Genomic DNA, 143,799 nt, shown 5'->3' with positions numbered 1-143,799 from the left:
AAAACTTTTCTTTTCCCTATAGCTTTTAAACTTTGAGTTTGTTCTGACTCTATACTGTTAGCTTCACCCTTCCCGGTGCCTGTTTACACTTCCCTGTGCCTGTTTGCATTCTCCTTCCCTTCTTATTGTTTACTACAACTTTATTAGATTGTAAGCCTATGCGGCAGGGTCTTGCTATTTACTGTGTTATCTGTACAGCACCATGTACATCGATGGTGCTATATAAATAAATAATAATAAATAATAATAATAATGGAGGGATGCAGGCAAACCGGGCTTGGTGCTCCATTCTGAAGCGACGCGGGGATGGTGGGTAGGAAACCAACGGATTTCCGCTGCCAGGGAGGACGCCCCGCCGCAAGCCCAGAATCCTGGCCAGGAACTCGGGCCCTTTCGACCCCGAAGGGAAAGGGGGGGCTCGTCCCCGCCTGCTCCTGGGATCCCCGTGTGGCATTTGGGTGCACAGGGATGGTGGGGGGGGCGGGGGGGGGTCAGGTGTAGTGACCGCCTTGGAGGCCAGCAAGAGCCGGCCCTTCCCTCCTCCTGGCCCTCCGGCTCGCCCTCCCCCTTTCCCTTCTGCTTGGGGTTTGGGGGGGTTGTTTTTTTGCGGGGGGGGCTTGGGTTGGAATGCGACGGCCGCCCGCCCGCCCCGCCCCCCCCCCCCCGCCTTCGGAGCGCCTGCGCTCTGCCTGGCGCGGCTGCCCCGGACCTCCCGACCCGGGTTCGCAGCCTGGGCGCCTTCCCCCCCTGCCGCCACCGCCGCCTCCCGGGCCAGGAATGCGCCTGCCTCACGGGACGGCGGGGGAAGCGGGCGAGAGCCCGGCGCGGCGGCCGCGGCGGCGGCAGCAGGAGCAGGCGCAACAGCAACAGCCGCAGCCGCAGCCGGCCATCAATCGCGCTTGTCAGCGGGTCGGCGCGGGCACGCTCCGGCCGGGCCACCGGGGCGCAGGCGGGAACAAGGCGCTTCTCTGTCGCCGGCCCAGCCAGGCCACCCGGGGCCCCCGCGGCGGGGGCCGGGGGAGCCCACGGGCCCCGCCGGAGGCCCCACCCGGCCTGGCTGCAGGCCCTCGCGCTCCCCCTCCGCAGCTGAACCCCGAAGCGCAGGTGGGCTGGCGGAGGGGGGGCGTCGGTCCAGCAGCCCCCCGAGGCGGCTTTTGCCCTCCCTCCCGGGGGGGAGGCAGGGGCCCCGGGGGGGAGCGGGGCTGAGCTAATAGTAAATACTTCTATTTACTCAGAAGTAAACCCCACCGAGCGCGGGGGGACTTCCGACCCGGTAAGGAGGGCGCCCGAGGCTGCAGCCTGCCCCGGACAGATCGCGGGAGGCTGCTTGGCGCATGGCCCGGGCGGGGCTCCGAACCCGTCCTTCCCCATTGGGATGGCGGGGGGGGAGTCCCCGCCGAAGGGCGTCGATCCCGCTCGCGGTCCGCTGAGGTCGGGGCTCCGTCTTCTTGAAGGCGCCTTTTCCCTTAAGCATACTTTGGGTTTTGTGTCTTCTGCCCGTTGCAGATATACACCATACCTTGAGAAAGATTTGAATCATCATAGAAAGAAAGAAAGAAAGAAAGAAAGAAAGAAAGAAAGAAAGAAAGAAAGAAAGAAAGAAAGAAAGAAAGAAAGACTTCGTACCACTGTTACATTTAGAATGGTTAAACTGACTGCAGCAGTTTATGGCAACTGAGAGAGAGAGAGAGAGAGAGAGAGAGAGAGAGAGAGAGAGAAATTGGAAGTACGGGAAGATGCCAAACTGATCTTCGAATTAAGTTTTTCTGTCACTTTTTGGATTTCTCTTAGAACAGGAAAGAAGGTCTACGAGTGTTAACAATAAGCGCGCGCCCGCCCGCACACAAATCATTTGCCTGCATCTCTTTCCAAGGACGTCAGAACCATGCAGCAGCCTGTTTACTTGGAGGCAAGTTCTGTTGTATACTATTAAAGCTGCTTTGGACTGAAAGTGCAATTCTATACAGGTCTACTCAGATGCAAGCCCTATTAGTTTCAATGGCATTTACTCTCAGGAAAGGGTATATAGGATTTGAGCTTAAGCCAAAAACACGATTTGTTGGGAAGTTCTCTTGTGCAAGAACCATAACAAGTGAACTATTTCTGGTGCCCATTTTATAGCATTAGGCTGATTCTTTATTTTAGGCAGGAAGACCCTGTCCTTGTTTCTTCCTCAATGAGATTTTTTTCCCCTCCCTTTAAAAATCCATTTCCGTGGATTTCTTTCGTATCCCAAGTACGTTTCTCTCTCTAAGGCAGGGTGGCATCAACTCTTTCAGTTCATCTACATCCGTTGTAAAACGCCTGTCTGTCTTTACACATTTGAGTAGAATTATATTGGGGTGGGGGTGTTGTCTACCATCGTAACCTGATCGCAGCCGGGATCTATGCACTTTTACTCCAGGATAAGTCACTTCCCCCATTTAAATCTGCACGTAAGTCGCATGCATCCTTAACTATTCAGCCCGATCCACAAGACGATTAAGCCTGCAGTGCTAAACACATTTACGTTCTAATGAAAACAGTGGGATTTACTTCCGATTAGACGTGCGTACATAGGCTAGAAGTGGGTGGAAAGCAGCGAGACACACGGTGTGTTTTGGACCTGAGCAGCATGGGACCTGGCAAACATCCGTGTAACGGGGAAGAGGGCGGCAGCGTGTCACCCTTTCTGAATCCTCACCCAACAGGCAGCTGAACGTAGACCATTTCCACGGGGAAGCATCTCGTTTGAGCTGATGGGAAAGTGCTGTGGCTGTGGGCGAGTGAGGGCTGCTTCACACGTGCAAGCTGTCGCTCGATGATGCACTCGGGAAGCGCTGGTCAGGGGTGCGTGAGCCAGCCCTTCTGTTTTACCAGGTGCGCGTCCCTTTCCCCTGCTTCTAAATCTGAAAAGTGTCGGTTCTAGATTTAAATGAAAATGATCTGGGAAGCAGGCGTTTTTGCAAGGGAGTACTACTGGTACCCCCTTGCAAAAGTCACGAAGAGTCGGAAACGACTGGACGAATAAACAACAACTACTGGGTGTCCAGCGACATTCTGAATACTTCATCTTCGGAAGCCATTGAAGCCTGTCAGAATAAATCGGACAGGCAGTCTGATTCTGAAATGCATTTTTCTTGGAAGAAAAGCCCCATCCTTTTAAGGGGATTCAGGGTCGGCCTGGGCTTGCGGGCTCCATCAGCCCAGTTCCGAGCGCCTTCTCTACATCAAAATACTGCAGAGGGTAGTCAATAATTCCCCACCCACCCCGGGCTGGGATGCTGCGTAGGAAGTAATTTGCATGGATGGCGAAGCCTCCCCCCATTCCCACCCCGTGGGCATTTCAAGGTTGAAAGAGAAAAAAACCTCTGGGAAGGATTCGAATCCTGGGTGAAAACGGATTAAACGGATCAGCATAATCTTTCTCCGATTAGACACCGTCTTTGGTGGAAATGTAATCGGATCCGGCAACAGACTGCGGGGTCCTTCGGCTGCCGCCTTGTGACTGCCCGCCGTCAGGGGGCAAAAGGCATCCTGGGCGCTCCTGCACAGTATGAACCACTTGCACGGGAGGGAGCCTGAGGAGCAACTCCGGAGCACGCGGTCCCTGGATCGCAGCCTCTCTGGGCTTTCGCAGCCGCCCTGCAAAATTCGCTCTCCACCTTTCTCCGTTTGATTCAGCGGGCCCTTTGCAGCCGCAGCTCGAGTTCAGCTCCTCTTCCCGGGAGGGGGGGGGGGGAGAATGGCTTCGCTCTCTTAAAGCGATCGGGGACCTTACAAGGAACCCGAAAAACAGGCGACCCTCTCGAAGCTTAAGCCCCCCTCGCGAGTTCCCCCGTCTTTCCTTTTTTTCTTTCTAGGGGGAGGGCAACAGAGTCGAGTTAAGGGTTGGGCGCTTACGGAACAGGCAGCCTTCAAGCGAGGGCTCCTCGGATTTGCCCGCTCCGCTGCGGAACGAACTAGTCACCGCAGACATACTCGTGCTATCCGTAGGGCTCGGGGCCTCGAAAGCCTGGTCGAGGAGGAGGAAAGACCAACACGATCCGGCCTTGGCACTGGAAGGACACAGAAACGGAAAAACAGTGTTGCTGGAATGGTACATTGCGTAATACTGCTACACGGGATAATACATTCTGTCCTGTTACAGTAGCAGGTAACACCGTTTCAAGGCAGAACGAATTACTTCATGAATATAAAGAATAATAGCACTAATAATTAATAATAATAATAATAATAATAATAATAATTTATTAGTATTATTGCATTATTATTATACTAGCAATAGTAGAAGAAGAGGACGTTGATCTGTGTCTAGGCCTTACTTACGGAACTTTGAGCGATTCATCAGGGCCGACCACAAGCCCGATGGAGGCAGGGGAGCGCTATAGGAGGGCGATGTTTCAGAGCGAGTAGAATAGCTGAAGCTCAAGGGAGGCGGCGCTCTTCGGGTATGAATTCGGGTATAGATTTTGCACTGCAAACTTAGAATGGCTGATAATATCGTGACAACATGGATCAGGGCCTTTTTAGATCTGCCCTGGAGAACTTAGGATTTCTCCAGCGGGATCGGAGGGGACGCCCAGTGATTCCCACTTCATCTTCGCAGTAAACAGAAGACGGCTGTTTCCTGTTGCCTCCTCGCTCCTTTTTTCTTAATCAAATCAGCGCTTAAAAGCGGAAGTGCGCGGTAACAACGCCTGATGAACATGCGAAGGTGAAGGCGAACCAAGGGCCCTCCAAGAGGGAAGGGAGGACAAAATGGAGGAGGAGGAGGCGGCAGAGGCATCACCACCACCACCACCACCACCACCACCACCACCACACTAGAGCCCGAGCCCAAACCCTGGCCAGCCTCCCTGAAGTCTTGATGAAAACCCCGGTGAACTAGCAAGACTGGTGAACAAGCTCAGCCCTTTCATGGGAAGTCAGCGGGCGGTGATGGAAAACGGCTCTCCCGGCCTCGGTCCGGCTCGCTCGAGCCCGAGAGTGCTGCCGATGCTCAGGCCAGATTAAAGCGTAGGCTTGTGCCGGTTTGCGACAGCTCCGCTAACACCCGTGTCCTTAACAGGGAAGCAAATCCTGCGAGATTCAAGTGAGGGCACGAAGGCCTCCTTGGGATGCCATAAATCCGCGGAATTAAACAAGAGCCGTTTGTCTCTTCCCTGCCGGCCCCACACTTCCCCTCCCTACATTCCGATTGTATGTTCTTCGGGGCAAACCCTTTCTTTTGCCTATTATTCTGTACTACGTCTTCATGCACAGTGAGAATCCTGGCTTAGAGGGGAGGCAGAATAGAACACCGCGCAGCCCCCGCCCCCCACGACTCACGAACAGTCACTGGCGGCTCCTTTTTGGCTCCTCCGCCCTTTGGTGGCGTCTCTTCTTTGTCGTTCAGATTTTATCTGCGCATCTCAAGCCAAAGAATCCAGCACCCGCCAGGATGAGCACCCGGATGGGAGCACTTTAAAGGCCATCACACCCGGGAGGAGGGAAACGGGCTTGTTTGAAGGCCCCGTTCGTCTGCTGATCAAGCAGGGGGCCCCCGCCAGCCCGCCCCCGCCATAGCCCCAATCTGGAGAGTTGGTAAGGAACTTGGGAGCTTTTCTTTTTCTCCCAACAGCGCCCGTGACCACGTTTGGATTCTGTAAGTTGAAGCAGTGATGCCATATTTTTTTCCTCCTCTCCCCCCATCCCTTTTCCCTTTTCTGTCCTGTCTTATAGCCCATAAGCACGAGGGCAGATGAAAGCGTGTTCTGAAGCCGCTTTGGGGGTCCTATCTGCTGGAAAGCGGACCCAAAATGCTTTAATAAAACAAAATAATAAATACATTTCCCACGAGTTCTTTACCACTGCAATATGAGGCACACCTACCTGCATAAGATCGGGCATCACACGTGACAAAGGAAGCTAAAATTCACACCCTAGAAAGAATTAAGAATTGCCTTGCTGGGCCAGCGCAACGTTCCGCCGAGGTCAGCTTTCTGGATTCAAGAACGTCACCTCATAACAGGCCCTGAAAATCGTGGCCTGAGGTCCATGGGGGGGGGGGGGGCACCCAGCGATAGCTGGACTCCCATAACCTCTATCTGATCCATACATAAAGGGCGCTGGATTGCTTTCTGTATGTAGTAAATACTCACGCACTCTGAGGGTGATGGTGGAATATCACCTTTATTGAGAATACATCCAGGGTTTATATACCATTCTTCTCTCCCCTCTTCCTATGCTCTTCTTATGTGAGGCAACCCAATTATCACCTTGCTCTTGTGTGAGGCGGAAGGTAACCAAGGTAAACAGGAAGTTTGGTAACTAGCTCTCTTAACATGTTTGTTCCCGGATTAAGGTGGAAGTCAAAGCATGACTCATTCTCTTAGACAATTAACAATGGCCAATTAACTGGGAGGAAGATTAAGGCAGAAGCCTGTTTACACACACCCCCACAGTGTGCTGTCAACGTGGCGTTTCCAGACCTATGTGTAATACTTCATCTCTAGTCCAGCATTCTGTTTTCCAACAGTCTCCAAGGAGCTGCCTTTGGGGACCAGGAAAGGGAGAACCTATTCTGGGGTAGACTGCGCCTTTTGGTGGAGGTTCAGTTTAATTATTATTATTATTATTATTATTATTATTATTATTATTATTATTAATTTATATAGCACCATCAATGTACATGGTGCTGTACAGAGTAAAACAGTAAATAGCAAGACCCTGCCACATAGGCTTACATTTTAATAAAAAATATAATCATGGCTAACAGCTGCTGATAGATCTATCCTTTGTCTAATCCTTTCTAAAACGCCACCCAAGCTACTGGCCCTCATCATCATAGAATCATAGAATAGCAGAGTTGGAAGGGGCCTACAAGGCCATCGAGTCCAACCCCCTGCTCAATGCATAGTCACTTAAGGTGCAGTACTATGCAGGTTTAGACAGAAAAAAGCCCTACAGCTCCCAGCATGGCCCGGCCAGCCATTGTAGGGCTTCTCTCTCCTCTCCATCCCCCTAAGTCTAAACCTACATAAGACTTATGCCTTCAGTAGTGATCTTGTTGTTTATTTGTTCAGTCGCTTCCGACTCTTCGTGACTTCATGGACCAGCCCACACCAGAGCTTTCTGTCGGCTGTCGCCACCCCTAGCTCCCCCAAGGTCAAGTCTGTCACCTCCAGAATATCATCCATCCATCTTGCCCTTGGTCGGCCCCTCTTCCTTTTGCCTTCCACTTGATACCTGAGATATATTTTTCTGAACCTTTAGAAGTGAACAGAGTGGACGTTGATTTCAAACAGCGGGGTGCAGGAAACATACTCTGCATACGTTCAGAGACACGCTGTCCCAGTCTGTGCAAGGGACACTGATGGCGCCCGGGCCCGCACGAAGGGCTGGCTGGCGCGAGCCTGCGGAATGCGCCCGGCCTGCTTCCCCCTCGGCAAAGAGCGCACATATGGCGCGCGGCTTTAGGTGTCAACGGGCCGGCGGCGAATTAGAGCTGGTAATTGTCCGTCATTAGGGGTCTGAAACGTGATCTGTCACAACAACTGGAACATGTCTGGGCGGGCGGCGAAAATAATCGGAATGATTAGCGCTCATTATGGATGTCAAGCCACGTCCGTGAAGCGGGAGGCGCAAATTAGCCTTGACGTGCGCAATCAAAGGCCAAAAAAGAGACGCGCCTTCGGAGGGGCGCGCGCGGGGGGGGGGGCGGCCCCTGCACCGAGAGCGCCTGCTTTCCACGAAGAGCCACGCGAGGGCCAAAGCCTCTCCGGAAGCCACGCCCTCTGGCCTGGAAGCTCCACCCCTCCTCGGGGATCGACCTCTCATTCCGTCCTTCGCTCTTTTCAAACTGAAGGGTTTCCTGCGAGTCAAACAAAGTCCCCGCGATCGCAGAGCAAGTCGGCTGTGGCCCAAGGGCACCTTGCTGAGCCCAACCATGGCCCATCCCGTCGGGCCAGCGGTGCCTCTGGGAGCTCAGGCGTGGAGGCAGGAGGGCTTGTTGCCATTCCGGGCCGTCCTCCCGGGAGCTTGCTGCTCCGCTGCTCCTGAAGACGCCCGGGCTCAGCCCCGACGGAGCGGGAGCCCCGGGAGTGGCTGGCCTGAAGTGTTGGGGCGCCGTCTTGGGACCCCCCCGTGCCTGGACACGGGGCCTGCGCACCCGACGTTTTCCTCCTAGCCACCGAAACGACGGGCCCCAGGCGCCGTCCGGCCCACGCGCCAGCTGCGCTGACTGAGGCTGAAATCTCTTTGCTTGCCTCGCTCGTATCTAAACGAACGCGGCTGAAGTCCGAAAGGATTTACAATTCATTTAGCGTCGCGATTTGCACAGGTCTCTGTTCGGATAGATGAAGAGCGCAATCCTGCCTTCGGAAGTAGGTCCCATTGAGTTCAATGAGACCTACTCCCAGGTAAATGTGCCTAGGATTGCACCCTATGGCTGTAACCTTTTGCAGGGCACCAAATCTTTACTTACTTCTGAATAAATGTATATATGCATAGGATTTGGATTGTACAACCCCCAGTGTTACCCATGGCGTTGCAACATATGCCCGTGTTTTTCCTAGGGAATTGCATCGGGATGTGGTCATGACCTTGGCCCCTCCCGGAGTGAGCCGTCCAGAGATGTCCAGTGGCCTTTGGAGAACTGAGAACTGTGCCTGGCCCCGCTGGCCCTGGAAAGGGTCCCATAGCACCCTGCGAACAGTTACTGGTGTGGGAGTAATCAAGCCTTATTGAAGTTAGCACGTTATAGGTGAGGCTGGTTGTTTGGTTTACTTTTTTTAATTCAGTAGAAATTATCTACCTGGGACCAAGATGAGGTAGATCCATTTGGCTTCCACTTAACTGGATTAGGATCTGGCAGCGTGCATTTCTGTTTAAATGAACTGTGGTTCAAAATTAGTGCTAAAAATCAGGGGCAGCTCATTTGTTAAAGCCTGTACTCCTATACACACTTACTTGTGAGTAAGCCCTCATCACAATAGGTGTTACTTCCGAGTAGGCCTGTATAGGATTGGGCTGAACGACCGCAAGCCTATGTACACTTACATGGGAGTAAACTACAGTGAACGTAGTGGGTTTTTGGAGTAAACGTGCATAGACTTGTAGTAAAAATATTCCCCCTTCCAAAACCTAGCCAACTTCGCATTGGCTTCAACGGGAAAGTGAACCACCTGCTTAGATTTCTGTCCTGTTGTTAACATCTGGGCTAAAAAATGCCTTCCTTTAGCTGGATCCCTGCCCCCAAATCCGAATTTCACCAGCTGAAATACTTTACAGGGTTTTGTGGCTTTTCCACAAATGCCCACTCCTCCCCCACCTCCCTTTCAGCGAAGGCAATCAGCCAGACTTTCTCCGTGTAAAGGCGGAGAGTATATTCTGCAAGACAAATATTTCGGTCTTTTTAATTGCCGCTCTTCCAAACCAAAATAGCTTTGAGTTTTCTCTCGTAAAAGCTCAAGATGGGCCTTTGCATTGATTTCAGTTGGGGATAAAAGCTAGGGTGGAAGGCCTGGGCCAGCTGCAGGTTTGAAAAGTATCTCTATAAACATCGGTGTCTGAGGCCTATCGCAGGATCCTAGTCCCCAATGACAACGAGGCCAAATGAATTTTCACCAGGTGTATTTCTAGAACTGGAAGGCAACGGAGCCAATATAGCGTCAGAACAACATTTAGCTTTTTAAGTAGCCTATTAAAATGGTCCAAGCACTTCACGTGAGTCACAGCCCTGCAAAGTCAGCCGCTATAATTCGGATGACACGCTAATCAAGGGTTGTTTCCCATTCTGTTCCTATTACCCCACCCCACCTCCGAACTCAGCCATAGTCTAGATATTGGGAACTGAGGCTGAGAGAGTGGCTTCAGCAAAAAGGTTAATAGCAAATGCATGATTTGAACCGGAGGACTGAATGCTTTGTAGTTCTGTATCTTGACGGTTACACCAGGAAATAACAATGATTATGGTGATGATAATGGCATTAAACGCCATCGTTTCTTTGCTTTATGTTTGTGGAAAATAAAATAAATGTTCGCCAGGACAGGTAAAATGCTATCCTTTTTGTTAGTGTCTTGTTTATTACACAGAGAAGAGTGACTTTGGGCACATCTACACCAAGCAGAATATTCCACTATAAAAGAGGTATGTAACTGGCAGGAGTCACACTACTGCTTTATAGTGGTACTGAAGTGCACTGACAACTGTTGGGGCCCATTGACACAGACCATGTACTGCTTTCATACCGCTATACCCTGCTTGGTGCGGCTCCTGCCTTTTATATACCGCTTTCATAGTGCAATATCCTGCTTGGTGTAGAAGAGCCCTTTGTTTCTTAATATGCAGATCCGATACCCCTGGGCTAATTTACCTGAGTAAGTTCCATGGCTTTGCATGGATCTTCACTTCCAAATCATACATGGAATGAAGTATTATTCTTGAAACCAATAATATTCCTTCCGAACAATGACCACAACCCACCAGGAAGATCTCCTGCTCAAGACAAGTATGATGGAGGTAGACGGAAGCTGCATCCATTGGTGCCAAATGGAGCCTACTACTACTACTACTACTACTACTACTACTGGTAGTAGCTGCGCTCCACTCTCCTACAGACGGATTTCGAAAGAAGCCCCATCCAAAGCGATTGGGTTCCGAGGACGTGTATTTAGGATCAAGCGAGGTTTTAGACCTCCTTAGGTTTTCTGGGGTTCTGTCTTCACCCAGCACTCTCGTGTATGCTCGGGTGCCTTTTCCGTTTTCAAAAGCAGCATGTTAGCTAATGAGGACGAAATAATAACTGGGCTTACTCGAGAGGAAGTACGCTTTACAAAGTAGCTTCTAGTTTGACCGAGAACAGCTGCCTATTCTCTCAACCCAACCCAGCATAATCCGCAGGGAAGTAAATGGCTCTGGCGTAGCCCTCATTCAAGAGAGGTTCCCTACTTATGACTGTGTAAAGCATCTATTACAGCACTGTATCTGGTGGGCGCATCTTGTTTTGTAATGCAAAACAAACAGAAGACGCAAATGAGTGACAATGGGCTGCGATGAAAATAAAACCTATCCAATAAAAATGAAGCCTAGGCTAGGCTTGCAACCAGGGAAGTGCTATCGCCCCTCGCCCCCCGCGAAGCTGACTGCTTTCGGATTTGCAATCCTAAACATTAATAAAGCCCGCGGGGATCCACATGCTTAGGATCAGGATGTAAAGAAACACCTAGATCCACGCGGATTTCCACACACTCCGGAATAAGCCCTAAGGAATGAAGGTTTCTCTGACTTCGAAGTAGGTGCGCATAGAATCGGGCGTCAGGGCTACAATGACGTACTACTTCGGAAGTAAGAGTTTGGATCCTTAGGGGGAAGCGAACATTTCCATTCACTGGGACGTGACTGAGCCTGGTTATAGTGGAAGAGGGCAACCGCTGGCGTTGCCCAGAGAATGTGTCCAGTAGCCCAGGGCTGCATAACGGAACAACCTGGGTGCCAGCCTGGCTCTCTTTCGGAGCCTTTGCTCCTCCAGGATCATTCGGGGCCATTCTTGTGGGCAGGCGTGAACTTCACGGAACTGCTGCGTGTACTTGGAGAGAAGACCCAGGGACGTCCCTGCTTACGTTAAGGACTAGTGCAGCCCTATACGACTCTACTCAGAAGCAAGCCGCATTGGGTTCTACGGGACTTACTCCCCTGTATTCGAGTATAACACTGCGCAATCCGGCTCTCATTGACATCCAATTCAAAGTGCTAGTTATGACCTATAAAGCCCTATATAGCTCGGGTCCAGGTTATCTGAAAGACCGTATTCTGCCCGTGCTTTGAGATTTTCTGGAGAAGCCCTTCTTTCAGTCCCACCATCTTCACAGGCACACTTGGTGGGAACGTGGGACAGGGCCTTCTCGGTGGCGGCTCCAGTGCTTTGGAACATTCTTCCCAGGGAAGCTAGGCTGGCTCCCTCCTTCATGGGCTTTTGGAAGCAGGCAAAAACTTGTTTGTTCCAACAGGCCTTTGGAGAGTAATTTGGCCCTTCATCTGTGTTAATGACTTATAATTTTGTGGTGTATTTTAAACATTTGTGGGGGGTTTCTCCCCCCAATGTATGTTTTAAACTTTGTAAGGCCGCCTTGAGGCCCAACGTTGGGCAAAAGGCGGGATACAAATAATAATAATAATAATAATAATAATAATAATAATAATAATAATAATAATAATTAATAACAATTCACAGCGAGCGTTCTATTCGTGAGTTTTAAGTGCAGCGGGAGAGGCGAACTCGGGCAGTCCGCCCACGTAGGGCTCCCCCCTCCTGGTTTCATCGGCAGGGCTGGTTCCACTTTGGCGGAGCCGCAGGTCTGCAGGGGGTCCGGAGGGGGGGCGTCCCCCTCGCCTCGAGCCGCATTAGCGCCGGAGAGCTGGGCTTGGGGGTCCGAGGACCCCACCGCGCATCTTCCAGGGCTGTTCTGCCTGCCTTTGAAAGGGCTCTTTTGTCCGCCTGCCCGCCCGCCCCGCCGTGCTGTGGGGTGGGGAGTAGGGCTGGCCCCAACGGCCCCTTGGAAGGCAGGCAACCATCCCGCGCCCGCGTGGCTTGCTCAAGGCGCTCCTGCCGCCTCGGGATCAGAGCGAGCGCGACGCCTGGCCCGGCATTTCGGCAGGCAGGCAAGCCCTGCCAGAACCGGGGCGATAGAGCCCCGTCGCTCCGCACCCCCAGTCCCCACCCAACCCTGGCAGGCCGAAGGCGCGCAGCAGCGAAAGGGGCCTTCGCCTTAATCCCAGGCCGCGCCACGCCCGCTTGCTGCCGCCGGCCCGCCTCGTCGTTTCTACCCCCACCCCACCCCCACCCCCTTTTCTCTTGCGTATCTTTCTCGGTCCGAAACTGCCCGCTGACAGGGCACGAGGAATTCAGAGCTGAGGCGGCAGCACTGGGAGTGTTTGGCCCTGGGGGCCGCCTGGCTGCGCTCCAAAGCAGCGCTCCACCTCGGGAGCATCGAGCCTCGGCCCGCCAGACTGGCTTCCGTCTGGGCAGGCAGGCAGGCAAGGCTGCAAACGCCTTGAGAGACGGGGCTTGGGCCTTCCGCCCAGTACCGCCAGCAGCCCAGTGTCACCGATGGAGCTGACAAAAGATTTAGATGGGTTCAGTGGCAGAAGAAAGAGGAGGAGGAGGAGGAAGAGGAGGAGGAAGAGCAGCAGGAGGAGGAAGAGGAGGAGGAGGAGGAGAAGGAGGAGGAGAAGGAGGAAGAGGAGGAACAGGAGGAAGAGCAGCAGGAGGAGGAGGAGGAAGAGGAGGAAGAGCAGCAGCAGGAGGAGGAGGAGGAGGAAGAGGAGGAAGAGCAGCAGCAGGAGGAGGAGGAGGAGGAGGAGGAGGAAGAGCAGCAGGAAGAGGAGGAAGAGGAGGAGGAGGAGAAGTAGGAGGAGGAAGAGGAAGAGGAGGAGGAGGAGAAGGAGAAAGAGGAGGAGGAGGAGGAGGAGGAGGAGAAGGAGGAAGAGGAGGAACAGGAGGAAGAGCAGCAGGAGGAGGAGGAGGAAGAGGAGGAAGAGCAGCAGCAGGAGGAGGAGGAGGAGGAGGAGGAAGAGCAGCAGGAGGAGGAGGAGGAGGAAGAGGAGGAGGAGAAGGAGGAGGAAAAGGAGAAGGAGGAGGAGGAAGAGGAGGAGGAGAAGGAAGAGCAGCAGGAGGAGGAAGAGCAGCAGGAGGAGGAGGAGGAAAAGGAGGAAGAGGAGGAGGAAGAGCAGCAGGAGGAGGAAGAGGAGGAGGTGGAGGAGGAGGAGGAGAAAGAGGAGGAAGAGCAGCAGGAGGAGGAGGAGGAGAAGGAGGAAGAGGAGGAGGAGGAGGAGGAACAGGAGGAACAGGAGGAAGAGCAGCAGGAGGAGGAGGAGGAAAAGGAGGAAGAGGAGGAGGAAGAGGAGGAAAAGGAGGAAGAGGAGGAGGAAGAGGAGGAAGAGCAGCAGCAGGAGGAGGAGGAGGAGGAGGAAGAGGAGGAGGAGAAGGAGGAAGAGGAGGAAGAGCAGCAGGAGGAGGAAGAAGAGGAGGAAGAGGAGGAGGAGAAGGAGGAAGAGGAGGAAGAGCAGCAGGAGGAGGAGGAGGAGGAAGAGGAGGAGGAAGAGGAAGAGGAGGAGAAGGAGGAGGAAGAGGAGGAGGAGAAGGAGGATGAAGAGGAGGAGGAGGAAGAGGAGGAAAAGGAGGAAGAGAAGGAGGAAGAGCAGCAGGAGGAGGAGGAGGAAGAGGAGGAAGAGCAGCAGGAGGAGGAGGAGGAGGAGGAGGAGGAAGAGCAGCAGGAGGAGGAGGAGGAGGAAGAGGAGGAGGAGAAGGAAGAGCAGCAGGAGGAGGAAGAGCAGCAGGAGGAGGAGGAGGAAAAGGAGGAAGAGGAGGAGGAGAAGGAGGAAGAGGAGGAAGAGCAGCAGGAGGAGGAGGAGGAAAAGGAGGAAGAGGAGGAGGAAGAGGAGGAGGTGGAGGAGGAGGAGGAGAAAGAGGAGGAAGAGCAGCAGGAGGAGGAGGAGGAGAAGGAGGAAGAGGAGGAGGAGGAGGAGGAACAGGAGGAACAGGAGGAAGAGCAGCAGGAGGAGGAGGAGGAAAAGGAGGAGGAGGAAGAGGAGGAAAAGGAGGAGGAAGAGGAGGAAGAGCAGCAGCAGGAGGAGGAGGAGGAGGAAGAGGAGGAGGAGGAGGAGGAAGAGGAGGAGGAGAAGGAGGAAGAGGAGGAAGAGCAGCAGGAGGAGGAAGAAAAGGAGGAAGAGGAGGAGGAGAAGGAGGAAGAGGAGGAAGAGCAGCAGGAGGAGGAAGAGGAGGAGGAGGAAGAGCAGCAGGAGGAGGAGGAAGAGGAAGAGGAGGAGGAAGAGGAGGAGGAGGAGGAAGAGGAGAAGGAGGAGAAGGAGGAAGAGGAGGAGGAAGAGCAGCAGCAGGAGGAGGAAGAGCAGGAGGAGGAGGAGGAGGAGGAGGAAGAGCAGCAGGAGGAGGAGAAGGAGGAAGAGGAGGAAGAGCAGGAGGAGGAGGAGGAAGAGGAGGAGAGCACCCGTTCTTTTTTTCTGGGTTCCTAACGTTTGTATATCAGGCTTTCCTAGGAAGGGGAAAGCCCCCACAGGGGAGCCCCACAGAGACAGGGTAGCCCCCACAGAACACAGTTAAGCTATGGAATTCGCTGCCTCAAGGCATAGTGATGGCCACGAATTTGGATGGCTTGAATAAGGGGATTGGACTAATGCTTGGAAGAGAAGGCTAGTATCAATGGCTACTTTTCTTGCCAGTTCTGTGCTACCGCCTGTATCAGAGGCCATAAGCCTGTGTGCACCAGTTGTTGGAGAATGTGCGCAGGACGGTGCTGTGGCACACGCGTGTCCTACTTGTGCGTTTCCCCCCAGGCAGCTGGTTGGCCTCTGTATGAACTGAATGCTGGAGTAGATGGCTCCTTACCGTGATCCAGCATCAGGGCGCTTCTTACGTTCTTAACCCTACTAGGTCAATTAGTTCCCATTAGGAACTAAACCAGGATTTTAGAGGGGTGGGGGGAAAGGGACTTGGTTTATATAATGTTCCTCAATACCAAGAAAAAGAAAGAAAAAGTCTCCTGCATTTAGAAAACCAGGCTGTTGAGCTTCGGCTATGGGGAGTATACAAATGTAATAAATAAAATAAATATACTGAAAGGCAGATAGGCTTGAGCCTAGCTCAAAGATGTCCAGTGTCCTGCGTGAACGTGTGGAGCAGTCCATGAGAGGAGTGTCCACCTGCAGCCTGAAGTGGTACAACCCAGAAAAAAACGAGAATCAGATCTGTGGCTAGCCCGAAAGTGTCCGGTGAAATTCATAGCTGGCTCAGGCTGCAATCCTAGACCCAATTGTAGGGAGCAAGCCCCATTGAACTCAGTGGGGCCCAGACATGTATAGCATTCCGATGCAAGAAGTCCCTTTAAGGGAGACAGCAGCCCCAAGAACAACTAGGACCATGCCCATTTCTCCAGTGTTCAGACCAGTGCCCCCACATCACTGCAGCCGGACGATGGGAATTGTTGTGCAGGTGAATAAGCCAGGCAGAGAGGCTGGCTTGTCCAGCGCAGGGGCCGACTTGGACCAGGGCCCTGCGCTCGTTCAGTGGATCAGCTGAAATGAGGTGCACGCAAATGGAAGGCTGAAGGCTGGTCCCCGTATGCTAAACACCTTCTCTCCCAAGAAAGCATGTTTCCGATCACTCCAAGGGATTTGTAGGGTTGTTTTCTCATCTAAATACGTGGGCGCCAACGAACTGCATCCCCCCCCCACAAAAAACAGGATAGATTTGCCTGTAAATAAGCCTCGTTGATTGACATCCAACTTACTTCCAAACGCTTCAAACCAGCCTTCCCTAACCTGGTGCCATCTGGATGTCTTGGCCTACAACTCCCATTATCCCCAATGGGCCTGGCTAATGGAGGCCACCAGGTTGACGAAGCCAGGGTCTTGCTATTTACTGTGTTATCTGTACAGCACCATGTACATTGATGGTGCTATATAAATAAATAATAATAATAATAATCTATACCCCTATATTGTCCTTGAATAGCTGTATGATTATGTAATATTTAGCCACTGGAAACAAGTAGATAAATGGCCTTCGGCAGTAAGCAATCAAAGTCCCACCGACTGACTAAAATGATATATAGATTGTTTAGAAAGAAAAGAAAAGGGAAAGGAGAAAGCCCTATATCACAGCTGCGTGGTATTTTGAAGAAGCAGAGCCTTGGGCAGCACTCGTGTTGACGCTGATTTCGGAGTCCCATTGAATGTACGAAGTGGTCGGGCTCCGAGGGAATGTGCCTTTGCACATTATACACTCGGACTAGCTTATACATCCATTGGAATCAAGAGGGAAAAGGTGTTCTTAGACTGGCCTGCTTCAGATTGCAGATGTGGGGAAATGTGAGTCACGAGAAGACTGGGTGGATACATTAACCATGGTGACTGACTACGAGGGGAGGAGAGACTTACCGTGGTTAAAAAGCCATGGTTTAAGGTGTCTTCTGAACACGGCCCAGATGTGATCCCCCCCCCCCTTGTTTCTTTTGATTCCCCCTTGAAACGGTCTTCCCACTGAAATCGTGTCTCTCCGAGAATCCGCAGGGTTTAGGCTGCAATCCACTTTCCTAGGGTTCAGTCTCATGGAGCTCACTGGGGCTTACTTCTGAGCAGACATGTATAAAACTGTACTGTTGATATCAGAGGCAGTAGAATTTGCTGGGGAACATGGGTGGGAGGGTGCTCTTGCACTGATATCCTGCTTGTGGGTTTCCCTTCCACAGCTGGCTGGCCACTAGGTGAACAGAGTGCTGGACTAGATGGGACCTTGGTCTGATCCAGCACAGCTCTTCTTATGTTCTTATGTTATGTTGCTATGTTATATTTTGCTCCATAACACAGAAAAGAAAGCCAGCCTGCTGACTTTTGACCACCTGCCATAATTTATTCTTGCCACCCCCAGGGATAAGGGATGCACCAGTTCAGCTTTTTTGGTGGGCAAGGCAGGGGCCGTTTTTCTGATTTTGTGATGTCCATACTTACTCTTCTTCACATTGCAGCCGAAATAACTCTTGGAAGTGAGAGAGTGTTGTCTACTCCACAGAGTAACATCATAACTTATTATTAACTTATTATTATTATATTTATAACCGATGGCACCGGAGTTGCACCATAAGGTACCATCTTTAAGGCTGCAATCCTATACCACTTACCTGTGAGTAAACCCCATTGAACTCAGCAGATATGAATATATTTTCATTGTAAATATCGTAGAATGTGCGGAGTCACGCTGTGTTTAATGGGGCTTAATCCTGGGTAAGTGCATTTAAGACTGCAACCTTAATTTCTAAAAGAAATATACAAAACGTACCTATGGCCCAGTACTGGGTAGTTGTCCTGCCATGAACTCTGAAGGTAGCCCTGATCTTGAAGTCTGTGAAACAGACGGCAGTTGCTCAGTGGCCGGAGAAGGTACTCTGCATGTGCTCATTGCTATCTGGGTTTTTTTTAAAAAAAGAAGAAGAAGAAGAAGAAGAAGAAGAAGAAGAAGAAGAAGAAGAAGAAGAAGAAGAAGAAGAAGAAGAAGAAGAAGAAGAAGAAGAAGAAGAAGAAGAGGGAAGGGTGCATTGTTAAAAAAAAGGGGGGGAGGGTTGGGGCAAGGACCAACAATACTTGCAGGAGGATTTGGTTCATGTCCGGTTGATGTGTAGTGAGTTGGATGCACATTAAACTGGTAAAGAAGGCATATTAAAATAAATGGGAGCTTTGCCATCAGTTTGAATAGGATGAGAATTGTGCTCTAATGGCTCACTCCTAACAATGTTTACTTAAAAGGAAGCCCTATAGCCAATTTTGAAGGGGAGGTGCTTATCCTGGCAAGGCCCATAGACCGCTACAAAAAAAAGATTTTTGGTGGGGGGAGTGGTACAGCACAAAAAATCTAATCAAAAAATCTAAATATATTTATTTATTTGTAGCATTTGAATTCTGTCTTTAGCACACACACACAGAGAGACACACAAGCTCCCAGCATGACTTATAAATAGGGGTAGTCAGATAAACATTTTATTATACTGGGGTGGGGGAAGACTTCCTTTCTCTCTCTCCCCCCCCCTTCCTACTTTCCAGTTGCTTTGCTGTTCTCTCTTTTCAATATGTTGAAATTATTCCAAAAACTTTGCTTCAAACGAGGCAATCAACCCAAACGGACATTTCGGCCGGCTCCCAAGGAAGCATGTCTAGGGTTGCAGCCGTACAGCCGGACCCTGTTACCATTACTTCAAAGTAAGTCCCATGAAGGCCAATGAGACTTTGTCTCAAGTAAGGGTGCATAGAGGATTGCAGCTGTTCACTCGGAACCCAGGTAAGACCAGTTTCACAGGTGCCCTTGAACTAGCTGTTGAGCCTCTCTCCCGCTGATGGCGCGCGCGTGTGAACGGCAAAGAAGTGGCCTCGGGATTTCGAAGGAGAGAGCCTGGCCTTCCTGCGCCATCTGTTCCATCAGCCACGTGCGCTGCCAGAAGCCAAAACATCGCTCTGGCTGCCCAGCAGCTCTTTGGACAGCAACACTGGTGGGGGTGGGGGGTGGGGGGGGTCTCTTCCGATCTCCGGGTATGCTGAGGAGAGAGGGAGGGGCAGCGTGTGGGGCATGGGCGCCAGCTCTATTCAGAGGTCCCGGGATCAGGCTTTAGCCTGCTCACTTGGAAGTACCTCCTTTCTCGGGGTCCATCGGGCAGGAGGAAGGGAATCCCACTGCAGGCAGAGGGATCCACTCCCAAGTGCGCTTAGGGCTGCCGGCTGTTCCTGGCAGTAAGGGCACGCGGCTGTGTTCAATGGGCCCCGAAGATCCTCTGACAAGAGACGGATCCTCTAACAGCACCAACGCACAACAGGAAGGTCCCAGCAGGCTTGGAAGCCGCGAGGTGTGTAGAAATACCAAAAACAAAGTGTGTGTGTGTGGGGGGGGAGAGATTTGGAGGGGAAATTGCCCCCCCCCGCAAATAATAAACAGCCCCAGTGAGGATGGAGAATCCCAATGGCTACGGAATGCAGGAGGAGAATCGACGGTCCTGCAAGAGGGCCCGGCTGGCCGGAACCCTGACCGGGAGCCTTCCCCGCGGCCGGCCCTGCTTCGCGGTGGCGGCTGCGCTTGCAATGACAGCGCCGCCTTCAATTCGGAAGCCAGCCCCCCAGCCTGCCTTCCGACTAAACACCGTTAAGAAGGGGCGAACGATTCCTCTTTTGAGGGTCATCTCAGTGGATAACTGTCCCTTGAGATCTACCACGCCTGTACCTCCTTTGCTGCCTCTGCAGCTGGTGGTGCCCCGGGTGGCTGTCCACGGACTGTGTGGACCTGGCCCCGGGAGAAAGGGCGCCACCTGAGGAGACAGGGAAGGCGCGCCGCTGCGGCCCTTTCCACGCGTGGCAGCCGCCTCCTGGGGCTGCAGTCCAGTAAAGACGGCTGTTGCCAGTGATGCCCCACCCCGACTTTTCAATCAACGCGCCCAGCTTCGTAGATCTTGTCAACAGGCGCCGTTACTCGGAAGTCCGTGGTGCTGACTGAACACCCGAGTTCCAAGTAGCAGCCACTGAAATTCATGGAAGGTATATTGTAGTAAATAAATTTAGGAAGTGCATCAATTTAAAGCTGGCTGTTTACATGATTCAGCTGTGCATTATATGCTCACAGCTGTGTACAGAAGAACTTCGCAAGAGTAATTGTACAGCCAGATAGTATATCTGTTTTCTATTCATACTCTTAGGTTTTGTTGTGCCTTTCGGGTGGAAATAGTCTTTTTATTTAATTATTTATTTATTACATTTCTATACCGCCCAATAGCTGAAGCTCTCTGGGCGGTTCACAAAAATTAAAACCATAATAAAACAACCAACAGTTTAAAAACACAATAGTTGTGCATTGATTCTGCTATTTTAAATACTTACTGGGTTGGATCCAAATTTAATCATATCAGTGGGACTTATGTAGTCATGACTAATCTAATTTCCATTTACTTCACAGGGTCTACTCTGACTAAATCTGGATCCATCCCACCGTCTTTAGCGTTCTTTCACTATTTACCCTGATAGAAATAAACGGAACCGCCAGGTGAAAATTCCAAACACACTGACACAAATCTACCAGAGCGTTTCCTATCAGCGCCTCAATAAAACGAACCCATCTTCTTACTCGGCTGGCACACTTTTTTCTATAAGGCTGGCAGAGGAGAACGCCTCGCTGGATCGAGCTCCACATCTGGGGGGAACGAGCCGGGTTACTTCCAAGGGAATTTGTTACGACTATTTTGTAAACCGCCCCGAGAGCTTCGGCTATTGGGCGGTATAGAAATGCAATGAATGAATAAATAAATATAAAAATCCTGAACAGCGCTCGGAAGGGAAGCCTGGACAGTCATTAAAAGCTAGCAAAGCTGAAAAGATCAGAAATATATTGAAACTATTAGTATTTTGAAATGGAACTGGCGAACAAGTTCCATTTGTTCGCAAGTTCTTTGTAAAGAGGCACAGTTGAAATATGTAGACTTCCTTTGAAGTAAATGTGTGCGTGTGGAGGGGAATCGCTTCCCCGACTTCACTGAAGAGTTAAGACCCTCCACTTCAGAACCTGCTTCAGCATGTCTGTCCCAGAAGTGGGTGTCGCTGGGTATCTCGACCGCCCTGGGCTGAGTGCGCCATCGGAATCGTCGCCGTCATAAGCGGCGGCGGCGGCAACTGCCTCCCGGTTTCCTGGGATCGGGACGCGGTTCCCCCACGGCCTCGGTCCTGCCGCCCGCGTAGCTGCTCGCCGCCTCCCCGCGCCGGGGGCAGCCGCACCCGCCGTCCGCCGGGAGGCAGCTGGGGAGGCTTTCGCTTCACTTGCTTGCAGCGTTTCCGAATGTGAAAGCACCGGGCCTGCTTCTCGTTCAGCCGGCCTTGCGAAGGGACAGAAAGGAACCTTGTTGTTTTAAATATTGGAGATGAAAGCTGCGGTTCCAGTTGCGCTTCACTGGCAGTAAAAGCACTCTCGTTCGATCGCCTAAGGACATCAGAAGAGCCCTCCCCCCCTGCTGGATCAGACCCAAGGTCCGACTGGTGCAGCCGCGGCCTTCCCGGGGGTGGGCGTGGGGGTGGGGGTCGGCCCGGCGATGCCTCTGGAGTTTGCAAGCAGGGCAGGGCTGTGACCACGGACAGCCCTTCGCCCGGGGCGCCCAATATCCAGACGGTGCGCGGCCGGCTGCGGAACATCTTCATTGAGCGACTTGTTTTGGTGGAAAGGCGAGATATAAATTAAAACCAACCGACCAACCTGGAGGTTCATTCATCTGTCTTGGGTGCTGCTAATCGCCCTTGATAGCCATCAACACAGCTCGTGGCAAATAACCCCAGATATTACTTGTGCCTGGTAGGAAGAGGCGCTGCCTTTTAGCATGAATTCACTGACAGGCCTTCCCTCCCTCCCTCCCCTCCTCGCCCTCTCCTCACTCCATTTAGGCTGGGAGAGGGTTGGGGACATAGATGGTGCAGAAAGAGAGGATGCAGTTTATCGTTGTAGGAATCTGTATCTACGGCCAGATCCACACCAAGCGGGATGTAGCACCATGAAAGCAGTATTTAAGAGGCAGGAGCCACACGACTGCTTTATAAAGCGGTATTGAACTGCACTCACAACTGTTGGGGCCCATGACACAGACCACATATGCTGTCATACAGCTATATCCTGCTTGGTGAAGACCTGGCCATCTTCCTAATTAAATGCTTTTTAAAAACCCTTACATTTCTGCTATATCGCTCCCATCCCCAAATGCCTAAATTACAAGCTAAGACGCGAGCCTTAGGACGCCATCCAGCTTTATTCACATCCGTGGGACATTGCCGCTGACCTCAGCAAAAAGTGGAACTTGGTGAGCAGGTTGGATGTGTACTTTTAATCCTGTTTAAAAAAAAAAAAAAAAAAACACTACACCTCAATTATAAACATACTTAATTGGGACAAAGTATCATAGACGTCAATTGGACTTGGTTCCAAGTGAAGTGTAATATTGGGCTGATCTGTTTCCCGAGCTTGGAGTATTAAAAAGCAGATATGAGAATAAAAAGATCAGGTTTTACTTCTTTTTTTTTAAGTCAAACTTGTCACTTCAAAAAAGAGAAAGAACGAAAAGAATCCGCATTAATGTTCTTCAAGTAGGACTTCTTTGAGTCAGTAAAATAAAACTGAAGCTTAAAATGATGTGTTCGGCTTAATCGAGTTGAGGATCCCATTATATACATCAAAAATTAAACGAGGGAGGGGGGTTCCCGGGTTTTGAATGCTTCGGAAACATTGGCCCGAGGGAGGGGGGAATCCTCCCCCCCTCCCCGCGCACCCACGCGCAGACTTTTGCCTACAAACCGCAGGATCCTCCTTCAGTTCTGAAACTTTTCCCGTTGGGGACGGGCAAAATTCACGGGGGGGTGGGGCGCATCTTGGAAACAAATCTGGAGACAAGACGAAAAGGATCCTCCTCCTCTCTCTCTCACACCCCCCCCCCGCGCCTCGAAGACAAACTCTCCCCGCGTTTCCCTTCTCGGCTCTCTCCTCCCACTGTGGAAACCACCGCAGGAAAATGTACAATGGAAACAAAACCGAAGAAGGCGCGTTTCGTGACCCCTTCGGCATCTTGTTGGGTCTGCAGGCTCCCCCCGCCCCGTGGTTTCGATCCAAGGACGTCCTGATTGTGGCTGGTCGAGGCCTTCCAGACGTCTGGATAGAGAAAGTCCAGTTTGTCCCTAAAAGCCCTTTGTCCAGCTCCCCCCAGTGCCCCGCGCTCCTTCCACATTTGGGGTGGGGGGCGACCCAATCCCAATCGGGGCATGGTTCCTGTAAGTACTACTGATTTAAAGGATGCTTACTCCCAAGAAAGAAAGGGACCATAAGGACGGCAGTCTCAACATCTCTGAGAGTTTGTCCCAGTTGTAAGTCATTAATACTTTCATAATTCTAATTATTTATATTTCAGGTCCGCACAGCGCCTCAGATGATCCCAATAAAAACGCTTGGACTTTCCCCGCCTAGAACTTCATCAACTACAACAGTAATAAATGGCATGTAAAGCTGGTGTGCGTGTGGTGGGGCATATGGGATGGGAAAAGCCCTAAGCAGATTTAAAAGCTCCCCCTTTTCACTGCTTTGTGGGGTCTCCTGCAACAATTCCAGTATGGAGCAACCTCGGGGCTGCTACACACCAGGGGAAACCGCTCCCCGCTGGACACACGGAAGTCGAGCGCGCGATCCTATGCGTGTTTCGACGGGAAAAAGTCCTACAGCTCCCAGCCTCCCCCGCAAGGCTGTGCTAGCCAAAGACGCATAGGATCACGCCCTTAGTTGGTGGCCTTAAAAACGACCTCGCCCTAATCGCGGTTCTTCTCCTCTGGCAGCAGATCGAAACGAAAGTCAGCCCCGGCGTTCATGGAAAGGCAGAGCTCCGCGCCTTTGGAAAGCGCCGCCAGAAAAGCGCTGTAAATCGAGGCCATCAAAGCATTTTAATTGACTAGTCACCTCCCTTCTGGACAATTAATATGGCAGCTCAGCTATGTCAGGAGGGCCAATATTAACAAAACCTCGAAGTAGGTGTCTTTCCTCATACTAAAGGAAGTGTAAAACAACATATAATCTAAGAAACAAAAGTTACCACTACCTGATATTATATATTATATCGTTTTTACTATTTTTTAAATACTTCCTTTTTCTTTTCCTATTAACACCTCAGAACCAAAACCGTTTGTAAAAACGATCCATTTTGCCTTTAAATGGCGGCAACCGGGGTTAAATATTCCGGGCATTAACTATTCACACTTTACCTACGAATCAACTGCCCTTGTACAGAACCTATTTACAGGATTTTGTTCTGACTTTTATACTGTTAGTTTTACCCTACCCTGTGCCTGTTTGGTGCATTCTCTTCCCCTCCTTTTGTTTTATTATGATTTTATTAGAATGTAAGCCTATGCGGCAGGGTCTTGCTATTTACTGTTTTACTCTGTACAGCACCATGTACATTCATGGTGCTATATAAATAAATTAATAATAATAATAATAATAATAATAATAATAATAATAATAATAATAATTAAAGTAAATCCCATTGACTTCAAGGGAGGTCATTTCTCAGTAAGGATGTATAAGGAATAATACATCCTATACACACACTTTCCGGGTAGGAAGTGCCAGTGGCCTCAATAGGACTTCCTTTGAGTAGGCTGCATAAGATTGAGCTGCGACTGAACCTAACCAGCGATCTGAGGCTCACGGCTTTTTCAAAAAAATCAAAATCTCCCTTCTAAATTAGTTTATGTCCAGAGTCCCTAGTTCCAATGACTTTAAGGGCATTCACTGGTTTATTTAAATGTAAGTCTGAAGGTTGGAGGTGGTGGTGGTGGGGAGGATAGTCCTTCTCCCAGGAAAGGTCAGACTCACTTCTCTGACTTCCTGGACGGTCGAAGAATATACATATATTCAGCTCTTTGTAAGGTGGCGGCTCCATGTTCGTGGAAACTCTCGGCACAAACAATCGCCCAGACCGCCCCCACCCCCACCCCAAGATACATTCTCCTCTGGGTAATTTTAGAGGAAAGAAACCCGGCATTTATGGGCTTGCTACAGGCACTTTGGGGAAACCCGCTTAAAAGCTGGAGCCTGGAAGCGTCCCCAAGTGGCTCCTTCGTCGTTCATATATCGGTGCACAGCTTGGGGAGTTTAATTAAGAATTTGGAACGGTACCCAGGTTTCGTCCCGCCAGATCCTTTGCTGCAGCCTTCTTTAAAAGGTAGGCAAAGAACCAGGGGGGGGGGAGAGGGGGGGGAGACTTACTGGCTCTCACAAAGAGGAGGGGGTCGGAGCCCCCCCTCCCAGCGCCTTTCCTACTACCACCATCTATCACCTGGTGCTAAGCGAAGAAACAGCCATTATACGTCCTGCAAAAAGGCTGATTCAGCTTTTGCTTGCACGCTTGAAAAGCCCCCTCCCGCATTACCCCCCCCCACAAATGCCTTGCTGTTTACAGGGTTCTTAATGGGGGGGGGTGCGCCACTGAATCGCTCCGCGAACCCCTTATACGACGCCTCCCTTCCAAATCTCTGCCTTTCTAATCCACTCCCGATCTGAAATGCAGCCCCCCGGGAGTTCACCCCGAGGTCAGCCCAGCAGAAGGTCGGGATGACGTCCGGCCGGCCGGCGGCTGCCCACTTTCTCGGCTTCCATTTGATTATTGTCCGCCGAGCTGTGAAGAGAAGAACGCTCCTACATGCACCTTTTACGTTGGGCATCTATTTACAGGGCAACTCTACACATGTCCGCGGGAATTCAACGGGACTGCGTCCCAGGCAAATGTCTACAGGACTGCAGCCTCCATTCATTCAATACACGCAGCGCATCACTGCAGCAATAGCAGTCAAGAAACCTTGGAGACCCCGACCCTGCGTGTACTAAACCTTCGTTCTCCTAGTGTGTGTGTGTGTGTGTGTGTGCGAGAGAGAGAGAGAGAGAGAGAGAGAGAGAGTGAGAGAGAACACGTACACCCCATAGCCGCGGCAGGTTGCCTTGAAATCGACCAGCTTCTTTCCAGTTCAACGGGTGAAGGAAACGAGTCTCTATGAAATCAAAGGAAGATGCATCCTGATCACATCCACGTTTACTTGGAAGTAAATCTTACTTTGCCCACTGGAGTTGACCACCACGTAACTATGCATAGGATCGCTGCTTGTCTTTGGATGGATCCTATATTTTGCCAAGTTCCTTTTCTATTGCATGAAGCATGTAAACACAACTACTCAGGAAAGGATCTTAATAAGCTTTACTCGGAAATAACCCACTCATTTCAAAGCCCACTACTTCAGAGTAAACTATGCATAGGATTTCAAGGCCAACCAATCTATAACCAGTTTAAAGCTGAGAAAGGAGACAATAGTCAAGAGTTAAACTGAATTTTATAAATTAAAAAAACAGGTACAGGGGAAAGGGGGATAACAAACAAATATTCACAAGTCAACGGAAGTAAATAATCATAGCTGAGTCAAGTACAGATGTCCACAAACGAGAACAGCGCAGAGGTTTACTGGGAAATTGAGACAGAGAAGGGATAAGAGAAGAAGGCACTGAATGGTATTAAAATTCCCGTGATAAATCCCCCCCCGAAGGTCCAACTAAAATATTCACATTGAATATAAAAATAATAAAAATAATAATTATCATCGTCATCATAACAATTTTAATACAACCGCAAAGTGCTAAAATCGTAACGCGCTCAAATCCCTCTTCGGAATTGCCATAAAAGCATGGTGGAGGATGCCGAGGGAAGTTCTCCTGCGCAAGCCGCATTGAAATGAAAGGGAGCCGAGCAAGAGGTAGGGCTTCCAGCACCGCTCCTATTCACTCCAGTGGGACCGGCGCAGGAGAACTTCCCTCACTTCGTGCCCATCACGGGTACAGTAGCTTTGGCGCGTGTGTTCTGGTGTGAATAAAAATCTCGCGCTTGTACCGTCTAGGTTGTCTTGACGCAGGAAAGGAGCGGAGGCGGGGAGGGAAGAGGAGAGGTGGAGCCGAGATGTCCTACATTCAGCACCGTCTGAAAGGCCGCGCTTCAGCCACCACCGGGGAGCAGCGGGGGGGGGGGGGGAAAGGCAAGCTTTCCTTGGGGTTCGGAGGCAGCAGGAGCCGACGGGGCTGCCCCAGCGGGCCGCGTCTCTGGTCCTTCTCGCCCCCTCCCGGCTGCCGTCCGCCCCAGTATCTCAGTCCGAAGCCACGGTCCTTAATCCAAAGGCGAGGCGGCCGGCAGCCCCGGGGCGGCGTGTCACTGCGTGCCTCCAGCGGCGGCGGCGGCGCAGGCCGAGAGCGCCCAGCCCGGCAGGCAGTAGTAGGGGTAGTAGTAGGAGGGCTGGAGCGAGAGCAGGGGCGGCGGCTGCGGCCGGAGCACCTCGCCCGGGTGGTACTGGCGCTGGTCGTCGCGGACCAGCACCTTGACGGCCACTTTCTTGGCGGCGGGCGCCGCGGAGAGCAGGTCTGCGGCCAGCTGGCGCCGCTTGGTCTTGTAGCGCCGGTTCTGGAACCAGATCTTCACCTGCGTCTCGGTGAGCTTCAGCGACGCGGCCAGGTCGGCGCGCTCCGGCCCGGACAGGTAGCGCTGATGGTTGAAGCGCCGCTCCAGCTCGAAGACCTGCGCGTGCGAGAAGGCCGCCCGCGAGCGCTTCTTGCGCGGCTTCGGAGCCGCCGCCGCCGCCGCCGAGGCCGCCATCGGGGCTGCGCCCGCCGCCGCCGCCTCTTCCTCGGACAGGACTTTGGCGTACTTACCGGGGCCTCGGCTGCCGTCCTCCCCGTCCTCGTCCTCGAGCTCTTCCGCGTGGCTGCGATCTGCTGGCAGGGAGGCAGAAACAACCGCAGCGTCAGGAGAGGCGGCGCGCCTGGGACCCGAGCATCCCCTCACCTACGCCCCCTGGAGCGGAACGACACCCCCCGCCCCGTCCTCCTCGCAAAGGGGCGCATCCGCACTGGCCTGGCATATCTGGCTTGGCCTGGCGCTCAGGAAGGTCTCTCTCTCTCTCTCTCTCTCTCTCTCTCTCTCTCTCTCTCTCTCTCACACATACACACACACACACACACACACACACACACACACACACACTCACGCACAGCAACCCCTTTTGCCTTTGAAACGCAGACCATTTGAGTGTATTTCACTTTAGTGTGGAACTGGAGATTTGGCCAGAGCTGAGCAATAATACCGGGGCTTCTGAGAAATAATAATGAAACGAAGTAATCAAATATACGGGGACAGGGGAGCACAGGCTTCTTCCCTCTTCAGGTAGCACCCCTGGTCCCAGGCCCATTGGATTCGAAAGGAGGCCCGTCCTTGGACCTTGCTTCCAATGAGAATGGTTTGCATTGCAATCCAAAAGTGATTTCCACGAACTTCTGCTTAAAACCGGAGGGGATGGGTTCTCCTCCTTTTGGAAATCAACTTCCCCCAAAGGCTAAACTCTTCATTTCCCAGTCGTTGTGTCCTTGCATTTGAGAGTCGCAAACCCACCCACCCCCATCGCCCCCACTCCGCCCCTCTAATCCTACTCTAGGTTTGAGTTCCAAAGAAATACGATTCGGATTGAAGGCTAATAAAGGAGCGATCTCGAACTGACGACATTTTAACATCCACGCACACAGGCATGGGAGCATTGAGTAAATCCCCTCGGCTTACTTCGGAGTAAGCATGCGTGGCAATCTACAGCGGCCTAGAACGCACATTCAGATTTTCAACTGGCTCAGTTTTTGCTTTGCGTTGCACTTCAGTCGTACTCCCATTGTGGTCTAAACGGCATTCTCAGGCCGTGGCTAGAGCAGGCCTATATCCCGGGATCATCCCTGTGCACCCAAATGACACACCGGGGATCCCGGGAGCAGGCAGGGACGAGCCCTCCATTTGCCTGGGATAACCGTTAGGTCTAGCGAAGGCCTTAGTTTCACTTGTGGAAACACCCGAATTCCATAGTCCCTTGCCTGGGAGTGAACGCAATGGGGCTTACTTCAGAGTAGACATATATTGGATTGGACTGCACGGCTGCAGGCCAGCCTACATTCGCCTTCTTCCCTGCCGCCTCTTGAAGGGCAGGGCGCTTGCCGGGGACAGGCGCGCGGGCCTACAGGCCAGAAAGGCTGGGCACCGCGGGGCCTCGCTGACAGAGCAGCCCGGCCCGGAGACGCTGGGTCGCCCTTTAAACCGCCCCGTGAGACGCCTTCGGGCCAGCCAGCCTCGGACCCGGCGCGCTTGGGCGCCAAGGGCGGCTCTCTCGCCTGGGGAGCACACCGCCAGCCACAAGCGTCCCGATCCTACGCTTTACAAACGCTTCTAAACTCCTGATAGGTTCGAGCGAAACAAAAAACGGTTTACCAATCCTGCATTTTTTAAAAAAAATTAATTTAAAAAATAATACTGCTCGGAGCATGCGCGGGTTGTGTGTGTTCAACTGGCGGGATAAGACGGAGCTCGCTTCTGCTGCTGAACGCCTCTAGGGCGCGACCCTGCGCCTGCTTCCGCCGAAGGGGGCCCCGCAACGTCTAGCGCAGCCCAGCGTGGCTGGAAAGGCGAAGCGGGAAGACCAGCCTCGGTCAGCATGCGGGGGCTGGGGGTGGGGCAGCGGCCTCCCCGGGCTAGCAAACCTATTTGCGCCTGGGAAGGAGGGCGGGAGGCGGCGGGGGAGCGGAGCCCGCCCAGGGGCCGCCGGGCCTGCTCCTCGCTGCGCGGCCATTCGCCCCCCGCCCCGCAGGCCTGGGACGGAGACCCGGCGCTCGCTGCGCCTCCAGCCTCGCAGGACGGGTCTCCTTCGCGCTTCGCTGCTGCCCGGCTCTCGACAGCGGCGTTTTACTGCGGCTGCTTGACGGTTGTATCGCTCAGGTCGCCTTTTCATGGGATTCGTTTGCCGACTGGGCTTGACGTCGACGGTTCTTTCCGTTTGTACGGCTCGGTGCAAACGCTGGAAAACCCGCTGCCACCAGGGCTGGGCTGGGCGGCTGGCGGCGCCTCGGCCCGTCGAAGAAGGCAGCAGGCGGACCAGGAACCCCGCCGCCTGGCGAAGGCCGCTGCCCGCTTACTCCAAAGCAAGCCCGGCCGAGTTTAGGCGATCAGCCGGCGGGCCCAGTTTGGGGTGGAGGCCCCAGCAGCGAGCTCTGGCGAAGGGGAAAGGCAGCGGAAAGGCCGCCTCCTTCCGGAACTCGCCGGGGAGGGGGAAGTGCTCCTCTCGGCGCAGAAAGGGAGGACCCCCCCACCCCCAAAGTCGTCTGGACGGCTTCAGACTTGGGGGAGGAAACAAGCCTTTCTGGGCCGCTCTCTACGCACACCTTGAGTTGGACGCCCAACCCGATCGAGAGGATGCGAAAAGTCGACCTCGAGAAGCCAGAGAAAAGCTCCGGGGAGCAGGTCAGCAAGACCGGATTCAAACGCCGTTCTTGTACTACTAACCAGAGCCAAGCCTACTCGCTAGTAGGGCGCCTCCTCGGCTTCAGAATGGCACCCCTCCCCTCTGTAAGGCACCCCCCCCCCAAAAAAAAGGGAGAGCGAAGGCAATCGGAACCGGTTCAGTTCGAGCCTGCTCGGGCATTCATCGGCAGCACTGCGCCAACTCAAGGCGGCCCAACCCTGGGTCATCCTGGAGGAGGCCTTGAGCAGCATCTTCCTGTGGAACTTGGTTCCGGTTGAGCGAAAACATGTTTAGGGTTGGTTTGGATTGTGGATCGGATGGGTCGACTAAAGCAACCCTTACACGGAAGCCAACGCCATTCAAATAAATGGGATCTCTGAGACCAATTGCCAAGGGGAATACTCCTGTAAATTTGAAAAGGGAGCTTAAATCAAAGGGGCGGCATTGTCTCCACGGCCAGCGAACTATCAGATTCTCCCTCTCTCTGACTCTCCCACGAATCTGCTGCACAAAAGTGGCTCCTAGGATCGTGATTCAGACTACCAGTCTGTGTTAAAATGAAAATACAAACGTTAAGACACCGCAATGGTGGGGCACAATGCCCCCCAAGTTGAGTTCTATGTAAAAATCCCGAAACGGGGATTAACTCCCCCGTTTAAATCGACAGGCACAAACCTGCCTGGCTGCGGCTGCACCCTACCTAATAGGATTTGCTCCTGCTCTCAGGCTGCTTTCCGCCTCCCAGGGCCCGTCCTCCTCGCCGAAAGGAGCGCGTTCGGCATCCCTGGGCAAGCCACTCTTCTCCGGGTCCCTTTGAATTTTCTCCCCAGACCACCAAGGCTGCTCCCGGGTTGTAGTGTGTTGATTCTCCCGCAAAGCAAACGTTCAGGCCTGGCAGGTCTCCGGAGAAGAGCATGATTTTGCGCCTTTGGGGGTATCTAGGAGGGAAGGACGGGCTCTTTTGCCGCTCCACGTACGGCGGGATCTCTGCCCTAAGGTGTCTGTCGCTCTCCGCAGCCAAGGCAGGCGCCAGCGGCACGGGCCTCCCGCGGCGCACAAACGCGCCAGGAAAGCGGACACCCGCCACAGGCGGCGGCGGCGGCGGCGGCAGCCCCCCTCCCCACCCCACCCCACCCCTGGTTCCTCTTGATTTCAGCGGGCCCCATTCCTGCAGCAGTAGGAACCCCCACAGGGCTAAGATGGGAATCCCCGTTCGGGAGGCGCGCGCAAGGATATGCACCAAGCTGCCTCCCAAGTTTGGAGACAAGCCGGAAAGGCTTCCGGTCTATCTCCGGGTCGCCGGGCCCGCGGGACTTGGGCGAGTGGCGGGAAGCCATTCGCTGCTCTATCCTAAAGGTGCAGCCCTCCACACACACCCCTTACCTCCATTGACCTACTTCAGAGTAGACAAGCCTAGGCTTTGCCTGTAAATGCATTAAGAGGAAGTGAAATCACGTCGGTTTTAAGGAAACAGATATCTAGGCCATGTACTTAGGCATGGCGGACCGGAGGATGGTATTCAGGGACGGACTGCCCAATCCCATCCATTAATGGGGATGGCTGCAAGGGAGGCGTTTAGAGGATTGCAGCCCGAGCCACGAATAAAGCGAAAATGTTAGGGTTTAGCTTTGCACTCTGGTAGGTTAAAACTGTCGGCTTCACTTCTGCCCCGTTCATAGGCCACACTTTTGATGATGATCAAGGGGCAGACAGGTTTCATTTAAAACACAGCAAGTTTCTAGCCCCGAAGAGTGCAACGTATTTTTGTTGTTGAAGTATTCTGCCACTTTCGGGAGAGGTGGCCGGTGCCTTTGTACAGAAACATCAAACTCAGCTTGTAACACTGAGGCCGGATCTACTCCGTGTGTCAAATCATTACGAATGTGGAATAAACAGCAGGAAATGACACTGTGAATGCGGCATATGGAATGTGGATCGTGCCCCAACAGTTCTCAGTGCACTTCAATACTGTTATAAAGCAGTAGTGTAGATCTAGCCTTTGTTAAACATTTAGATCTAGCCTTTGATTTTTGGACTCCTGAACTCTCAAGAAGGAGACGATTTAATAGTTGCACATTTTTATACCACAGCTCTTTGTATCACACATTAGTTTATCAGAATTAACATCTGGTTCCGGATTATTTCCCACACATAGATTAGATGTAGAATCCCTTCTTTACCCATAAGAAAACCCAGGCTTTATGACTTGTTGAGCAAGCTGGATGTTTTATACATTAGCAGAAGGGGTAGGAGAATTCTGGGCTGCCTGGACTGAGTCTACACATCTCGTTTTGAATGCTCCCTCAAGACAACACACACACACACACACACACTCAAGCTCCCTGAATATAGCAAAGGAAGAGGGTTAGGGTCAACGCCTTGACCATAATTTACTACATACATGGAACTTTTTATTCCCGCCCCCCCCCCCCCGCTCCCACCTACAAACTGAAGTGGTCCAGTCAAGAGTTCTGTGACCTCAGTGCACCACTTCATTCTGCACAAGGATGGAGTCAAAGTGACTTACAATAAAGTGCGATGCAGAAAACACCAGTTTTAAATCCCACTGATTTCTATGCAGACTAACGGCGCAATCCTGTGCATGTTTACTCAGAAGCAAGCCTAAAATCCATGGGCAATGCTCCCAGGTGAGTGGGCATAGAACTGCAGCGTTAAAGTGCTTACTTCTAGTGGCCCCTAATTTTGACAGCACACCCTAGGAGGCTGGCGGGTCGTTTCAGGCAAGGGGAGCAGGGCCAAACCGGAGCTATAACCGCAGCCGCTTCCCAATGGGAGCCTCTAGATCGTTGATTGTAGAATCGCCCCTTTGGCACACGCAGGGTGTATGTGTGTGTGTGCGCGCGCGCGCGGTGTTTTGGGATGGGTATTCTCCAATCCCACCCCAACTTCCAAGTGCCGCGAGCACTTCCGGTAATCAGCCGAAACTCCTCCGGGATGGCCGCTTTAATCCAGATTAACAGAGGCGCAAAGTGCCCCACAGAGACCCCTGCGTACCTGAGACTCGGGCGGAGAGCTCCCCGTCGCTGAGACCCGCCGGGGACTGGCCTTGGCCCTCTTGCGCCGGCGGCGCCTGCGGGGATCGTGCGCCGCCGCAGAAGCGCGGCCCTTGGCGTGGCCTCAGGGCGGCGGCGGCGGGCGGCCTGCCCTCGCCCGCCTCGTCCTCGTCCTCCTGCTCCTCCTCGTCGTCGTCGTCGTCCTCCTTGTCGCCCTCTTGCTCCTCGCTCAGGACAGAGTCCGAGTCCCAGATGGCGGAGCCCGGCGGCGGCCTGGAAGCTGAGGGGGCCAAGGGGGGCGCGGGCTGGGGCGGCGGCGGCGGCTGCAAGGCGGCCGCGAGCGCCGCGGCTTCGTCGCCGAAGAGCCTCCAGCAGCAGGAGGGCGCCACGTCGGGGCTGGCGAGGGCGCCCCCTGCGGGCGACGGCACCTGCTGCAGCCGGCCCTGCAAGAAGCTCCGCGCGCGGCGCTCGTCCTTCTTGTTGAGGATGGCTTGGATGGAGAAGGGCGTCGGGGCCGCGGGGCTGCTGCCGCCGCCGCCGCCACCGCCGCCGCCGCGCACGGCCATGGGTCTCCCGCCGCCAAGCCGGCCCGGCCCGGCCCAGAGAAGTGCCCAGCGCGAGCTCCGAAGGCGGGGAGCCGCCCTTCAGCTGGGCGATGGCATGGTCTCCTTCCGGGCGTCGGCGGCGCCGTCGGGCCCCCCGGGCGTCCTGCTCGGCCCTCCCATAAAGAGCCCGGCTCGCGTCGGGGCCGGCCTGCCTGCCTGCCGCCTGCCTGCGGGCTGGCGCGCCCTGCCTCGGCCCGCGCGCCTCTGCTGCTGGGGCGCCCCAACCCGCCCTGGCCCCGGCGCCTCTGGCGGCCCTCCCCGTCGCTCCGCGCGCCTCTGGCCCTTTTCCCTTCCCTTCGCCGCCTTTTTCTTGCGAGCCCAGCTGTCATGCCTCTCCGAGGAGTGACAGCTCCAGGGCCGGGCCTCTCCCATTGGGCAGGGCTCTGCTCGGGGAGGCGTCTGATTGGCTCTACCGCCGCCAAGCGGACTTGTTAATCTTTTCCAGGCAGAGCGGGCGAGGGGGTGGGGTCCGGGCCCAGGGCGCAGTAACCCTTTCCCAGCCAAGCCTCTGCGAATTGGTTTCGCTCCAGGATACCACCACCACCACCAGATCGTTAGGAATTGCAACTGGGTATTGGTGAAAGGCCGCGATCCGTGAGTGGGGGCTTACTTCTGAGTAAACATGTAACGGTCTGCCAAACGAAACCACCTTCTGCAAAACATGCGCATCGCCAAGGGGGGAAATCTACCTTTGATCTGGAGACATGAAGTGAAACAATTTCAATCCCTCCCTTCATCAAGGGTTTTCTTAGCCATCGCAGGCAGGCATTTCACGTTTGTGATTGATTTCAGGTGATCGCTGCTTAAGCCTATGCCTGATGGTCCTCGATATTGTGGAGATGGGCTTGGCGGCAGAGACAGCCTGTCTGTCTTTTCCTCGTAGGCAATGTTATGAGACGGTGTCAGTTCCACCCTGGCGCTGACTTTATACCTTGGGCGAATTTTAGCGAATTATTTTGCAATTGTATGGCAGCTCCTTCTGCTCCCACCTTCATTCACGTTTTGAATCAAAAACAAACAAACGAACAGACAAGACCCCGAAGGGGCAACATCCACCCAAGACTTATAAACTGTTATGAAATTTTATCAAAAGAAAAAGGCATTTCCAGTGTGATTCTTATTCTTGCAGTTGAAAACCCGCCCCAACATAGCCAAGAAAAAGGAATATACAGATCAGGGATAACTATTGATAATTCATGATGAGTCCTACAAAATCGAGCTTGTTTTTCATTCCTAGGGTAGGCATGTAAAATATCTTTTGCAAGTCCATAAAAACAACAGGGACCCGCCTTACCTTAAAGGCTATTCGATTTAAGACAGGATTCAGATTGCAATTGGAAAATTAAGCACAATCTCCCGTTGAAAGCAACGGAACTTAAACGTGATAAACTTTGGCATGATAGCGCCCTACTTAAACATATTTGTAGCATGAGCGTTTGCAGGCAAGATCTTTGTCGACTTGTTTTTAAAGCAGTGTAAATTACCTTATGTAGCAGGTATAGTAGCCTTCTTCTTTACATTCAGTAAAGATGCACCCCTCCCCCTTCTGCGCTCCCCCCACAGAAAATTTGTCGGCTCTCAGAGAGTTGGCATAAGAACAATTTGTGAGCAAATCAAGCACTGAATTAAATTGATCTTGCCAAGGAGAAAATGCTTGATTTGTCCAATATTTCTCTCAATTTTCAACCTCACACCCTTGTTGGATGTCACAGATTTGCAACGGCATATAAGTGTGTGTGTGTGTGTGTGTGAATTATTATTATTATTATTATTATTATTATTATTATTATTATTATTATTATATTTATTTGTATCCCGCCTTTTGCCCAATGCTGGGCCTCAAGGCAGCCTTACAAAGTTTAAAATATACATGGGGGGGGGAGGGAAACAAAACCATGAACAATTTAAAAATACACAACAAAATTATAATACATTAACATAGATGGAGGGCTGGATTATTCTCCAAAGGCCTGCTTGAAGAAAAAAGTTTTAGCCTGCTTCCGAAAGCCCATCAAGGAGGGAGCCAGCCTAGCTTCCCCGGGAAGAGAGTTCCAGAGCACCAGAGCAGCACCGAGAAGGCCCTCTCGTGCCTGTGAATTAGATTGTGAGAGACACATCGGGTTCATGGAAAGAGAGAGATGTAAATGTCTAAAGTTTGCTATTCGCCTGCGCCAGGCGAAACCTGGAGGTGAAATTGATCTACACCAAGCAAGATAAGACACTTCCAAAACGTTTTGAAAACTGTATCTGGAGTGTGTCCTGAGCCCCAACAGTTGTCACTACTGTTATAAACCGTTTTAAAGCAGTAGCATAGATCCTGGAGGAGATGCGGAGCCTGGAACGGCTTAAGCAGCAGAACAGAGAAGGATTGGGCTTCACCGCTGCGTTTCCACCATAGGTCAGTATGGGTCACATCTATTAGGTCACATCTATACCTATTAGGATGAGAGAGAGAGAGAGAGAGAGGGAGAGGGAGAGGGAGAGGGAGAGGGAGAACTTCAACCTGGTGTCCACATCAGCTGGTTGACCCACCCCAATTTAATCATGACAATATTCACGAGCAGCCCTTCGAACCTCAGTGCCCATCATGAGCGCTCCTGCTAAATCTCCCTCTCGCCGCAGCCCGTGAGGAACCTGAAATGCCCCCTGAAGATACGCAGGCGCCTTTCCTTTTTCTTTCTTTTTTCTTTTTTAAAAAAGGCGGGGGGGGGGGGGAGAAAATACAAGCAAGGCGGCGGGTGCCGTTTCCCCGCTTCGCAAATCGAGCTAGCTCGTCCCCAGGGAGGTGCCGCCGCCGGCGCGGACGGGCGCTTCCTCGTGCCCGGAGGAGGCGGGCCTGTGGCTGGGGGGATGCCTCTTGCGGGGCTGCCGGGCTGGGGCGGGAGGGGGCAGAGGGGCGGGCCGGCGTGTCGGCCACCCGAGGGCCGGAGGGCCCATGGCCTGGGCGAGGGCGGGAGCCGGCCCGGGCCGGAGTGGAGGGGGCTTGATGGGCCACCCCGACGCCGACGCCCGCATTTACGAGCTCGCCCCCCGCCCGGCGTCGGCCATAGCTGCCGTTTCCCGTGCACTTTCGGCGAGGGCTGAAGCCCGGCTCAGCGAGGACGGGGCGCCCCTTGCCGAATGGGGAAGGACGCGCCTGCGCGGGCATGAGGCCGCGGAGAGGCTCGCCGGAGGAGCGGGCGGCGGCGGGCAGAGCGGGGGGGTGCGATCCCTGGCGGCCGGGTGTGGGGGGGAGAGCCGCTGCTGGGAGGCCCAGCCTGGCGGCAGCCAGGAGCCTCGCAACACCCGCACGCGGAACCCCCGCGGTCTGCAGTTGCGGGTGGGGATGCAGGGGAGCCCCAGTTCTTCAGCGTGGCCCAACCAAAACCGGGGGGGGGGGGGCGGAGGGCGATGCGAAGGGCGGCGCTGGAACGCCGGAGGCCCCTCGCCGGCAGCCCTTGAGCCGCTCCACGGTGCGGCGGCGCGCGGAGTTCTGCGGGTGTCGCCCCCCCCCCCGCGCCCAAGGAGCGTGTCGAGATCGAGAAGGTGCGGAGGTGGGGCCCGAGGGGGCCGGGAGCGGGGGGGGGCACGCTCGGGTTAGTTTGGGATTCTGGGGTGGGGCGAGAGAGTTGGTAGAGGAGGCCCGGGTCGTGGCGGCCGGCGTGGAGCAGGCCATGCGAGGCAGGCGCCTCTCGGCGCAGGCGGAGTGGAACGACAGCAAGACGCCGCGACGGCCCCCGGCTTACAGGCAGCTAGTGGGCCTCTCGAGCGAGCCTCAGGAAGGCGAGCCAAGGCCTCTGGCCTGATGCTCCCTATTGATAGCCCCCCCCCGCCCCGCGCTCTCCCCCCCCGCCCAGTTCGCTGCTACCTAGGAGGGAGCGAAGGGGGCCGGGGGGGGGTTCCTGGTTGAGAGCCGGGGAGAGGCTTTGCCCACCTCGAAGGCTCGGAACCTGAGGTCAGCTGGCAGAGGCCGGTCCAGCAGAGGCAGCGGCGATGGGCGCCCGCTCCTCGGGCCGCACGCCCCTTGCCCCCCACGCGACCCAGTGGCGCTGGCTTCCCAGCAAGCCTGCGCTGGCCGCCCCGTCAGCCAGGCTGAGGGGGGGAGGGCATCCGAAGGAAGGAGACGACAGCCGAGAATCAGCGCGATTTGCTCCCGGTCTGGAACGCAAGTGCCAGGAGTGCCGACGTTGCCCCAGCACCTGCACACGCACGACTCGAACCTGGGTCCCTTCCTGCAGTTGCAACGGCTAGGACGCTGGATCGCTGCATGCGGACCCTAAAATGACCAGGCGTGCTGAAGTAAAACAGCCCTTGTGTGTGTTTCTGGAGTCGCCTACGAAGAAAAGCGGCCCTCCGCTCGGCTCATTGCCGGGGGGGGGGGGGGTTGGGCGGCGGCGGCGCACGGTCCTGCCCAGACGGGAAGGGCGGCACTCGAGCGGAGGCCCTTCGGTCGGGCCGGCACGGGCGGCACCCGCGCGCGCCTGACTGCGGCTTGGTCGTGCCCAGGCGCCTGGACGGCAGTCAGCGCTGCCGCCCTCTCGCAGCCCGCGGCGCTGGACTTCCCGGGCACCTGCCGAAGCCTGCCTGCCGAGCCGCGGGGAAGCGCTGCGCTGCCCGGAGAGCGGGCGCCCTCCCGCCCCGCGCTGCGGACCGCGCGGATTTCAGCACTCTCCTCTGTGCACGCGGCGGGTCGCCTGGGGGGAACCGAAGAGGGAAGAGTCTGGATCCGGTCGGGAGTGCCCAATGGCCTTTCCCCGCCCCCGCCCCGCCTCTCTTGCAACCAACAGCAGCGGTGGACGAAGGGTTGGATCGGGGCTACGTGGCGGCGGCGGCGGCGGCTTGCTCGGCGACCCGCGCGCTCTCTCCGGACTAAATCGCTTCCCCCCAAGCTGTTAGCCGCGCGAGCGGGCCATTTACTCTTAAGCCCGTACATTTTTTTCCACTAGCACAGAAAAGCACTAGTCGGGGGAGGGGGCAATTTGGAGGGGGGGGGGCAAAGGGTGAAACTGGCCCTCCGGCCGCCCCTGCTCTTCGAGAACGAAGACGAGACCCGGAGCTCCCCGGGCCCCTCCTGTGGGAGGGCGAGGAAGAGACGCCCGGCAGTGCGGCGAGAAGGCGCTGGGAGAGAGCTCGGGCCCGTGGCCCCGGGGATCCGCCGGCCTCGCAGCCCAGGGAAACCGCCTGCGCCCGCCGAGTCGCAGAGGGCGGCCTCCGCCTCCGCCTCCGCCTCCCCATGGGAGGCGGCACGTGGAGTGAACTCTGAGCAGTCACAGGGCAGCATCCAGTGCGGTCCCAGGGGTCCATCATCATCAGACAGACATTTTTTCGGCCTTAAGCGCAAGGGAGCTGGAACGCCGTAGCGCTCTGGTGGTCTGACTGCGACGGGCCAGCCGCTGCATCCCAAATAGTTAGCCAGCTTCTCACAGATTTCTTTAAACAGAAAGGAGAGGTGGGGGTGGCGGGGGGAGGGGAAGGGGAAGGGGGGGAACCAACCCAACGTAACGCAGGCACACGAATAGATATTGTGCGCCACCTAGAGGCAGGGGTCGCGGCTACCGTCGGAAGGGGCTGCTGCCGGGTGGGATTGTGGTTACCGGTAACCTGATCGTGTCTACTTCAAGACGACGCAGGATTCATCTTACAGACAAACCTTTCAGAGTTCTCTGCAGGCATTTAAAACTCTATTGGTCATCCAAAAGCTGTGTCTTTATGTTTCTGATGGTTTTTAAACTTTGTATACTTTTTAGTGTTTACTGTTTTTAACTTTTGTGAACCGCCCAGAGAGCTTCGGCTATGGGGCGGTATAGAAATGTAATAAATAAATAAATAAATAAATAAAACTGAGAAGAAGGCGCAATTATATGTTACTGAGCTGAAACCTGTTGGCTATTGTGTTGGCTATGTGTTTAAATGTGCTCAACCCTATCCACCCTATCCACAGAGCAGGTCCAGAACATTTAGAGTTCTGCCTGGTTCTGCCTGAAACTGGAGATGGATTCACAGCCCCACCAAAGTTGGAGCCAACAGCCTCCACTGTCCGCCCCCCCCCCCAACACAGACATCATTCCACATAAAGAAGGCAGCTGAAGTTGAATCTTACTGATGCTGGTGGGACAGCACAGGAGGGAAGCAGGCTAGCTTAGAAGGTACAGGGCAGGCCGCACAGCACACACAGCTACGCTTTCAAGTGTGGGAGACTGCCGCTGCCCACTTCCTGACAATTGCTGCCTAAGATAGCCGCCATGGTCAGGTTGGCCCTGGGAGTCCAGCATGGAGGTCTGGGTGATCACGACATGGTTAAAAGCACAAAGAGCCAAGGGATGATCCTGACTCTAGCCCTGGTTCCTCCTCACGTTGCTGTCGCCTAGATTAGGGAGCCAACGTTGTCAGCCATGTGCTTCTAGCCATTGCAGCCACAATGCAGTGGGATTGGCAACAAGGATGATGTGGGGGGCACTTCATAGAAGATAGCCGCTTGGCACAATAGCTGCTCACCTCCTGTACTGAGAGTTACCAGTTTGTTTGGCTTAGCAGTGATTAGTATGTGGATTCCTGCCCTTGAAAGTTTAGTTAAAGGGTGCTTAAATCTACATACACTGGTGAGTTTGACACCCCCCTACTTTTGCTCCTCAAATGATGCACAAACCTGCCTCGGAATCCAAGGCTGATTTCCTCTTCAACAGTTTCCTCCATATTTCTGGTGGACTGCCCATTTTTAACTCATTGTTTTCAAGTTTGACTAAACATGTAGTTGTTTTTTTTAAAAAAATAAAAATCTCTTCTTGGAATTGTTTGATTGATTTGTACCTTACCTTTCTACCAAAAAAACAAGAAAAGTGACACCCAGGGAGTCTTACAGATACAATTAAAATAGCTATAAACAATAAACAATATTAAAATACCATAAAAGCATAAGAATAGGGTGGGGGCAATGTGGTTTTGTGATGTCACAAGTGCTAACCAATCAGCACAAAACAACTGGATTCAGCTATTTCAGCACTCCCCAATGTAGCACTCACCAGATGCTTTGAACTACAACTCCCATCAGCCTCCACCAGCATGGTCAATGGTCAGAGATGATGGGAGGTGCATTCCAAAATGTGTGGAGGGCACCGTGATGGGGAAGGCTGCACTAAGTACTAGCAGGCTGGATTTCTCCTGAGCTGAATCCTGTACATCTGACAGACGTTGGGTGAGCGTGGTTCCACTGGAGTTCTAATATATCTATTATATCTATCTATCTATCTATCTATCTATCTATCTATCTATCTATCTATGTCTGTGTGCACTCAAGTTTCAATGTATAGAACTGTTGATCATCCATAAAACTGTTAGGTTGGGGGTGCCTTGAGCGTGCCTTAAGACAGACCGAAATGACTTTGCCATGCCTGGATTGAAGCAGATCAGGGTCTCAGGTTGGACATAAACAAGCGAGTTCTCGTGGCCTGCATAAAATCGTGCCTTGGAGCTCTCATCATACACAAAAGGAGCAGAGGTGTGCAATGCCAGCCCTTTTATTCTCTCCCATTAACACCAATGAGACTTAAAAGTACTTAACTTTTTCTGGATTGTTTCTTAGCTTTGGAATGTTAGAATAGCAGGAGTCTAATGTTTCTCTTCTTATTTTCCTTATATGGGGAATAATCATATTCTTTTAAGACCAGGAGACCCAAATACAAACATTCTTTATAGAAGTTTACAACCTTACTGAAATAAATGTCTGAATCTTGCTGACTGTGCTGGAAAAAACTGTTTTGTCATCTTTAAAAACTCAACACCCAGCTGCTGGAAAGCAAAATAAAAGGCATTTTTGTAACCCCACCTCTGAAGCTAAACACTGAGTTCTGGCCTTCAGGACACTGAAAATATTCCAGCCAGCCTTGTAAATCTACTTTAACACTCCTCTTCCCCACCCGATCCCCTTCCATTTCCTTTACACTGGTAGTATTGAAATCTCCATTGAAAGACAATCACTCTTGATGGGCCTCTGGATCAGAGATGGAGACGACATCATGGTGGTCAGAAGGACACTGCCTCCCTGGGTGAGGTATCTGCATCCTTGACGTAACACAGAGGAGGACTCAGACAGCAAGTACTCAGGAAGGCCATAGAATCATAGAATCATGGAATCATAGAATAGCAGAGTTGGAAGGGGCCTACAAGGCCATCGAGTCCAACCCCCTGCTCAATGCAGGAATCCACCCTAAAGCATCCCTGACAGATGGTTGTCCAGCTGCCTCTGGAATGCCTCTAGTGTGGGAGAGCCCACAACCTCCCTAGGTAGCTGATTCCACCGTCGCACTGCTCTAACAGTCAGGACGTTTTTCCTGATGTCCAGCCGGAATCTGGCTTCCTTTAACTTGAGCCCGTTATTCCGTGTCCTGCACTCTGGGAGGATCGAGAAGAGATCCTGGCCCTCCTCTGTGTGAAATCATCTCTTCAACGTCAGAAGCGGCCCTCTACTGAATCAGACGGGCCCCTCAAGCCTAATATGGCCTGCTCCAGCCTTCTCCAACCTGGTGCCCTCCAGATGTGTGAGAATTATGGGAGCTGTAGTCCAACACGTTCAAAAGGCACCAGGTTGGTGGAGGCTGTCCAAGGTTTCAGGGAAAGCTCTTTGGTTTCACAGCCCAGCTGCCTCACACACTTCACCTGGAGATACTAGGGATTTAACCATATACTCGACTACCAAAATATCTATGGCTGAGGCTCAGACTGTACGTCCCTCCTCCACATTCCTGGTGGTCACTGGGCAGGGCATAGGGACTCTCAATGTAGTGGTCAGCATATTTACAGCTTATGGCCAGCGTATCTGTAGTGTAACTAAGGTGAGGTGAACCCAGAAGCCAAACACAAGCTGCAGGCAGTTGGAGCCATCATTGATGGACTTGTGTGTCTGTTGTTACCTCTGTGTTCCGTCTGCTAGTAGGTCAGTGAGCTCCCATTTCTACACACCTCAAGTCCAATGGTAAAATGGCTGAATTGCAGTCAAGGCAATCCCATGATTTTATTCTCCCAAGGGGAAGGGACCTCATTGCACACAGAAACCTAGCATATCAGGGTATATTGAAGGATCTTCCTGACATGGTATGGTCTTGCAACATTCCAAAAGCATATTCAGAGCAATTGATGCATATAGCTGTATGTAAATAGGCTCCTTCACATTACGAGGAACCCTGAAAATAATTTATGCAAATGAGCCAAGCTATGTGCTGCAGGAGACCCTTTTCCCAATCCAGAAATATGATTATCAATGAAACCTAAGCATGAGAAAAGTCTTTTCGTCCAAATAATAATAATAATAATAATAATAATAATAATAATAATTCAGTATTTATATACTGCTCAACTATCTAACACAGATTCAAGAGCAGTGAACATAGGTATAAACAGTAAAAGAAAGAAGATTTAAAAGCAAATTAAAATTGTTCAATTTAAAAGCAAAGGAACCAGAAAAACAGTTGCTGGTCAGTTGAGGAAGGCTTCTTGAAACAGAGTTGTTTTCAGGAGGCACTAGAAGCAGCCTAGTGTTGGTGCCTGCCTGCCCTCTAGGGGCAGGGAGTTCCGCAGAGAAGGGGCCACCACACTAAAGGTGGATTCTCCTGGTGGATTCCAATTGGTCTACAGGTCCACATGCAAACACCAGGAGCCTGCCCTTCGACAACCTCAGTGATCAGGTAGAATTGTAAGGGCGAAGGCGTTCTTTCAGGTATCCTGGTCCCAAGTTGTTTAGGGCTTCACAGCCAATCAAATTGCAGCTAATAGGGTGTATTGCTATATCTGTACCATTTTGTGGCAGTTCCTAGTGCTCAAGAATAAATGTGCGTGTTTTGGAGGGGGGGGGGATCACACTTCCCTTCAGATAGGAAATTGCATAATGTTCATATTTATTTATATATTTTTATTTTAAAAGTTGTATCACACCTCTAGTTAATAAGGCTTCAATGTGGCTTACATATATCTAACAGGTGTAAATAAAATCCAAACCCAACCTAAAAATAAACAAAAAAGTCCTCAAAAATCACACAGTAAGCGGTAATATATATTGAAATCCACCATGGGACTCCTTTTGCCCGCCAACCCCTGTGAATTGGCTGACCCACCTGTGCATCACAGAGAGGCGGGAGAAGGCAGGAGTTGCTCAGTGGTAGGGGAAACAGAAAGGCCTCGATTTTAGAGGGAATCTTATCACCAGCCAATAAGTCTTCCTTTTTTAAAGAATCCACATCGTCTATTTGCAGTCCAATATCCTGTGCATGCCTACTCGGAAGTATGTGTATATAGGATTGAAGCCTAATCTTGTCATCTGAACCAGCTCCCTACGAGTAGCTACGTGTGTCGACAACAGAAACACTCCAGCGGTGGTTTGAAGGAAACTTTACTTTAGGGATAAGTAACTTTCCCTCCTAGGATAGGATGGCTCAGTCCAGCCATGTGGTCGGCAACCCATGAGGCAGGGAACAAGAAGAAGAAGGAGGAAGTAGAGGGGAGGAGACAGGAAAGGGGGAAAACAAACAGCCCCGCCTTGTTCAGGTACACATTAAGTCTTTCGCTCCAGGTTCAGTGACCTGTAGCCCGAGTTCTGCTTACACCTAAGTTTTAAAAAAAATCTGAGAGAACTGAATTAAATAAGATTTCTGTTACTCAACCAATTCTAAGCTTGTGTTTATATTAAAAAAAGAAGAGCATAACCCATCATTGCCTCAAAAGAACAGCTTTCAGCTTTCAGCTTTCTTTGGGCATTGAACCAGAAAATAATAATATTCATTTTATATTTGAAAATGGTGACAGGCTATTATGTATGTGATTGTTAGTCATTATCCCTTTCCTGTATTTCTTCTCCCCCACCTCACATTAATGAGCTTTGACGTTTGTAAAGAAATTATTGCATCACATGTGTGACCAGTCACAATAAAACCCTAAACCTAATTGATCTGGCATTCCCCTGTAATATTCAATTGCTTCCTGGCACCTGGGACAGGAAAGGAGAAGGAAATGTGGATTGCTTGTGGTGTTTAAGAAATGTATCTATATGTCTGAACTGGATACGGAGTCCTTTCAACTAGTTTTCTCAACAGTGTTGAAATATGGATTCCAGCTAAACTGTTTCCTCTCTGAGTTAGGTAAAAGAAGTATCAGATAGAATTAAGATACTTAAAAGTTATTCTGGCAACTAGTTACACAATTTAAAAAGTTGATTAGTCACCTGCCTTTTAACTTATCAGTCATTTCAAGACAATTAAATAAAAATGATGGCCAATGCCTTACCATAACCCCTGAAAGGCAGTGGCAGAAGCAGGAGAAACATGGCACTGTGGAAGAGGACAGCTGCTGATGGGCTAGCTGCCCTACCTCGCGCTGTGGCCATCCGAGGGGACCAGCAGCCGGTCAGTAGCTGTGCCCTTCCACAGTGCTGCGCGTGCATTGCCCCGGCCTCCCCCAAAGGCTCCCAATGGTTGCTGGTAAGGATATGCTTTCAGTTTTCCCCTCAACTGTTCTGCAGTGGCAGCAGGCAGTCCTCACCAGCAAAGAGCCAGAAACTCAATCCGTACCTTTTCAAGATGTCAAAGAACATCTCACCCACACAGGAAATACAAAAGCTACCACTCATTCTTAGGAGGAAATGACATAGTTCATATTTTCTTTATTTGTTTTCACTGCAACATATTAGAACCAAGAGAACTTCAAAAACCACACACACAAACACCCCCGTGTGCCCTTAATTCATAGCCCCACTGATTAAAATTGGCTCCTACTAATCAATCAACTAAAATTTTCTACCAATTGTGTCAATTTAAAGTTTCAGCCCTACATTTAAGTACAGCCTTTTCTCAGTTTTAAGGAAAGACGGAGCTTGCAGTGGCTTTGAGAGGCATAACATTTAGAGCAACAGCGTTTAGAGCAAATGCAGGCAACACAGTATTGGGTTGAGTCCACACGAGTGACAGTATTTGGTTTGTTCATCTGATTTGTACCTGCCTTATTTATTACATTTCTGTACTGCTAAACAACCAAAGGTCTCCAGGTGGTTCACAGCAATTAAAACTACTAAGAAAACTCAAAGCCATTATAACCATGTGCACAGTTAGCCTTGGGGCTTCTGCTAGCCTTGGGGCAGGGCCATGAGGATGGGGAGGTGGGATCAGCTGTTGTGCCACACTGCCTCCATCCTGCCACATCTGTGCATTGAATGTGAAAGGAGCACATAGGTCCTTTTCATAAATCCCACTTGGAGTAGGGACTCATGCGAGGCTCTTGTGGTCCAGTCCTGCCCTCCGGCTGCAAGACGATTGTATGCATGATGCATGTGTGAAAAGGGCTTATGACTCCTGGAAATCCTATATCCCCCCTCCACCCGCCTTGGATTAAGCATCAACCACATAGTTGCAAATCTTTCAGAGCTATAAGCAACAGAACATAGAAAGAAGCTGGAAATATTTCTTGTCCGTCCTGCAAGGGCCACTAAAAGCATATTAGCGTCATAATACAAAATTGCGGTTGAAAGATGTCCACTCTGCATGACTGGAACTATTGGAACTGCTATAGAACCCCCACTATAGCACTGCATGGAGTCTTGGTGCAAGCATTGCCAAAGACTGCCAGCGGGTAATTCCCCTATGCTTCTACTTCTTTAGATCCAGTCCATTAACTTCAGGGTTAACTGCTCCATCCCTGTAAGATTTGCCTCTACTTTTCCTTAGTTACTGCACTAGTTCCTTCCTTTGTTTAACTAAATCAGCAAATGAAATCTACTTTTATTTCGAAGTTGTATTGTGGCCCTCCAGATGTTTTGGCCCAATATTTTCATCATCCCTCGCCATTGACTATGCTGGCGGCTAGGTCTGCTGGGAGCTGTGGGCCAAAACACAACTGGAGAGCCACAAGGTGTTCACCCTGCATTATGGTATCTTCTTTTGTTTCAGTGTGGCTGCAGTTCATTGCAATTTACACAGTCGAGTCAAACCTGGGTTTTAGAGAACCCGTGTGTGTGTGTGTGTGTGTGTGTGTGTGTGTGTGTGTGTGTTGCCCTGTGAGTTCGCCAAGTCACACTCCAAGGGAGGCCTCCTGAGCTCTGGCAAAGAGCCCTTTCCAGGGCCTCCGGGAAGTGCACAATTCTCCCTGCATGGCCCATTAGCAAAGGGTTAAGCAGGGCTTTTAAGGCCCTGATTGGCAGCCGCAGCGGGGGGGGGGGGGGGGGAGAAGATGCGATTTCCCAAGTCACGGTTTTTCCCTTCCACTCTAGTGGTGGCTCAGGTGGATTTTCACCCCAATGCTAGTCAAACCGAAGTGACAATGAGTTCCATTGGGAAAGATTTAACTTGTGCCTAAATTCCTCTGAAATCAACAGGAATCAGGAGTTTCTTTGGTTGATGCTCTTCGTACATACATATTACAGAAGAGTCATCCAATATTGTTAATAATAATAAAAAGTAACGACACCACTCAAGTACTGAGACTTTAGTTTTGGGAAACATTTTATAATTTATATATAAAAATTCAGTAAGAAACAAAGTAGAATATTTGACAGAAAAATCCACATTACAACAATAAAGTCCCCCAAACAAAAAATAAAATAAAAAACACAGAACGTTGATTTTATAAAACATGAATATGAACATTTTAAAATAATCTCAGGTTATTTGGCAACTTACATCTTTGTGAGAGACGAATTTTGATAACAATAAAAAAAAGCTTTACATGGAACTGAACTTGAATTTTTCTTCTTCTTGTGAGAGAAAATGCAAGTTTACTGATGATTCTGGCAACTGGACCAGGTTCAGTTTTAATCTGAGTATGTTAATCTGAGTATATAAAGCATAAGATAAATGGTGCAAGATAAAATAGTAAAGGTGTTTAAATCCTACAAGTGATACTTTTAATTTCATTGTTTCAACTGAAAAAGAGAAATATTGAAAGAAGAACAATTAAAAGCTGCAGTCAGACAGCTTTCACTTCAGGACAGTTTTGGCTGAAAAGGCCTAGTTTTACCTCAATGAGCTCTAGCTACTTTAATGCTGGGAGAAAATTTACAGATGAAATTATATTTCAAAGTGAATAGAGTGCATTTACTCAACACTATAAACACAACTTTAAATTTTACCATACATAAAACCACAAATGTGATGAGAAAAGGAACCAAGGTCTCCTTTTACTATTCTACTTGACTTGAACACATGCAAGGAAGTATTTTGCCAGTTATTGGAGATCTGTTGATTTTGTCGGAAAAAAAGAGTTCCCCAACTCCTTCTCCCAGTTCTATACAATGCTAATGATGGCAGCACAACATTTAAAAATCCAGTTAAAATGACTAACATAACATAATGTAACAGTTCACAGACCAGTCCTTGCTATTAAATAAAGTGTTCCCAATGATTAAGTTCATATACAATAAAATACAATCTTTTTTTTTTAAAATACGGGGCTTATGTACAAAAGGTGTCATTAACAGGCCACTGGTGAAGAGTGGATTGGAAGCATCAGCATTAGTGAGTCACCCTTGACAATCTCTGCTTGAGATATAAAGTAAACTTCTGCAATGCATATAGTCTTCTGCATAAACAAATAGTTTATAAAGCTGTTTAAATATGTTACACATGTAACATATTTCATACGTTGGAAACAAGCACATGCAAAACCTCTTAGGTTTTTTTTTTGTTTTTTTTTTAAAAAAACAGGATTAGTGAAGAATATTCTTCATCTGGAATGGAGTACAACTACCGCTTAGACTTCTTTCCTTCAGTATCAACTGCTCTCTGATGACCTTTCTTGTGTGTTACTGCGGGACTGGCTTCCCTTTTACGCTTGGTGGGCTGCAACTTTGATCTGGAAAACAAGCAAAGTGGTGAACTTTCTCTGGGTCATTCAAACAACCAAGGTTAAACTATTCCCCTTTCCAGGCAGCCGTTCTGGCTTCTCCTCCGCTTTTGCAGTCAACATAAACTCATTCTTCCTTTTTAAGCTCTCCACAGTTTTACCCCCACCCCCAAGCCCCTTTGCTCTTCTATCCCTGAAGCAGCCTTCTCTCCTTCAACTCCGCCACCCAGAGTCACCCTGAAGACTCCTGGTGTCTAAATTGACCTCACCCGTTCTTCCTTGTTGCCTCTAAACATATTCATAGGGCCACGTCTCTGCCACTAAACACCAGCTCAAAACCTACCTCTTCAGCGAAGACATTTGCTTAACCTCTTAGTTCCTACCCCAAGCGAAACAAAGCCTAACCATATATGTATAACTGCACTCACTTGCATTCATCTTTGTTATCCTTGCCTTTCCCACCCTCTATGGGCTTCACCATATCAGGCTGAAATCCCAGATTCTTACCAAGGCTTTCTACTTCTGGTTTCTTTGCGGGACTATGAAAGACTCCTTTACATGGTGGACTTGTGATTTGAACTGAAAATTTCTTTTCTTTGCAATATTTTTCATTATACAGTGCCATCTAGTGGCTGTATTATAGGAAACACCATCAATACCCACCGCTGATATCTCGCATTATTGTTTGTATCAGCTTATCTCTGGTCTTTTTAACAGCAAGATAAAACTCCAAAAAACAAGGGAGACACTCTGGAGGTTGACAACATCATGTAAAAGACTCATATACTTCTGTGAGTGATCAATCCTGAGCGTGCAATAAAAGCCTCATGTAGAAATCTTCTATATCTCTCCTCTACCACTATGATCACACTGCCTAAATTTGGATTGCAAACAGTACCATGTACACTGATAGTGCAGTTGTCCTATAATTTTAAAGGATTGCACTATTAGGCTGCATGCCTCTTTCAGGACAACATTGATAATGGAGATAATGACCTCCCTAATACAACTCCAGTGAACTGGATATGTTTATAGGTAGGAGATAAAATTTGGCCACAATGACCAGGCTTGAACAGCATGCTGAGGTTTGTCATGGGTTATTTAACTTATGACAAGCTGTGGCATCCATCGCCATATTGCAAATTCCCACTCAGAGGTTGTCAAGTTGTGTGAGAGTTGTTTAACCCTCAAATGACCCATGCTCACCAGGTTCACACAACACAGCAACCCTAAGCGAGAGTAACATATACAAAATGGCGGCTTCACACACCACAACCTTACTGTGGGTTAAATAACCTATGGTGGGCTTTTGTGTCATGCAAACAGCCCCAATGACATAGAGCATTGAGGTGTTGAGAGACTGAGACTCTACCACTAGCAACCAATCCTCAATGTAGGAAAAAGACTCATTCTTTTGTGATGCAGATAAATGGTGATGATGGCCATTCATTTTGTAAACACGCACAGAACAGCGGATACTCATTGGTGGCCAACGGCCAAACGCAGGTATTTCTGATGCTGAGGTCTGATGGAAATATAGATCTTTTGAAGTCACTCTGCACAAACTAGAAAGCCACACAGAGGAGTGGAACTGATGCCCAAACACCCCATGCAAAGCCTTTTTTGACAAATGTATTAGTTGACCCCACAAAGGTTTAGACTGGGTTGGAAACCTCTATTATGTTTTGGTAATTTTGTTAAGTTCGCCTGCAATGATGACCTATCATTTTCACCGTTGTTCTGTATAATGGTGCTATATAAGAAAAGCCCTGCTGGATTGAAAACAGTTTTGAATCATGGCCAGACAAATATTTCATGCCCTAAGCAGAGCATGAAATCTCTCTCTCATAATACTAGAACCAAGGGTCATCCCATAAAGCTGAATGGTGGGAAATTCAGGGCAGATAAAGGAATTACTTTTACACACAGCACATAGCTGAACTATGGAATTTGCTGCCACAACATGTAGTGATGGCCACCAACTTGGACGGCTTTAAATGGGGAGTAGATAAATGCTATCAATGGCTACAATCTTGACAGCTGTATGCTACCATTAGTGTCAGAGGTCGTAGGCCTATGTACACTAGTTGCTGAGGAACATGACTGGGAGGGTGCTATGGCCACTCATTTGTGGGCTTCCTGAGGGCCACTGTGTGAACAGAATACTGGGATAGATGGACCTTTGGTTTGATCTAGCCTGGCTCTGCTTACGTTTTTATGAAATCAAGAGTTTTTTACGATACTCACTGCCATTAAACAACTAAGGGTAACTGTCAAGGAAAGAGACAGGGGGATGAGAAACCGAAGAGGGATGTAGAGATATCGAAGCCAGAAGGGACTTTCATTTCCATACTTACTGTGCCAAGAGAGGAGATTTATTAGATTTTGCATTAGCAGGCGATTGTCTTTTCCCTGCTAACTTTCGGCGGTTTGTAGGAGGTAACGGATCTGGGCTTTGATTTTTAGAAGCTGCACGTGTAGTTGGCTTGCTGGGCTGCTTTCTGGAAAAAAAAGAGTGCAGATATTGAATGTAAAGAGCACAGATTATACAGCAGACATAATTACAAAAATCATTTGAAATTATTCTATGCCTTTTAGAGACAGATTCTTTCACTGACCATTCACAAGAAAGCAGTAACGCTTGGACATCTATAAAGTTTGGATCTGGGATATTCTGCTTTCTGAAACTACGCGTGCCGCTTGCACTTACAAGACATTGTGTCTAGTGGAGCTATGTGTCCAGCACCCAGCAAAAGAAAAAGCACCAGGAGTGGTGGACTGGAGGTGAAAAGTAGAAGGCAGGTAAGGAGTTGAGCCCCTCAGCATCGTCAGCGTCCCACCCCCCCCCGCCATACACCGCTCCTAAATTACGCTGTCATAGGAACATATGAAAGCTGCCATAAACAACTGGTCCACCTAGTGCAGTACCGTCTACACTTCAGGATCCCTATGTGTGGTTTACCAGCACCTCCCTTGACACATACAAGGCTCTCTGCATCTCTGGATTTTTTATTTAATATATTAAAAATCATTTATTTAATTGGGAGGCTGGCATGCTACAAAGCGAACTACCAGCTTCCAATGCCGTCTTTATTTCCAAGAATGCCTTCAGGCCCTATGTTTTGAAGTTTGCCCAGCTGCCCAGAAAAAGGTAGTAGGGGGTGTTCTGGGGGCCAGAGGTGGTGGCAGGGAGACTCATAGAATCATAGAATAGCAGAGTTGGAAAGGGCCTACAAGGCCATCTAGTCCAACCCCCTGCTCAATGCAGGAATCCACCCTACAGATTCTACAGATTTAGAGTGGGTGGTGGGGAGTGAAGGGGTGTTTTGCCAGAGCTGTGGGGGCTTTTTTTGTTGGGGGGGGGAATGTGTGTTAGTTTATTTGTTTTGGTGTGGGGGTGTTTTGCCTGTGTGGGGGGTGAGTTTTGCCAGGGTGGGTGAGTGCACATGAGAGAGTTCTTTGGTGAGTTACTTTTCTTTTTAGACTCACAAGGTTGTCTTCTGGGATTTGTGACTGGCCATGCTCAACATGGCAGCCATTTTGTGAAAGTGTCCAAAACACTCTTAGAATTCCAAACGTGACCACCAACCCCAAAGGCTGGTGATCCATACTGAGTGACAGGCAACTGCTTTCCAAGATCTCAGGCAAAGCACTTTATCAGCCTTGCTTCCAGATGAATCCTTTTAAATGAAAGTGTTGCCTGAAACCCTCAGAATGCAAAGTATGTGCTCTACTACTACTGGAATGTGGCTCCTCTCCTCATGAAGTTATGCTGACCCAACTGATAGAAGTAATGGTGTCACTAGGGCCAGGGTCAGGATCCTGCAGCCCAGAGGGCCCCCAAATACAGTTAGCATTTTCAGAGGAGCTTGTGCACACTGTGGAGCAAAGCTGCAGTTGCCTCTGGTATCTTCATGTCTCCAGAAGGCCTCTCGGTGGCCCCACATGGCCTCAGAGGCACTCTGGGGAAATTCACCCTCCAGTGTAATCATTTTCCCCTGAAAGTTAAAAAGAAAAATAAGGAAAGTGCTACCTCCTGGTAAGGTGGGGTAGGGGAAAGAAGAGAGGGAGCATGCACACCAGGGAGGTTTGGGAGAAATTAGGGAGGTGGACGGTATGGAGGACATTTTACCTAGGACCCCTCAACCCCAGCAGCCCCACTGAACAGAAGCAGCCATCAATGTTTTGTTATGCAGTTTTCTTAATATGCTGCGTGATCCAAGGGAACTCTGCAGAGTAGGAATGCTATTAATGGAACTGATAATGTTGCTTCACCTCACTAACAATTGTACTACTTCTGCTAAAGCAGGGATGGCCAACACTTCTGTATCCTTCAGGATGAAGAGGGAAGACATTCTACTTTCTGGACACTAACCCAAGGGCTAAAAGTGATCTTACCTCTTCCTGGGTAATCAGTTTGTATGATGAAATTACCTTATCTGACAATAAACAATGCATGAGTCTGGGCACAAGGTTGAGCTGGATCTTCTGGTAGATCTGAGAGGTTTATGGTAGATCAGCAAGGACTTCTGACCCCCAATCATTTAAACTACCAGCAACAAAAATGACTCCCCACCCCCACTGCTTTAAATTATACTGCTGCTACAATGGAAGAAATGTTGGGGTAACTCCAATTCACAATGCATCTGCCAGGTTTTTCTTTGGATCTAGACCAGATCATATTACACAAATCTGTTACTGGATTGTAAATTTGTTTCCAGGCTCAATTATGGTATTGCTTTTGACCATTAACACTCTTAACAGCCAGGGTCTCTCAATAACCACACATACACCCACCCACACCACACCACAGGCCCGTATGATCCTGCACAAGAACTTTGTTCTATCTCTGAAACCCTGTAACCCCTGAATATATGGTTGATGGGTTGAGATAAGACCTTTTCAATTGTGGTCTGGAATGGCCTCCAAGGGAGGTACAGCTGGCCCCATTGTTGAACACTTTTAGATAACCTGGCCTTTCTGGGATATTACTTTGCTAAGGGTCACTGCTACTGCTGTTTTTAAGGTTGTGGAAAAGTTAAAATCCTTCAAAGATTTAAGTTTTAGGTTTAGATGCTTTTAAATTATTTTATTCCTGTTGATTGTCATTTCATTGTTCGTAAGCCACTTTTATTATGTTTTTGTATTTTTTATTTATTTATTACCTTTATATCCCGCCTTTTTCCCTCCAAGGAACCCAAGGCGGCGTACAGAATCCTCCTCCTCTCTATTTTCTCCTCACAACAACAACCCTGTGAGGCGGGTTGGGCTGAGAGTCTGTGACTGGCCCAAAGTCACCCAGTGGGTTTCCGTGGCTGAGTGGGGACTAGAACCCAGATCTCCCGACTCCCAGTCCAACACCTGAGCCACTATGCGCTAGAAATGTCAGAAATAAATAAATGAAAAGATCTTGCTCCTGGATTAAAAACCAACAGTGGGATAGCAAATTGATTGGCTTCAATATTTGCACTGGATTTGAGATACCTACATCAATTATTTGAGTCAGAGGCTAGAATTTAAAGAATTGGAAAGTTCTCTCTGCTCACACCCTGGAACATTAGAGCTCATCCTTTTCCATAGAAGCCCTTCACATCCTTTGTAAGGCCTCTTGAAAAGCACCTCTGGCAAAGCATCTGATACAGTATTCAAGCCTTAACAGCGCTGGCGTTACCTTTGCGCTTCCAATCGCGAAGCAGACCTAGTTGTGGCTCCCGAATGCACCTCGTCAGCATCGCCGCTGCTGTCATCTTCCTCTTCTCCACTATCGCCACTTCCCTTGCTTTCATCTTGGCCTTTCGTTTCCTCTTCAGCTGCAGGTGCCAGCTTCTGACGTTTTTTATCTGGCTCAGGTGTGTCTATTCCTGCAAAGTTTTATTCACACACTCAAATTTCCACCCACGTCTCCAGAAAGGATATAGACACTTATTTTAGATGAGGAATTCTAAATGGAGCTTGTGAGTGGAGTAAGTAATTTTCCATTTCCTTAGTGTTTTAATTCATACTTGTTTAAATCTTTCCAAACACATTTGCAATAGTTTACTTCTTCTGTTCACAGCCAGAATTCATAGAAAACTCAAGCGGGTTTAGGGAAGCAGCTGGGATGTACCAAACCTGACAAGAGATTATAGCAATTTGCACATTTTCCCATAATATTTACTTTAGCCATAACCCAATGGTTTTCCCCCAATGAATAAAGATAATAAAAGCTGATCTTCTTAGAAGCCAATATATACCTTAAACAATAAAAAGTTAAGAGAAGCAGAGGCTGTGTGTCTTACCTGCTTCCTCTGATGGAATACGAGGCCGTTTGGGCTTCCTTCCTCTTCGACGCAAAACCACGTCTGTTTTGGCTTTTTCAGCTTCCTAACAGTTGGAAGTAAATGAAAAAATAGTAATGAAATTGAAAGTATTAAGGATTTTTGGATTACAAAAAATATCAAGGGGAAGACATGGGAGAGGCTTATAAAATTACAAACCATCTGGAAAGAGAGGGGGACATTTTACAGTACATTCAGGGCTGACAGAAGCAAGTGCTTCACATATGTAACTTCAGAAGACAAACCTACTATGTAAACAAATGCTAATTTAGATAGCTTTTAGAAATGATTAGACAGGTTCATAGATGATATATCAATTGGCCATGATAAGGGGGTTCAGGACATTTTGTGAAACCAAGGAGTCCACAGGATTTTCTAGGAGCTAGACAAGAGGTACTTGCCTTCTGATCTCTGGAGCAACCCGGATACCACCTGCTGGTTCTATTTTTTTTTTAAGTACAAGTGGCTAGTAGGTACCTGGGTTTTTGCACCCCAATTGTCAATGGCTTAATGGAACCTCTATGCTCAGAAGAAATATACCTGTGACTGCAAGATACTGAGGTCTGAGGAGGTGTGTTACTTTTATGTCCTACTTGTAAGCACCCAGAGGCACGCTGTTGCCCACTGGTGGAAGACAGAAGTTTGGACTTGATGAACCTCTGTTTGATGCAGCAATTCAATTCTAATGAAACAGTTTTCACTCAAGATTTTGGTGGAAGTGACCCTAAGTACAATTATACAGAAGTAACTGCCTTGAAATAAAAAGGACTTTACTTCCCAGTCAATATTTTTAGGATCAAGGTACAAAGCAACTTGCACTAAAAAAAAAAAAATTGTACTTACATTGTGTGTTTCATTCAAGGAATCTTTGGCTAAAAAAATAGGGGGGAAAAGGCAGAGTTCAAGAACTCTGGATAAATTGTACCTCCAAACACAAAGACCTTAGTTATTGTTTAACCAACCCTGTGCCCTCCAGATGTTTTTAGGCTACAATTCCCAGCATTCCTGCTGGCTGGGGCTGAAGTTTAATCAATTCCAAAACATCTGGAAGGCACCAGGTTAGGGAAGGCTATTTTAATGAAAGGTCATACCCATTTTAATTTTAACTTAAATAGTCAACAAACTAAAAAAAAAAGGTTTCCTTTCACACAGTTTTTCTAAATCTCACCACAGCATATTAAGCTAAGTTACTTCTCATGCCATCAGACTGTAAAAAGTAATCACGTGATTGCTTCAACTTCAAACATTACTGGTTCAGTGTAGGGAGTAGTTATGTGTCACCAGCTTTTCCATGCCATTTAAGCCTAAGTGCCCTTAATGTCCCTGCTCACAGAAGTTAGATGGGAAAGCTTCTGTATTTGGTCAGAGCCTCTGAAATCAGTCCATGACAATAGATGGGATGAAGGGGGGAAACACTTTGAATACACGCTTTTGAAGTGTATGGGAGGGAGAGCCTTTGCAAATACATTACAGCTACCATGGACCTGTGGATCAGGAAGAGTTTATGGAAGGCTATATCTGAGTTCTTTGAGCGGTAATTGTTTAAAGAAAAATTGCTAAGATGCAAGTTCACCTCATCCCATCCACTCTCTAACCGCTTTTGCAAAGACCAAACATTTGAATTATTACCTTTTGGAGTAATCTTTTGTCTACTGCCAGGACCTGAAGACTGCACCATGTAATTAAAAACAAAAGCAAGAATATTTTCCTGTCATATGGAATTATGAAAATTAAAGCTTCCTTCCAACCCTTCCCTCAATGATCCCAATGCAGCGGAGACCGCTGTCGCTATGCTAGAAAAGCCGTCTTTCCCCTTCTAGCTAGCTGATGGCCCATCAGGTGGGCAGTGGGAAAAGGTGGGTGGGCTGCCTACGTGTATTTTAAATCTTGACTTCTCTGACTCTCACAACTGCTTCTGAAACTCTCCTCAGTTTCTAAAATCATTTGGTATGCAACACTGGGGGCTACTGCATGAGAGAAAACAAGTCTTTTAAGATTAAGAAACTAGTTTAGTAGTTCTCTGGACCCTGCCAATATTAGTAATCACAACTGAGAAAAGAGTATTCAATAGAAAGCTAAAATTCTATCCAAATAAAATATCCAACCAAATGCTTACATTCCCAGTGCTTCTGTCCGCTTCTGAAGCTTGACCTGAAAGGAAAAATAAACCCTCTGAGTTCAATGGAACATTCAAGTATAATTTCCATGGAGATGCAGCATTTGCACTTACCCTGCAGTGGCAGTATCTCAACAGGATATTTACGAGGCCTTCCTCTTTTCCGTTTAACTGTTATTTGTTGATTTGCCTAAAGAACAAAAAAAAACGCAACGGTGTCGAGCCAGTTCAACAGTGTCCACTAATGCAATCGTGCTGAGAACGAAGAGCCTTGTAGCACATTAAAGGGCTAGAAGGTGTCTTGTGGCATAAACATTTAAACATTAGTGTCCATGAAAGCTTATTCCAAGGTAGGTGAATTTCTTCAGTCCAGAACACGCCCAGGAAACCCTCCTCATGTCACCGAAACTTCTGCTGGCTTTTGGCAACACAGCGGCAGCAAAACAGCCCCTAGTTTTTTCTTTAAAACAAGACAACTGTGCATGCCTTGCCTTAATATGAAAATGTGTCTGGGGGGGAGGGGTTTACCATCACAGCACTGCTGAAATCTGGTGGTGACAATTTCAAGTTTCTGAGGCGACAAAAAAGGACATGGGCGTGCGTGTGGTCCACCCTTGGCCTTACAGCTCTCCCTGCGCCATCTTCCCTGCTGTTAAAATTCAGATGAAAGCTCCTCATAGCAGGGAGGGCCCTGCCTTTTTTTGTATTTTATTCTGTGACATCACATACATCCTTGTGTAATCTTCTTGGGGATGACTGAATCAAAGCGAAGGATTTTTACTTTCTATTTATTTCAACAGAGAGTTAAGCATGTTCCACTGAATCCAATGGGATTTTAAAATGCTAATTATCTAGATTGCACTCATTGTATTTAATACTAAAACTAATTTGGCAGTAGTTAAAATGCACATCTGCAATAAATATGCTACTACTAAAACTTGCTCAGCAGTTCTGAATTTTTCTTCAGCTTTTTAAACCTTCAGTTGGGGACAAAACTACTCAAGGCCTGAGCTGTAGAGTCTTTGAGGTGTGACCCTTTAATTACTTGGAAAAGTTTTACTCCATTGCTTTTATTGCCATTCTATACAGTATATGCCATTCTATATTGGTCGAATAATTCACCACTGTTATAGTCAACAAAGCATGAGCAAATACCCAATTGGACCATATGAAAACATACTTTGAAATAGCAATGGATTAGGATGGACCAGGTTACTTGCCTCAACAGGATTTAAACTGGAGTCCAAATCTGACTTTTCACAAATATCCACTTTGCAAAAAATCTCATCTGTAGGAAAAAAAATGTTCAAAAAACAAAACAAAATCACATTAAAGCTTTATCATCATGTTTGAGCAATTACATAGACTGGTGAATTCCTATGAATAAACCGTGGTTTTCACTCACAGTATGCCCTGTCATTGTTACTTATGTGACAACCTAGATCAACTTTAGTTGATACAATGCTGCTATAAATTGTCCTACACTTTGCTGCATCATGGAACTAGAGTTCAGATTAATATGGCATTCCCTTTTCTAAGTAACTAGAAACTGAATATTAAAGGAACATAAATCAACACCATGCTTTTACATGGTAGGTATGCCAGGGAACAGAAGATTTGATGATCTAGGAGTGGTAGATTCAACTTGTTCACTACACTGTGGTCCAGACACTGGGTGACCTAATATCTATTCACAAGGAGGCAAGTATTTAGAAGAATGCCTTGGCCAGAGCTGGACTAAGAAACACTTTCCACCTTCTAGGAAGCTTTTTGGCTAGGAATAGCAGAAACCACCCTAGCCAATAACAGCATACAGCTTGTGTTCAACTTGCTCAGGAGGTATCCCTAACCGAAGTCCTCAGACTTTGTGTGGAGGCAGTTTAAGCCACTGGTTTGTAAGACTGGGATGTTGTGGTTATGAGGTTAATCCAACATTAAAACAATGGCTTCATTTATATCTTCTCCTTCACTTTAAAATGCATTAGTTCCTTGGTTGTTGTTTTTTTTAAAAACTGTGGATGTATGCAAATAAATCCTCATTCATTTCAATGGGACATGTACAGAAGTAGTTGCTGATGGATTGCAGCCCTTTCTGGAGAACTCAGAATAGTGAATTTGACATCACCTTTTTCTTCTACAGCTTCTGATGAACATTGCTGAGACGTAGCACCATTTTCAAGTTTTTCTACTGGGTCTCTGGCAGTTGTTTCCTAGGTAATTATAAAAATATATATATTAAAACTATAGAATGCTGTAGTACCAAGAGGAGGGCATTGCCATCTACTGTGATTTTAAAAGCTTGTTGTGATCACTACATAAAGAACAGGTGTTCTGAAACAACCATCTGTCAGGTATGCTTTAGGGTGGATTCCTGCACTGAGCAGGGGGTTGGACTCAATGGCCTTATAGGCCCCTTCCAACTCTACTAGTCTATGATACTATGGCCCTGTTCAGACAACACGCTAAACCATGTTTCTTAACCACAAAATGGTCAATGGAATACATTAACCTTAATGCATTCCATTAACCATTTTGTGGTTAAGCAGCATGGTTTAGCGTGTTGTCTGAACGGGGCCTATGATTCTAACTCATTAGTAAACTCCCTTCTTGTGGCTTCCTATCAACTTATATGGTAAACTCTCCAACAACATATAACCCAGACACATTTGAGAGCCACCTATGAACATGCAAAGAGAGTGCAGACTGAAAAGATTAGACAGCTTAGACAAGAATCCAGAGCAACATTTACAGGACATAGAAGATGGTAAGGTACTAACAATGGGGAGAAGGCATGGTCAGAAAAAAGTCAGAAAACGGAAGACTGAGGACAGAGAGAGGACAAAATGGCATACCATATAAGACAACTGAGTGTACAAGAATTTCACTCTGATGAAATACTGCCAGATAATTCTGCATGCTCAGAAATCATATGATACAGTACTCAGCACAACATTCTCCCAGAAAGTGAGACAGGAAGGTTGCTTAGAGGTCTGTCCCACTTTATCATCTAAACTAGAGATGGGAACTTCGTTTGGCCTGCAGACTGCAATGCCTCAGTGTCAATGTATTGGTGGCTGTAGTGCAGCTACAGTAGGTGCCCCCCGCCCCCTCAACTCCCACCCACAGTGAATGAAGAACTCCCTGTTCTGCAATTAGGCTTGAGATACTTAACTATATATTCCAAGGTGGGAAAGTAAAACTGAGTGGTATCCCTGTCCTCAGCTGCTCTGAAGGCTGATCTCCTTTGGTGTCACCCCGTGCTGGGTTGCCCTGAATGCTAGGGACCCACAGCTCAGTTAAGTACCATTCTTCCCCAAAGTTTGCCACTGTGCTTCACTCGGCAGCGGATGTCATGGCTCTATATCCCAATAACCTCTGTTATACTTGTGGATCATATTTTAAAGATACAATTCTTAGTGCACACAATGCCTGCAATCTGGGATATGGGGGTAGGGACCTGGGAAATCATCCAAAATAAAAGAACATTAGAAAAGATGCCACATGAAGTTTTTAAATGTTGCAAGTACATGAAGAATTTTGATATTATGACATCTGTATACCATGGAGGAAAAGCAGGGAACACAAGCCGGTCTTAGAGGATTTGGACAAGACATGTCCCACTCAACATCATCTGGCATGGATTACCAATTCAATCATTTAGGAAATGTGAGGAAGTCTTAACTAATAAAACCGCAAACTTCACTGTGCATGGAGGTGCGTGCATGTTTTTTGTTTTGTTTTTACTCCTGTGTAGTAATGCAGTAAACTACCACATGGTATGCTGGTAGTCTGCATTGGTTCCATTTCAGACACCCCTTTTACAGCTTCAGTTACAGTAAACAAAGCTGTTCTCTCTCTCCCCATCCCTCCTCACTCTTTGGGATGTCAGTGCACCACCTGTGTGGACAAGCCAACTAGTAACATTTTTGTGAGCTAGTAATGTTTGTGCATTTGTGTGTAAGAATGTACCAGACCTTGCAATTTTATATGAGTTCCAAACTGAGCCAGAATAGGTTAATTCGTCTCAATTCTTATTCATAAAAGATAGTCGCCGTTCCAATGAAAAGAGCTCATGGTGATATACAAAGAACCCTAAAATCACACTATGTAAACAGCAAAAGCACCCAGCCATTAGCAAGCACCATGTGTATATAATACACATTGCCTCTACCCCAGTGCATTTCAGAAAGTCACATAGTTGAAAACAGAATAAAAATACTGTATGAAAACAGATTAAAAATACCGTATTAATTTCTGTTGTGGCTTCAAAAGAATGGCTCTGTTCTGCTTCCTCTCCCAAAATTTGACACACTGCACCATCATCTGCAAAAAAAAAGGGAACATTTTACTGAAATGTTTTTCAAAGATTTAAAAGCAAGAATGTTGAAGTCTTGTACAGAACTTTCTTTACATCAGATTGACCTACAAGCCATACCATGAAAATCTAGTCAAATCTTCTCTATGAGAGTCTTGTTTGTCAATTACCTGATTTACTCTCTTCTATATCAGGAAGTCTTTCTGTTTCTGGCATGATGCTCTCTTCCTTCTGATTAGGTATTAACTGTGAGTAGAGGAAAAGGAGCAAAAAGTTGAAAAATAAGATTTGCCTTTCTAAAGTCCAACTAGTGCAGTATTCTGTACTGAACAGCAGACAGCCTCAGATAAGAGCCCAAGTACAGAATAAAACCCAGCAATCCACTGTGGTTAACTCTCAGTATCTGGAGTTCAGAGGGATGCTACTTCTGCGCAAGGAGGCTTCATTTAATAAGATGCTGCTGATTGACTAAGCTTATATGAATGTCTGATCCTTTAAAAAAAACTTTCTGTCTATTTAGGGTGCATCTGAAAGTTTTATCTCATTTTGTTTTTTAACAACTTAGTTAAAAGGCCTATTATATCAATAAGAGGGTGTTTAAAAAGCAAGAAAAAGATATACAAACCTCTAATGGCTTTTCTTTAGGAACTTGATCTTCCACGGCTTCTACTTTGGTCAAAGTACTTGAACTTTTAAGAGCTAATACACAAAATCAGAAATATAAGGAATATTAATAATAATTTATCACTAACACTTAATATACCAAAGTACTTCACATGCATTATCTCAATTTTTATGACAACCCTGCAAGGTAAGTCAATACTATATCTCTATTCTGTAAATGAGGGACTGAAAATATTTCCAGTTGTGGCATATTATGGCAGAGGCTAGCAACCAGGTTCCCTCTCCATTTCATTTGCCAGAAAAGGAAATTGAGAGTGGGTTGTTTATGAACTGTAGGTTGTTGGTTAAATCGTGGGATAGCATGTTGTCTGAAATCAGGACATTTTCCGCAGGGTGGCTTATTAACCACGTAGTGTGGTTTGTTAACCACCATGAACAACCCAACAACAAACCATGGGTTCACAAGGTGGATTGTTTGAGAAAAATAAGCTGCACTGCATGGTTAACAAGCCACCCTGCAGAAAATGTCCTGGGTTCAGACACTATCTCATGGTTTAACGAACAACCCATGGTTCATCAACAAGCCACTCTACCACTGAATGTAGATTAACGTGTTGTTCGATCACAGTCATTCTCTTCACATGGTGACCTGGGTTACATGTAATGACAACCCATGAGTTATTTAACCCATACGCTGTTGAGAGTGAGTGAGCGAGCGTACAGCCTCCCATGTGCTTACCACTTCCGCTTCATTTCCTCTTTTGTAAGCAACCCAGGAATAATCCATGGGTTAAAACCCTGGGTTGTTTACACCTCAACAACCCAGAGTTTGGGGTTCGCATGTTATAATAAACAACCCAGGAATGGGATGTTCCTGGGTTGTTTACAAAAGCAGAAATGAAACTGAAGCGGACAGTGGGCAGGAGGCAAATGAAGCTGAAGCAGGCAGTGGCCCTCACTAACTATGGTTTGTTTAACCTATAGTTGGTTGTGATTTGTGAACCAGGTCATTGACTCACTGTCCAGAAGCCAAGAGACATAAATAAGTCTTTAATCTTTTCCTGCTCAGTAACAAAGAGCCCTCCCTTCATTGTGCACCTCAGTTGCTCCTACCCAGACATAGGCAGACAGGGAGGCCCATGGGGTGGGGCCATGCTAAGCATTAGGCAGCTAACTTGAGAGTCCCAGTTGCTTATTCCAACTTAAAATGTTTAGAAGTCTAATTTACTGGAACTTCCTATTGTAAACTTAGAATTTAACTAGCTACTGGTATTATCCTAACTCCTCCTTGTAAAGAGAATGCTCATTTAAAAAAATCATTTAAAATGTGCATAGACTTTCTTTTACTGTTACTACTTTTGGATACAAGAAAGAATCTTTCAGTTTTTAAAATATACTGTCAAATACACAGTTAGATCTTAGTTATTCACACAGCAACAGAGTGTTTACATTCCTTGCAGTCTTGGACTATGAAATGCCCTGTCTGCTGTGCATACTCGGCCCTGACAGAAGACATGATTCTCTTTAAAACAACTTCCTTTTACCTAGGTTGAATCATATCAAACAAAGAAAAGGGAGTATTCTAAAAATGTCTCTGTAATGGGAAATGTATTAAAATTTAAGACTTGCCATTTATAACAGGATTTACATACCACAGTATGAAAGTATTTCATTGTAAATATCTGGCATTGTGAAAGAGTACTTTAGCTATTTTTGTTTTCTGGGGGGATATTAAAATTGAGTCACCTATTTAAAACTCAATGATGCTGAACTTACTCACAGGGCAAACAGAGAAGAGTGTAGCATTTCTAGAGTAGCCAAAACACCTGAGGGGGTGGGATTGGTAGGGAAATTCTGTCGGGAATCACATGGGGAGAGACAACTTTATGCTCCCCCCCCTCTCACACACACTCAACCATACCCCATTTCAAGCTAGTGCCTCAATAAGGCAGGAAGATTTAAAACACTGTCAACTGCCTGCCTTTCACAATGATCAATCACTCCTCTTAGATCAGGTGAGGGAGAAATGTAGCCAGCTTCTTTCTACACTTTTTGGCTTTCTACTGAAAAAGGTTACATAAATCCAAAATGTGGTACTTAAGATCACGACCAACAACAGTGAATTACTATCATTAGAAACTTGAATTACCTTTAGAAATCTGTTCTGGCTGATTCTCTTCACAGAGATTTTTCTTTGCTGGACTTCTACACTGGAGGGCCTATGAAGTAAAACAAAACGGTTTCAGAGTTACTAATATCAAAGTCTGTTGACAGCTTGCTTCCAAGTGGAATCAAGAATCTATGCTATATAGTAAAATACATTGCACAAGTACTTAGTACAAAAAAATGAATACTTGTTGTATGTATGACTGACTAATCTATACCAGTAGGAGACTAATAAAGGCCTTAGTAAAGGTGCAACATTCATGCAATAATGAGAATATCTCAAGCTACGGTCACTTGTCATGTGATCAATGTCTTATGGCAAGCTATCATATTGTAAATGCGAATGTTCTTTGGGTGATATCCAACGTTTCTGGAGTGGACTCCCACTGTGCAATGGACCTTTCCCCCACTCCCCTTCCCCCCAAATTTGCTCGGTTCAGGGGCTGCAATGGGGAGAGGGAATCGATTCTGCCAATGGATAGAGTGCTATCACAGGGAAAGACACTAGTTAGATAGCACCACTCTCTGAAAATTGGTAGTTACAACACGTTCAATATGTTAAATTATCCAGGGCTTATCCATGCATAAAAGTGATTGCCTGTAATGCCTGTAAAAAGTTTGAAGATTCATAAACATTAATAAGATTGAAGCACAGTATGAAATTTGGTATTGATTATCTATAATCTGATAACAAATGGCTGAGACTTAGCAGTTTTTTTTCAAAAAAATCTCAGCTTTGTCAATTTTTCTATTTATTTTTTGTCCAGACAGTTTTCATTCTTGTCCCTTTAACAGCAAGCCAAATTTGAGAGAATAGCCGAAGTCTTGCTCTTCTTATATTGATAACAAAATCTGTTGTGCATTTGTGTAGTTAAGATTTTAAAACGTCAATGCAAGTCAACACGATTTTAATAAAGGCTAATTAGTACAGTACCCTCCCAGAACTCAATTTGACTCTCCAAGGCATATTCTCTCACTTAGGAAGGCTCACCACCAGACCCAGGAAGATGCTGCTGGCTAGTAAGAAGTTTGGGGAAACAGTGGGTTAGATCCAAGCCTTACAAATGCAGCACATCTGCTCCAGAGGGTCCCCCCAATGACATAAGAACAGAAGAAGTGCCATGCTGGATCAGACCAAGGGTCCATCTAGTCCAGCACTCTGTTCGCACAGTGGCCAACCAGCTGTCGACCAGAGACCAACAAAGCAGGACATGGTGCAACAGCACCCTCCCACCCATGTTCCCCAGCAACTGGTGCACACAGGCTTACTGCCTTGGATACTGGATGTAGCATATAACCATCAGGGCTAGTAGCCATGGATAGCCTTCTCCTCCAGGAATTTATCCAACCCCCGTCTAAATTGGTGGCCATCACTACATCTTGTGGTAGTGAGTTCCATAATTTAACTATGTGCTGTGTGAAGAAGTACTTCCTTTTATTTGTCTTGAATCTCCCACCAATCAGCGTCATGGGATGACCCTGGGTTCTAGTATTTTTAGAGGGAGAAAAATGTCTCCCTATCCACATTCTCCATACCATGCATAATTTTGTACACCTTTATCATGTCTCCCCTCAGCCTCCTCTTCTCCAAGCTAAACAATCCCAGCTGATGTAACCTTCCCTCATAGGGGAGATGCTCCAGCTCCTTAATCATTTTAGTTGTTCTTTGCTGCACTTTTTCCAGCTCTATACTATCCTTTTTTAGGTGTGGTGACCAGAACTCTACACAGTGTTCTAAGTGTGGTCGCACCATCGATTTGTATAAGGGCAGTATGATACTGCAGAGCAGATTTGGGCATGCAGGGCGCTGCAGAGAGGAGGGGAAAATATATTCTGTCAGCAGATTCCTCTTGCTGGATCATGTCAATCGTGTTAACTACTTGTGAGCAGGTAGGTGATTGCACATGTGCATGAAGTATTTGTGGGCTTGTAAAGAAGCAGGTGTGCCTACAGGAAGTTAATTCTAGAGCAGGGATGGGCAACTTGTGATGCTTTAGGGGTTTGGCAAGTAACTCTCATCAGCCCTAGTCAGCATAGCCAACGATGAAGGATCATGGGAGTTGTAGGCCAATACATCTAGAGGGCCACAAACTGCCCACTTCCTGGTCTAGAATGACTAGACCTAGACTACTCAGAGGAATCTTGATGGCTACAGAATGAGCTGAATATGGCCTACATGCAATATTTGGGCAGCATGGAGGTAGGGAGGTTTAAACAGGAATCCAAACCACCCTCAGCCCCACCTATGACCTGCAATATTAACGGTAGACTTCATTGCAGCACTGCTCTAAGCTATTTCTCTCAGCACAGTCCACAAAACTGCAGAAGTAATCGACACTGCAGGGCTGCTGTATAGTATTTCCTCAGCCCAACCTGCAATGTGGGTTTAAAAGCCAAACCCCTAATCTCTAAAAGGGGTCTGATACTTCTGGAATTTATATTACGAGGGCATTTATTTTTTTAAAAAAAATCACATTAAATAAGACCCAAGTTAGAAAGAACAGGAACTCTTCTCTTTGGATATATTAAAACCATGGATTTCTCCATTTATTTCTATGGACAGCTCTCACTTTCATTTCTGGAGACATTTAAACATAGCTTTTCAGTGTGATCCAGGAAACAACCTATCCAAATAAAGAGATGGCTTTCTCTGCCCTTTTCACATCTCTCTCTCTCTCTCCCTTTGCCCTCTTTTGCTCATTTTTCTCTAAGCAGAGAAGAGAAAGGGATAAAGGACAGCGAAAGGGACACAGAGATAAATGCCCACCTTCCACTCTTCTTTACCCACTCACCCTGAGCTTTTTAATTCCCCTCCCAGTTAGTGTCTCCTGCTCGCCTGCCAACTGATCAGCAGAATTCTGAAGACTTCAGGGCTGACACAGCCATGGCCTTCTCTGTACCTGCCACTTTCAGTCAACTGACACCTCCACCCCCCACCCCCTTCCAAGGTTTCTTTTCTAACCAAGTCAGCATTCCATACTTACTGGGTACACTCATTCTTCCCTAAGGGTTTTTCACATTTCTGCAAACCTCAGAGATACCTCCCTCTTGTGCATGGATGGTGCCCTTTTGGCTATGTAAAGATCGACACACACTCCTCCTGAACACTGTTAATAGAGGAAGCAATAGCCTGAACGTAGGTGCTGCAGCATCCTTGAGGAAATGTTCTAATGTTTAAGGTGGAAAATCGAAATAGCATCCCCCAACTAATCCCTGACCAACTGATTTAAGTAAGCTTGTAACCTCTTAAACCCTTTAATCAAAGAAGGAGACACACTGATCGGACCCACAGGTCAGAATCTATCAGAAGGTTCTCTACAGCAAGCCTCTGAAATAAATGGGAGTTGTGTAAAGGCACTACTGTCCAGCTCTTGTTCATTTCACAATGGGGTCCGCATATGACAACTTCTCAATGGTTTGTGCCCTGTGGAAGACATACAACTGAAGTCTCCTTTAGATATAACTTACTAATTATTAATGTTTATATACAGCCTTATCTGCTGAAAAGCCATCAAGCCAGTGTACAACAATTTAAAACGATAAAACTGTTAGAACAATAAAACAAGAACCTTAAAAACAGTAAACCCCCCCCCTCCCAAAAAATGCAGGTTGCTTACCTGTAACTGTAGTTCTTCGAGTGGTCATCTATGCATTCACACATATGGGCTTTGCGCCTGCGCAGAGACCAGACCGGAACCTTCTATAGCTGAGTGGAACGTTTTTGGCGGGAACCCCTCCCCCACGCTACCGCGCACGTCCATGGGGTTCCCGCCCTTACCTCAGTTTACAGGAGTCCGACATTGTGCCCCCATAAACATGAGTGTAATTTCAATAAAGTACATTCCACGTATAACTGTGTCATTTGTAAGTCTCACACCACCAAGTGGGGATGGTGGGTGGGTTGTGTGAATGCATAGATGACCACTCGAAGAACTACAGTTACAGGTAAGCAACCTGCATTTCTTCTTCGTGGTCTCTATGCATCACACATATGGGCGAGTAGCAAGCTGACATATCTTTGGAGGTGGGTTGGTGCATCATCTGAAGATCTCCGAGAGCACTGTCCTTATAAACGAGTAGTCGTGCCTAGCACGGGTGTCCAAACTGTAGTGCCTAACAAAGGTGGACGGAGTGGACCACGTTGCAGCTCTACAGACTTCTGTCAAGGGAACACCTCTGCTGAAGGCAACAGATGTTGCGACAGCTCTGGTAGAATGAGCTGTCACAGGTTTCACAAGCTCTAGTTTAGAAATAGAGTAAGCAAGTTCAATTGTCTCTACAATCCAGCGTGACAGTTGCTGGCATGAAACAGGGAGTCCCTTATAAGGCTCACCATAACAAATAAACAATTGCTTTGTTTTCCTAAAACTCTCTGTCCTAGCCTTGTAAAAGGCAAGAGCTCTCCTTACATCAAGTGTATGTAAAGAAAACTCAACAGGTGTTGTTGGATTCGGAAAGAAAGCTGGTAGAGTGATATATTGGGACAGATGAAAGGTTGACACTACCTTAGGCAAGAAGGCAGGGTCTGTGCGTAACACAACCTTATCTTTGTGAAAGATAGTGTAAGGAGCATCTATCCTGAGAGCTCTAAGCTCACTTGCATGTCTAGCAGAAGTGATGGCTACTAAAAAGACAGTCTTGAATGTTAGAAGCCTAAGGTCAGATAAGGTCATGGGCTCGAAGGGCTTCTTTGTCAATGCCTGTAACACCACTGATAGGCTCCATGGTGGAACGATACTCTTTACTGTCGGTATCATATTTTTAAGCCCCTTTAAAAATTTCCTCGATGTTGGATGTACAAAAGGTGTAAAACCATCCATGCCTCGATGAAAAGACGTAATAGCCGCTAAGTGAACTCTGATGGAAGTGAGTTCGAGTCCCTGCTGATAAAGTGCCAATAGGTATTTGAGAATCAATGACAAAGGCCAAGATTCAGGTGCTTGATCGTTTTCCAAGGCAAAAGTTTGAAATCTCTGCCACTTTGCCGCGTAAGATTTTCTCGTTGAAAGCTTTAGTGATGCCAACAATATATGGTCTACAGTTAAATCCTTGGTACGAGAGGAGGAATGGATGATATTCTCCATGCCGTCATCTTGAGGGTCGACAGGTTTGCGTGTCGAACCCTGCCCTGGTGTCGAGACAACAGTGTTGGTATCGGCGGGAGTCTGATGTAATTCCCGTCCGACAGTCGAAGGGCGTGGGAGAACCACGTCTGTCGAGGCCACCACGGTGTGATAAGGATGCAGTCCGACCTGTCCGACTGGATTTTGGCCAGCACCTTCGTCAACAGGTTCTGGTGAAAGCATCTCCTAGCGAGTGCTTTCCTCTTCCTGCTCTGCTGCAGAACCTGGAACAAGCTGCATTTTCTTTGGTAGCGAAGACATCGACAGCAGGGAGGCTCCAGTACCGAAAGAGAACGTCTCTTACTTCGGTATTGAGCTCCCATTCGTGGTCGATGTGGAAAGACCTGCTGAGGGCATCCGCGATGATGTTTTCCTTGCCCGCTACATGGATCGCTGTCAGGTGAGTATTTCTCTTTATGCACCAGTTCCAAATCCTGAGTGCCGATCGATTCAGAGGATGAGACCTTGTCCCACCTTGTCTGTTGATGTACGCCACTACCGTGGTGTTGTCCGTCGCGATCAGGACTTTTCGGCCCTCGATCATTTGTGAAAAAGTTTTTATTGCATTCTCCACCGCTAGCAGTTCTAAGTGGTTGATATGATGTTCCCTCTGGGAAGGAGGCCAACGGCCCTGAGCTGTGAGGGAGTCGCAGTGCCGTCGTGATCGTTACCGAAGGAGTTTCTTGCTGGAAGGGAACTCCTTCTAGGAGCGTCGACATCGAAAACCACCATTTCAGAGATACCCTTACTTGCGTCGGGATCGACAGGTAAGTTCGCCGGGCATCGTGTCAAAGATCGAAAGTTCTTAAAAATCAGGCCTGCAATATTCTCATTCTGAGTCTTGCAAACCTGATGACTGCAGTTGTAGCTGCCATCAAGCCTAATAGCCTCTGAATTGTCCATGCCGAGACCTTTCGGCGGCTATCGGTAGTGAAGGCTAACTCTTGAAGGATGCTTGCTCTGGTCGAGGGCAGGTATGCTCTCCCGTCCCGAGACGATAGGGTTACCCCTATGAAGTCCAGCTTCTGCTGTGGGGTCAAGATGGATTTCTCCTCGTTGACCCACAGACCCAACGAGACCAACAGGTTGAGGGTGGTTGAAATGTCCGTTACCAGATCTTTTTTCGGGACCGTGAAGTATCGGGAGAAAAACCCCTGGTTGAGTTCCTCTGCGGGTACTGGAGAGATGGCTCCTTTCGCTAGGAGGGTCTGTACCTCGAGAAGCAGAGGAGGGGATGGCGCCGTTACTTTCACCCCCGAAGAAGGAGGAAGGACATCGAGCTCGATGGCATATCCCGAGATGATGATAGTGAGCACCCAGGAGTCCGATGTTATTGACTCCCATTGATGGTAATGTGGTGCTAGGCGGTTCGCAAAGAGAGGTGGAGATGTTCACATAGTGATCCTATTTTCTCCCAGAGGAAGAGCTGGTATCGTGCCATGGTAGCCTCGTAGGCTGATGCCCTGATGCCCAAAGAGGCAGAGGAGTAAATCCTCCTGCCCGTATGGTCCAACTTTCTGCCTTCTCTGTCCACGGGTGCAGAATGTGCCTTCTGTGAGTGGCCTTGAGCTGACTCCACTACGATCGAATTAGGTTTGGGATGTTGGACCAGAAACTGTACATCTTCCTCTTGGACTCGATAGAGGGTCTCTAGCCTTTTCGATGTGGCTTGAGTCATAGCCGGTGTTTTCCAAGATAATTGAGCCGTTTGCTTTAAAGCATGTGGAATAGGGATGGCAAGTCGTTGGTTGGTTGTGGACTGGAAAACGTCGTAGATTGGATCGACGACCGATTCATCCATTTGCTGGATCTCCAGTCCTAATGCCTGAGCCATTCTAAGCATATGGTCAAAAAATCTGACCATATCGTCGGAAGGGGAAGAAGGGTCCTTGTCATGAACCTCATCTTCTGGTGAAGGCATTGATGGAGTAGCCGACAACCCCGACTCAGAATCCGATGGGTAATTATCCTCAGGCGAGGGTACTGTAACCACCTGGAGGTCTACATGCTCCGTCGGTACCGTGGTAACCGCGGCAGTTGATGCTGATGGCTGCGTACAGTGTCGAGGCGTCGACACCGTGGACGTTTGGTGGGCGGGCGGTGGAGGCAGCGGTAGATGACACATCCTCGTAGGCGGAAGGTGCGCATAATATTCTTCTTGAGGGTACTGGTGGTCACCCTGGAAGTATCGTTGTGGGCGATATCGATCCCATACATAGTCGCCACATACTGATTGGGGATAAGAGTATTGAAAAGCTCCTTCCCATTGACACCTTAGAGTGTGCCTTGGCGAAGGCGGTAGAGGGATTAGTCCCTGAACTTCTTGCAGCCTGGCAGGCTCTCGGAAAGAGGCCGCTGAAGCCGAATCCCGCAACTCGCCCTCCGATAGACTGGGAGGATGTGTCGGTACCGTAGCCATCGGTACCGACTGGGATCTCGATACCGAGGGAGGCCTCGGTATCGAAGCAGTCGGTATGGCAGGAGGAGTAGAGTGACTCCTAGCCAGTTCCGCCGTGCGGGATGACCCTAACGAGGGTTTTTCCGCGTCTCGCTTCTTCTTCTTCTTCTTTTCTCCATTTCAGAAGAAGATTTGGGAGACCGGGCCTTTTTGGAGATTTTCCTGGCTGCGGAACTCGCCAGTGACCGGCCAGGCGTTAGGGGTATCTGAGCCCTATTAGCCGCTCTGGAATGTTCAGGCACCTCAGTGCAACGGTCATCAACAGACTTACTGGCTGCCGTTTTGTCCATTCTCGAAGATTTGGGAGTCCGGGCCTTTTTGGAGATTTTCCTGGCCGCGGAACTCGCCAGTGACCGTCCAGGCATTAGGGGTATCTGAGCCCTATTAGCCGCTCTGGAATGTTCAGGCACCTCAGTGCAATGGTCATCAACGGACTTACTGGCTGCCGTTTGTCCAGGCGTTAGGGGTATCTGAGCCCTATTAGCCGCTCTGGAATGTTCTGGCACCTCAGTGCAACGGTCATCAATGGACTTACTGGCTGCCGTTTGTCCAGGCGTTAGGGGTATCTGAGCCCTATTAGCCGCTCTGGAATGTTCAGGCACCTCAGTGCAACGGTCATCAACGGACTTACTGGCTGCCGTTTGTCCAGGCGTTAGGGGTATCTGAGCCCTATTAGCCGCTCTGGAATGTCCAGGCACCTCAGTGCAACGGTCATCAACGGACTTACTGGCTGTCGTCTTGTGCATCCTCGAAGATTCAGCCAAGACTCAACTTTATGGCCTTCACCTAGGCACAGGATGTGCCCGTCAGTTGGAGGGAGCTTAGCTCCACATTTCACACACTTGCGAAATGGGGCCTTAACTGCCATACGGCTAAGCGCCGCGATCGAAATCGCTGAGGAAAATCTAACTACTAAAATTTTTTTTTTTTTTTTATAGAATAGAAGAAAAGATGTTAAGAAGTGAGAAATAAGCGAAAAGAGGAAAGATTTGAAGTAAAAAAGGATTTTAAAGAGAAAACGCTAAGAGGTTTGGTTCTATGGTCTAAGCACAATGGCGGATGACGAAGAACTGAGGTAAGGGCGGGAACCCCATGGACGTGCGCGGTAGCGTGGGGGAGGGGTTCCCGCCAAAAACGTTCCACTCAGCTATAGAAGGTTCTGGTCTGGTCTCTGCGCAGGCGCAAAGCCCATATGTGTGATGCATAGAGACCACGAAGAAGAACCCACCACACATTAAAACATCAAACACATGTATTTTAAAAGGCTAAAAAGATGCATCTTTACACCCTTTCTAAAAGTTAAGGAAGTAAGGCCAATCATAGTTCTTGAGTGAGCACATCCCACAGTTTGGGAGCAGCACAGGAGAAAGCCCTTTCATGCATGCCTGGCATCCACAGGAAACAATGCTCTCAAAACGGCCTCTTCTGCAGATCTCAATACATGGGCAGGTTCTTAGCAATAGAGACAGTTCCTTAAATGCCCATGTCCTAAGCCATTTAGGGCTTTAATGGTTAAAACCAACAACTTGAATTGTGCCCCCAAAGTGCATGTCTTTTAAGATGCATGAAATATGGTCCTGAGATGGTGCACCAGTAAGTAGACTAGTTGCCACATTTTGCACACATTGAAGCTTCTGGACAGTCTTCTGGTATAGCCCCATGTAGAGTGCACCACAGTAGTCTAAATGTGATGTAACCATGGATAACCATTGCCAAGTCAGATTATTTCAGCCAGCAGCCATCTAATTTTAAACTAAATCCTGGTCATTTTATTGTGTTCTTGTTTTATTGTATCAAATGTTTGTTTCTGTTTTATACTTGTGTGCTTTGTGTTTGTATTGTGATAACCATTGGCTACAAACAATAAAATCTTGAGTGATTTTATTCAGGAAGGGTTGCAGCTGGGCACCAAGGATAGTTATGGAAATAGACTCTTGAAGATCCAGGGTCAGTGTAGGATCCAGGAGCACTCTGAAACTCTGAACCTGCTCTCTGTATGTGACAATGGATGGAGTCCACATTTTAAAAATAGGAAGAAAAGAGAAGCAAGATGGCTCCATTATTCTTTCCCAGCAGGTCTGCCCATACTGGACCTGCATCTCTGGCTGGAACTACAGCTGGGATTACCGGAATGTGGCTTTGGCTGCATTTCACAGATTGACTGCACTGCTGTGTGGTGTGACAGAGATGTGGTGCATTATTAAACTACTAACTTTAATGTTAAATCCCTTGATCAACATTTTCTGAAAGGTTTTTAGAAGTCAAATTAAGTTTCATTTCCTTTTGAATAAATATTATTCAATTATTATTAGCCTGAAATATAAACTAAATCAAAAGATTGAGCAAAATTACGAAGAATAAAATATTACCTCATCAGTTGTTACCTTCATCTTTCGTTCCAGATCTTCAGCCACAACTGGAATAATCTCTTTGTCTAACAAGAGTGATTGAAACATTCATAGTACATTAAATTATACAACCTTATTGCTATCTTGCAAAGTTTCATGCTATAGAGTTGACTGAGTAAATCAAATTCCATTAAGTTAGTTGCTCTGAAATTCTATTCTGAAAATATCTCAAACAATCTTCCTTAAAAATGAATACTGTTGTTGTTTTTATACTGTTTTTATGTTTTTTTAATTTTTTGTATACTTTTAATGTCTAATTTTTAATTGTTGTAAACCGCCCAGAGAGCTTCGGCTGGGGGGCGGTATATAAATGTAATAAAATAAATAAATAAATAAAAACAGACCTCCCCTTTCCTTTTGTAAAAGGTGATTCAAATTCTATAAGCAAATGGAAAGAGAATTCAAGTCAAGTGTATTACGCCAAATTTAGGTATAAAATTCTGAAAATCTACAGTTTGGTTAAGCAGAAGTATGTGAGTTTAAGCAAGCTTGCAGCTGAATCTTATACATGCTTACTTGAGACATCTACTGAAAACAACAGACTGAATAAGTACAGCTAGGATTAGACTGTTCATCCAGGGAAAAAAGTCTAATCCTAGCACTATCAGGTCAGCCTAATTTCTGGGTAAGCAGAAACACGATTCAAGCTGGAAGGATGCTTAAATCCACATCTTTCTCCTTAGGAAAGTTGTAGATTTCCAAATTTTATAATCACGTTAGCCAAGACTAGTGATGGGGTGAACCCTCCTCATCTTGCCTCTAAGTCTTCGAATTAAAATTTAAATTATATATTCATTCCTATTTCATTATTCATTGAAGTAATTCACACAATACAATAAACATTCATTATTTCCAAACCACCATTTCCTTTTCCATTTTACAAAATGTTTTTTTCCCTAGGATTCCTTAATTCATTAGAAATTTGTGATGGAGGAAGCAATCCAGGAGCCCTTAGACAGTTTCTGAGGTCTCACAGAAACCTTGGAGGGGGGAATTGGAGCTTCGCCTTGCAGCCAGTATGAAAGGAACTGTGCTGAGGTCAGGAACTCGACCTTGGAGAAGGGGGAAAGGGGGCGCTCTGATGGGTGGGGAGAGGCCAGGACACGAGGTACCCTGACGCCTCTCCCAGCCTCCTTCCCTCTCTGAAATGCCCAGGTAGACAAGCAAAAAAGCCCCCTTCTCCAAGGTCAAGTTCCCGAGCTTGGACAGCAGCCAGCACAGTTCTTTCCGTGTTGGCTAAGAACAGGAGAGGGGCAGAGCTCTGATTCCTCCAGCCTCAGATCATGGACGGGGAGGCACAGACTGCCCTGCACCACTCCTGCCGCCTTGCATCAGATGACTGTAAGCCTCCAAGTTTGGGGACTTATGATCATCAAGGGCACCAGCCCTAGGACCGCGCGCTTACTTTTGCTAAAGTCCCAGATGAGCCTCTTCCAAGTTTCTTTCTGAAAGTGTTTCCATCTGTTTGTGGTTGCTTTTTAAGCCACTTGCCCCCTATTGCCCCAGCATTTGGTCTTGCTGACGCTTGGGCAGACTTTGGTATTGCCCATGCTTTCCATCTTTTTTGTTCATTCTAAGAACAGCTACTTGCCCATATTTTTGCCAGTTTTTTTTTTTTTTTTTGTAATTCTCTTATTGAACTTAATGGACCAATTAAAAGTTGAGATATCATATGCATGGAGACTCAGTTTGCACAGATTCCCTTCTATGTGTAATTTTTCCCATTGTTGGTGAACCTTAATTGTGATGTCTACTTAATATTTTGTAGCGAGTTCTCGGAGGTGGTCTCATAATGCTGCAAGTTTTCTATCATCAATGGGTTTGAGTTAGAAATTCTTTTCCATGTGTTCCCTTGCTGTGATCCTCTCTGCAGAATTTCCAGAAAAATGATTCTATTTCAAAGAAATCGTTGACAGGTAATTCTCAATTTTGTAAAGGCTTTGATTCCTGGTACTACTTCATGCTGTAACAATTAAGATTCTAAAAGTGCTATTGCTTACCTATAGAACTATATGGTTTGGGACCTGGATTCTTCTCTCACATCAAATGGCCCATACATTTTCCTTAGAGGCATACCTACAGCAGCCACTACGAATTAAGTGAGATGGGGAGGCTATAGAGGAGGGGGCCTTTTGAACTGGGCTCCTCACCTCTGGAGCTCTTCCATGTGAAGGTCACTGGAGCTTAAACTAATTTCTTTTAGGCATGAGGCAAGTAACTTTTTGTTTTCCCAGGCTTTGAACCTCTTCTGCATTTCCCCTCTTCTGTGATTGTTTGCAGCACTACGTTTTATTGCATCTTATTGGTTATTGCAAACCTCCCTAGAAATGTTGAGATAAAGGGCAGTATAGAAATAAATAAATAAATGGAGGCTTTTTGCTGGTGAATGTTAACTGCTACCTTTAATACACTAAAGTTGTTCTAATCTTAATCCTGGTCTTAACTGAGTTTCCCACTTAATATAATTTAGTTTTGTTTATTATATATCTCCTTTGTATTACTGATTAAACCAAAATACTTGTTCATTTAGTTCAGATGGTTCCAAAGTCTGAAAAAGACCCAAACCTGAGTCATTAGCTTCTGAAATCTTATAACATTTCATTTACATTAAAAGCAACAACAAACAAATCAGGAAACTTTACCATTATTGTATGCTGTACTTCCTTGAGAAAAAGCTTTCGGTTCATGATCATCCACTTTATCATTTACGTCAGCCGAGCGATGCTGCCTGCACAGATCTCTTCCTCTCACAACTGTTGTGTCCTCAGAATTTCTTGCCAACTCAAGATGTAATAAAGTTGAACATTCTCTGTGAGGAAGGTCCCTTGTTTCAGCAACATCAGTTTTTAATGCTGGCTTGTGATTGATATCTATTGCTAGATTCTCATTCCCCCTCTCTATTTCCAAGGGGTTGTCAGAAGGACCTGATGAAACTTCAAGATGTTGCCCTTCCTCATGGGTTCCATTTCCATGCATCAAGGCTTCAGTGGATGGCTTATCATCAGCTGAGGAGTCCAAACATATTTCAGTGCAGGGGTTTTCCCCTACGCTAAGAGATTTCTCTGTATTTGTAGGCATTTCTGTGCTTTCAGTGTCACCTGTGGCTTTAGGTGGGGTTGTTTCTTTCAAAGCACCCTCAGGTTCCCCCTTATGAAATCTTTGACCTTTTTTATGAAGCACTGTTAAAGACTTCTCATTGCTTTCTTGAGTTGACAATACAGTGCAGTCAAACTCTTTGGCAATTTTCCTTTCATCATTTGCTTCTATACTTGTATATGCAAGTGGAGCTTCTTCTGAGGAGGCAATGACAGAGGCACTGTCACATTCTTCCACTGTTCTAGTAGAAACATTTGTATTATCTGCACTCAAGGTAACCAAATGCTGGGCAGGTTTAGGGTTAGCAACACTGAGTCCAGGGGCATCACATTTTCCTCCCTTTCCAACCACAGTTAGAGGACTTTGGTTGCTTTTTTCTGTGCTTTGAACAACTAACTCAAACTCTTGGCTTGTGGCTTCCTGAATAGCTTTGCATTCCTCTGTTCCATCTGTGGAGACCATAATATCTGCATCTCTTTCTCTAGTTTCCACTTGCACCAATACATCATGAATGGCTCTGACAGATCCTTCTGTTGTGGAGATAGTGAACATCTCACACTTTCCTTCTGTTCTGGAGACCTGATTAATTTCTTGAGTCTCTGCAGGAAACACAGAAGTCTCAAAGGGTTCTATTGAGCTTGTTGAAATCACAGTTGCATCAGCAGTTTGTTCTGATCTCAAGGCAGCGTGTAGAGCTATGTCTTCAGTGCCTTCTTGGGAAATGGAGGACCCAGCCTCTTCAATTATGCTTGTGGAAATCACAGTACACTCATCCCTTTCCTCTTTGCCATGAACTGCATGGTTTTCATCACCTCCTCCACTGGGCACACTGGGCATGGGGATGAGACACATTTCCATACTGGTGGTCATTTCTACAGCTCTTACAGTGGCAAATAAATTCTCACCATCTTCCATTGTTACACTTGGCATAGGGGCTTCAAATTCTTCCAAAATACTTGTTGAAACCTTATTTGGTTTAATAGCAGCTTCATCCTGATTCACGTATTCAACAGCTGTGCTAGGCATTGGAGCACTGAAATCTTCTGCGCCTATCAGACTTGAGGTTTCCTTGAAGTTTTCAACAGTTCTTGCAACAAGTGGCAATGTCTGCTCAATGTGCTCAGCAGAACAATGGGGGGTAGGGGGCATTTTGGTTGCACTTGTAGAGATGGTCTCATGTTCACCATCCTCATTAGCAGATGCTGAAGGTGTAGCAGCTATCTTAGAGACAATCCTAAATAGACCTTCACATTTTCTATTATCTAAGTAAGATGTGGCACTCTCATTTTTCTCTTCCCCAGCAGTGAGCTGATCTATACTTTCATTATTTGAGGTGGCACCGATCACATCACACTCATATTTCTCAGCAAATAGAGACTCTTCCTCTTTTTCTGAGACAAAGGCCATAATATTTTCACTGCCCGTACCAACACTAGTAGTGCTACTTTCAACTATCCCCTTCATGCTGTTGTGGATATCATCAATCTTCATTACTTTCTCTAAGCCTGTCATGCTGTCAACAGTACCTTTAGCTGCATCTGATGTAAGCTCACCTAATTCTGTTCCAAGCTGACCTGCAGTTAGGCAGACAGAAGGACTTCCACTTTCTGTGGCTCCCACACAAACCAGCACCCTTTCACTTTCTTCTGTTCCTGTACAGGCCAAAACATGTTCTGCTTCTTCATTGCCCCTTCCTGTACTAGTTACAAAATTTTCACCTTCTTCATCATCTTCTTTTGCACCTGTGCTAGTCACACAATCTTCATCATCGTATGAACCTTGACTGACCTCAATGACATTTGTTTCAGCTCTGGCTTCTGCACTGTCTGTGGCATGCTCATATTTTTCTTCTGTATCTAAAGCTGCTGCAAAACTTCCATTGCTGTCCAAGCCAGTACAAGAAGCTGCTGTTTCAGGCTCATCTTCCGCTGTTATGCCTGTGCTAGTGACGGCACTCTCACCATTCACAATGTCTTCGCCTTTGTCAGCACGTGGTCCAGTTACTATGATGTTGTGTGCCATTTCAGCACTCACTCCAGTCGCAGCACTCTCTTCTTGTGAATCCGTACCAGTCACTGAACAGATGGCAGAGCCAACCCTTTCTGTTTCTGCACCTGTACAAGTCACAGCTTTTACCTGTTCAGTTCCCGTTGCACTGCTGTGGAATTCATGTGGATTTTCACTGTTCATAGATCCATCTTGGGCTTCAGTACCTGCACTGGTCACAGCACCATCACTTTCTACTTCACCAATGCCGGTAAAAGCACTGTCAAAGTTGCTTGTATCACCGCATGCGGAAGCCATACACCTTTCTTCAGAGCCTGCACTGGTTACAGCATCATCTTTCTCTTCTGTTTCAAAACTATTCATGCTTTGATCAAGTTCAACTCCACTTTCATTAACTACGTGCTTTGCACGTCCTTCAACGTAATTTACAATGCATTCAGCACTTTCTTCCTCCTTCGTACTGGTTGAGGAACTTTCACACACTGCAAGCTCTTCAGTAACGCCACCACTTCCTTCAGTTACTGTGACAGTACATTCACCAAAGCACTTTTCTGTTACAGAATGCGGGCCTTCTCTATTTTTGGTCCAAGTACCTACACTGAAACCTTCATCAGCTTCTATACTTGTACAGCTCAAAGTAGCCTTACTTTTTTCTTCTGAACAACTAATGGTGGCATCACCGTCTCTTTGCAAATTTGATGCACCTTCTACATCCAGGCTTTCTCCAGTACTAGTTGCTGTAACAGTACTTCCAGTTGTTCTCTCTGTGCTAGTTCCTATTACAATTACATCAGTCTCCATGCTGTTATGAATACTAATACAACTACCGGCTCCTACACTACTGCCAACTACACTGGTCTCGTTTTTATCTTCAGCAACTCCTTTTACATCACCTCCTTCTTCTGCTTCATTGGCCATTGTAGAAACTTTACTTATGTCTCCTAAAACACTTTTGGGCAATGACTCTGAAGACAATTCTATAACAACACAGGTACTCTGATTTTCCTTTGCTTTGTCTTTGCATTCTGTAGCACTCTTCTCTTTCTTTACAAAAGAACCTTCACCGAGATTTTCTCTTTTTTCTTCCTCCATGTTGATTAGGGAAGATTTCTCTGAACTTACATCTGTAAATACTACAGGTGGGCCTGTCAGACCATTGTTCTTCACAGTAGCTTCTTCAATGCCTATTAAAGTACTCATGTTTTCTTCAGCTGCTTGTTTAGAACTTAGCTGCAACCTGCCATCTGTGTTTATGATTCCCTTATTTGCAATATCACCCTCTTTTATGTTACTGCTGAGTGCAGTGCTACCATGCTGTTCCACTTCAACACTATATGCTTGATTGTCAGAACTGATATCTTTAATACAAGGCCTATCCAAATTAAAGGATTCCTCTTTAGATACACCACTCGAAGGACCTGTGACTTCTTCAAGATTTATATCCACAGATTTTTCACGGGCAGCATCTTCTCTTGAGGATTTGTTTCCTGGAAAAATTATTTCTTCAGTTGGACCAATTATATTTTTAGGATTCTTAGGAGTTTGAGCATCTTCAGTCACTCTTTGGAATTTCAGCTTTTCATTCTCCTTAGAATCATCGTACAAAGTTTTATCACTTGTTTCATATTCAGTGATCACATGACATTGCTCCTGTTCAACGGATCCTACATCCTTTAAAGCTTGTTTAAAGGCATTACTTGATGCATCCATTTGCTTTGTAGGAAAAGTTTCAACCTTTTGTTTGGGGTTACTGAAACTTAAAAGAGAAGATTTTGATGTTTCTTTTGTATGCAAAGTTTTATTCAGTTCATACACTGAATTCTGGTGCATTTGATTTTTGGAAATATTCTTAAATTTAACTTCTTGTTGTGAATTATTACTGCTTTCTTCAGCTTGAGATATTTGAAGATGTCTACTACTGTGCCTTTGTTCTAACTCAATTTCCATTGGTTCTTGGCTTTGTTCAGAATGTAATGATTGTTCACTAGCACAGACTGTATTCTGAAGGATGGAGAGAAGACAGGCTGCTGATGGTTTCTCTTCTCCTATATCTATTTCTTGGGCTGAGAAACTTCCCTTTCTGTTTTCACTAGTTAACCTTTTAATGGGTTTTTTATCAATGAGCAGATTGTTTTCTTGCACCTTTGCATGACTCTCTACTTGTTTAACACCTTTGCCCTCTAGTTTGTTGTCTTCCTCTCTCTTTTTCATCTCCTTACTACTATGCTTCAAACTTCTGCTTTTGTGACTGTCTACTGACAATTTCCTCTCCAGTCTGGAACTGCTCAAATCTTTATCACTTTTGATTCTCTCTTTTATAGAAGATTTTTCTCCTGGCTGTAACTTAACTCTGTGACTAGAATCTTTTTGGGAACTACTAACTGAATGCGCTCCACTTGCAAGTTCTGATTCTACAGAATTTTCTTCAAAAACTTTAATTTCAGTTTTGGATTTACACTGCTTATCTGGATCACTCTCTTCTGTATACTTATCTTTGTCCAATTTCTGCCCAGATTCCTGCTTCGAGGAACTTTCTTGTAATTCACTTTCAGGTACTTTGGCTTGCTTGCTGTGACTCTTGGACTTAGACTTTAAGAAGGACCTTTCTTCCAAGGCACTCTTTGATCTTCGCTTGTCTTTGTGTATACTGTCACCTTGTCTTAGAGTGTTATCAAAGCTACTTGATTCTGCATCGTGCTTATCTTCTGAGAAACTTTCACTCCTCCTTGATGTTACAGAACTATGTTGCTTTGATGCACTCTGAGACTCTTTTTGTGGCCTAGAATCACTTGACAACCTTTTTGACTTGTGTTCTGCTCTTGATTTATCTGTGGAAAGCTGTCTATCTTTTCTGTTCTCTTTACGTGAACACTCTTCATTTTTGGAAGCATATTCAGAAACATTTTTCACATCTTTGTTGTTTACTGATGTTTTCCTTTCACTCCTATGCTTATTCTTCCTCTCAGTTTTATCATCTGGCAAAGCTTTTGCTAGTTGACTGTGTTTCTGAAAACCTTCTTCACTTTTCATGCCTCTCTCAGATGGCAAATTTTCTACTTCATCACCAGCTTTAGGAACACCATCTCCTTTATATTTATGCTTCATTAATGGTTTATCTTCAGAAAGACTTCTGTCTTTTTCATTTTTATCTTTTGATGATCTAGCCTCTTTTTTGGGTACATTTCTAAAATTTTGAGTTTCTGAATCATCCTTTTTAAGATGTTTTTCATTTTTAAGTACAGTTTTTTGCTTCTGAGCTTCTTCTGGGCTAGCTTCTGTTCTGTCAAACTGAGATTTGGGATCTCGGGATTCAGTGTCTTGCTGTATTCCGTCCATTTGAAGAGAGGTAGATGTTTTTCTTTTGTGTTCTTTTTCTCCCTTGGAATCACTTTTGTTTTCATCAGTTGAGTGCACTGCCTCTGCAAGTCTTCTAACAAGTTTACTCCCTTCACTTTTGCCCTGACTGGCTTTCACTTCTTTTGAGGAAGACTTTTCACCACTCTGCAAGAAAAGTATAGCAGACTGTAAGGTAGTTTCTAGTGCAAAAACCACTAGCTGAATCCAAACTTTTGCCCAGCAATTTCTCCTGGCACTAAGAAAGAGAGCAATTTCCTCCCATTCCTCCTCTACTGCCATCTCCCATGATGTTCTGGAGGATTGGGGGACCGTCTAAAACAGCATGGGAGGTGGCATTGGTGGCTCCGAGGGGAACTGGAGGAAATCACTGAACTAACCCAGGCTCTGCTCAATCCCAGTTCCCTCTACAAACAGAAGGAGCCTTTCCATTCACAGTGGGGAAAGTCCGAATATAACATACTCTGAAAGACCATATATATCGATTAAATTGCAATTCTTGAATATAATTGGAAGAATTAGTATCTACACAGCTTTTCGAGCCAGCTATTGCTTCTTCCACATGGATAACTACCAAATGAACATCTGGCAGTTAATACTGGTAAATTCTGTGTTTTAATATGAACATTAAGACAAATTATGAATTAGTGGATTGGTTCATTGGAATCAGTAGGGGTTAGAACTAAGAAGATAAGAAGAGCCATGCTGGACCAGACTAAGGGTCCATCTAGTCCAGCATTCTGTTCACACAGTGGCCAACCAGCTGCCCACGGGAAACCCACAAGTAGGATGTAAGTGGAATAGCACCCTCCTGCTCATGTTCCTCAGCAATTGGTGTACATAGGCATACTATCGCTGACACTGGAGATAGTATATTGCCATCAGGACTAGTAGCCATTGATAGCCTTGCCCTCCATGAATTTTCTAATCCCCTTTTAAAGCCATCTAAATTGGTGGCCATCAGTACATTCTGGCTGAGTTCACCCAACACAACAACCCATATTCAAGGTTGAGTGTAGGCTGTTGTAGAACCATGTGTTGTAGTTGGAACATGGGTTGTGTTGTGTGAACCCAGCCATATAAACAAACCATGGTTTGTTAACCACCAGCAGCTCAAAGTTCACAACCCAACAACAAACTATGGCTTCTTTCCATAGGTTGTTCATGATTTGCAAGTCAAGATTCCACAACAATCCATACTCAACCATATTCAACTTTGAATATGGGTTGTCGTGTTGTGGGAACCCAGTCCTTGTGGTACCAAAGTGCATAGTTTAACTAAGTGCTGTTTGAAGAAGTACTTCCTTTTATCTGTCCTGAATCTCCCACCAATCAGCTTCATGGCATGACCCCAGGTTCTAGTATTATGTGAGAGGCAGAAAAATGTCCCCCTATCCATATTCCCCACACCAGGCATAATTTTATATACCCCTAACCTGTCTCCCCTCATTTGCCTTTTCTCTAAACTAAACAATCCCAGATGCTGTGAACTTTCCTGAGAAGTTGCTCCAGCCCCTTGATCACTTTAGTTGCCCTTTCTGCACTTTTTCCAACTGTACAATATCATTATTTTAGGTGTGGTGATCAAAACTGTATATAGTATTCTAAGTGCAGTGACACCATAAATTTGTATGGTTTTATTTTCGATTCCTTTCCTAATTACGCTTAGCATGGAATCTGTCTTTTTCACAGCAGCCATATGCTGGGTTGACATTTTCAGTGAGCTTTCCACCACAACTCAAGATCTCTTTCTTGGTCAGTTACCTCTAGCTCAGATCCCATCAGTGCATATACAAAATTGGGATTTTTTTGCCCTAACATGCATCACTTTATACTTGCTTACATTGAACCACATTTGCCATTCGCCCTCTTTCAAGTTATCCTTCTGGAGCTCTTCAAAATCTCTTTTTTTTTAGCCACCCTAAATAATTTCGTGTCATCAGCAAACTGGGTCACTTCACTACTTACTCCGAATTCCAGATCACTTCTGAACAAGTTGAAAAGCACTGATCCCAATATTGATCCCTGTGGGACTGCACAGCTTACATCCTTCCATTGGGAGAATTTACCATTTACCCCTTCACTCTGCCTCTTCGCTTATGAGTCCCAAGCCCCATTAACCAAGATAAATTTTGATTTTAACAGGAGAATTTTATAGCAGTTTCATAATGAGCCTCCAATATTTTATTTCCTACACTAATGGCTTTACTGAAAACCTATAAAACAATAGTGCTAAAAATAAAGAATAGGAAAAAAAATCAGGAAGATTATAAAATATGAATCAGAGGCCCTTTCTACACCTAAGGGTTATCCCAGGAAAAGGGAGGGGTCATCCCTGCCTGCTCCCGGGATCCCCTGTGTGCCATTTGGATGCACAGGAACGATCCAGGGATGATCCTGGGGGAAAGGCAGGTGTAGAAATGGAGTAAATGTGTAAACAGCACTGGTCGAAGTTCATATTTTAGAATGATGAACTAAACAGTTCTATAGAACAAGAGTTTTAAAAGTTTTTACAATTGGAACTTACTTCGCTTATCTTTTGAAGTTCTCTGAGACCTTCCTCTGATTGTTCATACTTTTTCTTCCTACCTTCTTCATCATGTCTGAAAGAGTTAAAAGATGTACCAATTGAGACTAACCATTTTAAGTAGGAACACAAAAATATTAATTTATTAAATCAATAGACTTCAATTACGCTACTGATAATGTTTGCAGGCATATATTCTTCTTTAATTTTTGTGAACCGCCCAGAGAGCTCTGGCTATTGGGCGGTACAGAAATGTAATAAATAAATAAATAAATTCTTCCACTAGAGTGCAACAGTAAATGTTAAAAAATGTGTGAAGTACCTATATAGATGGAGGTTCTGTATGATAAAGAAACCCAAGTTCTTGCCTGCTGAACTTCACCAACGTCATATTATTTATTATTATTTATTAAGTGAAGGTGAACCCAAGGAAGGCAGCCTATGCTGGAAATCATCATTCTAGGAGTCTCACAAGGGACTACAGTCAGGCTGATTTGCTGCTTGGCAAGTGTTGACAGAGCTAAAATTCTGTTCACACTGGTATCCAGGAGAAATGTTAAGTGCTAGATTCTCTGAGCAGGGAGTAGGGAAGTTTCCACCTTGTCAATCAGGAAGCCACATAGCTGAAGCATCACGTCAATGCCACGTCATACCCCCTGGAATAAGGCTGGAGAATGAATCAGAGGGAAGCCTCTGGACAAGCCAGAGTGACAACTACTTTGGATTTTTAAGATCTGGAATTGTTGGACTTAAGACAACTCCCTCTAAAAGGAGAGGTGCCCTTAGAAACTAAATGCATCTTAGCAGCCAGTGATAAGAGGACTGTAGGGTGGCAAAAACAAGAAAGAGCCTTGCGCCTGCATCTGCATTTAGATGGCAAACTAGCTCCATCATGATGAGGCTTCTTAGACCTTGGACACCCAACACCACCTGCAATAGTGTGGGCTATATGCCTTGTCAGTCCTGCTGCGAGAGCAGGAGGAACAGCACTTTGAGGACAAGCTGCTAAAAGACATCAGCACACCAAGGAGCAGATGCAGGAGGTGGGTGGGTGGTTGTCTTTGCCAGCAATTGAGAATTAATAATCTAAAGTAGCCTTAAGCCACTTTATGAAGTCTAGATGAGTAGTTTCACCTCCTAGGGTTGGTGGGAGAGGAGACTTGGAAATGAGGTGACTCACCACTTCAATGTAATCCTTAAGAAACAGTGGGAACAATGCCAGGGGTCAAGGAGGCATTGCTGCTCTATTATTATTATTATTATTATTATTATTATTATTATTATTATTATTATTATTATTATTTTATATAGCACTATCAATGTACATGGTGCTGTACAGAGTAAAACAGTAAATAGCAAGACTCTGCCGCATAGGCTTACAATCTAATAAAATCATAGTAAAACAATAAGGAGGGGAAGAGAATGCAAACAGGCACAGGGTAGGGTAAGCAGGCACAGGGTAGGGTAAAACTATCAGTATAAAGTCTGCACAACATCAAGTTTTAAAAGCTTTAGGAAAAGTTTTTAGTTGAGCTTTAAAAGCTGCGATTGAACTTGTAGTTCTCAAATGTTCTGGAAGAGCGTTCCAGGCGTAAGGGGCAGCAGAAGAAAATGGACGGAGCCGAGCAAGGGAAGTAGAGGCCCTTGGGCAGGCGAGAAGCATGGCATCAGAGGAGCGGAGAGCACGAGCGGGGCAATAGTGTGAGATGAGAGAGGAGAGATAGGAAGGAGCTAGACCGTGAAAAGCTTTGAAGGTTAACAGGAGAAGTTTATATTGGATTCTGAAGTGAATTGGAAGCCAATGAAGAGATTTCAGAAGCGGAGTAACATGGTCAGAGCGGCGAGCCAAGAAGATGATCTTTGCGGCAGAGTGGTGAACAGAAACCAACGGACTGATGTGAGAAGAAGGAAGGCCAGAGAGAAGAAGGTTGCAGTAGTCCAACCGTGAAATAACCAGTGCATGAACAAGCGTCTTGGCGGAAGAGACAGACAAAAATGATCGAATTCTGGCAATATTATACAGGAAAAATCGACAAGATTTAGCTACTGCCTCAATATGAGGAATAAAGGAGAGTGAGGAGTCAAAAATAAAGCCAAGGCTACGAGCTTCCTTGACCGGAGTAAGCGTAACATCATTGACAGTAAGAGAGAATGAGAGATGAGGAGAAGGTTTAGGAGGAAAAACGAGCAATTCAGTCTTTGCCATATTGAGTTTCAAACGACGATGAAGCAACCAAGCTGAGATATCTGAAAGACATGCCGAGATACGATACGAGATACGACATGCCGAGATACTGAAGATCTTCTCTTAAGTTTGGAGAAGGCTAGAAAATTGCAACTCACTAGTTTCTACCTCAGCCTGAGAGACGTATAGGAGCACAAGTACAGATATACAGAGCCAGTGTGGGCGAGAGCCAATGTGGTATAACAACTAAGGTGTTGGACTGCAAGTCAGGAGATCCCCACCAGGCCATGGAAGCTCACTGGGTGACTTGGACCCAGTCACAGACGCTCAGCCCAACATACCTCACAGGGTTGTTGTTGTGAAGATAAAATGGAGAGGAAGATTATGTGGAGGAGGAGGATTTTTCCTTGGAGGAAAAAGGGTGTGATATAAATGCAATAATAAATAAATAAAAATAAACACAAGGCAGGGGCAGAAACCCAGGCTCTTGCCAATGGATCTGGCACAAGAAGAGTGAGGCACAGAATGAAAAAGGGGACCAGCATTGACTGAACTGCCACTGTTCAAGGCTCTTCTTCTCACTGTTAGACTATGCTTTACTTCAATTTGTTTTGTTTTAAACTAAAGCACTGAAGAAGAAAAACCTGCTTCCCTTCTCTCAGGTACAAACAGAGATGTGAAGGCCTGTAAATCACCCCCCAAGAAAAATGGGGGGGGGGAGAGACACACACATAATAATTTAAAAATAAGTTTTACACCATTTTATCCAGGGATTGTGTTTGGAAAATATGCGGAAAATATATTTTTCTGATTTTCTTCTAGTTTCCCCCCAAGCCTTGGTGGGGAGCAAAGCAAAGAAAAAGGGGAGCCTGTCCCACACATATATACTTGTTTTAAAGCCAGAACGGTTATTAATTATTTAAAGTAGGAGACTAATATGTTTCTTCTTTTGCCCTTTTTTCTGAAGCCAAAAAGAACAAACCCAACACACCTCTTCACACAAAACACACACTTTTCTTCCATACCTCAATTGGGAATAGCTTTATGCTGTTTGGTTAGTCCCCTTGAGTAGAGCACCACCTAGTTCATCACTCCTTCTCTGTATCCCGACTACCTTTGCAGTGCTGCAGTATTTGCATGTAAAGAGTCTGGGGTTTTTTTTTACTGCTCTTGCTTGGTGAAACAACATATGAACAACCTACAATTCTGGGTTCACACATAACGACAACCCATCATAGTTCACAACACAACAAGAAACCATGGGTTCTCTTCATGAATTAGTTACCCATAGTTCTGGGTTCGCATATAATGACAGCCCACAATTCAACAAACCATGTTTAATTAAACCATGGAGCGTCATTATGTAAGAATCAGGCCCGTTTTTTTCCACCACAATTTTTTAAAATTCTGCCACCATTGAGCCTCTTGCAGCACTGCAGAAGCACCACAAAGATCTTAAATATTCTCCGCTCCCTTCTCCAAGCATTCTTCCAGGAGGGGTGTGCAACCAATTTCAGAAGCTGTAGGAGAACTGCAACTTGGAGACAAGAAAAATCCAAAACTTCAAAAGATGGGCTTGAATTAAATTGAGCCACGAACTTCAATCAATTAGATTCATGTTGCAGCCCCAATGTAAAAAGTTTACATCCTGCTGATTTTAAAGACACTATTTTAAAGAGAACTAATTTTTCTTCTGGATTTCAGTTCAATTGTTTTAAATCATGTCTATTCTCCCCTTCAAAGAGCAAACAAGCTTTGTAATACACAAACATTAATGCAAATCTAAATCCTTGTACGAGAAAATAAATTATTACCTTGACTCCCTCTTCCTTTTCCTGCTTAGGGCTACCTTCTTCTCCAAAAACCTTTGTTCTTTAAGCACATCCTTAATGCTGGCACCACTGGCTTTCAGTTCAATGCCTCTTCCCGAAGACTCTTCCGCATTTTGAATACTTTTACCTAAAATGACATAGTAAAGTCTCAAGCTACACTCTTTTTATATTATTCTTTTGGTTGCAAATCGAAACAGATTGTTTAATTGCAAAAAAGAAAATAAAAAGAAAAAAGGTAATTAAATCAGACAGAAAACAGCACAGTAAATGATCATTTAAAGTAAAACTCATCACCTTGATTTGCAGTTTTCAATGTTTTTGTTTTTTCTGCAGCTTTCTGTTTCCGCTTTTCTTCAAGTTTTTCTCTATTAAGACGTCTCCTTAAAAGTCTCTCTTCTTTTTCTCTAGCCTGAAGGTAAAATATAGGAAGCGGATTGATATGATAGGATCAAAAGTAAGATTCATACTCCAGACAAAGGCTGCCATGAAGGTTTAGATGCAAGGAACTCCTGCCAGAAAGCAAAACTGGCAACTTCTGCTCCTCTTTCCATACAAAGGCTTCTCTAGATCATGGCCTTTCCCCAACTTTGTATTAAATGAACAATAAAAATCCTTATCAGCTCGGGGGCAGTCTTCCTGAAGAACAGACCATTCAATCTGTTACCTTTGTAAAAGGTATTTCTCTGTGTTTGATTGGATTCTGTCAGTATGGGACTTGACCGCCACCTTGTGGTCTACAACAAATCGCTGCAACAGAACTTTCCAGAGACCTTGTCAAGTCTGAACGCTCAGTTTCTACTATGACAAGCCAAAGTAAACCCAGAGCAGCAATAGAAAAAAATACAGAACAAGAACTCTCTTCTGCAAGAGAAAGAGAAAAATGGTTCAATGTATGAGATTTAGTTAACTTAGAAGAAAGAAAAGAATGTGATTATTATGCTAAATGTATTAAACAAGAAGAGAATATAATACACATTTCTGATGTGTAGAGAGCCGAAAACATACCTTAACCTTGATGTGTGTTTTCTTTTTCTTTCTTTCTTTTTCTATTTTTATATGTAATGCTTTTAGGCTATTTATGTTTATGAAATAATAAAAAACGGATAAAAAAAAGAACTCTCTGCGTAAATAACGTGTGTGTTAGAGATTAAACAATATCTAGTTACACAACCTACAGCAAAAAAAAAAAAAAAATCCCGAAGAAAAATTTCCTGGGAATAATTGAAGAGAGCATCCCAGGTAAAAACACACACTCAGCCATTCAAAAAGTAGGGAATGGCCCTGACAGTATCCAATCAAGCACAGAGAAAGACCTTTGACTAAGGTAAGAGACCAAATGGTCTTTTCTCCGTGCTTGAGGATTCCGTCAGTATGGGACATATAAAAGCTGACCCATGTAGAATGGGCAATACGCTTAGGGCTTACCTAATGCTGAGGAAGGACGTGCTGCAGCACATGCCATCCAAACGATGCCTCAGCAGAAGCATACGGATCCACCTTATAATGCCTAGTAAAGGTATTAGAAGTGAACCAAGTAGCCACTCTGCAAAGTTCCATTCAGAGACAATGCTGAAGTAGCGACAGCTCTAGTAGCGTGGGCCATAATCTTCATCAGGAAAGTAAGCTTCAAGCAGCAGAAGGCCAGCATAATGCAAGCTGAGAGGAGGGACAGGAGGAAACAAAAAGTGAGTCAGTTTGTCTAAAAGGCTTGGTCCTAGAAATGCACACCTTTAACGCCCTGTGCACATCTAAAGAATGCCAGGCTTTCTCTGATGGGTGAATAGGAGGACGGAGGATGAAAGGACCGATTCTTGAGGACAATGGAATTGAGACACAACCTTAGGGTGGAATGAAAGGTTAGTACATGGGACAACACAGACTTTAAGGAAAACACAAAGGTCTTGGACACAGAAAGCGCATTAATCTCTGACATCCTATGTGCAGAGATAATGGCGACTAAGAAAAGCTCTTTGAGTGATAAGAATATTAAGGAAGCTGATTTTAGAGGCTCAAATGGAGGATGTTGGAGAGCAGATAACACCATGTGAACATCCTAGGATGGGAATCTGTGTTATACAGGAGGAGACTTAAACTGAGCTCTGTGAAGAAGATTTACCCAGGCTGGATCTAGATGGTAGAGATGACCCTGAGAAAGCAGATCTGTTCTCGACGGAAGAGGCCATGGGCGAGATGTTGCCATGTTGTCTTCCAGTCCACAGGGGAGACACCAGAATGATGTTTGCCTTTTCCTCCTTGATCTTCCTGAGGACTCTGGATAGGAGAGGCAGTGGAGGAGAGGCAGTGGAGGAGAGGCATACAGCGCCCATGGGGGTCAGGAGGAGGTTAGAGCATCTACTACTTCTGCCCTCTGAGCTGGAAAACAGGAGAAGAATCTGGTCACGGTGGTTAGATTCCATTTCTGAATAGAACTCCCCAATGGAGTGATGAGCATCGGAGCCATCACTGGAGTGAGTTTTGACTTCCTTGGATAAGCACATTTGACCTAACAGACCTACCAGAAACATCAGTGGTATAGATGACTTTTGCAGAGCTTCTTGCATCATGTCCTGGACCTGGAGAACTCTCTCTGGAGACAGAGCTAGGAAACCTGACTCCGTGTTGAAAAAGGCTTCCAGGTGGCTTATCTGGTGGGATGGAGAGAGGTGGCTCTTGTGGATGTTGACCAAGAAGTCTAAGCCTTTGAGGATATCTGCAAGTCCTCCATGGCCTGAATCTTGAATATGGAGTGAAGCAGGAGATCAGTGAGGTAGGGATGGATGAAGATTCCTTGAAGGCTACCATGATCTTGGTAAAAATTCTTGGAGCAGAAGAAAGGTCAAAAAGCAATGCTCTGTACTGAAAATGGAGCCCCCCAAAGGCAAAGCAAAGGAAGCGCCTGTGAGCTGGATGAATCATCACATGCAGGTAAGCCTCAGTGAAGTCTACTGAAGACAAGTCTTCATGATGTATGGCTTCCTTGATGGATGCCAGAGTCTCCATCCAAAATTTCCGGTAGCGAATGAAATGGTTGAGGTGTTTCAAGTCCAACACTGCCCTCACTGAACCGTCTTTCTTGGGGACGGTGAAGAAGCACAAGTAGACTCCCTATCCATATTTGCCTTGAGGCACTGGTTCCATTGCTGAAATCTCAAGGAGATGCTGTATCCTTGAGATTTCAGCAGTTTACAGCTTCTTGACAGGGTCGGATGGCAAGGGGAAAGGAAGGAACATGTTTGGAGGTCAGGAGATCAGCTCCAAGTGAAGACCATGACGGATGGTCTCCAAGATCCAGCAATTCAGCCCACTGTCTGAATTGCCTGAAAGACAACCACCCACTGGGGGGGGGGGGGAATGGCGTCAGAATTGGTATCTGGATCCCCTTGAATGAATCGAGGAGCCCCTCTGGCTGGATACAGTTGTTGACTTCTTGTTGACCTTGAGGACTGAAAATCTCTTCTTTTGGAGAAATTTCTTTAAAAATGAAAGGACTGGTTCAGCTGGTAAGGATGAATGAATCGTACATAGGAATGCCTGTCTTCCTTCTTCCTGAAGAGGGCATAGCCTTTTTTTATCGTTGGATTCCAACAGGACATCACAGAGAGCCTCATCTCCAAAAAGCTTCCTGCCCATGAAAGGTTCTGTAGCTAAGCTGGAACATGATGTGGGGTCAGAGTCCCAGTGGAACAGACATATCATCTGTCTGGCAAAGACAGAAGCTGCTAGAACACGAGAAGAAAACTGCATTGCCAATAAAGGCAATGGCCCTGGAAATTTTCAAAAGGGTTTTTCTCAGTCGAGCCGGTCTTCCAGCCGCAAAAGTGAAGCCCTCGCGAAGACGAGGGTCAAAGTGGAAAGAGCGGCGGCCTCATGAGCAGACTCCGATTTCCTTTCAAAGGTTTCATTTAACTACCAGGGTACCCAAATTGGAGGACATATTAGGCAAAGCAGCTGAAGGTGGATGGCAGTTTATTTACTTGTTCTTGCATAGGCCCAAAGCCCCCAAAACTTGTCACATGAGAAATGAGCAGAAAAAAATCTCTGCCTTCCTCCTCCTTAAAATCCTTTCCCCCCTCTAATGAGCCTGCAGGCACAACAAGAAGCTGAGGAGATCCCCCCCCCTTCCAGGCCCGACTACAGAGGAGCCTTGAAGGTGGAAACTGGGTGAGTCTGCAGTGACAGAGATGCCAGAGTGAGCCCTAAGCCCTTCGGAAGTGAATGCACTGAGGCGCAGTGTGAAACGGCCCTACGTACGGCTCTCAGGTTGCTGGGAAGAGGAGGGGGTACAAGACGAAGCCGCAGCTGTGGGAGTGGACATAATGTCGGCTGCTGCTGAGGCGACTAAAAGCGCAGGATTTTCCTTCGCAAGGGCCTCTGTACAGGCTTGCGGGAGCTGTGTCTGGAGGAGCATTTGACATCTTTGCAGGAAACTTCCAACTTAAATTTGGCCTTCTCCATGGCGTTCGGTGTCGGCAAGGGCCAGCAGTGGGAAGGTTTAGAGGCCAGAGGGGAGAAGCTACAGAAGCGCCAGAAAAAGGCAGGAAAACACAGTCAGAGAGGCAAAGCCAACTTTTTCTTTTTCTTTATAAATGAAGCAGAAAGCGAGGGAAAACCATTAGACCACAAACAATACTCACACACAAGTAGGATAACGACAATAAACCAGGGGGGGGGAAAGGCCTGAGCCAAAGGGGACCGCAGAGAGAAAAAGGTAAGACCACTTTGGTGTAAGGCAAATTGAAACTAAGCATTCAGGCTTGTCTGGAAAGTTCTGTTGCAGCGATTGACACTCAAGTCCCATTCTGATAGAATCCTCAAGCCCAGAGAACCGTCTCCTCCCACGTATACCTAATAGTCCCAGAGCCAGACCAGGATTTATTTACCTCAGTCAGTGAAAAAGCTTAGTGAATTGTTTTTGTTTATATATGACATAAGTATCTCAGAAAAGTGAGTCTTACAAAACTCCAGTGGTGAGGGGGCTGCGTGATGACATCATCAATATGGCTGCCACACTATTATGTAGTTGCCACTTCTAAATATGCGTAACTTCTCACCTGTTTTATGCTACAGAGATGAATATTTTTCTGAAATATTTCAAATTTAATTACAAATATCTTTTGTAAACACATTTTTTTAACTCCATTAGTTTTTGAGATAATTTCATTTCAATATATCAAATCAGTGTTCACATTGGTTATGTGTGATGTTTAACCATGATTTACTCAAAAACTATACGACTTCCGAAAGAATACTCAAGAACAAAAAAATTTGCATTTTTAAGAAAATGTGTAACAACATGAGGTTTACCCCAATGGTTAGGGAATTATGAGTGATATCTCATTATAGGTCCACTTTCTCAGGATTGTATGGTTTTACAGTTTATCATTCAGGGCTTTCATTTCAAAAGTATCCACCCTAAATATCTCTCGATCTGATGCACAGATAATTTTGAACATGTTCAAATGTTCTTTACAACATTTCAAACAGGACAAGTATGATGAAATATTTAAAAAGACAATTAATTAGGTTGAATTGTTTTTAACAAATGTTTTTAAAATCTTCAGCCAAAATTTACAATTTACAAAATAAAAACTATGTTCCGTGAGAAGGGTTAACAAATAAATTTCATCGGATGTTCTCTTCAGTTTTATTGGAACTGCTATCATCACTGTCAAAATCACTTTCCTCGTCTTCTTTTTCACTGTCCTCTTCTGTGGCCATTACAAGATTTTCGGGGAGCGTTGGACCATTGTACCATTTTATGTGGTACCTGCCATTTTCCAAGTACCAGCCGTGTTCAGTAGGATCAAGACCATTGTCAGGTTTTCTACAATCTGCTTGTTTCCACAGCCATGACACTGAATTGCTTCTTTTAATCTTTTGGATCAAAGCAGGTTTAGATGGAGGCAGCATTGTTGGGCCAATCCCTTTAACTTTGGAGAATGCCTTAGACTGGATCTTAGGTGTCGTTTTCTTCATAGACTGCATCTTTCTTCACTCAGAAAAGAGTATCTAGGGTGGTCATACATGGCACAGACAAATTTCTCCAACCGAGCTATCTTTTCTTCAGTTAAAGTTAATGACTCAACTAGCTGGCTGAGAATTTCTTGGAATTCATTATTCTTTTTCATGATTTCAAAGGGTTTAACTTTTCCCTGCCTTGCAAATGCAGCTGTGAAATCAGACCCTATAAAAGCGTGGTAGCCAGACAAGGCTGCTTGATCTGGTATAATCATACAATCCTGAGAAAGAGGACATATAACCAGATATCACTCATAATTCCCTAAGCGTTGGTGTAAACCCCATGTTATTATACATTTTCTCATTAAAAAATGCAACTTTTTTGCTCTTGAGTATTCTTTCGAAAGTCGTATAGTTTTTGAGTTCATGGTTAAATTTTACACAGAGGAGGGCCAGGATCATTTCTTGATCATCCCAGAGTGCAGGACACAGAATAACGGGTTCAAGTTACAGGAAGCCAGATTCCGGCTGGACATCAGGAAAAAATTTCCTGACTGTTAGAGCAGTACGACAATGGAACCAGTTACCTAGAGAGGTTGTGGGCTCTCCCACACTAGAGGCGTTCAAGAGGCGGCTGGACAACCATCTGTCAGGCATGCTTTAGGGTGGATTCCTGCATTGAGCAGGGGGTTGGACTCGATGGCCTTATAGGCCCCTTCCAACTCTACTATTCTATGATTCTATAACCAATGTGAACACTGATTTTATACGTTCAAATGGAATTATCTCCAAAACTAACGGAGTTAACAAAAAATGTGTAATTACAAAAAGTATTTGTCATTCAATTTGAAATATTTCAGAAAAAAAATCTCTGTAGCATAAAACAGGTGAGAAGTTATGCAGGGTGGATTCCTGCATTGAGCAGGGGGTTGGACTCAATGGCCTTGTAGGCCCCTTCCAACTCTGCTATTCTATGATTCATATTTAACAGTGGCAACTACATAATAGCATGGCAGCCATATTGATGACCACTGGAATTTTGTAAGACTCACTTTTCTGAGATACTTATGTCATATGTAAACAAAAAAGATTCACCAAGCTTTTGCACTCGCTGGGGTAAATAAATCCTGGTCTGGCTCTGGGACTATAAGCATTCACCAAAGGCCCTTCTCCAAGTACCATCTCCAATTGAGATCTGGCAGGTGGCTACTAAGTAGTAGCTTTTTACGGATAGCACAGTGATTGTGGAATGCTCTCCCCAGAGAGACTTGCCCGGCACCTACTCTGTATTGACTTACATATTTATTTAAATTTATATACTGGCTTTCTACTACAAAAAGTGTTCATGGAGGCTAACACTAGAATATAATACACAAAAAAATTAAATATAAAAGCAAATCAGTTAAATACACATCATTAAAAAAAGAAAGAAAGAACACCCACCAGTTAAAACATATTTCAGTGAACAGCTTAAGATCCAAAGCTCTGTCTGAATAAAATAGCATTTTCTTGCTGGCAGAAAGACAACATGCATTGATGGAGCTCGCTTGGCTGCTCTTAGCAGGGAGGCTCCAGAGCCTTTACTTATTTCTTCTGGGTCTTATAGGGAAGCTCCTGGAGGTTTTCATGGATTTTTAGGTTGTGGATTATTTTATTTTATTTAAACAACTAAGATCTTTCTTTCTTTTAATAAATTGAAAAAAGAATCCTAACATTCCTGCTTTCCTAGCATGCCAAGAATAAATGTTGGCTTATGACTCTGGCTTGTTAGAACAACATACCAGAGCTCCTGATTTGGAGGTCATGGGAAACAAACCACAGATGGGAGTGTCCGTGGTTTGTTCAACCGCTCCTGCTGGCAAATAGGAGCCAAGTGGGAGTGAGCAGCACAATTGCTTCTTCACAAAAAGGCAAAATTCTGGCTTATCATTATGTGTGGACTGAACCTTCTCTCTTTATAACTATCATGAGCGGAATATTCTTTTTAGTAAAAAAAAAGAAAAAAAAAAAGGAAGAATCTTCTATACAGTGGTGGCCAAAATTGTGGACACTTTTTGAAGTGTTCATGTTTTGCAACTTTGCATGCTTATAGAAAATGTTCTGTTTTACGAAATTCAAATGTTTATATATCAATTGAAGGACCTGATTCACGTAATACAACAGTCCTGCTTCTTTTCCTGGGTGTCCAATCAACTCTTTCCTTTGATGCCATTGCTCTATGATGTACATACATACACTTTTAATTTGAGAAATACTTCAAATATTCACACAATCTCCAATTGAGCTTCAGTTACAAAACAAACAGCAAAACTGACTTTCCCCAACTTGAAACATGATGTATCACAGCTACTGCCATGTGATTGGTCCCAATCTGCTTCTTCACTCAATCACACCTGTTTGTTTTTAGACCAGCGGTTCTCAACCTGTGGGTCGGGACCCCTTTGGGGGTCGAATGACCCTTTCACAGGGGTTGCCTAAGACCATCGGAAAACACATATTTCCGATGGTCTTAGGAAACTGTATTGACTGAACTATGTCATGTATCATCTTTTGTATTATTAAAGCTATTGTTATGTATTATTTTCATTAGCAAACCATCCCATGACAATGGATCGTGTAGAGAAGAACGAAAATAATTTTATGGTTGGGGGTCACCACAACATGAGGAACTGTATTAAAGGGTCGCGGCATTAGGAAGGTTGAGAACCACTGTTTTAGACTAAAGTAAGCATAACTTTTTTTTGTACTGCAGATATTTGCATTCTGTTTTTTGTATTGAATTCAGCATTAAATTCTCTTTCAATTGATAAACATTTGAATTTCGTGAAACAGAACATTTTCTAATAAGCATGCCAAGTTGCAAAGTTGCAAAACATGAAAATTTCAAAAAGTGTCCACAATTTTGGCCACCACTATAAGAATACAACAGTGTAAGGGTTATTACTTGAGGTCTAACTGAGTGATTTTGCTCATTTTTGTTTTTAACTGAAGTTTGAGCAGTGTGGATGTGTAGAAACTTTTGAAACTTTTTTAAAGTTCAAAGCCTGAGCTTTGGGCAGCTCGGAAGGAAGACGGATGAGGCAAAGGGGAGATTAATGTATATGCCCCACACACTGTGCATGTAATGTAACATGTGACACAGTGTGTATGCACAAGGAATAATGTTTACTCTTGAGAGCTCTTAAGAGTGTTGGGCCAATGAAAGCACAGGGACAGAAAGTCGGGAAAGAGGTTGAAGGAAATTCAGCTGGTGATAGAGGAAGAGTAGCTGAGGGAAAAGTGCTGAAAGGAAACCAGAGGGAGAAGAGAGAGGAAATTCTTACATCATATATTTTTGAGCTCAAACGTCAAGAAATAATACACCTTTTAAAAAGAATATCTTTTTTTTGGTTTTCACTTTTGCTGGATTTACGTGTAGTACATTTATTTTAAGTCTACAGTTGTTCCAGTCACAAAAGAAATGAGTCAACCTATTTTTATCCAATCATTCTCAGACTTCCAGCAACTGTGGAGACACAGGATTTACACTAGTGATGAGAAATTGTGTGAATTTTGCCCAATTTGCATATCTTATATATGTCTCAGAATCTAGGCTTTAGCAGTGTAAAATGTGGATTGCCTGGATGTAGAATTCTAATTTTTTAGTGTATACATCTTTTTATGTAGAAAAAGCTACGTATTCATAAGAAAAACACATGTATTTCTATAATCTAGGAGCCCACAATAACTGAAATATGGTACGCATCTACTAAAAAAAACCAGCTGAGGATGTAAAAAGTTTATTAAAATCATTCTTGATCCCGAGACGACAGATAGCTGCAGTAGCTCTGGATTAAAAAAAGCAGAGTAAAAGAGCAAGTATTCTAATCAAACTTACAACAGACTGGCGCCGTTGCTCCACAGTCCGTTCATCATCAGAATCACTATAATACTTGGAATAAAGGTAAGGCTTGTGAACATAAGCATGTCGTCCAGGTTTCGTCTTTTTATCATTAGCTCCACCAGCCTCTGGCCTTGTTTTAATTTGACTGTGTTCTTCTTCTTCATCTAGAGAAATAGAGAGAGAACAAAGAGAACTTAGAGGAAAAGTCAATTTTAAATTCAGATTTAGGCTGGGATCCAAAGGGTCAGGCAGTGGGCTGGTTTGCACGATCACTGCAGCCCACCATGGCTTATTTAAGCCATGCTGTGCTGCAGCGATCATGCAAACCCAGTCAGCCTCTCATGTGAGCAAGACCTCTTCTGCCACCCATCCCACTGCAGCCCCTCCCCATCAAAAGCTGATATCAATGGACCAATGGGATGCAACTGGAAAATCAGCAACCTTGTGCAAATGCAAAAGCACATTTTGTGCATAAAAGGCCTCTTAGGATTCTAGCTGTGTTCTCCTGCCCCCTTGTAAAACCAAGATATAATTTAAATCCAAAAGATTTGTTGGAAAAAAACAGCTTCTTTAAAAAAACCCACAATACGTACTACCCAACTGTCACAGGACATCGGAACGACAAACTGAAATAAGTTTAACTACACCAACTAACAAAGGACTCTGGAAATGGTTGCACCGCCAGAAATCGTTGCACTGATAGAATTCTCTGCACTCTCAAATACAATTGCCACCATTTTTGAGGGAAGGTCAAGTTTGTGAAATTATATAGCCACAGTCAGTAAAAGCAGAGAACACATACTTTTATAATCTGAGTATAAGAGGCCTGATGAACACTTCACTTTGATTATACAAGTACGCTCTTGGTTAGATGACATGGATCAAGGCAATGATAACGAAGAGCCTCGCATTTTGGTACAGGTTCACATAGAAGTTTTGAATGCACAACTCTATATATCCAAACATCGCACTTAACATAAGATTAACTGCGCACGTTTGCCTCTATTCCCTCTGCAATCATAGGCTTGTCTATCTGGCTAATGACGCATCTCTGTTACGGAACTGTATGTTTAGTTCACTTTTGTTCCATTAAACACAAAATGGCCTTGGGTGGTTGATTATGGCGATTAACATGATGTCGTGCTTTGTACTAACTTCAATGTCTGAGAAGAATCAAACGTAACATTCTGGGGCTGGGGTCTCTAACGTAATGCCAGTGGGCGCCTATGTGGATCCCTCTCTCGGCACCCACAAAGCTCCTTATTTTCTAAGGTTTTTAAATTATTTTTTGTTTTACTTGGAGGCTGTCATGCTCCAAAGTGAAGGGCTGCCCTCCAACGCCATTAGAACAGTGCTTTTGTGTTTTGGAATTTAGACCCCCACCTCTGCCTTATACTTTGGTTCTTGGGCAAATTACTCTCCCCCCCCTTTTTTTTTTAGTATTGCCTGTTTGCCTTCTGGGTGATCAGCCACACTCTCTGTCGCAGTCGTTGTACGAATGGGCAACCCCCCCCCCCCCCAATGGCACCCACTTTATGAGAGCTCCCATGACACTCTCAAAATTTGAAGTGTGCCCACTGACCCAAGAGTTGTTGACCCTGTCTGGGGCAACAGTAATTTCTTCTGGGTAGTACCTAGACATCAGTGTGCATACTGAGAATAAACAGACATAAGCTTAAGTTAGTATAAAGTCAGTGTAGTATAAACTATTAAGTCAGTATAGTATGAACTACTCTACCAGTACTAAGGCAACAGGGACAACGGCCTAAGACACAGTGCAGACAAGGCCACAGGAATCTGTGCCCTCTCCTTTCATGTAAATGTTTTTCCTACTGGACTCCGCTTGGGTTCTGAGCCCAAACATGTTGGTAAACTCCGTTTGAGAACTCAAGTTTATCGGATTCGCAAGCTTCGCTTAGAAGCATACCCAGTTTCATTTTATTCCACTTTTGCTCCAGCCTCATGGAATGCTTAATTCAATAGATGGGCCTTGGGCTAACTCATGTATGCGATCTTCATTTCTGTCTTGGTTAAGCTGTACATCTGCACTGCACCTACGAAATACTTCCATCAGTGGCCCACCATGCACCATCTCTGCAGGCTTTCAAGAAGGCCTTAAAAACATCTTATTTTACTATGGCCTTCACATGATGAACACTGCTATTACTGCTTTGTTGTTCCAGATGGTTTTATTGTTGGTTTTACTGCTTTAATTGCTATTTTATTATGATTATGGTTTTATTGCTTTTAATATATTAGTATCTTATTACTTTTAATATTTTATGTATTTTATTGTTGTTAGCCACTTTTTTTGAGCACCTCTGCCATGAAAGGCGGCCAAGAAATGTTTTAAATAAATAAATAAAATGCAATTATTCACACTAATCATGACCAGATTACATACATTTGTATTTAAAGAATTTTTTGTTAAAAAACTTTGCTTTCTTCTAGATAGGCAAAGAACCCTAGTGCAGGTTTAGAAACATTGCTTACCGTCAGAAACAATCTCTCCTTCTTCGGTGCTGTCAGAAAGTGCAAGTTCCTCTTCACTCTCTTCTTCAAAGGAAGAAAGATCACTCGTGTGCACAGAGCTAACAGTTATATCGCTGAGTATGTCCACATCAGAATCTTCCAAAGCTAGTTCAGAAAGGAAGATACAGATTTCTTAAAATTTGGGCCAGAATCCAATGACTCCTGCATTTGAATAGGAATTGCTTCCATGCAGGCATGGGAGAAACTTGCCAATTTGCACTCCAACACCAGATGGAATGCTGCTGCAGAGCCTGACCTCTGGGAGATCTTTTTGATGAGGGTGCAAGGGGTGGTAGTGGGTACACGTGTATGACAAAGCCTTTGAGTATAAATGGAAACACTGTGCATGCCCCTTTGGATTGCAACCATGGAATTTTTAAAAGTAGAATTAAAAAGCTTTGCTCACAGATTTACAGTCTGGGTTAATTAATCCATGATTTGCCACTGCATGGGAACAGGCTCATTAAAAGTAGTAGAGCAATTATTGTTGGACAGAAAAACAAATATTAAAAAATGTATCAAAGCAATTAGTATATTCACTGTATTCAGAAATTCTATAACATAAAAATTCTATAATGTACAAAATAACCCACATTCTAACGTGCTGTAAGTCAGATAAGCAAAGGTCTGGCCTCTTAAAAATTTACCAGCAGATTGCAGATCAAGGAAAAATGACCAGTATTTGTTTACTCAATGCAGAGCTTTCTAAAGAAGTCAAACCTGCCTCTCAATCCCTTTAGTCCCCGCCTACCTATATTGGGGCTGTTGGCAAGATATGGCAGCTAACTATGGGTTAACCCACAGTGGGACTGTGCTGCATACAGGGTGCGTGTGGGGCTGCCATTTTGAATACACAATCCCCACTTGGGCGTTGTTTGGTCATGCGAGCATGGGTTATGTGAGGGTTAAACAACACATAGCCAATGGGATGTTTTACAACCCTCACTCGTCGTGTTTGCATGACACGACAACCCCAATGTGGGCAACCTGGACCCCTCTCGATTACCCATGGAGTGTCATCTGTAACCAGTCACTCTGTAACCTTTGGATTTTTATACCTTCTTTTGTATTTTCATTTGCCTTGTGTTTACTACTGTTCTTTTCCAGAGCTGAGTATTTCATTGATTCCATCTCTCTGTCTTTCACTGCCTTTTCTTCTCTTGGTTTTAGATCATCCACACCCTTTTTCAAGAGGTCCAACTTCTTGTCAGATTTTTCTTTTTTCTCTTTTCTCCTCTCTCCTTTCTCTGAACTTTCTGGTTTTCTATCACATTTGTCCGTAAGTTTACTTTTCTGTTCGTCACTTTCCTGCAGAACGTCTCTGCTTAGATTAACCGAACTATTAACATCTTTTGACACAGTTTTTCCTTCTTCATTTGAAGAAAATAAATTTACATCTTCACAGTTTGCTACTGGTTCATAGCTTTCTTCTGTAGAGTTACAAGGAGGTTTCTCTCCATCAAATAGGTCTTCAGCATTCCGGTCTCTCTCAATACCGCCATCTATGCTTTGATGAGACAGGAGTTTTTTTGAAATTCTATCATTAACCTTTAAATTAGTTGCTTCTGTGGAAGCCCTGGCTGCACTTGCTTCTTGGTTGAGAGATGTTATTGTTTCCAAAATGGACATGGCATCATTAACCACGCTTGTACTTGGATTGATAGCAGAAACACCTTCAAGGGAGAGAAAAATGTTAGCATTTTCTATACAGAAGAATCTGCTCTTACATTTACGTATCTTAAATGCTAAACTGAAAAAGGAAGTTTCTCTCTTTCCTCAAGGGAAATCTCAACCAAGTCAAATTAACTGAGTGTCTTATATACATTGTGGTAAATGTCAGAAACTAGTAAATGATGTCCATTAGAGCTCATTCTTAAAAATTTCCTTCGATCCACTTAAAATATCATGAAATTCTGACATTTACCACTGCTTTCAGTAACTATCTACTTTATTTCCTAATTTACTTGTGAAGAAGTTTACCTTCCCGATTCACTGCTGACCATGGAAGAGCAGTGGGCAGAGGTAGACAGGAGTGCCTTTTACCAACTTCAGTTGGCATGTGAGCTGTGCCCCCTCTCTAGCACCAGTGCACCTAGCCTCAGTTATGCATGTTCATGTTACATCCAGACTGGACCGTAATGCTCTCTACATGGGGTTGCCGTTGAAGATGACTCAGAAGCTTTAGCTAGTATACAAGGAGACTGCTTGAGTCCTTGTTGAAGCTAGACAGTTATACCCAATCTGTATAAGTTGCAGCCATTGCTAATGCATTTCTTGGCCCCAAAGTCTGAAATGTTTTGGAGCCGGGTTATTTGAAGGAGTGCCTACACCCTACACAGTCATTATAACTTTGTGTACCAGTTAATGGGGAACATCAGCAGGAGAGAGCTATTACACTCATGTCGTCTTGTGGGCTTCCCACAGGCAATTGGTTGGCTACTGTGTGAACAGAATGACTGTGTGAACATAAGACTTCTTATGTTCTCATCCTACCCGTGCCTTCAGATCATCTTTGGAGCCCTACTTTTTGGTCCACCATTAAGATTAGTATTCTCAGTAGTGGCCCCTGTTATTGAATTCCCTCTTGAGAGACAAACAGCTCCCATCTGTTGTCGCTTTTAAAAAGACTTTAAAATACATTTAATTGATACATTTTATGGAATTTGCTATTGTTGGTTATTTTGTAATTGTATTTTATTGTAACTGGCTTATTTTAAAATTATTTTAAGGTTGTTTAAATTTAATGTATTTTTATAGCTTATTTGCGTTAATGAATTATTTTTATACTATAAGCTAGTTTGAGATGACCCTGACCCTGAAAGGCATCTAAAAAAAAATAGTGGTTCTTCTTCTCCTTATCATTATTATCGTTATCACTGCTTTAAAGCTAATAACCACTATCCTAGATCGTACTTAAAAACTAAGAGGATATTTGTGCAGATCGCAGTTCTGACTTTTCATTTTAGTAAGAGAGGAGACACCTTATGCTGCACCAGCTGAAGCTTTTGAAGAGTTTTGGAGAGATACCTATGTAGGAGCCATTGATGAAATCAGCTTGAGATGTTATGGGGCGCAGATGACTGTGATAAGATCTCTGTCCTCTAGTAAGGGGTGCAATGGGAAATGGCACTCTTGGTCACAAGCCAAGTCATGTGCATCTAGAAGCAGAGCTGCACCCAGAAGCATAACCAAACTGAGAAGCTGTTTAGGGATAGTGGGATCCCACCCAGAACAGGCATATCTTATCTCTCTTGCCTGGATTCAGATTGTTTGTTAAAACTGGAGGTTACAGCTTTCTATGAGGGCTATGAATCCGATGACTTTTAACATTCTCACAAAAATACAATTCCCTGAGATCCTTGGGGAAAACAGTATCAAACTAGGTTGAAAGAAATTTCAAACCATTTCCTGTGCTGAAGGGTAGTGAGAGTGGAATCCTATCTACATGTATCTGGAAATTTGTTTTGTTTGAAATTCCTTGAAATTATTTCCAAATAAGTATTTTTGGGATCAGGGAATACAACTTCAAGTTCCCTTCCTTAATTCCTTTCTACCTGCTTACATCCACCTAGTACATGGTCACTAGGAAGCTCCAAATTAACACTTAATTGTATATCAGTTTTGCCAGGAGCAATGGAAAGAAATACCTTGCATCAAGAAAGAAGTATCTGATTTCTCCTCAGGTGGTGCTGTGCTCAGACTGGCCTCCTCTTTGTGATTTAATGTGGCTAAAAATTCATGGACAGCCTTTTCTACCTGTGGTCTGAATATGTGGTTGATCTTCGGATCCACAACTTGAGAAATGATTCTGTCAATTCCAGATTCTAACATTCCAGATCTGAAACAAAATGAGAAAAGAAAAGTTTCTCTTCGTGTCTACAAAGTTGTCCTCATATTCATTTGGTTTAAATGTGACATTCAGCGAAGGAAGAGGATGAAAATAAAGATAAATTATGGCACATTTAAAGTGTGCAAACCTTCATTTACATCTTCTGTAATACTAACAACATTTTAAGGGATGCAAGAATGATCACCTGCATATTGCAGGGAGAGAGGGAGCGTGCTAGTCTAAAACTACATACTGAGTTCATTGCAGCAACAAGGTCTGAAATGGGGACTCACAGTTCATAGCTCACATCCTTAGCCACTACACTACCCAACTCTCTAATAACAAAGCATTATAATAATAATAAAAAGTAAATTAGTCTTATTTACTTTTCTGGGGTGGGAGCCTTGGTTACCAATCATATCTATTTAGATAAGGATAAAAGTGATCAAACACATACTACAAATAGATTTGTACAAAATATTTCAACTTTCCAACCAAATATAAATATTTTTCTGTATGCTATAAACTGCCTGCTCCAAAGCAAAACACACTAGCATTTCATGTACATACATATATATACAAAAATAAGAGAAACCAATCTTTGTAAACCACCCAGAGAGCTTCAGCTATGGGGCAGTATAGAAATGTAATAAATCGTCATCATCACAAGAGAAATCAATTTCTTGAACTGTTCACTCAAAACAGAAAAAATAACACCCTTTTTGCGAAGTGTTAATTGTATACTTATTGTGTAAGAGCTTAACATGGTAAGGAATGGATTCATTTCAGGATGGATTGATTTAGATCAAAACTTATTTAAATCCAGGCTGCAAAAATTAATGATTTCTTAAAATATAATTGGCTTTTTTGAAAGTTACATTTCTCTTTTAAAAAACCATGGTTTGAAATGCAATCTGAACATAATACAAAAATTATAGGCTTTCTCCAATGCAAGTGGATTGAGTGCAATTCTGGGCCCATTACCTCTTAAAACTGAATTTAGTACTGTCTTGAAAACTTATTAAAGGCCAGAAATATTACCTGTCAGTCATCATAACAACACAACAGTTCATGTACTTATATTATGGCTTGATGCTTGAAACGGGGGTAGCAAGTCACCATGTGTGTCATCACTGGTCCATTAAGATGACATTTTACTCTGTTTTATGCCTCATTTACCTGATCTCTGTGACTGGCTCAGTCAGTACTTGTAAATATTTACAAATACATACCAATCAAATAAGACGAAAATTTATCTTTCATATCATGGAGTAACTACCAGCCTTTGCCTCTGATTAGATTCACTTTTTATGTGATGGGGTGAAGCAGGCCAATTACATCATAAGAAATAGTTTAATAAAGACACGATCCATGTTCTGTATGTGTGACATTAGTACTTCTAATGCAGCCTGACAAAATTATGGCCATCGGTTTATGGCATCACGATTAGCACTTGTGTATGTGCATGCAGTATAACTTTCCAAGTAACGGAAAGAGTTGCAAAGGAAAATCATACACAAAAAGCTAAATTTGTTTGTCCAAACTTTCCATAATTGAAATATATTGAATGCAAATTAATGCAGAGTCATTAGAAAATCTATAGGAAGCACGGATCACAGTTCAACTGCTTGTTTTCAGTGGCAAACAGTATTATATCACAAATCTTCACAGACATTTGTTCAAAATATTGAGGTAGCTATAATATTTCTTCAAGCTGTTTAGGTGCCTACCTTTGTCTTATTTGTATTTACCATCGCTGATTCACATTAAATCAAAATGAAAAAGAATCAGTGGTTTAAAATAGAAACCAATTATAGTAAGTACCTGCTTTAAAAAAATTAACCTAAAGTGAAAGGATTCATGAAATTGTTCATATTAGGCATGTTACATTTACAATTTCTTAAGGCTGAAATTAAGTATTGAATTAAAGATAATTTCCAATGTTAAAACGTGGGATCCAATTTCTCAGACTAAGCCTGACAGATAACACACACAAAAATCACAGACTTCCCACTGCACCTAGAAACTAGAAAGATATCACAGGCCTTCCTCAAATAACAGCCTCCTTCCTGCCTCATCTCAAACTGCTCTTGAAACTAAGGAAATGTTAGTTTGCAATGTGGCTCTTTCAGCACCACCATCTAGTTTCTCCCAACAGAACTATCGCATATCAGCTCCTCTTCAGGCAGTGCTACATTTTTTAAAGAGTAAAACTTACTTGAGAACCTGTTGCCTAATATTATTCCTTAGCTGGTTCTTGTTCAGGTGAGGGCTCCATGTATGAGTTGCTAGATGGTTGGAAACAAAGTTGTCCACCCGTTGCCTTAGGTTCTGATACGCAGGCTAAAAGGGAAAGGGAGATTCTTTGTGAATTCCTCAATGAAAGTTTTCTCTAACAGGATTTTTTAAAATAATAATAATAATAATAATAATAATAATAATAATAATAATAATAATAATTTCCACCAACAATCCTTAAAGCCTGAGGCAAGTATCTTAGTTTCTAAGCCTCTCAATGTCTTGATTGATCCAGAAGGTACAATGTGATAGTCTCTTTCAGTCAGTGTAAATTATGTGTGTACTCTATGCTCTGGTAAGAATCTAAATAATAATACTTGTTAGTTATATAACCTTTGCCCTCAGTTGCTTAAATTCTTCATTACCTCAATAAATTCTACAATAAACCCTGCAAGACGGGTCAGCATGCTTTTATTCTATTATTTAGAATACTTTTACCTAGTGATCTTATGAGACAATTACCAAATTAATGCAAAATACAAAACAATAAAAAGTTAAATTACCAAACGTTAAACTGAACATTATAAAACAATAAAAACAAACTAAAACCAAATGTTATATAAAATCACACAGCAAGATGTTATAAAGGTTGGAACATACAAAGCCATTTAAAACTGAGTCAGACCATTGGTTCATCTAGCTCATTGGTTCATCAACACCCATGTGCAAAGCATGTGGTCTACTACGCAGCTACAGCCTCCCCTGACAACATGACAGTCAATGGTGGGGTAATAATAAATTCGGTAGCTGTTTACCTAGGGGGTATTTCTTACATGTCATAATAATCAACCTTAGTATGAATTAGAAGCAGCACTGAATTGGCTATTAGTCCACACTGAGCAGACTCACTCATACCCCACCCAATCTTCCCTCTCAGTCTTCCCGCTAGTATCCCATGAGCCATTGCTGCTGAAAATCTATTCTGCTTACTGGACCAGAGCCACAGCAGTCGCTTTGACAGTTCTCGCCTTGCAACCCTGTGGCTGACGAAATAACGAACGGTGTCAGAGGAAATAACCAACGGTGCCCTCCACATAGCACGATGACCAACAGTGGTTCAAATAGCCAACACTGCACAGCATTGGTTATTTGCATTCTTTATTTTGGCCAAATAACCAACAGTTGGTTATGAAACTCTCACCACACAACATGATAAACCATGGAGAGTTAAGCGGACTACGTTCTCCAAACCCAGTCTTCCTCTACACATGGAACTGTAAGTCTACTCAGAATGAGCACAGTACTTTTAAAAGTAGTGACTTAAAATAATGTTCTCACAGCCAGTTACACTGTTGAAAAAAGAAGCAAATTCCACTGAGGTCAATAGAGTTGACTCCAAGTAAAATGTGCATAGGGCTAAAACCTGTATTATATAATACAGTTGCAGTGCACCTGCTTAATACAGTAACACTACAGGAATGCTTATTTTTGGAGCTCTCTCTAAAATACATTCTTTCCATTCCTGCATGGTAATGCTGAAGTTTGCACACAATTAAAGACCACATAATTTAAAAAAATCATTTAAGTGGTAAGCTTATTTTATTTATTTACAATATTTATATACTGCTCCATATCTAAAATATATTTCAGAGCAGTGAAAAGATGATGATAAGGCAAATTTCCTGTTCTCAATGGTATTAGATTCACATAATTTATATCCCTCACCTTCAACATAAATTTATATTCCTAAAACAGCTTACAAATATAATAATAATAATAATAATAATAATAATTTAATAATAAAGTATTAAATATAGCATGCAAACTAAAATAGCAACAGTCCATTCAAATAAACAATAAAATTAAAATTTCTTTAAGTTAGCTATGCTAACATGAACAGTTCTTAAAAGCCTGAGCAAACAAATGTTTTTGCCTGGAACCTAGATGACAGTAATGAAGGTGCCTACAGGCCTTCCTGGGAAGAGCATTGCAAAGGCCACTCTCTTTCCAGCCACCACTCACCACACTTCAGGAGGTGGAGTCACCTGGAGAAAGGTATCAGATGACCACCTCAGTGGATGGAATGGAGAAAGTAGTTTGTCCAGCATTTGGGTCCTAAACTGTCTAAGGCATCGAATGTTAACACCAGCACTAAGAATTGAGCTCAGGAACTCATTGGGAGCCAGTGGAGTTGTTTCAATAAAGACAAGATAGGATCTCTTTGCCAAGTCCCAATTAGTCCCATACCCATATTCTGGACTATTGCAGTTTCCAAATGGTCTTCAAAAGCAGTCCCACATGAAGTGCGCTGCTGTACTCCAACCCACAAACTACCAGGGTATGGATAACTGTCGCTTAGCGCAGCCTTCCCCAATCTGGTGCCTTCCAGATGTATTGGACTACAATTCCCAGCATCCTCTAGCCAGAATGGCTAGCCCAACACATCTCAAGCTTGCCAAGTTGGGGAAGGCTAGTCCAAACCTCTGTCAGGTGAAATCATAGTCAGTATATCAGCCTCAGCTTATAGAAATTCTTTTGAACTAAGACTATTTGAGTCTCAAGTGATATAAAGATCACCTTACAGACTCTATAGCTTGGGAGAGGGCACTTAGGAGTGATTTTGTAAAGTAAGTTTAAATTTGATGAGTACTGAAAATACTACATATATTTTTCTGTTCTTCCTTTAAAAAAACAAAGCAGCTCTACCTCCCTGGAGTCGGAAATGGAAACCCACCCACAGTTTCAATTTTTATGGAAGACGTCTTTCTCTATCAGTGCTACATGTACAAGGTTATAATCATGAGATATCTGAATGGCCACTGATGGCAACAGAACGCTGGATCTCGATTAAAGTTGTTCTAGTTTAACAAGGCCGTTCTAAAGGAAACTCAACAGCCTAGTTATCGATGAGATAGGAAACCATTGTCTGGGCTGTATCACTTTTAACTGCAGCTCATGTCATTGAACGCACCACCATTAAAAAAATAACAAAAGACCTTCCTACACTAGTATGTCAGCAAGACAATTAGAGTAAAAAAACCAAACCTTTGTCAATATCCAGTTTTCCACGCTTATGGATTTTTTGGAAGCATAAAGCATTCTAACGCAAGCACACCCCTAGAGTCTGCAGTGATACATCCAGACAGGTTTCCCACTTCAGTGACAGCTAGGCCAATAAGTCAGAATATTAAACCAGGATAGGGAAGGTAGAGGAGAGACCAATGGGCATTTTCCATGATGGCCAGATGTAGGCTGAGTTTTGCAATTGCCTGACAAATAGGATTACGAGGTCTCAGGTTTGATCAGAAGTTTCAAAATGTTAGTCACTTTCTCAAGGTTTCCCAAATGCATAAAATTGAAGGGTGAGGGGCGGAGGGCAGAATTAAAGAGAAAAATCTATTTTCTGCTTGGTTTTAAGGTCGTCCCCTACTCCTCACCCACCCCTGAACTATGAGGCACAGCCAGGCTCTGATCCAACCAGTGCTGTCTCTCCACCGGACTCCCGTCCCAAGACCACAACCTCGACCCCGCCAAGACCGGACCTCAGAAGACCTGCCAACAGCCACTCAGCTGGGGGTGGGAGGAAGTGTCACCTGCGGAACTCCATGCGACTGTTCCCACACCGTTTAGAAAAAAGGGCCTTTGGAAACGAGTCCTGTGTGGGTGTGTCAGTGGGGCGGCGCAGGTCGTCGGGAGCACCCCCACCCCCACGAGTGACTGTGCCCCAAGCAAGACGCGGCTGGAGAAGGCCGGCCTGCTGCCGCTGCCCCACCCACCTTCGTGTCCACATCTGCCAGGCAGTCGCGGCGGAACTGGTCGAAGAGCCCCTGGCTCTTGAGGCGGTTGAGGATGAGCGACACGAGCTCGGGCTCGGCGGCGGCGGCGGCGCCCGAGGAGGTCCCTGGCAGCGGCGGCTGGGGCGGCTGAGGCGGCGGCGGAGGAGGCGGCGGCGGAGGCGGAGGCGGCGGCTGCGCGGGTGGCGAGGCGGAGGCGGCCGCTGCTGAGGTGGCGGCGACGATGCTGCTGCCGCTGCTGGACATGGCGGCGGCGGCGCCTCCCACAGCGGCTGGTTACCGAGCAGCAGCGACGGAGGCGATGCTCCACCCTCCCCTCACGAACCACAACCCCGGAAGCGGAAAATAACGCAGACGGAAGCGACTGACAAAGAGATGTAGAGAGGAAAAGAGCGGCGTTCTCGACCGCTATTTCAGACCTCCCTTTCGCCGGGCACAGGACGCATCCGTGCAACGCCGCAGACGCGCCTTCTCCACGCCCCGCCCCGCCCCCTCGTGAGTCTCTTCGGCCTGGAAATGGCGGCCCCCGGGTGCCGCAGGAGGGGGGCGCTGCTGCTGCGCGCGCATCCGCGTTTACTCTAGAGTAAAGCGCCCTGCGTGTAAAAGGCCGCACAGTGCGAAAGTGGGATTATTGCACAGCCCGAAATTCGATGGGGCTTCTGCTCCCACTTGCAGCCTTGATCGCATTTGGTGGCTCACGGATCTATCCTGCCGAAAAACCAGCGAAATAAGGGGCTCATCTACACCGAGCAGGATATTCCCCTATGAAAGCGGCATATGAAAGGCAGGAGCCGCACTGCTGCTATATAGCGGTATTGACGTGCACTGACAGCTGTGGGGGCCCATTGACACGTACATACCATGTACCACTTCCATACCACTTCCATAGTGATATAAATAATAGTTAACTAACAGTTAACTGTTCTCTATCAGAAGACAAGCAGTAAAGCAAACATGCAGCCTAAGCAAAGAGACCAGGTACACAGCTGGGGTCAAGAGGGAAGCGCCTTATCTCGAAAGGCCTAGCTTGCTCAATCAACAGACAATACACAATGGGTTTCTGCTCAGGGCAGTGGCTGCAATGCTATGAGTTTCTTGTGGAAATATACCCAAGCATGACACTGTATGACCAAATATGATGTAACTTGTTTGCCACACAGTATAAGGTCCTGGATGAGAAGCATTCAGGACTGCTGCTTCTGTATTTGAAACAGACAGTCTTTTCGCTGCGGAAATAAAGCCAAGGCTTTGATCTTACCCCGTGTCTATTTGTTATTTGGTTCCAGCGGCTAGACACGATCCGAGAGAGAGAGAGAGAGAGAGCCCAATTTGGGGGCTCTTACCACAATAGTGTTATATCCTGCTTGGTGTAGATGTGTCAATGGCCCCCAATCTTGGTCAGTGCACTTCAATACCGCTATAAAGCAGCAGTGTGGCTCCTGCCTTTTATATACTGCTTTCATAGTGGAATATCCTGCTTGGTATAGATGAGCCCCAGGACACACATAATCAGACGGTTCTTCAAAATAAATTGACGTTATATTTTGCGCACATGACTGCAGACTAATGTGCATTTAGCTTAAATAGTGTAAATGACTGTATATTTATGGTGACTGGAGTTATTATTATTATTTAATTATATAGCGCCATCAATGTACATGGTGCTGTACAGAGTAAAACAATAAAATAGCAAGACCCTGCCGCATAGGCTTACATTCTAATGTTACTCCGTTCATTGAACTGTATGGTTTTACTTTTAAAAATCCATTCCATAAGCCCACTCTAAACAACTTGGAGTGACAGAGATTGATATCCAAAAAACTTAAAACGCCTCTCTTCCCATCATGTAACATTATTTCCTTCTTTTTTTGCCCATAACAATTTAGAAAATATTTTTGCCATTTAGTTGCTTGGCATTTAATCTTATTGATAACATTTGTAACAAAAAAATCTAGTTATTGTTGAGAACTTTCATGAGAAAGATAAGATTCATTTCCTCCCATTTGAGACATTACATTTTTGTTCTTATTATTGTCATAGTTGTTTTTATCTACTTCATTACTAGACCAAAACATTCCCACGTATCAATCCATTTTATTACTCACTTGATATCTTAATGATACCCTGATTTTTCTCCTATATTTTGTAAATTTGTTCCAATTGTTTTGGGGTGGAGGGAATTGATCCTTAAGCCCACCAGCTTCTTATGTTTAAAAGGTTCTGTTTCTTTACTCTATATCAGAGGTGGGCAACTTGTGGCCCTCCAGAAGTTTTGGCCTACAAATCCCATTAGTACTAGCCAGTAGAAGCAATGGTGAAGGATTATGTGAGGGCCACAAGTAACCCATCCCTGCGAATTTAAATTAATGTAATTTCAATATCTCCATAGAGGCTTAATTTAGCACATATTATTTTTAAACCTTTAATCAATGTTTGTCTCTTGTTGTAGCTAGTAGTTCTTAGCACATAACAACTAAGAGTTGAAGCACATAATAACTAAGCTGAAAGGGGGCGACCTTTGTAGATACTTGCACAACGTTGTCCTTCTGTTTAAAAGGAATATCTGACAGTCTTTCCAATTATTTAAAAAATGATCTTCTGGCCAATTTCCTTAGGGCGCAATCCTATGGCCATTAGACACTCTCTAGAGCAGCGGTTCTCAACCTGTGGGTCGCGACCCCTTTGGGGGTCGAACGACCCTTTCACAGGGGTCGCCTAAGACCATCGGAAAACACATATTTCAATTTGTAACAATAAAAATACATCCTGCATATCAGATATTTACATTACGATTCATAACAGTAGCAAAATTACAGTTATGAAGTAGCAACGAAAATAATTTTATGGTTGGGGGTCACCACAACATGAGGAACTGTTTAAAGGGTCGTGGCATTAGGAAGGTTGAGAACCACTGCTCTAGAGGGCCACAGGAATTTTGGGTTTCTGGGAACTGAGATTATCAGCCACAGAAACTGTGCTCCACGCCCCCCAGTTTCTGCTGTGCCAGCTACATCTCCACTCTCTGAAATGGAGCGTGGAGAGGGCAAAAGGGGGGCGGTCCCAGAGGAGAGGAGGAGTCTGCTGTACATGGCTTCCTATGTGCGTCCCAGCCTCCTTTCCTCCCTGAAGCCGTGCCTAGATTGGCAAAAACGCCTGTCTAGGTAAAAATGCAAGGCAGCTGGAGCTTGGAGGAGAGGATCAAAGTACAGCAATTTCTGTGGCTATACTGTCTAGCTGATGATCACCTGTTAAATATTCAAGTACTATCTGAACATCCTTTCTGTCTTTTTCCTATCTGAAGCCTCTGCTTTCCTTATGTTGCTCACTTGTTCCGCATGACAATTCCATCTGCAACAACTTATGTGACAAGGACTGTTTGGAGACTGCATCTTCTGGTCACAGGCACCAGCTGAGGGCATGAAGGGCTGAGTCAATTATACGAAGGGCTCTGATAGAATGTGGAAACTGCTTTTCCTGTTAGAAAGTGTGGAACAGTATATAAATTTCATTACTTCATGCAGGCAAAATCCGTCCAGTATGTGCCCTACTACATCCCAAGAAACTAATCAGAATGTCAAAGCCACCAAGCTTCAATACAACGTTTGTCACAACACATATGAAGACAATATTTTCATAGCATTCCACCACAGTGGTGGGTCAAATGTCATGATGAGTGTAAAGTCATAATGATGAGCTTGTGAACTGATAAACGTTAGGGTAAAGTATATTCAGCTTTCATCACTTGCGGAGGAATCAATCATAGGGAGGAAGGCTGTACTTGATTCGCCTGGATGACCACCAAGCATGATAGTTTTCATTGTATTATTTCAACCAGGTTGTGGCTGCCTACAAAACCAAGAAGACAAACAAAGTGTATCAAGGCTAGCTGTGGGATATTGTAGAAGGAACGGTTCAAGCTTGTCAAATATGGTATTTCTTAGCACAGCTTCATTGACGCTATAGTGGATTATTTTAATGTTACCTGCCTTCACAATACCTGCATGGAACACATCATAGCAGGGAACACATTCTTTCTTACTTGTATTACTTGCTATTATTTCAATTCCACAGAAAGTGCGCTTTCCATCCAAAGTTCAGCTGTCATGTTGTACAGGATGCCTTGGCTTTATCCCTAGAACTGTCGATTCACAGGAAACGCTAGGTGATCTCTTGAATTGCATGACTTCATGGTATGGTGCTATCGGTGGGAGGAGCATCTCAAAGCCTCCCATTCCATGATGTTCATAAACGTTTAGACACTCAGGTTGCCAGAAAACAACTATTCTGTTAGGTCGAGTTACATCGCTGACCAAAATATAAACAAACAAAAGCCTATGAGTTTCAAGTAGCCCTGTCCAGGTAAGGGACATGGCTTCAGTCCGGGTAGAAACTCTCTTTGTGGCTCAAGGTAAGTATCTCTCAGGGCTCATCTACACCAAGCAGATATTCCACTATGAAAGTGGTATGAAAACGTTATATAAAATGCAGGACCCACACATACCATATACTGCTTTCATACCGCTTTCATAGTGCTATATCCTATTTGATGTAGATATGTCATGGGCCCCAACAGTTGTCAGTGCACTTCATTACCACTTTTTTTGCCTCACCCTTTTCCTCTGTTCTTCCTTCCTTTATCCTTCTCCCTCCAGTATTTCTCCCTGTGCCCCTTTTTCTGCCTCGTTTTCCATATATTTCTGCAATACAACAGATGCCTTTTGTTTCAAAGTTACAAAATCAGGTTTGCCTTACATCTCCACCTCCTCCTTAAAATTCTCAGGAACGTGCACTGTTTCATATATGGCTCTGGTACTTCACCGAGGAAGTCCTCAATAACGTCAGTAATGGTGGTGATCTCATCATTGTCCTTAAAACAAAATACCATTTTGCAATTATTCTTAAGTTTGCATATATTTTACTGGAAGCAGTAAGTCCCTCAGAATTCATATGGCGTCCTTCAGTGGCGTGCTGGCAAAAGGAAACGGAATTTTCTAAAACAAGCATTCAGAAAGATATGAATTGGGATTTAATGAATGGTGGCTCTGTTCATTCATAAATCCTGGAACTGCTTCTTGGCAGCAGCAGCAACAATAATAAGAGAAACCAAAGCTTTCTGGCTGGGTTCACCGGGCTCTCCTGTGGTCAAATCTCTGCATTGTGGTCCTCATATTCATTACACGACCACTTGTATTGGGGGTGGCTTGAAAGTGTAAGGTGCTGTTAAATTGGATGGAACATCTTTTCTGATTTCCATGTGAACACTGAATGAGCACATCAGTTATGCTTAATAGCCAATCTCAATTGTGTAAAAACTGACATGTAAAAAGCATGGTACGCTGGTGAATCAAGAATTAGGTTTTGTCCCTTCTGCTGCCTCATATCGGGTCATTAAATTTCCAAATATTGCAGGAATTCCCCCTGTATTATGGAGGATACAGTTTCAGATCATGAACATTCTGGCCCAGTTACCTATGGTCCTTTTAGTGAGAGACACTGAGGACTGCAACATGGGATCTTCTTTATGCAAAGCCGGTGCTCTGCCACTTAGTATGGGATTTATCCAATATGCCTTGCCAAGAGACATGCAGCAAATGCCATTTTCATTCGCATGTATATATATGATACAAACATCTTGGTAATCTTATAAATGAATGTAAAACATAGATAGCTCAAGACATTTTAGTGCTTGAGGTAGAAAATCCAACAGCGGTAATACACTATATAATATAATAATATTAAATACACTAAATAATTGATAATTTGCTGTCCTTTTAATGGTTCCCCCAAAATATCCTGCCCAAGGTAGCCTACATCACCTGCCAAATGGTAGGGCTGGCCCTCTCTTTACTAATAAAGGTTGGGTGTGACTTTACTTATTGAATTATTGACTTTAATTAGGAATGTCTACTGTGGTTTTTGCTAGTTCCATGTGCAAGATGTGGATTCTACAAATTGATTTCCTAATCCCGGGTATTTGCAACAACAAAAACATTTCAGCACATTTCTCCACCTATCCCATTTGGACAACTGCATAATTTTGTGGGGTTACCAGGAAGCTACTATTTAGGCAGCAATCTTAGATCCACTACTAGGGAAGGTCCCATTCAACTTAGTGGAACATACTTTGGAGTAAGTATGTGTAGGATCAGGCTGCACGAGACTGGCCTCTGACCGAAGACCCAGTCCCTAGTTCTCTCACTTCCCTTACATTAATTTCCTAGATGGCCGAAGGTAGGAGACTCTCAGCCTCTGCCCTACATCTGGTATATGTAAATAACATTACAGGTCCACTTGGCAGAACCACTTACTGAAACCATGTGGGAAGTGCTTTGAACACTCTAAACAAGAGTCTAAAGGGCTCTATTATAGGTATGGAGGGGTAAATAAATATTGTAAATAAAATAAAGGGCTGAGAATTATCATTAATGCTTTACTGTTTCATATTATACCTAAAATACATTGCTAAGTTATTGTTTTCCCACAAGTCCTCTTTAGATGCTAAAGTTGAAAGGAGGTCACTTTCTCTTGGCATATACATTATTGAGTTTTGGGGTGTCTAGTCAGCTATCACCATGTGTGTCTCCATGTGTCCTCTGGGGTTCTCTGTGTAATCTGCCCTTCTGTCTCTTCTCCCACACATCAATTCTCCCTGCTATTTAATTGTTAATCAGTTACACACACTCTAGACTACTAAAAAGCTGTCTGTGTAGAGCTGCCCTTAAGGACAGTCTGGATACTTCTAATTGACAGAATGCTTGTGAGACTCAGGTGGTTTGATCATATCTCTTCCTGTAATAGTAAACTCAGATGGTCAGTAATGGCCTCACACTTCTGAAATTCCCCATTCTTGTGGCCTTTAAGTGGACACTGAAGACTTTAAAATATTCTGCTAAGCTTTTCATTGATGTTATCGCTGGCCTCCTATACACCTGGTTTACACATGAAATTTCCAGTGATTTCCACCTAAGAAGAGTCCAGACCATAAATTAGATGTCCTCAGTCTATACTTGGGAATCACAAAGGCCAATACAGTTACATACGAAGAGTCCTGCTACTTATGCTTCTGGCTGAAATTTTGTCATTTAAATATAAACTTAAGCTCCAGAGCATAAGTAGAGTGAAAGACAAAATTTTACCATGGAGAACAAAAAGCATTTCTCCTGTAGGCTGAAATACATTTTCTTCCAATAACCATCCAACGGCCTCTGCCAAATGCCAGTTACTTATGGGCACAATCCAGACAAAACTCCCCTGATCTCAGGGACAGAGTCAGTGGCATAATTAAGGCCCTTCACTAAAATCACCGTGACTTAACCTCGCTTCACTTGGGTTGGATTGCGCCCCATATAGCAGAGGAAGCGCCCTGATGCTGAGTCAGACCACTGGTCGCTCTAGTCCAGTCTTGCCAACACTGTCTTGGGGCAGCTCTCCAGAGCTTCGGGATGTTTTCCAGCCCTACCTGCAGACGCCGGGGCCGGAACTTGTGACCTTCTGCATGCAAAGCCAGTGCTCTGCCATGGAGCTCCAGCCAACCCTAAGTCTTCCTCTACCCATGGAGCTGGAGGGCAGAAATCTCACTACCTTCTTAAAAATAATGAAACGATTTCCAATGTAATCATTATTCTCCTCTGTAGAATGGTGTAAGCAGGTTAGTATCACCAGTCTGATTAACCAGAGGGAGATAAAAGTCTAGAGGAGAGAGTATTTTAGAGAAGGGTTACTTACAAAACCCTTATTCTTCCCAAGGCACGAAATCAAAACAATACGGTGCCAGCATACAAACAAGCACCTGCTGTTTCAGAGAATCTGTTGCCATGGAAAACCCTCTTGGTGTTGTAGTAATTTTAGCTTTAGTTTGGGCTGAGTATATTATATGATTGGGTAACAGAACCCCCAGGTGCTCAGTCAAAACCAGGGGGCTTCCATCCAGCCCCCTGGGATAACCCTTTCCCCGACTGCCACACTTATGGCCAAACAACATACGATGTGGGGGATTTTAGACTGGATGTCCCAACATTTCTTTGTAGTCACTGGGAGTGATGGAGACGTGTATTCAAGTTGTGACACCAGGTGTGTGTGTTAGAGAGAGAGAGGGGGGGGGGTTGAGAGGTAATCCTTTTCCTGTTCCATTTGCCTAATTGACCTGCTATTTGCCATAGTGGGAGGGGAAAGCCAGGTACATGAAACTGCCCTCATTCCAGAAATATGGATACTGATTCAGAACATGTAGTCCCTCTAGCTCAGAACTGTCTACCTGTGTTAACTGACAGGTGCTCTTCAGGCTTTCTTAACCTTACCTGGAGATGCCAAGGATTGAACCTGGCATCTTCTGCATGCAAAACATGAACTATGCCACTGGCCCATGGCCTTAGCCACCAAAGGGGTGGGGGGTGGGGTTGTTGTCAGGTATAATATGGGTAACAGCAATGGAGTGGATGGGAATTTAAATCAGAAGTTCTGGAAGAACTCCACCCCATGCCACTTCCCTGATTACTTCAGAATCCAATATAAACTTCTCCTGTTGACCTACAAAGCTTTTCACTGTCTAGCTCCTTCCTATCTTTCCTCTCTCATCTCACACTATTGTCCCGCTCGTGCTCTTTGCTCCTCTGATACCATGTTTCTCGCCTCCCTAAGGGTCTCTACTTCCCTTGCTCGGCTTCGTCCATTTTCTTCTGCTGCCCCTTACGCCTGGAACGCTCTTCCAGAACATTTGAGAACTACAAGTTCAATCGCAGCTTTTAAAGCTCAGCTAAAAACTTTTCTTTTTCCTAAAGCTTTTAAAACTTGATTTTGTTCTGACTTTTATACTGTTAGTTTTACTCTACCCTGTGCCTGTTTGGTGCATTCTCTTCCCCTTCTTATTGTTTTACTATGATTTTATTAGAATGTAAGCCTATGCGGCAGGGTCTTGCTATTTTATTGTTTTACTCTATACAGCACCATGTACATTGATGGTGCTATATAAATAAATAAAAATAATAATGATCAAAGTTTACCCAGCCTTGCTGCTTTTTAGTGTTAAAAAAAGAAAGAAAAATGGTTGATATATCCATGAATCTCTTATACCGCCCCTCATTTGGCTCTCACATCAACAGCTTTGCAAGTGTCCAAAGCTTAGACCTGAGGTTGGACCAATACCACAAAGGCAGGCCAGTTGACTAAAAGTTCTCTCAGTGAAAAGTTGCCCAGGCTGAGGTAAGTCAGCAGATCACAAAGATTTTATAGCAGCTTGTGGAATTTCAGAGGAGAACTCAAAAGCTTGCACCGTCTTTTGTGATGTTTTGGTTGGTCCTAATAAAAGTATTGCCCAACTGTGGATTTTAAATGTGATTGTCAACAATCACCATTGAATGCCTGGGTGGTGGGGAAATGGATGTTAAAGTGAATGTTCAAGATTTAGTGAATGTTTTCAGTGTTCGCCAGTGTATCAGAGGAAGAGGATCCAGAGGGAGAGGCAAGTAAGATGATGATATTATTATTATTATTATTATTATTATTATTATTATTATTATTATTATTATTATTGACATTCACCAGATTCCTCTCAAATTGCTGGTATTAAATGGTGAATGTTGACATGCACCAAATTTAGGATGATTTCCAGACCACTGCCTGCAATATTGACCATACATTCTTTTGTCATAAGAATACCAGCTGCCCTCTAACAATTGCCTGCAGGCTCCACTCAAGAGGGTCAAGAATGTTGTGGCCTAAACTCCAGCGCCAGCTGATGCATGTTTGTTCACTGTCAGCTACAATCGACAAAAGAGATTATGCCCCCATCTGAAACCACTGAATAGTGCCCTTTGGTTTAGATGTGTTAGCCTAGACAAATTAAGCCTTTGTTCTTTATTTGCTTATGTAAATCTTGGCTTGTTTTTACACGCTCTTATCCATTCTGCCAGCAGGTGGCAATGTCTTACCTTTCAATTTCTGCTCCTTAAAAGAGTGCGCTTGTGACACCCACCCCATTGCATAGTGTGTGCCTCATCTGTAAGTGACTTGAGACCTTAGACTAGGAGCTTCATCCCACGTACCTGTTTCCCTTGAATTATCCCCATAGCATAAAGCTGTTGTTGTTGTTAGCTAAATCACACCCAGGGCAACGGTGCTCCTAAGATCCCTTGCATACCAGGAAAAGGGTTTAAGGGGGAGAAATGTAAAAAATCATAAAAAATCAACAGATTACCCAATTTGATTCAAATTTGGTTTGCTTAAAGCCCTCCTTAATATCTATTACTGTGCCAATTTTGATGTTTTTATCTTTAAAAATTAAGCAAATGTAAGCATTTAATTTGTACTTTAAACATATCAAGTCATCCTTCTGCGCCCCCAGTGGCCGCTCGGAGAACAACAAAAGTTTCACTCCTAAAGGGCTAGTAAAATAGGTCGGTTCTTTTGACTAAGAAGCACAATTAAAGCAGGATGCCTGGGAGTACTTCACAGTCAAAGCAGATTATAAACTGGAAAATTTCTGAGTCCTTTGCATGCAATTCGTAGTGATTGCAGAGTTTAACGCTGGTGTGATGAAGCTATAGATCTCATTTTTAATGCCTGGATATTTGCTCCCTCATCAGTTATATTTCAAAAGCAGGTGTACCAGGTCCTTGAGCGTTTGCCTCAGAGCTGGAGGGTCCTGACTTGTAGGGTGGCCCAGGGTTGCTGCGGAACTCTCTGTGATGCAGCCCCACCCGACAAGGTAGCGCGGGCCTTCTAGAGTCCTGCCAGTGTCTAGCCTCTGCTTGCTTTATGGAACTTCACACATTTATCCTAACTTCACTTATATGCTGGATGGGTCTGAGCTGGCAGTGACTGACTGTGAAATAGATCTCGGGGGTAGCGGTGGGCAGCTTGATGAAAACATCAATGCAGTGGGTGGCTGCTGTGAAAAAGGCAAATTCCATGTTGGGAAACATTAGGAGAGGAATCAAAATTCGAATTGCCAATGTCATAATGCCTTTATACAAATCTGTTTGTGCAACCATACTAAGTTGGAACACACTGTCCAGTTCTGGTCACTGCACCCCCAAAAGTATATTGTGCAACTGTAAGAGGCAACCAAAATGATCAAGGGGCTGGAGCAACTCCCCTAAGGTTACAACATTTGAGTCTTTTTAGCTTAGAAAAACAGTAAGGGGGGACATGGTAGAGGATTATACTATTATTCATGGAGTGGAGAAAGTAGATAGGGAGAATTTATTCTCCTTCGCTTATAAAACTAGAACCCAGGGTTATACCATAAAGAATGGTGGGAGATTCAGGACAGATAAAATAAAGTACTTCTTTACACAGTTAAACTGGAATTTGCCACAGGATGTAGTGATGGCTTTAAAGGGGGAGGACGCAGACAAGCTGGAGCGTGTTCAGAGGAGGGCCGCCAGGATGATCAGTGGGGTCTGGAAACAAAGCCCTAGGAAGAGAGACTGAAAGAACTGGGCATGTTTAGCCTGGAGAAGAGAAGATTGAGGGGAGACATGAGAGCACTCTTCAAAGACTTAAGAGGTTGTCACACAAAGGAGGGCCAGGATCTCTCCTCGATCATCCCAGAGTGCAGGACACAGAATAATAGGCTCAATTTACAGGAAGCCAGATTCCGGCTGGATATCAGGAAAAACTTCCTCACTGTTAGAGTAGTACAACAACGGAACCAATTTCCTAGGGATGCCATGGGCTCTCTCCCACACTAGAGGCATTCAAGAGGCAACCACCTGTCAGGTATCCTTTAGGGTGGATTCCTGCACTGAGCAGGGGGTTGGACTTATAGGCCCCTCCCAACTCTACTATTCTATTATTCTATGAATAGACAAATGCGTGGAGGATAAGGCTATCAGTGGCTACTAGTGCTGGAGAACATAGGTGGGAGGGTGCTATAACATTTATGTACTTCTTGACAGCCTCCCATTGTCATTTGGTTGGCCACTGTTTGAACAGAATGCTGGACTAGATAGGTCTTTGGTCAGATCCAGTATGGTTCTGCTGATGTTCTTATAAAGGTTTTGAACCCACGAGTCTCTTGCTCACAATTCAGATGTTTCACTACTATTGTATAGCAGAGTGGGTAGATCAGAATTTACCGTTAGGTCTCTGGGTGATGAGCAGTAGGTCAGGAAAGAATTCTAACTCCCAGTTCTTGTTATTCTTCAGTACAATAACAAAACAAATCCCCCACCAGCCCCACCTAAAGTATACTGCTGAAATGAAAATGAAAATAGAAAGCAGAGGGGTGGGGCGGACGGTGGACCAGAAGTAATTTTTTGTGCAGTAGTACTGTAACCACAGCTTAGTTCTAATATGTGCTCTGAATTCTTTAATTCTAACTGTATGTTGCATACACCAAGCAACAGAAAAATGTTAGGATTGAGCTATGTAGGGACGGGGGTAGAATTTGCTTGGTTCTCATTTTAATATCGGCCCACCTAATTTGGAGCACAATTATTCCTTGAGTTTTGCACTTCTCCAGATTTTGCGATGGAGTTTTCTGATCTCCACTTGATTGCAGGGCTGCATCACAAGATTCAGAGGAATGCAAAATCCAAAGGGTGATTGGATTCTTGTTCACACATTCCTTTGGGAAGTGCAAATTAGGTTGGATCATGTGGAAATGCAGGTAAAAAACAAATGGGAATGTTAGTGCATACTTAAAACAAAACATTGGCAAACTGATGTGGAAATGGAACTGTTAGCAGAACTCAGGCTACAGGTCACTGACCTGAGGCTAAAGGGTTAACAAACACCTACAGGGTGGGAGGGGATTGCTACAATGCTTGTCTTGCTACTTCCTGTCTCCTCCCTCCTCCTTCCTTCATCTTTCTGCTGTTTTACCCACCTGCATAGTGTGCTGACCACGATGGGGGAACCAAGTCATCCCATCGTAGGATATGTTAAATGTTGCTAAGTAAAGTTTTCTTTTAAACCACCTGGAGTGTTTCTATTGTCTGTACGCGTGGCTACTCACAGGGAGCTGATTCAGTCGACAACAGGAACAAGATGAACTTGTGTTGGAAAAAATGTGATCATTACAGAAAGCAAAACAGACAGATTCATTCGACTTTAAAGTTGTATCACTGACAGCATGGGAGAGAAACAACAACAGAAGGTGCTAAGGGAAGAACTTTTTTCAGCCTTCTCTTGGACGCTTTAACCTACCCAGTTGCAGCATCTGGTCTGGTGATGTTGGAACAGGGATCCACCCAGGAGGAATCCTTGGCCATTTTCTAGCCAGGTTAGTGAAAGACATTTGGTGTTTTCTTGGCCACCTGTCCTTGGGGCCTCTCTTTCACCTGGCCCCTCCTCCACTGGAATGCAAAAAGCACTTAAGGCTTCGCCACTCTGCCCCCTCCATTAGCCCTCATTCTGACTGTGGTTGATCACCTGGGGGGTGATCTATATGGGCTCTATAACTCACCTGTGCTGCGCCTTTCCCTGTTGCTCGTCACAACACGCAGCCCTCGAGATTTGCTGATCCACCAGTTTAAATGCCCTAAGATGTGCATATTCGTAGGTGCCGATTTGCCTCGACTTTTGTGATTTATTATTATTATTATTATTATTATTATTATTTATTTATATAGCACCATCGATGGACATGGTGCTGCACAGACCACACAGTAAATAGCAAGACCCTGCCGCATAGGCTTACAATCTAATCACGTCTTTGGTGGGGAGTGCTTGTCTGTAGAGATGGGTGAATGCCCTCCCCTTGGAGGCCCGACTGGATCCAACACTAATGTCATTTTGACACCAAGTAAAAACATGGCTTTTTAACAAAGCCTTTGATGGTTAAATACACTAAGATAGCAGATTGTTTTAACTGTTTTAACTGCTTTTACTGCTTTTAAATTATATATTGTTTTAACTTGGTTCATGATTTAATTTTTTTTTAACTGTGCATATATACTGTTTTATACTGTATGCTTTTATCTGTACACTGCTCTGAGATCTTAATGATATAGGGCGGGATATAAACGTTTTATAAATAAATAAACTCTGTGTTGGCATTAAGTCACATACAAGAACCCAGTATTTGCTTTTAACCATGTTTCATAATTGAACATACTAGGGCTGTGCTCCACTCCGATTCGGATTGGCGAATTGGGAGCGGCCCGATCTGCCTCCGTTAAGGTCAGATCCAAATCGGGTCCACGGAGCTGTGGATCGAGGTGAAGTGGATCGCTCTGCTGTGGATCGCTTCACCGCAATCCGGAGCTCTGCCATTTTGAACGTTTTTTTCCATTGGATTGTATTGGGCAAAAAAACCACCTATAACTTCTTTTTAAAGATAGCGCCCTGAATTTTACTGAGGTTAGTGATTGATCATTAGGGGTCATTTGTGTCAATTTTCATAAATATCTGTTCAGCGGTTGGGTTGCAATGAATTTATTTTTAATGGGTAAAAGCAGGAGGGGGGAAGCCTTTTTCGGTGTTGATAGACAGCTTCATCTCCCAATCATGCTGAGTGATCAGCTCTTGTGAAGCATCCTCCAATCCCAATGTTGGAGTGGGGGACTAAGCCAGAGGCATACAGAGATACTTTTCTTTCTTTGTCTTTGTGGGGTAGGACTTTGGTCAGAGAGGAGTGTATTTTTCTGGAGCTGTGTTTGGAGGAGTTAGTTGGAAATATTGTTTTAAAATCCCCCCAAAATCAGGGCACGATCTGATTTCCTTCAAAGTGGCCAAGCCCAAGGTCCTATGTGGAAGCTATTATGGTGCCCAGTTACATGTGTGTATCTTGAAAAACGACAGAGATAACTGCATTTCTGTAAATGGGGGAAAATCTTTTGAAACTTCCCCCAAAATCAGGGGTTGATCCCATTTCCTTCAAAGTGGCCATACCTAAGTATCTATTTAGAAACTATCATGGTGCCCATTTTCATGTTTCTAACTTGAAAACTAAAAAAGTTATAGGTGTTTTAGATTTGCAATGCAAGTCTATGGGGGGGGGGGGAGAATGGAGATCCGGATCCGGATCCGCCGCGGAGCAGAGCGGAGTGGAGGTGGAGCGACCTGAAGCAGAGTGGACCTGATCCGAAAGGTGCAGATCTGGATCCGGAGAGGATTGGAGGGGGGGTGTCCATGCACAGCCCTAGAACATACCTATTTGGGTGCCTTTAAAGTCCATACTTGCATAAATATCTGTGGTCGTTGTAATCCCAGACTCAAAAGGAAAGGGGACAGAGGGCTTCCTTGACTCATTACTTCCCTATATATTGGAGAAATTTCTCTGTTTAAGGCTACTACAAACAATACATTTCCAGGTGTAAATCTACTAAGGTGCTTTAAGTGTATGAGGATCATCAGAGAAGTATTTTGTAGCACGCTTGCTACTGGGCACTCACAGATTTTCGCGGGTCCTTTTCACAACGCTGTCTGCTTTCCATGCACCTCCTGCTCCTTCTGGTAATTCTCCCATTAAAAACGCACACAAAAAACCAGAAAATCCAATTCTTCCTCCTACAGCGAAATGTGCTGCCATTTCTTACTGTGTGCAGGGAAACCAGCACAATAAAAACACCCATTGTGGGTGCCATGTGGTCTTTGTTTGCTTCCACTTTCTTCAGCGTGTGAAAGAAGAGGAAGCTGTTCGTCCCTACTGTGGGACAGTAGCATGAGGCAAAGTGACAGTAGGGAAACTCAATTCCCTCCCCCCCATCTGAAGAAGCTGCAAAAAAAGACGGCTCTTTTGAAAACATGAATCATATAATCATAGAATAGCAGAGTTGGAAGGGGCCTACAAGGCCATCGAGTCCAACCCCCTGCTCAATGCAGGAATCCACCCTAAAGCATCCCTGACAGATGGTTGTCCAGCTGCCTCTTGAAGGCCTCTAGTGTGGGAGAGCCCACAACCTCCCTAGGTCACTGATTCCATTGTCGCACTGCTCTAACAGTCAGGAAGTTTTTCCTGATGTCCAGCTGGAATCTGGCTTCCTTTAACTTGAGCCCGTTATTCTGTGTCCTGCACTCTGGGAGGATCGAGAAGAGATCCTGGCCCTCCTTTGTGTGACAACCTTTTAAGTATTTGAAGAGTGCTATCATGTCTCCCCTCCATCTTCTCTTCTCCAGGCTAAACATGCCCAGTTCTTTCAGTCTCTCTTCATAGGGCTTTGTTTCCAGACCCCTGATCATCCTGGTTGCCCTCCTCTGAACACGCTCCAGCTTGTTTGCGTCCTTCTTGAATCGTGGAGCCCAGAACTGGATGCAATACTCTAGATGAGGCCTAACCAGGGCCGAATAGAGAGGAACCAGTACCTCACATGATTTGGAAGCTATACTTCTATTAATGCAGCCCCAAATAGCATTGGCCTTTCTTGCAGCCATATCGCACTGTTGGCTCATATTCAGCTTGCAATCTACAACAATTCCAAGATTCTTCTCGTTTGTAGTATTGCTGAGCCAAATATCCCCCATCTTGTAACTGTGCCTTTGGTTTCTATTTCCTAAATGTAGAACTTGGCATTTATCCCTATTAAATTTCATCGTGTTGTTTTCAGCCCAGCACTCCAGCCTATCAAGATCACTTTGAAGTTTGTTTCTGTCTTCCAGGGTATTAGCTATCCCACCCAATTTGGTGTCATCTGCAAATTTGATCAGCGTTCCCTGCACCTCCTCGTCCAAATCATTAATAAAAATGTTGAAGAGCACTGGGCCCATGACTCAGCCCTGCGGTACCCCACTCGTTGCCTCTCCCCAGTTTGAGAAGGTTCCATTGATAAGTACTCTTTGAGTCTGATTCTGTAGCCAACTGTGAATCCACCTAATAGTTGTTCCACCTAGCCCACTTTTAGCTAGTTTGTTAATCAGAATGTCATGTGGTACTTTGTCAAAAGCTTTGCTGAAGTCAAGATATATGATGTCCACAGCATTCCCACAGTCCACAAGGGAGGTTACCTTATCAAAAACTGAGATCAAATTTGTCTGACAGGACTTGTTCTTGACAAATCCATGTTGGCTTCTAGTGATCACTGCATTGATTTCAAGGTGTTTACAGATTGACTTCTTTATAATCTGCTCCAGAATTTTCCCAGGGATGGATGTCAGACTGACTGGTCTGTAGTTCCCAGGTGCCTCCTTTGTGCCCTTTTTGAAGATAGGGACAACGTTAGCCCTCCTCCAGTCATCCGGCACCTCACCCGTCTTCCATGATTTTGCAAAGATAATAGACAAAGGTTCTGAGAGTTCTTCCGCTAGCTCCTTCGTTACTCTAGGATGCAGTTCATCGGGCCCTGGAGATTTGAACTCATTCAAGGAAATTAGGTGTTCTTTGACCATTTGTTTATCAATCTCAAACTGTAATCCTGCCCCCTCAACTTCTGCTTCACTTTTTCCAGGGGGGTCATAGACCCGCTTTTGGGAGAAGACTGAGGCAAAGTAGGAATTGAGCACTTCAGCTTTTTCTTTGTCATCTGTTATCAATTTGCCATCTTCATTAAGCAGTTGAACCACCATTTCTTTCCTCTGTCTTTTACTACTCACATATCTGAAGAAAGCCTTTTTATTGCTTTTAGCATCCCTCCCTAATCTCAGCTCATTCTCAGCTTTAGCCTTCCTGATGCCATTTCGGCACTTCTGCACCACTTGTCTGTACTCTTCTTTTGTAGCCTGGCCTTCCTTTCACTTCCTATATGTATCCGTTTTTGTTTTCAGGTCATCTCTAAGCTTTTTGTGGAGCCACATTGGTTTCCTCTGTTGTCTTCTATGTTTTCTCCTTGTTGGAATTGTTTGTAACTGTGCCTTTAAAATTTCCTTTTTTAAATACTCCCACCCATCCTGCACTCCTTTTCTCGTTAGGCTTATTTACCATGGGACCTTACTTATCATAGTTCTGAGTTTATTAAAATCAGCTTTCCTAAAATCCAGAGTACGTGTATAGCTACACTCAACTTTTGTCTCCTTCATAATCAAGAATTCAAGTATGACGTGGTCACTTTCCCCCAGAGTTCCCGTAACTGCCACTTTATCCACTAAGTCATCCCTATTGGTCAATATCAAGTCAAGGATTGCCGATCCTCTAGTTCCTTCCTCCACTTTCTGTAGGAGAAAGTTATCACCCACACATGTCAGGAATTTCTTGGAAGGGCCACTTTTGGCAGTATTGGTCTCCCAACAGATATCAGGGTAATTGAAGTCCCCCATTACTACTACATCACACTTCTTTGAAACACTGGCAATTTGTTTCTCAAAAGTTTTGTCCTCGTCTTCTCCTTGATTGGGTGGTCGGTAGTAGACTCCGATTATCATATTCTTTTTATTCCTTGCCCCATTTATTTTAATCCAGACGCTCTCGACGGGGCTCCCAGTCTGATCCGCCTGTATTTCTGTGCAGGGATTGGTATTTTTAACATATAGTGCAACTCCACCTCCCTTTCTATTTCTTCTGTTCTTTTTGAACAAGTTATATCCTTCAATTGCTATATTCCAGTCATGGGAGTCATCCCACCAAGTTTCAGTTTGGTGGGTATCATATATCATATAGGTGTATGTATCATATATACATATAGCTACATGTATCATATAGGTTCGCCCTCATGGAGCAGGGATTGGTGACATTACTCTGTGGACTGTATGCTCATGACAAATCTGAATTAGTCTCTAGGTTTGTTCAGGCATTCTAGCCACCACATGATTAGATTTGCGTGAGCAGGAGGGGGGATGTGCTTGCTACCCTTTCCCCATTGCCTGCATGATTTAGAACCCCACACTCCTCTCATTGTAGGAGAGCCAGAATGCCTGAACAGGCTATGTGTGCGATAAGCTTCAATAAACTTTAACTCATTACATTATATTTTCATATATAATCTTTCCAGACCCAGAGCACACCTTTAGCCCTGCCTGCAATATGGCAATGTCTTTTTCTTTTCTACCATTTGTGTCTGATTTTCTCTTTCACTCTGGGAATTTGAGATACTGCTGTTGGCACCACCACAAAATGGCACCTACCTGTCGTGACTATGAATCTGGCTTGAACCTTTTCTGGATTCCTGCACCTAATGTGTTCTTGCAGAACTTCCATGCCATTTAGAAGAACTTGCGGGTGGATATTTTTCCTCTTTGGAATAGTCACATGAACAGTTTCACTTAGCTGGATAACTTCACAACCAAGGACAAAACTTACTTTCAAGGATAGCAGTAAAAAAAAAAACACCTCTTAAAAAGTATCTTGGACACAATTCTGTATGGCTAGATTCCAAATTCTTTTCCTTTTCCCCTTTCCTAGTGAGCTTTATCTCCTGGACCTCTTCCAACCTTCTAAAACTTTTATATATAATACATTTCTTTACATCCCAGCCCCTCAACGTATCTTATTTATTGGCATACTATTTTTCAAGAGAGGAGTCTGCACATTCTTTTATAGGCCTGGCCTGCCGTTATATATAATATATTAGCTACCTGGTAGAAGAGCTGTCCAGTGCAAAATGCTGTTTGCTTGGTTAGTTGGAACAATGTTTTTTCTTTCATCTTTCAATATCTAATATGACTGAAACTAACACCAGGGATGCATCTAAATTCTCAGTGCTTGGTACAAATATAAGCCTCTCTAAAAACTTACTCTTTTCTCTGTGCTGGGAAACAAAAGATATTATTATTATTATTATTATTATTATTATTATTATTATTATTATATTTATTTGTATCCCGCCTTTTGCCCAATGTTGGGCCTCAAGGTGGCTTTACAAAATTAAAACATATACAGTTAAAACTTATAAATAGAAATATACAAAAGTTAAAAAATATAATTACCATATTTATTCAATTCTAAGACGCACTTTCCCCCCCCATATAAACATCTCTAAAAACGGGGTGCATCTTAGAATCGCGGGTGTGTCTTAGGGTTTTTTTTTCTGTTGGTGGTACTGAAATTAGTGTGCGTCTTACAATCGATGGCGTCTTACAATCGATGACCCCTTTCACAGGGGTCGCCTAAGACCATCGGAAAACACATATTTCCGATGGTCTTAGGAACCGAGACACCGCTCCTCTATCCGTCTCCAGGAGGGTCCGCCCACATGCGGAGGACGAGGAGGAAGAGGAAGAGGAGAAGAAGAAGAAGCAGCGGGTGCTCTTCTCCAAGGCACAGACGCTGGTGCTGGAGTGGCGCTTCTGGCAGCAGCGCTACCTGTCGGCACCCGAGCGGGAGCAGCTGGCGCACCTGCTGTGCCTGACACCCACCCAGGTCAAGATCTGGTTCCGGAACCACCGCTACAAGATGAAGCGCCATATAACCGGCACCAGGTTAAGACTTTCCTCTTTGCCCAGGCATATGGCGGCATATCATAATTACCCACATGTTTAGTTTTTAATCGGTTTTTAATGCTTTATGTGTGTATGTTCTGTGTTTTAGAGTTTTAAATTTTGTATACTTGTTTTTACCTCAATTTTAGAATTTCTGTAAACCGCCCAGAGAGCCCTGGCTATGGGAGCAGTATATAAGTTTAATAAATAATAATAAATAATAATAATAAGCATGCCAAGGGCGGCGCCGAGCGGGCCGCGGGCGGAGGCGGCGCGGCACCGCTGCTGCGCAGGGTGGTGGTGCCTGTGCTGGTGCGTGACGGCAAGGCCTGCCAGAGCTGCAGGGGCGGCGGGGCGGCCTCAGGCCAGGACTACGTCGGCGGACAGGCGGCTCTCAGCCTGCCGGGCTATCCAGCCTTCCCGCAAACCGGCACGCTGAGCCTTTTCCCCGCCTACCAGCACTTCGCGCCGCCGGCCCTGGTCTCCTGGAACTCGGGCTGAGCAAGGTGGTGGCGAGCCGCGTGGAAAGAGGCCGGCTGGCCCTTCCGAAGGGACTCCAGCTGGTCCGCCACCTCGGTGTAAAGAGACATACTGGCCAGCGGGCCGGTTGCCTTAGTGTGACCGTTGCCAGCCTTGGACTGGTGTCCTCCTCCTCCTCCAAGGCATTGACTTGAATATGACTCCTTTAGAGTAAATGACCTGCGGATTGCAGCCATTAAAACATGAACTCCTCAGCAGTTTTCTTCGAAGTGAAGGATGTCCAACCCCCATTATATTTACCTAGAAGTCAGCTCCAAGTGTTTGTTGAGGATGGGCGGAGATCTTGTAGGCTGGGACTCCTATGCATTCTTTCTGGGAGTGTGCCCCCTTGGAGGGAAAGGGGGGCCCTTCCTTGCAAACGCGCAAATCAGAATGCCTCGTGTCGATAGGACTGCAGTTTAAGGGTGGCAATTTGACATGACTCCACCTGGGTTAATTCCTCCTGAACACACTCCTTGTGGGGGAGGGGGTGGAATGTGTGTGATTTCTACCCAGTAGAAATTTTAATGCATTTTAATGAGTGAAGTGGGGATTGTAGTCTTCATGAACGATGGAGAATAAGGAAACCAAGAGTAGTAGTTGTTCCGGATTAATTCAGGTGGAGAACAGGCTTCTAAAGGAGGGTTAGGGCCAGGGTGTTATCTGGAAATAAATTGCTCAGAATTCAATGGGACTTTGATGTAAATGTGGTGAGTATTGGAGGATCCAGCATAGGTAGCTAAGGAGAAAGGTGGAAGAAGAAAATTGTAGGGTTATTCCGTCGCCATAAACCCTGTTTTTGGTCTTTTGTTTTAGAAAGTTAGTCAAAAACATATTAAAAAAAATAACTGGTTTTGTTTCCTTTGAAACAAAACAAATAGTGAGTTGATTGTATCAGAGATAGTTTATTTTCAAATAGAATTTTCACATAATGATTAATAATAAACAGGTTCGTTGGGTTTGTAACAATGAAAATACAATTTGTAACAACGAAAATACATCCTGCATATCAGATATTTACATTACAATTCATAACAGTAGCAAAATTACAGTTATGAAGTAGCAACGAAAATAATTTTATGGTTGGGGGTCACCACAACATGAGGAACTGTATTAAAGGGTCGCAGCATTAGGAAGGTTGAGAACCACTGATGTATATTCTTCCGGAGTTGCTTGTCTTCCCACTGCTGTTTCCCACTTGACACGCTGTGGAACCCGTCATAATTCAACCAACAATAACCATCGAGGGACAAAAAAAAAAAAGAGAAGTATGGAGTCATAGGCCCATTCTTAGTCAGGGCAATCTGTGTTTGGGTTGCAATATTTTGGACATCACACAGCAAGTGTGTGTGTGTGTGTGTGTGTGTGTGTGTGTGTGTGTGTGTGTGTGTGACTTATCTCAGCCCAGACACAGATTTTCTTCAAGCAGGCCTCAGATAGACCTGGCTAGGTAAGCCCTCCTTTCATTGGATCCTTACCAGGCCTAGCTGAAGGAACGGCCTCCCCCACCTTTAACTAACTGTGCAGGCTTAGCTGGTTGCCTGAATTGGAACCGAGAAGGAATTTTCCCTGTTGAACCAGTTTTTTGCCTTCTCTGCACTGCTGTTGTCTTGGGCTGTGGCGCTTTGGCTTGTAGCTGTGGACAGGTTAAAGAGGGGGCTTTAGCGTCAGGCTTAGATTTTAATAAAATTGGAATCATTGAAACATACATATTGTCTTGCGTCTTTTTTTCTTGGGTTTGGGGGCAAGTCTTCTGTGTAGTCTGTTCAAAGGGTCCCAGGTGGGGCTGAGATGTAAGTTGGGCTGCCATCCCAAGCATACTCAGTTCCATTGAATAGAATGGGGGTGACTTCAGAGGAAACATACACGGATAAGTGATGCCCATCCCAGTTAAGTCCAGGGTACCTAGATAGAGCTGTTGATTGAGAGAACTTCCTCTCTTGGTTCACAAATAAAGGTTGGCAGCATGGAATGGGATTTGATTGTACTTAATAGACAATTAACACTCAAAATGGTTTTAACACTTGGCTTACAGTGATAATGGTATTCAGCTTAAAAGGCAGTGATTTGACACATGACAATGAGGCAACAATGGAAATGACCACCATCCTGACTCAACAATGGCCCTATTAATGGGCAGTACTCAGATCAATCTGGTTTGGGCTGTACCACTTCCCCAAACTTAATAATAATAATAATAATAATAATAATAATAATAATAATGATACCACCAATTAACAACTAAAATTCTGTTTTATTCAATAATGTTTCATGGTTTAATCACATAAACCTGCAATTCAAGACCGTCTGAAATTCAGTTTCTATTCTCATTTCCACCTCCACCTCATTTCTGATGGAATAGATATGGAAATCAATATTGGCAATGGCTTGTGTGTCCCGAGAAGGCTTTCTTTTCTCTTTTCAAAAACTGGGACCATTTTATTGTCCTTGTTGTTCAAGGTAGATTAAAATGTGGGTGCCTTAGGTTGAAGAAGAGATTGAATCCTAGTTTAAGGTTTGGACTGTTGAAACAGCCATATTGTCCATGCCCACGATTCCAGCCACAATGAGGAATAAGACCTATGAGGAAAGGTAACAACCGTTGGGATTGCTCAAAGGAGGTTAAGGGGAAACATGATAGAGGTGTACAAAACGATGCATGGGGTGGAGAAGGTGCATAGGGACACAGTTTTCTCCCTCTTCCATAATATTTATTTATTTATTGCATTTCTATACCGCCCAATAGCCGAAGCTCTCTGGGCGGTTTACAAAATACTAGAACCCAATGGGGTCATCTCATGAAGCTGATTGGTGGGAGATTCAGGACAGATCAAAGAAAGGACTTCTTCACACAGCGCAGAGTCAAGCTCTGGAATTCACTATCACAAGATGTAGTGATGGCCACCAATTTGGATGGCTTTAAAAGGGGGTTGAATAAATTCCTGGAGGAGGAGGCCATCAAAGGCTACTAGCCAGGATGGCTATGTGCAACCTCCAGTATTAGAGGCAGTAAGCCTGTATACACTAGTTGTTGGGGAACATGGGTGGGAGGGTGCTGTTGCACCATGTGCGGCTTGTGGTTCCCTTGTCAACAGCTGGTTGGCCACTGTGTGAACAGAGTGTTGGACTAGATGGATCCTTGGTCTTCTCACGTTCTTATGGAATGGAGCTGAGCTACAACTTCATAAGGACCCTGCGTATGAATAAGTGCTGGTTCTGCATCCCTGTGAGACTTGCCTCCACTACACCACCAGTGGGGAGATTCTATAATAGGGACACCCTAAAATTCAGCTTAAAGGCAATGACATGGCACAGGCCCATCGAGGGAACCATGGGAATGACCCCCATCCTGACTCAACAATGGTCGTATTCATGGGCAGTACTCAGATCAATCTGTGTTTGGGCTGAACCACTTCCCAAAATTAAATTATAAGAACAATAATTAATGACAATATGAATTAGCGTGGCTGTAATCCTGTTTTATTCAATAATACATGTTTTACTTTTTAATCACAACACACTGAATTTCAAATCCATCTAGAATGTTGATTTCTGTTCTCTTTTCCACCTCGTTTCAGATGGATTAGATGTAGTAATCAGTTCGGACAATGACTTGTGTGCCGCTGAAGGATTTCTTTCCTTTTCTGTTTTCAAAACTACGGACCATTCTGTTGTCATTGCAATTTAGGGTAAATTAAGTGTGGATGCTTTAGGTTGAAGAAGAGATTGAATTAGGGTGACCATATTTTGGAAACCAAAAAGGAGGACAACATGGCTGCCCTAAGGGGGTGTGCCCACCAACATGCCCAGCCCCCATGGTGGCGTGCCCACCCAAACATGGCCTTGGTCACAGGTCTGATTTCATATCACACAATTAAAACAAACCTGTTCTACATAACATCTTAATGCTAAAAACACTGGAATAAAGAACAAGTGAGACATTCAACATATCTGAAATTAACTTCACTCATTTCTACTTTTGTAGCTTTTGCTGTACTTTGAAGCTTTTGCTATACTCTGTGTAATACAGTCTCCTCTTCCCTCAAATATCTTTTCTGACTGCAAGTCCTTCACTGGATGACCATAGTCTAACCTTTCCTAACATTTAACACTCTTTCCCCATCACCTTTCTCATATCCATTCTCACACATTCAGCATACTGCTACCACTGGATAAATGAAGTAGTTGACAAGTACAGAAAAATCTAGTACAACAAACAAGCAACAACGCATTCAGAAATAGTATAAACTAATATTACCCTGCAAACATTAGCAATGGAACAAAATGGACTAAAGGATAGCACCTCTTAGCTTGATTCAGCTTCAACCAGACATAACAGTCAAAAACAACCAAGAAAAATACACCTACCTCATTGACATAGCAATACCTAATGACAAAAATGTTGCAGAAAGGGAAGAGGAAAAGAGAGGAAACTATACAACACTGGCTATGGAAGTTAAAGAACTTTGGCAAGAGGAAAAATTACAATTATTCCATTAATCACATCACTCACCAGCATCACTTCATTATTATTATTTTTAGAGAAAATCTACATGCACACCAACATCCAGAAAGCATTCATACTTGAAACATGTTCAATAGTCCGGAAATTTCTGAATCAGTAAAAGACAGCATGACTTGGCGAAGCCCATCATGCTCATCTAGAAAAACCACCACGAGCAAGAAAAGAGAGATAGATTATGATGATGATAATAATAATGGCTACCCTGTAATTTTTTAAAAAAGATTTTAAAGAAGGATGAACAATTAACAGCCATTGTTACAAAATATACATCATGCCAATTATAGCAAACAAATTGGAGAGGAAGGTCTATGAGTCAAAATGCATTATTTGATAGGAATATCACCTCCAGCTCATCCCCCCCCAACTCACACACAGAAAACTACAGCCCTCCCCCACCACACACTGCAAACATGCACATGCATTCAAACACCCTATGCACCCCATTCAGACATCAATACACACACTGCCAGCACCCACACACTCAGATCACCCACTCCAAAAACACACGCATGCACACTTCCATTCATTCCATGCACCCCATTCAGACATCAATACACTGTACCCAATGTTAATGGGGCATCCCATCAAGAAGCACACACCTGCTGATGTAGATACACCCTAACATATCCAAATCTCAACTTCTACCAATGAAAGAAGCACCTCTAATGACAAATAAACATGCATGCACACACATCCAAAAGTGGAGCTGACCATATCTAATGGGTGGAGACATCAAGGCGTAAAGCACGCCAGCATCAGACAAGCTGCCAATGACACCCAATGTGACAACAATGCTGTTAACAGGCCTTATGCATACAGGCTAAGGTTACGCCTGTAGTCTGCCAGTCAACCAATAGCAGAGGCCACGAAATATATACTGGAGGCCAGATTTGAAGCATTACACCATCCTTGCTCACTGAAACAGTAAAAATAAAGAAGAGTTCAACACTGAGCTAATATTTTCATTCAGCAAAATACACCATTAGAGAATCAGCACCATAGTGCGATCAATGAACTGCTCCAGGGCCGGTGCCAGACTATTTTGCGCCCTAGGCAAGGCGAGCGACTTGCACCCCCCCAAATCGCCAACGTTGATCGGTTCAGCTGTTCAAGAACTATTCTGTTTTCCTTTTATTATGTTACGCATGTAGGGTACAGTGGGGAGAAATGGCCCAAATAGAAATAAGCCTAAGAACATGAGAAGAGCCTTGCTGGATAAGACCACGGGTCCATCTAGTCCAGTACTCTGTTCACACAAGTGGCCCACCAGCTGTCGATCAGGAACCAACAAAGCAGGACATGGTGCAACAGCACCCTCCCACCCATGTTCCCCTGCAACTGCTGTATATAGGCTTACTGCCTCTGATACTGGAGGTAGCACGTAATCATCAGGGTTGCATTCTCCTCCAGCAATTTATCCATAAGAATATGAAGAGAAAGTGGAACAAAAACTTATGTCACAAGGGTTTGCTGTTAGGAGAGTGAAGTTTAAACTCCCTCTTAAGAAAAAGAGCAGAGTACAATGTTCTTCTAGCAGTCTGCCTCCTTGTCCTGTAGTGAGATCGTATATATTTTTATTTTGGGTATAATCTAGCAGTTTTGGCAATGCAGGGGTGGAGGACAATTAAAACAAGTCTTAACGCTGTGCTCCTAAATAGACTAAATAGACTTAGTAGGGAGTAAGCCCCATTGAGCTCAATGGGACTGACTTCTGACAAAACAGGTTTAGGATTGCACTGTTAGAAAATATAATTTTGAAGTCAATATGATTAATCAAGTTAAATTTGAATACTACAGCCTTAGGCTGTATACAATTTATCCCTTGTTTGTTTGTTTGTCAAAGCAAGGACATAATACCACTGGCTGCACGAGGGAAGGAAACTTAATAAACTTTTCACACTTAGCAGTTTTTCTTTTCAATTTACTATCTCAACAGCGGTCAATGAAATTTTTCCAGAGTGCCTAGAGATCCTCCAAAATTAAAGTTCTTGTTTTAAAAAGTGAATCTTTTCCTTAGTGGCTGCTTAATACAGTTTAATATTAAAAGGTCTCTTCAACTGCATTTTAAGGCTATTTCTTTCTTACATTTTAAGTCTGCCCCATAACTCATGTTTGATAAGAGGCTTACAAGCATTGGAACAAAAGCTAAAATGCCATTTTAAATATATTATTATAAATAAAATTTCTAAGGGTGCAATCCTATGCATGTTCAGAAAGTGGGAGGGGAATCTCACTGGGTTGTAAGGCTTTTTTCTGTCTGAACATGCATAGGTTTAAGTCCTAAAAGGGGGAAAAGGTAGAGAATTCAGAAGCCCCAAATATCGTGCCAGACCCAGGAGGAGGAGACTGCCACAAATTTCAATTTTGGCCTTCTGGGCTGGAATCACTCACCCCTTCCCCAGAAGAAGACTGATTCACGCAGCCTGTTTCACGCAGCTACCACCAACGCTCACCTCCTCACAGCATTATTATTATTATTATTATTATTATTATTATTATTATTATTAATTTATATAGCACCATCAATGTACATGGTGCTGTACAGAGTAAAACAGTAAATAGCAAGACCCTGCCGCATAGGCTTACATTCTAATAAAATCATAGTAAAGCAATAAGGAGGGGAAGAGAATGCAAACAGGCACTGGGTAGGGTAGGGTAAAACTAACAGTATAGAGTCCAAACAACATCAGGTTTTAAAAGCTTTAGGAAAAAGAAAAGTTTTTAGTTGAGCTTTAAAAGCTGCGATTGAACTTGTGGATCTCAGATGTTCTGGAAGAGCGTTCCAGGCGTAAGGGGCAGCAGAAGAAAATGGACAAAGCCGAGCAAGGGAAGTAGAGACCCTTGGGCAGGTGAGAAACATGGCATCAGAGGAACGAAGAGCACGAGCGGGGCAATAGTGTGAGATGAGAGATGAGAGATAGGAAGGAGCTAGACCGTGAGAAGCTTTGAAGGTCAACAGAAGAAGTTTATATTGGATTCTGAAGTGAATTGGAAGCCAATGAAGAGATTTCAGAAGTGGAGTAACACGATCAGAGCGGCGAACCAAGAAGATGATCTTAGCGGCAGAGTGGTGGACTGAGACCAACAGACTGATGTGAGAAGAAGGAAGGCCAGAGAGAAGAAGGTTGCAGTAGTCCAACCGAGAAATAACCAATGCATGAACAAGCATCTTGGCAGAAGAGACAGACAGAAATGATCGAATCCTGGCAATATTATACAGGAAAAAACGACAGGATTTAGCTACTGCCTCAATATGAAGAATAAAGGAGAGCGAGGAATCAAATATAAAGCCAAGACTACAAGCTTACTTGACCGGAGTAAGCGTAACATCATTGACAGTAAGAGAGAATGAGAGATGAGGGGAAGGTTTAGGAGGAAAAACAAGCAATTCAGTTTTTGCCATATTATGTTTCAAACGACGATGAAGCAGCCAAGCTGAGATATCTGAAAGACATGCCGAGATACAATCGTGAACATCAGGAGAAAGTTCCGGAGATGAGAGATATAATTGTGTATCATCGGCATACAGATGATATTGGAGGCCGTGAGATTGAATAAGCTTACCCAAGGGCAACATGTATAAGGAAAACAGCAACGGGCCAAGCACCGAGCCTTGCGGGACCCCTACTGAAAGGGGAAAAGAGGAAGACGAGCTGCCATTAGCCAACACGCTGAAAGAGCGACCCGCTAGATAGGAGGCAAACCAGTTATAGACAGAGCCACAAAGTCCAAGGTCATGAAGGGAATCTAAGAGAAGATCATGATCAACCGTGTCAAAGGCTGCAGTTAGATCAAGGAGAATAAGAACGGAATAAAGGCCTTTAGACTTGGCAGTAAGAAGATCATTGGTGATCTTAGTAAGGGCTGTTTCAGTGGAATGCAAAGGACGGAATCCAGATTGAAAAGGATCCAGAGCAGAGTTACTAGACAGAAAGTCAAGACAACGAGAGTAGACCACACGCTCCAGGATCTTTGAAACAAAAGGCAACAAAGAGACAGGTCGGTAGTTAGACAGAGAGAGCCTATCAAGAGTAGGTTTCTTGAGAATGGGAGAGACTGTAGCATGTTTAAAAACAGAAGGAAATGAACCAGAGGACAGAGAAAAATTAATAATATGAAGCAAGGAAGGGAGGATAGCGGGAATAAGATTTATAAAGACGCGAGAGGGGATCGGATCACGAGAACAAGTGGAAGGCTTCGAAGAGCACAGTGTTGTAGACAGTTCATCAGCTGAGACCGAAGGAAATACAGAGAAATTTGCAGGAGGAACTGACAGATGAGGAACAGGAACTGGAAGAGGAGCAGAGCTGGCCAGCTCAGAGCGAATAGTTTGGATTTTAACATTGAAAAAAGAGGCAAAGTTATTAGCAGACAGGGAGGCGGGGAGAGATGGTGGATTAGGCTTCAGAAGAGAATTGAAGGATGCAAAGAGCCGCTGAGGATGCCTAGCATTTGACTGGATCAACGTTGAGTAGTACTGCTGTTTGGCCAGTGAAATGGCAGAAGAGAAAGAGGAGAGTACAAATTTGTAATGGGCAAAGTCCGCCCAGTCCCTGGTCTTACGCCAAAGGCGTTCAGCTGCCCGGGAACAAGAGCGAAGGTAGCGGAGGAGAGAGGTGAGCCACGGTTGGGGTTGAGAAGGGCGAACTATCCGAGTTGTAGATGGAGATTATCAAGAGTTGAAGATAAGGAGGAATTAAACGAGGAGACAGCTGAGTCCAGGGAGGCAGCTGAAAAGACAGAAGGAAGAGAGGAGGCTAGAGACTGGGAAAAAGCCTCGTAGTTGATAGATTGCAAGTCACGACAAGAGCGAGAAGCGGGACGTGAAGGAGGAGGATTGTGAGTAATATTGAAAGAAACTAGATGATGATCTGACAAAGGAAAGTCAGCAGTAGAAAAGTCCAAAACAGAGCAATTCCGAGTGAGAACAAGATCCAGACAGTGTCCAAGGGAATGTGTGGATCCATCAGACCAAAGCTTAAGATCATAGGAGGAAGATAAGGAGTGAAATCGTAGAGCTGCAGCATCTTGAGGGTCATCCACATGGATATTGAAGTCACCCAAGATAAGAGTAGGACAGTTATCAGAGAGGAAAAAGGACAGCCACGAATCAAAATCAGAGAGAAATTTTGAGGATGAGCCTGGGGGGCGGTACAAAACTGCAATCCGCAGTCGCAATGGAGCGAAGAGCCTCACCACATGTGCCTCAAAGGAGGAGAAACAATGTGATGGTGGAATGGAGAGAGGCTGGAACTGGCACAAACTAGATAATAAAAGACCCACACCGCCACCCCGACCCTCTGGGCGACTCGAGTGAGAGAAAGAGAGTCCTCCAAGAGAGAGGCCAGCCGAGATGGCGGTATCATGGGCAGGAAGCCAGGTTTCAGTAAGAGAAAGGAGGTGAAGAGACCTCAAAACAAACAAGTCCTGAATGACAGGGGTCTTAGAAGCAACAGAGCGACAGTTCCATAAGGAACACGAAAAAGGCAGCTGAGAAGAGGGGAGACACCGAACAGGAACTAAGTTGGGAGAGATGAAATTGGAATGAGCCATAAGGAACAGATATGAGGGGAAAGGAATTAAGAGAAGAAAAGAGGAGAGCGATAACAAGTAGGCAGAGAAGTAAAACAAGCGCAGGACAGGATTAACCAGAATTAGCCGGGCCAAGACCAGTAGCAAGCAAGCAGCAAGAAGGCAGGCACAGAGAAAAGCATACAGATAGGATATGTGAAAGGAGTCACATCGAGCTTCCCTCAATCTTTTCCCCACCACGAAATTTTCTATAAGTAGCCCAGGAGAGACCCAGATCCTCCACGTGCAGCATTTCCAAGGTCAGTAGTGCGCACAGGACCCCAGCTGGATTTTGCGCACCTACTCGGAAGTAAGCCCAACCCCCTCAATGGGGCTTACTCCCAGGAAAAGCATGCATTGGGGGAATGGAAACAAGTAAACCCATTGAACAAGGGCTGTGCTGGAGCAGGCCCGGGCAGGCCCCAAAATCAAGCCGCTTGACGACGTGGCTGAGGGATGGTGATGGCTAGGAGCCCTGGGTTGCTGGACAGGCCTGGGGAGCTCAAGCCACGTTCACCCTGCGGCTGAGGATAGTTGGCGAAGAGAATGGCTGGCTGGGCTGCTGGACTCCCAGGCAGGAGAGCAGGCCTGGGCAGCCACGTGCACGCAGCAGCTGGAGAAGGAGGACAGACTGCGTTGTGTCCCTCTTTGCTGTGATGCTGCTGGTGCTCCTGCTGCTGGTCCACTGGGCCCTGCCCGAGCAACCCCCCCTCCGCTGCAGGCAGGAGTCGCGACCAGCAGTTGCGCCCCTGGAGAAGTGCGGGCCTGCGGGCCCTAGGGGAGGGGGCGTGGCCGCGGCCTCCCATACCTGCGTGGGGCGAAGCTGAGCGCAGGCCCCGCGGAAGCCTCTGGTGTTAGCGGTGGGCGGCAGTGGCGGAGCCGGGGAAGGAGGCAGCCCAAGCGGCTGCTCACACGCCCCAAACCCTAAATGCAACCACACTGAAAAGTGGTCCAGCTGTCTAAGTAATAAGTAAAAGGCTGGGAGCGAAGGGAAAACAAACAAATAAGCAAAACAAACAGGAACGGAAGAGGAGAGGGACCACTCACCCAGTAGAATGACGTTTTCCAAGCGCAATTTTTCTAGTAAACTTTTACATGTTTACTAGAATAGAGCTTCGGATATTGGGTGGTATAGAAATGCAATAAATAAATTTAATAGCCATTCCCACTTCTAGGAAATCCTTGAAACTGCAGATCTCTGAGAAATGTGGATCTTGTAACAAAATAATCTGCACACACACCTCTCACTAAAATTTCCAGGATTCTTTGAGGGAAGCCAGGATGGTTATAGACAGGTATAGAAGTAATATATTCATAATGTTGATATGACCACAGGATGGACCTTCAGCATCTTTCGGGAATTAGAACTATTAAGGATAAACCTCTAGCATTTTTTTAA

The 143,799-nt window shown here is 45.4% G+C and overlaps 4 protein-coding genes across 4 annotated transcripts; 1 reads left to right on the top strand and 3 right to left on the bottom strand.

Moving 5' to 3' along the window:
• Positions 1 to 7,609: 7,609 nt before the first annotated feature.
• Positions 7,610 to 19,172, bottom strand: LOC134404436 (basic proline-rich protein-like). The gene is made up of 3 exons (XM_063135123.1): positions 19,144 to 19,172; positions 13,158 to 14,988; positions 7,610 to 8,239 (listed from the first exon to the last, which is right to left on the bottom strand). Exons 1-3 carry the CDS (start codon positions 19,170 to 19,172, stop codon positions 7,610 to 7,612), a joined length of 2,490 nt encoding a protein of 829 aa, XP_062991193.1.
• Positions 19,173 to 27,267: 8,095 nt separating this feature from the next.
• On the bottom strand, positions 27,268 to 33,962 carry NKX3-2 (NK3 homeobox 2). Its single transcript, XM_063135122.1, has 5 exons — positions 33,582 to 33,962; positions 33,398 to 33,473; positions 29,521 to 30,051; positions 29,109 to 29,258; positions 27,268 to 27,824 (listed from the first exon to the last, which is right to left on the bottom strand). Exons 1-5 carry the CDS (start codon positions 33,960 to 33,962, stop codon positions 27,268 to 27,270), a joined length of 1,695 nt encoding a protein of 564 aa, XP_062991192.1.
• A 13,475-nt stretch (positions 33,963 to 47,437) lies between these two features.
• BOD1L1 (biorientation of chromosomes in cell division 1 like 1) lies at positions 47,438 to 112,123 on the bottom strand. Its single transcript, XM_063135121.1, has 26 exons — positions 111,976 to 112,123; positions 111,539 to 111,828; positions 107,743 to 107,867; positions 105,343 to 105,533; positions 102,754 to 103,368; positions 101,657 to 101,800; positions 99,158 to 99,327; positions 89,617 to 89,731; positions 89,305 to 89,449; positions 85,306 to 85,381; positions 76,964 to 82,925; positions 74,283 to 74,347; positions 64,316 to 64,385; positions 62,168 to 62,241; positions 61,713 to 61,788; positions 61,471 to 61,550; positions 59,353 to 59,437; positions 58,448 to 58,515; positions 57,342 to 57,417; positions 57,228 to 57,262; positions 56,741 to 56,780; positions 55,955 to 55,983; positions 55,073 to 55,157; positions 54,466 to 54,655; positions 51,152 to 51,295; positions 47,438 to 48,803 (listed from the first exon to the last, which is right to left on the bottom strand). The coding sequence occupies exons 1-26, from the start codon at positions 112,121 to 112,123 to the stop codon at positions 48,695 to 48,697; spliced, it is 9,207 nt and encodes a 3,068-aa protein (XP_062991191.1). The 3' UTR covers positions 47,438 to 48,694.
• A 19,447-nt stretch (positions 112,124 to 131,570) lies between these two features.
• LOC134405085 (homeobox protein Nkx-2.8-like) lies at positions 131,571 to 132,286 on the top strand (the record flags this gene model as incomplete). Its single annotated transcript, XM_063136176.1, has 2 exons — positions 131,571 to 131,767; positions 132,019 to 132,286. Coding segments are annotated over 2 exons (465 nt in total), but the record flags the coding sequence as incomplete, so codon positions are not given.
• Positions 132,287 to 143,799: the final 11,513 nt, after the last annotated feature.

Source organism: Elgaria multicarinata, chromosome 10, assembly GCF_023053635.1.
Source record: "Elgaria multicarinata webbii isolate HBS135686 ecotype San Diego chromosome 10, rElgMul1.1.pri, whole genome shotgun sequence".
Taxonomy (NCBI): domain Eukaryota; kingdom Metazoa; phylum Chordata; class Lepidosauria; order Squamata; family Anguidae; genus Elgaria; species Elgaria multicarinata.
The sequence above is the reverse complement of the archived record's forward strand: the minus strand, read 5'-3'. Positions and strand labels throughout refer to the sequence as shown.

Bases quoted from the DNA above. Each gene is read 5' to 3' on its own strand.
- BOD1L1 (XM_063135121.1), bottom strand. From the start codon at position 112,123: ATGCGCGCGCAGCAGCAGCGCCCCCCTCCTGCGGCACCCGGGGGCCGC. The intron at 101,801-102,753 runs GTATAAAAATCC...TTTCTGAACTAG, and splicing joins AAATGAAAATACAAAAGAAG to CTTTGGAAGATTCTGATGTG. The intron at 61,789-62,167 runs GTTTGTATATCT...CTCTACTCACAG, and splicing joins CTAAAGAAAAGCCATTAGAG to TTAATACCTAATCAGAAGGA.
- NKX3-2 (XM_063135122.1), bottom strand. From the start codon at position 33,962: ATGGCCGTGCGCGGCGGCGGCGGTGGCGGCGGCGGCGGCAGCAGCCCC. The intron at 33,474-33,581 runs GAGGAGCAGGAG...CGATCCCCGCAG, and splicing joins AGGACGACGACGACGACGAG to GCGCCGCCGGCGCAAGAGGG. The intron at 27,825-29,108 runs GTAGGCCCGCGC...CCCTGCCAGCAG, and splicing joins GTGCCCAGCCTTTCTGGCCT to ATCGCAGCCACGCGGAAGAG.
- LOC134404436 (XM_063135123.1), bottom strand. From the start codon at position 19,172: ATGGACCCCGAGAAAGGAGGTACTTCCAA. The intron at 14,989-19,143 runs GTGAGCAGGCTA...TACAAACGTTAG, and splicing joins GAGAAAGGAGGTACTTCCAA to GAACCCAGAAAAAAAGAACG. The intron at 8,240-13,157 runs CCTCCTGCTGCT...GCGTTCGTTTAG, and splicing joins CTCCTCCTCCTCCTCTTCCT to ATACGAGCGAGGCAAGCAAA.